Consider the following 132003-nt stretch of genomic DNA (forward strand, 5'->3'; position numbering starts at 1 on the left):
CATGACAATACAATCACTGAAAGAAGAACCACAGTGTGTGTTGTTACTGAACACTGGCTATGAGTTTGTTCATTTCTTGGGAGCATGATCAGTGGGGATGATTAAAGGGTGCTTGAGCACATCTGACGGAAACAAGGGGGTGTATGTCAAGTGAAAAAGGATGGGATGGCTCCGCATTAAAGTGCTGGGTCAGTCTTGCACTCAGGACGTGTTGGTTGCACAGTATCATCCCACAGAGGGATGAATCACACAACTGCATCATCAGCCGACCTCCTGCTGATTTCTCTCTCTCTCTCTCTCTCTCTCTCTGTTTTGCTCTTAAAGCGGTGGTTCTGTGTGTGCTTATCTAATCATACCAGCTAATGGTCGGTCTCATACTGAAACCTGAGAAAGCTGCAGGTGTTTTTCACACATGGACGTTCTGAGCTGAAGTGTGTTTGCATATCGCTCTTGAGTGTTTCTTTTCAGGCTTTGATGGCATCTTTGCAGAAACTCTGCAGAAGTTGATTTTCAGCAGCTAATGCCTACATTACCCACAATGCAGTGTTACTGCAGAGACATTTGTGAGCGATCTGTAGATATAAATACCACGATGATGGGAGTCAGCTGGTTCAGCCTATTCAGTCTGTGCATCAAGCATTTAACCTTTGTTGTTGCTAGCTTTTATTTAGCCCGTCTTCACTAAACATCAGTAGGAGCTCTCACATGTTGTCCTTCAACTTTAACCTACACGCTTAAGTGCTTTTTGAAGTAATCTTTTTTTTTTTCTTCTTCTCCTGACTCCTCTTCACAGCCAAATCCACAGCTCTGACTCGTGTTCTCTGTGGGTGGTACTTGTATTTGAGGATGAAGCTGCCTTTCTCTGAAAGGAGGGGATTCCTTTTTAACTGGATATGTTTTTTTTTTTACACAAGCACCAGATGAGTCATCAGGAAAAAAGTTTTGACATTTTACCAAAAGGGAAAAAGACAGGATGTAAAATTCTGTATGTCTGTACTTCATAAAATCATAATAAGTCTGCACAATATCACTTCTTTCCTATGCAATAGGATAATAATATTATATAGAAAATGTGGAGGAAAGAATATGCTAGCGTTTATCTTTGTGTTTAGCATTAGCCTAATAAGTCTTTTTCTCTGACATGGTTTTGCTTAGCAGTAGCGTCCACACACTCTGCAAGTAGCAAGAGATGATCAAAGTGTACAAAAAGCTTTGACACACTTACTGTGACCTACCAGTCAATCCCAACATGGGCAAAGCAGTAGAACACGAGTGCATCTGAGGTGACTGGTGGCTCCCTGCTAGTGGTTAAAGATGGCGCCCACCTGTCACTCAAGGTGGGCAATCTCTTAATTATTGCCCATTTTATATAAACGAAAAATCAGCTGTTTAATCAGGCATTTTGATGCAAAGGTTTATGGGGATTGGCAGACATTTGGAGCCAGCCTCAAGTGGTCATTTAAAGAACTGCAGTTTTTTTTTTCAAGCAAATCCATGTTTGCGTCATTTTTCAGTCCTTTACATTATGTCACTTATTTCACTGTGTGAATGTAAAAAAATCAACATTATATGTATTCAAGCTAAAAACATACATATTTCTTCTGTTTATAGATTCTTTAAAGGTCCTAATTCTGACATTTTAGTGCAAAATATTGCACCACTACACCTCTTTATGCACGCTTGAACACAAGATTGTTCTGTGTATTCAGTCTCAGTGTCTCTTCCTCAGACAGACGACTACAAAATGTTGAGATCAGTTCTGTAAGAACCAGACCATCTGTTGCTGGACTTTACTCAGAATAGTTGTGTTTGTCTTGGGTTTGTTGTCATGTACTGACTCAGCATGTAAACATCACAGCCAAACTGCTGGATGTCCAGTCAAACCTGAGCTGAGGTTGAAACACACACACACTCTGTTGACGCTGCAGAGACATCACCAACTGGTGACTCAACCACTGGCCTCACCGCTGTGTGTGTGTGTGTGTGTGTGTCTTGAGTGTCTGTATATCTTCAAGTGTGTGTGTCCACCCACACATGATGAGTCACCCGCTTCACAGCAGGGAGCACAGCAACGCTTCCTATATATAGACACTAAAAGGATATGTGTGTGTCTGCAGCACTTACTCGAACCTTGGAATTGCGTGTACATACACACACACACAGTGAGAGAGGCTAGTTAAATTCCAGGACACAACACAAGCTGTTGTCGTCATCATGAACAGTGTGCAGTTTTTCTCAGTTTGATCACATGTTGCACAGCACACATTGTTGTCAATGATACAATATGTTGAATTATAGTTATTTCAGTGTAATGACAGGGAGACTGCAGGGATTTCAATGTTAAGCTTGTAGTTCTGTGTCGCACACACACACACACACACACACATCCTCCTCCATCACTGCAGTGAATGGGCTGATCTCTGATTCATCCTTCTGCAATGAATCATAACTTTCCCTCTCTCTCTCTCTCTGTCTCCCATCAGGCCTTGCAGCAGCTGGGTGTGTTCCAGTCCTCATTGCCCCACAGGCCTCTGGGAAGGGCGCAGTCCTCTCCTGCAGCCACCGTCAATCCCATCAAGCACCTCTTCACCACCGGTCAGTGTTTTTTTTTTTTTTTTTTTTTGTATCTTATATGTGTCCACATCTGGCTTCTGATTTGATAAGAGTTTGATGGTGTCAGTCCGCCTACTATAAGCCTCCATGCTTGTTGCCTAGCAACAGAGAGCTGACTCTCTTGGCTGACGGCTCAGATGAACCAAGTGGAATGAATGAAATGCCATGAATAAAAAAAAAAAGTAGCGTCTCGTCTATTGTTGGTAATTCAATCAGCGAAAGACTCCTCACTGTTTTTATTTTTAAATTTTTTTACACTTGATTGCAATATTCCTTAATTTATGTTATTGTAAAAGTGCTACAGAGGTTCAGAGGACAGTATGTTTTCCATACCTCAAATGTATGAATGTAACTGTAAATGTATTTATTTCACTTTGGTCCCAAAAGTTACTGGCTGACAATATTTAAAGAATTAATATTTCACTTTAATAATAACAATAATACACAAATCGTCTGCTGCATGTGTGTCAGTGTGGTAGCCACTGCCATCTTGTGGTTTGTGTATGATACTACATGTTGTGGAAACTATACAGATTGAACATGTATTTATCAACATTTTTATCTCAATTGTGGCCGATTTTTTTTTTTCTTCAGGGCTTGTATACGACAATCTGATGTTGAAGCATCAGTGTGTGTGTGGAAACGCTCACATCCACCCAGAGCATGCTGGGAGAGTTCAGAGCATCTGGTCCAGACTGCAGGAAACAGGCCTGCTCAGCCGCTGTGAGGTACACACACACACACACACTCACACACACTCACTCACTTACAGACAGAATCTTGTGATTTATTTATGTTCTACTTTTTACTGCCGTCTTTTATTGAGTACTCCAAATGTGCACCCATCTTACTCCTTCTCTCTCCCTCTCATTGTGTTTGTGTCTGAGCAGAGGATCCGTGGGCGTAAAGCATCTCTGGATGAGATCCAGTCCGTCCATTCAGAGTTCCACACTCTGCTGTATGGAACCAGTCCACTCAATCGGCACAAACTGGACCACAAGAAGCTGCTGGGTATCTACCTACACTCACATCAAGGGCAAATGAGTAACCTGTGCGATGTGTTTAAGAATAAGTGCAATTATCTCATTACCTCAAGTACACAATTAACTGCAGGTACAATAAAATGACTGATTCTGCAGACAAATAACAGCAGTTACTGAAACTCTCTGGCTTTGGTGTAACTGTTGAAACCTCATAGATGTCAGGTTAACCCTTTGTATAAATGTTTCTGCTGTAAATGGAGTAAAGCTAAGTCCGAATTGTATTTGAGGCATCCCTATATGTATAACTTGATAAAACTGAACTGTCCTCCTCAGGTCCAATCAGTCAGAAGATGTATGCTGTTCTTCCCTGTGGAGGAATCGGGGTGAGACTGTCTCTCCTAACTTACCGGTCTGTCTGTGTGTTAGAGGTGGAGCCCTGGTCTGAACCTTCTGCCTCCCCTTGCAGGTGGACAGTGACACTGTGTGGAATGAGATGCACTCATCAGCGGCCGTCCGGATGGCGGTGGGCTCGGTCATTGAGCTGGCCTTCAGAGTGGCTGCAGGGGAGCTGAAGGTAACGCTTTAATAAATCCTGAGTGTAAAGTTAACTTTACATTTGGTCTTCACTGTGTTTTGTTTTTAAATACTAGAATGGATTTGCCATTGTGCGTCCACCTGGTCACCATGCTGAGGAGTCTACTGCCATGTTAGTACACAGATTATTTTAACAGAACGAGACATTTCACCACATTTGGCTCATGACTAAGAATGTTTGTGTTTGTGTGTGCACACAGGGGATTCTGTTTCTTTAATTCGGTAGCTATTACTGCCAAGCTGCTGCAACAGAAACTCGGAGTGGGCAAGATCCTCATTGTGGACTGGGTGAGTTGCCATTTCTCTGCTGACAGCGCTGCTAATGTTGCTACATAATCTGGATAAAATGTCAGCCCAAACCTTGCGTGCCTGTATCATAACATCCCGCTGACCTTCTCTCTGATGCCACTGTGACCTGTCACTGCAGGACATTCACCATGGCAACGGCACCCAACAGGCCTTCTACAGTGACCCCAACGTCCTCTACATCTCTCTGCATCGCTATGACGACGGAAACTTCTTTCCTGGCAGTGGAGCTCCTGAGGAGGTATTCACACATACAGGTTTAATTACAAGGACGCTACAATGCTCACTTCAATTAAGCCTTTAAGACTTACAACTGTTTATTTTATAGATTAATATATTAATTTATTTAGTACAGTTTTTAGTGTTTATTTATGTTTTTTATTATTATTACCAAGGCAATTGGATGATAAGTATTTTTCTTTGTGCAGGTGGGATCAGGTGCAGGCCTTGGTTTTAATGTGAACATAGCATGGACTGGAGGAGTGGAGCCCCCTATGGGTGATGTGGAATACCTCACTGCCTTTAGGTGAATATTGGTTTTCAAAGAATGTATAAAAAGTCGGTGGAAAGATAGAAAAAGATGCAAGATAAGGTTTCTGCTCAAAACTTGCTGCTAATGTGTGTTTACATATGAATATTATGTATATTATCAATAAATTCTCCAGTGTTGTGCATAGATGAAGTTAAAACATGGCCTAAAAAATGTCTGTTTTGTGTGTAGGACTGTTGTGATGCCCATCGCCCAGCAGTTCAGCCCAGATGTGGTCCTGGTGTCCGCAGGCTTTGATGCGGTGGAGGGTCATCAGTCTCCTCTAGGAGGCTACAACGTCTCCGCCAAGTGTAAGTACAGTGCTGGTTACCTCGGTGACCGCACAGAGTGAGACCTGTGATTGCTCTGCTAATTACACTGATTGCCAAACCGCTTAGAACACAGTGTTTCTAAACTGTGACTGCTGTGCTTGTTGGCAGGTTTCGGTCAGCTAACGCAGCTGCTGATGGGTCTGGCGGGTGGGCGGGTTGTTATGGCGCTGGAGGGTGGTCATGACCTCACTGCTATCTGTGACGCATCAGAGGCCTGCGTGTCTGCGCTCCTGGGAGACCCGGTGAGACACAGAGTCAGATCTTTAAAATGATTATTTATATTTTTACTGTAGCTGTAATTTTTAGTTTTTTAAAGTGTTTTTTTTAGGACAGTGAGACCCTGACAGTTTGTGATTAATGTGGGAGTTCACATGCAGGAGTTACAAATAGCATCCACATTCACAAGGAAGGTATCTGACTAGACACTCATCATCTGAAAATATCAGGTGAAAAAAAGGTTGGAAGGTACCAGCTACCTGGCTTAGGACGACTTCTATAAGAGCTCAGTGTAGTGCTTTTTTAAGTGCTTTTAAGGCAACTTAGGGTTAATTGTCTCGCCCAGAGACCAGTGGTGGAGGAAGTACTGAAGCTTGGTACTAAAAGTAAAAATACCCAGCAAAATATATACTTAAGTAAAAGTGGAAGTGCTACATCAACAATCCTACTTAAGTAAAAATCTTAAGTGCTTTTAAATGTACTTAAAGTATTAAAAGTAAAAGTACAAATATATATTATTGATTTCCATTGCATTATAAAGTATTCCTGCTGTAGATTCATGTGATGATTCATGTTCATCAGACATTAATGGATGGACCTGTGTTAGCAGACAGCAGCTAACTAGTTAGCTCACTGAGCCAGAGCACCGGCATCATGACTGAGGCTCATTATAGAAACACAGCTGCAGTGTGACACCACCTCCATGCAGAGGTGTCAATACAAATATTGAACTCTGCTTAAGTACAGGCTGTTTTCATAGCTCATTAGATTTGTTTACAAAAACACAAACTGAAGACAGCCATGTTGTTTTTTTGCCTTGCTGTGTGTATTAAATGTGTGGAAGCTGAACTCTGCCTGTTATTTTTTAAAATGTACAGACATTTATTTAATGCACTTTAGTGCACTGTTAACACACTCTCTCTCTCTCTCTCCATCTCTGTCAGTGTGACTCTATGTTTCAGTGGCCTCAGGAGAAGCCGTGTCCAAAAGCCTGCTCCTCACTAGAGAGAGTAATCGAGATCCAGAGTAAGACGCCACACAGTGAATACAGACTCTGTGATGACAGCACGTCGTCTTCTCCCTTTAATTTACATTGCTGTGTCTCTTTCTGTCCCTCCAGGTAAACACTGGTCTTGCCTCCAGGGTTTGTCTCAATCCAGCATCCACTCACTATTGGATGGGCCCCTGGGGGCCCAGGGCCAATCGGAGAAGGACGAGGCAGAGACAGTCAGCGCCATGGCGTCCCTGAGCGTTGATGTCGAGCAGCCTGGTTCTGTCCCCGACGACACAGAAACCAGCAGGTCAGCAGGGGACCAGGGAGTGTAGATGTGCAACAGCGTTGCAGTGTTCTGACATTAAAAGCTGTCGTTTGGTTCTGAACAGGTCCACAGAGGAGCCAATGGAAGAAGAGCCTGTCTTGTAGGAGGAGCTTAAAAGAAGAAGCACATGAAAACGTCACATTCACCTTCGAGCACCTCCTTTTCCTCTCCCTTCTCCTCGCTCTCCACGGAGTGTGCGTCGGTACACAGTGTGGAAATGTGTGGAGGACTCTGTGAGGAGAACACAATGAAGGCAGGAGAAGGCGGGTCCTGTGACAAAACAGGGATGTTTACCTTTCCTACTGGTTCATCAGCCCCAGGGAGGAGCAGACGACTTGTTAGCATCTCCATGGAAACCAGAGGGGGGGGGGATACACGTCTTGTATACACCTGTACACAGCACCACTGATTTTATTTTCGCCCTCCAGTCATTCTTCTGTCTTTTTAATTTCATCCCTTCTCCTCAATGACTGTGAGAAGCCTGAACATGTCAGACACCAAGTGGACGACTGGTCTTCTTGTGCGTCTTGCCGGTGCGCCGGAGTGAGAGAGACAAGCCGAGCGAACGTGAGGTCGCCTGGTGGAGGAGGGATTTTACTGTTCAGATTCAGCAAAGGAGGAGATAGAGGAACTAGGTGCCTTTTTTCTGTCCACACAAAAAAAAACCAAACAAACCAACCATCCAATCAGTAACCACAAACCACCGCCGCAGCACCTCAGCAAACCAACCAGCCGACCAGGACTGAAGAAACACTCACACACACACATGCTCACACACAGTTGTTCCAGTCGGTCAGTTCATTTTGAGGTCTTTGTTTCTTCATCTGAATGCCTTAGTTTGTCCTGATCTCACTATTTAGCAACTTTCAGAGAGGCAGAGAGAGAGAGATTAAAAGTAGTCATCATATATTCCACTGATTGTATTTCTTTGCCAGGTATTCCCATCAAACAGCCTCTGAAGCCATCGCTACACTCTGAACATCTCCTGTCAAAATCTGTTGAATATTAGCGGTGACAGTAACAATATTTCTGGTGAAAGCATCTCAGGATCAGGTCAGCTTTAGCAGTGTTCAGCGTTAAACCTTTAACCAATGAAACTGCACCACCACCCATCAGCCCCACTCTCTCTCTCTCTCTCTCTCTCTCTCTCTCTGGTTTTTTCACTCATCATGTGACCTGAGCCTCATCCCTTCTTTGCTAAAGAGGGATTGTGGCACTTTTTTTTTCTTTTTTTTTTTGAAACACCACAACGACCACCACATCCCTCTTTATTATTATTATTATTATTATAATTATTATATTATTGTAATATTTCCTGTTTGGTGTAAATACTGTCTTCTGTCCTGTTGCCCACGGTTACGTCACATCAGACTCAAGTGGGTTCACTTTTCTATATCTGTACAGACATAAATGTGTAAAAACACTAAATGCTTTCTCCTTTTGTATAAAAAAAGCAAAAAAATAATATTCTATATAAATATATATATATAAATATATATATGTAAACAGTGTTTTATCCAATCAGATTGGATTTATGAATTTATTCTATTTGAAGATTTGAGGTTTGGTTGGACAAAGAAAGCACATGGTCTGACACCATCGGACCACATCCTGTTTGTTTGTTTGTTTGTTTACAGATGTTAAGATGGATGTTGTTGTTGTTGTTGTTGTTTCATAGGGGAGAGCAAGTTCTAGTTCCTCTGGCAGGACCAGCGCTGCCCTCCTCAGGACAACAGCAACAACTACAAGGCGAAGATTTTAAGGTCAATAGGGTGGTCCAGTGATGATGTATTTTATGGTCATTAGGCCTGATCCACATGTGTCATTTGCCCATGTAACTCTGATATCTTAGGCCCTGTTCACACTGGAGGAAGTCAGTCCAGCTAGAGTAGGATTGTATCTGGATAGTCTTTAAGCTGGATACGTTCAGACCTATTTTTAAATCTGACTATCACACACACGTGTCCGCATTCAATCCAGCTTAATCTGGCTTGGTTGCGGTCCTCCAAACCACTAGGTGGCGCATCATGATTTACAGAGTCCGATCAGGCCACGGTAGGACTGCATGTCTGCATTCATTGTGAATTTTTTTTTGTTTTTTTTTTGTCCCGTGTTGCTTGCTCCTTCATTTTTTTCCGGTTCAAAAAGCAGTTTATTCCTTTGTAGCCCTGTGGAAAATAAACTCGGGGCAAAGCTGTCGTAGTTTGACGGTTGTTTACATGCGGCTTTTGTGTGCGACCCACATTTGCCACATTTGAACCAATCCGGCTAGATCTACCTTCGAGAGGTGGATTGAAATCAAGCTGGATTAAGCCAGATTAAGCCAGATTCACAGTGTTCACACTCAGAATCAGGATATATCCAGATACGGCCCGAATCCCGCTCTAGCCGGATTGATTTCCCCAGTGTGAACGGGGTCTTAGTCACTGATATTAATAAACTCACTGCAAACCATGCAAAACAAGGCAGGATGCCGCAGGTGGCAGCACTGAGCACTCTGCTGCTTGATGTTTGATGGTTTGCATTGACTTCATTAGAGACGGCTTTTGCTAGTCAGGATAAACGGGGTGATATGTCACTGTCGGGCAGACATTTTGTTTGTATCAAAGTCATTTTTTTTACCTCAATCCCCAGATCCAAAAATGGGACACGTCACCCGGTGTGCAGCGGTCATATTTCTGTTGTGAAGTTAGACCTTTTAACATTGTGGATTTTGGGAACTGACACCCTCAAGAGGCAGTTTGAAGGACTGCAGTTTTTGGCACTATGATAACAGGTCTGAGCAGTTGTTTTGGTGCTTGAGCCTGTCCTCACAAGTCAGCATTGCTCACCATCAAAAGGGCAAATAAAAAAAAACTGGACCACTGTACTGAAGCTTTCAGGCTTTCCAAAGGGCTGTTAAAACAAATGTTCTGATCTTTATCAGTAAAAATTGTGATTGGTTCAGTTCATCACTGTGGGGAAATACTGATGAATCACGTGAGGCCCAGAGGACGCTTCAGAACTGGACCATCCTATGCTACACAACTATCCAACCCAAATCAATAAACACTAGGATCCTAACTCCACCGGTTTTAACCTCACTTAACTCTTTGTTTCCCAGGACCCTTTGTGGTGTCATCCCCGACGCTGCTACCTCCGGGTCTCATCCGTTTGAAGCAATACCACAGGGATAGGACTGTAGTGAAGCGACCAGCGTCCAGCTTCAGTGTTGTCATGGTAACACAGACATCGCAGCTTCAGAGCTTTTTTTTTTTTAATCTGTCAGGTGGAACAGAGACAGTAGCGACTGATCAACAGATTAATTGATTTATTGACCTGTGTTTCCAGGTGGTTCCGTGTAGTCTGTTTGTGTACTGTTGTTAAACTCTGAGGCCATTTTGTCCATCACACCTGCTGACGGTAATAACGATGTTGTTGACTGAGGTTTATTCAGACACAATAGAGCGAAACAAGTAACCAGGATGGACGAGCGAGCACCGACTACCACAGCTAACAGCTCATTGTACCCCACTGAAATATGCCTTAATATATTTAAAACCATTTCCCACCCACAAAGAACAAAATGGCTAGCATCTAGTGGTCACTAGTGGAACTGCGGCCTAAAATGCTGTTACTGACATCACCGGTCAATGGGTGAATAACACTACGATAATCTGATCGTATTTCCTCTAAAGTTTGATTGTGCTTTAAAATTTAAGAGTATTTTTGCAGCGACGGGGACTCTGTGTTGTCATGGCAACCTTGTGTTTACTTCATGGACAGTTGTGACTGAAACATGATCATGGTGGTATTGGAGATGATGAGTTGACAAGAAAGTCTGCACAGTTCAGTAGCCAGGGGGGGTGAGGGTGTGCGATGCTAGCGAACGGTCCAATCACAGTTCTCCCTTTGCAGTGATGCGGGGGCTCTGGGCGTGGCTACTACAGCATAGCTGGGGCTTGGGAGTTGACAAGTTGGAAGTGGTAAGAACTCTTTGCAAGTTAAGAGGTTTAGGAACTCCATCATCCATTTGCCAAATTTAGTCCTTAAGGGTTGTGGTAGCAACATGAGGAGTGTCCTGTCCTCCTCCTCTTCCTCCTGGAGGCTTCTCCCAACACAGCTGAGGCCGAATCCCTCCAGCATGTTCCAAATTGGCCTCCATGCCTCTGACGGGTTCCAGAGGAAGCCACACCACGCTGCAGAGGAAACTCTGTGATCTTGTTCTTTTGGTCGTTATCCAAATATCTCTTCTTCACTTAAGTACAGAAACATCTGCAGTCCAGCTTTGAACTGTTTTTAAAATACGCCTTCGAGGCCAGGAGGACAACATCGTCCACATCTGTAATGAGATCTGGATCTCATCATATTGGGAAGTTTTAGCCTTTACTTTGCACGTTGAATTTTGTATAAGTAATGAGCAAAACGACAAAAATAAAACCACAAAAAACAGAAGGTCCCAAAACAGAACGGTCCTAAAACGGAACGGTCCTATAGGTCTTGTTGGTTGCTGCTTGTTCTAGAGCGCACACATAAGCACAGGTTTCAGACTGAAGCTTGATGAGGATGTTTATTTCTGAATAAAAAAAGGGGGCACCTGTAGATTCACTTAAAACTCTAATCCTTACCGGTGCTGAGGGTTTGTGTTGTCAGTCCAGAGGCCTCACAGCTTTACTGTTGTTACCACCCACCCACACACACACACACACACACACACATTGAGGTGATACGCACACTTTCACACACACTCGAACTATTTTGCTACACAACTTAATACTGTATATTTCTTGATATGTTTGATACTGTGGTGTAAATGTAGTGTCCTGCTATGGTGCGGCGTGGGGAGGGGTGGTTTATTTCGACTCTTGGGTGGGACGAGGGAGGTTCAGTATCAGTGTGACTGTCACCTTCGCTCTCTCTCTCTCTCTCTATTACCTCCTTCTGTTTTCGAGGGGAGACGTTCTCTCTTTTATCTTTCTCTCTCGTCCAGCTCGTGACTGAAAAAAAAAAAAAAATCTCAGAAAATGCCATTTTTGTTGGAACTGATCACAAGCACATTCCTGACTCTTCTCCGTCTGTGCTGTCGTTTTTTTTTTTTCCTCCGGATTATTTCCTGTTGCGACGATACAACATGTGTCTGGTTCTCGCTGACTCACATGTATATAAAGCGCATATATGTGTACACATGTGCAATACACGCTATTTGAGCAATCTATTACTGTGACTATTATTGATGATGATACTTGTCCCTTCCCTCTCTCTCTTTTTTTTTTTTTGGATTTACAGCCCGTTTGATTTTCCCTCCTCCGCGTCCTGATTTCCTGTTGATGAATTGTGTTGCAGGAGGTTTTAAAAAAGGGAAGTTGACTCTTGTGATTCTTCACACTCAAGTTTCATTTCAGGGGTTTGTGGACATTTTAATGAAGCCCTTTTTTATTACTCACTGTAATGTTGTGACGTTGAACCTAATTACCTGTTTCTGTTTTTTATTTTAAGTGGGCCTGTTGTTAAAATTTGTCTGGAAAATTCAATAAAGCAATTCACTTGGTGTTGCTGCTGCAGCACTTATGTGACAGTACAGAACAGTAGTTCTTCTTCAGTCGGTGTTTTTAAAAAAAAATCTGTTACGATTAATACTATTATTATAGAAAATACTTTATTATCAAATTTACAAATGTAAGCTGAAAATTGATTAGATCATGTTGTATTATTGCAGAATTTCTCAAATGATTAAGGCCACTGTGCGCCGAGGTCCCAACACGCCTCATGTGGTCTCTGGCGAGTAGATCTTGATGAGATGTTGCGGTTCAGTGGGATATCCTGTGACGGGGCAGCGTCGGTTTGCCTTCACATACGTGTAGATGCAGCGGTAACAGAAGACGAAGCCGGAGGTGGACAGCACTGTGGCGTTTGTATGAACCTTTCTGCACAGTGGGCAGTTCCTGTTCTGAGTTTCCCCACCGTGATCCTGCTGCAGGTGGAGAGGGGGTGGAGGAGCGGGCAGGGAGGTGAGGGATTTAACCGTGCTCTGGTTGTCGGAGGAGTACCACCACTCCAGGAACTGCAGGAAGAAGACACCCAAGGAGAGGGAGGTGGAGAGAGAGACGGCGACGCCCCGCACCCCTTGTGACATCAGCCACCACGCTCTCTGTGCCAGGCTGCAAACACAAGAACAATGCATTGTGGGTGCTGTACTGATTGATTCTGAAACTAAAGCTCGTTTTAGATTTGCTCAAAGAAAATTCACTGTCGTGACCAATATGTGTTTTTGAACCACAGGATTCAGGACAGTGGACGCACACAGATGTGGGGCTTACCTGCCATCGGGTGGGCTGCCAGTGTTGCCGAGTTTCCGCTCCATGTCTCTGATATCTTGAACGTTAAGTCGTGCCAGTCTGACCCGTGCCAGCCACAGCAGTGGGCTGTGGGTTTTGGTGATTCCAAACACAAAGAGCAGCTGCTGGCAGAAGATCCAGGCCTGGCAGGCAGAGTTGACATATGGATATGCCGCCACAGCTGCTCGGTAAAGCCTCTGACTCCTGCTCTGCACCACCCGGATGGAGAAGTCCTCCTCGTCCCTCTGCCGGGCCAGTGTTGCCTCCAGCTTGGCCCGTAGGTACGGAACCACGCAGAGAAGAAGAAGAGAGCGCCAGTGGGACTTCCTGTGCAGCCCCAGACGGAGAGGAAGTCCCTGCCTGCCAGAAACTCTTTTGAGTCCATAGAAGTTCTCCGAAAAGGAGGCGCTGCAGTTAGACAGGAAGTGGTTCTGGAGGAGGACGTCCAGGAGCAAGTAGAGCTCATCAAAGTTTCTCCACAGGAAACCAAAACGGGATGGGCTGGACTCTGCCAGAACCTGAAAGAGTCACCAAAAGAGGGACTGTCAGATGTGAATCACAAAGCCCTCACACACATTTATATATAAAAAAGGCCTTTTAGAGCAGCGGTCGGACCTTGACAGCATGTCTCAGCGCTGGTCTGACCGCCTCCATCAGGGATTCCTGTGCCAGGACCTCGAAGATGGACGGCTGGTCGTTGACAGCCGTGGAGGTGAGATGAGCTCCAGCCTCCGCCATGGCTGCTGCAGAACCACAAAACCTTTACTCATCTCCATCAAACTGATGGAAGGATTAGTTGCAGAAAACGTGTACATTTTTATCTAAGAAGTTCTAAGAATGAACAAAATATTAACATAAATAAAATTAAAGGAATTAATAGAAACAGTAGACAGTAACGTAACAGAGCTAAGACTAATCACCAAGGGGTTCATGTAAAAATAAGTTACATAATAATAAAACGGAAAACAACCGAGCAATCCAGATATAATGCAAGGATTCATTAAAGACACATTTCTGTACCCATGAGTTCAAACTTCGTACCTTCCTCTGCTAGTTAGCCGTAAGCTAGCAGGTCTGCGTCACTCCGTTTCTTCAGGATAGGTCGACATCACACGGTGTTTTCAGAAAAGCCGCTAAAACGCTGAACATTGCAGCAAAAAAAGAGAAGGTTTGATTTTTAACCATCTCTCATCTGTCAATGAAAACTCTCCATGCGAAGCGCGCTACAGTCCACAACAATCGCCACTTCCGCAATCTCTGCGTTTCCCCCAACGCCATGACGTAATCACTTACGCACCATCCGATTTTTTCTTCTTCTTTTGTTTCAATTTTAAAACTAGACATAATAATCTCAAGACTTTAAAACCCATTAGGAAATAACGAAAAAAATGTTTTGTATCGTTTAAACTTGCTCTCTTACTTCTTCTTCTTCGCCTTCTTTTTCTTCTTCTCTTATTAGGCAATCGGCACGCTAGCTTACAGGCTCATTAGCACCACCAACTGGACTGAAGTGCAGAGAAAAACAATCCTTAAACATGCCGCATTTGTAGTCTTTTATTTAGCTCTGTGCAAATAGCATTTGTAGGTAGTGAGGACAATAAACTCGCGTATATCTTTATACTAGAAAAATGACACTTTAAAAATTGACCTGGCTATTTTTGTTATGATTAGTAAAATTATGTATCTATAAAAAAGAAAATCTGTGTGTAAAAGATATAATTTAAAAATAAAATAATAAAAATATTAAAATTAAAATATTATTGGTCTCGATTACATCCATTCATTCCTAATAATGATCAATAAATTATTTTTAAATAGTAGAACACGCCTAAAATGTGAAACTTTTATTATGAAACAACATTTGATATGAGATGTCGATACATGTACAATATAGAAAAAAGTTGATATATATATTTGTACTAAGAGTGATGCGCATTTCCATAGGCGACTGTGACGTGCTGGATTTAAGCCAACAGGAAAAAGAGACTAAACATAAATTCAGACAGGAAAGGGGAACATCCTGCCAAGCTGGGGAATTTGACCCATGACACTATTTGGTTTGAGCTGAAACTAAAAATACGTAAAATGAACATTTTTTTTGCACAGTGTTAGCTGTCTTTATATAACTTTACATTTGGTGAACAGAAGGATGGATCCAGAGTGGTATTAACAGGAAACTAAAGAGGGAGGATGAGGAGACTGAAACATGATGATAACATCAGAGTGGATGAGAGGAAGCATTTGGCGATTGCAGAGGATTAGAGGATTACTAACACAGCTGACTGCACTGAAAGTCTCCATCAGCACCATCACTGCGTCATCTCTGCTGTTCTCTGTCTGTCAGTCTCACTGTTTTCTTTTTATTGTCATCAGCCAGCCAAGACCCAGGACGTATGTTAGGATGCAGCATGGAGACGTCCAGGTTCTTCATCAGAACACCAGGAGGGGTGAGTCTTCAAACTTTTGATACATTTTTTATCAATTAAATATATTTTTAAACATGATCTAAAACTGATTTCTTTATTTGTTGCTGATTAAAAGTGCATCTAATATTTTTTTATTAGAATTATCTTATACAGAAATATGGAATTATCATTATTTAGTGAAGCCGCTCGTCCTGTAAAATTTTACGTATCACACTCTTGTATTGTGTTCGGCTGGAACACACAGCCGTGTCCTCAGACAGTCTTACTGAATTTAATCTTTTATGATTATGTAATTATGTTTAGAAATGGAGGAGAAATCAGTTAAAAATGATGATACTGTTATATAATGCTGCATCTTTGAGTTTCTATATTATAATTGATAAGGAGGTATTTAAGTCATTTATGAATCAAGGTGATGTTGTGGAGTCTCCATGTTGTTTTCATGCATTGTGTGTTTTTACAAAGCATGAAAGGATTATTGTGGTTTTGCAGGAGAAACTGGGAATTTACAGTAGTTTAAAGTAATTTGTAAAAATATAAAAAACACATTTTTTAAAGTGTATTTTTTGAGAAATTCTTTTCTGTTTTCTGTTCCAGTTACATCCATGGACTGCACAACATGGCAAATGAATGAATGAATGAGTTTCTTCTTCTGCTGCCCAGGGAAATATGAGTCTCCATTCCCTGACCCTCCTCCTCCTCCTCCTCCTCTTCCTCCCCCTGGTACTTCTTCCCTCTGCCGAGGCCTCCGACTTGTGTCCGCATCAGTGTACTTGTTACGAGCACGCCAACCTGGTGGACTGTCGCGGCAGCGGGTTCGTCCATGTTCCCCGGGGACTCCCACACGGCACATGGCTCCTGGAGTTAGGAGGAAACAATATGAGCTCCATAGGGACCCGAACCTTCACTGGACTGTGGTCCTTAAGGGTCCTGGTGCTGACCGACAGCCAGATAGACGAAGTTCAACCACAGGTACCATGCACAACTGGGCTGGAAAAAGTAGAAAAAAATGTTTCTGCTACTGTTTTTAGAGACAAAAGTCATTTTTGGAAGCAGTCCAGAAAGGAAAAAAGTAATTTATTAGTCATTTCTGTGTCTTCACAGGCCTTTTTTTCTTTGTCCTTCCTGGAGAAGCTGGATCTCAGCTGGAACCACATAAAAACTCTTCCTGTGGACTTCTCGACCAGCCTGACTGCTCTCAAAGAGCTGCGACTGGAGCACAACAACTTACACTATATATCTGGATACAGGTACCTGTCTGTCTGATGGTGCTCTGCTATCACTCTCTGTATCAGCTCCTCAAAAACACCTCACGAACAAAGCCATCAACTGGCTGGTTAAGTATATGAATCATCTAACAGCTTCAGGAACCAGATATGTCCCTCAGGATTTGGAGGTGGAGACCAAAAACAGAGCCCCAAGAAAGTGACTATTAGTCTTATTTTCTCCAGGTTTCCTAAACCACAACTCCGACTGTCTCAGTGTATCATCCTTGTCTCTGTTTCCTCATCAGCTTTGAGTATCTGGACAACATAGAGAAGCTGGACCTCAGTCATAACCAGCTGGTCTCTGTTGGCCCTGGTGTGTTCAGGGGCCTCTCCAGGCTCAGGCAGCTCTATCTTCATAACAACAGACTGTCTGCGGTGCAGCAGGGGAGCCTGGACATGCTGCCTGGACTTGAGGTACATAGGTTCAGTATAGAAGACTAGCTTTAAGGTTTTTAAGGCATCTGGGTATAAAAAAACATGTCGTCTGCAAAGAAAAAGACATTTAGGAGCTCAGTATAAAAATGATGTAATCTACCAGAGCAGGTGCCCCCTAACTACCCCTATGGATCGGATGAGACACTATCCCACATGTTAAAAACTGATGGTAATTAGGACCTAGGATAGTTCCCTGTGGGTCCCCATTGTTGATGCCCATGGATCTCTGTCTTTCTGTTGGTGTAGGTTCTCCAGCTGAGCAACAACAACATCTCTCAGATAGACACAGATGCTCTGGCTCCTCTCTACAGCCTGGCAGTTCTGGTCCTGGAGGGGAACAATCTGCATCACCTCAAGTTTAAGACGTTTATAAGCCTTCACACCACAGCTACTCACATCCAGCTGTCAGGTTCATGAGTCATTCCAAATATCTACTCATGCTAATGCTTTTGATTGCTACTACTCAAGACTTGTACCTTTAGCTACATCCTTTTCTTTCCAGGAAACCCATGGAGCTGTGACTGTGACCTGCATCGCGTCTTCAGCAAGATCCTGCGCGTTCGGCACCTTCACATCGACGACTATCACAATGTGACGTGCCAGGACCCTCCGCAACTAGCCGGGGCTTCATTGGCCTGGGTGGACAGCCAGCTATGCATCGCAGAAACCGCCACCGTACTTGTCATCACGGTCACTGTGCTGGTCACCGTGGTGGCAGCTGTGGTGATGGCGGAGAGGAACAGAAAGAGGAACAGTGGGAAGAACTGGGACACTGAGTCGCAGACACAAACTCAGAGCCCTCCATCCTAAAAACGTAATGTGGTAACTTTAGTGACAAGAAAGCTGGCAGCTTTTCAAGATGGCTGCCACAGATGGAAACTTGAATGGACAAATTCTCCTTTGTCTTTAGACATCACAGACAATAATGACCTGGAGGACACCCATATTTTCGATCTATGGTTTTCCATTCTTTCCATACATACATGTTTTAATTCACCTTATAATAGAGTTGTAACTGCAACAGCTTTGCAGGAAAATGGACTGTATTATTACTATTTTGTTTCACAATAAAAGTCTTCTTGTTCCTCACATTGAGTCACAAATCTGCTGTTTATGAAACAAAATTACAAACGATTGTTGTATAAATAAAGTCTTTACACTGTAGATAATCCCACACAAAAAATTTGAATTCTGCATTACACCATTTGAGCTCCTATTCTGTACTCCCAGACGGGGACAGAGGTTGCAGTGTGGACCATATGTCTCTGGACTCCACAGAGGATTACATGCAGCTGGACCAATTGAGGAAAATGGAACACTGAGGGTCACAGTCCTATTAAGGTCACAAAGAAGGCCAGATGTCAAGATGATTACCGCTGGACTGGAATATATTTGATAAAAGTCTGTTTATAGAGACAAAGGGATCTGTCTGGACCCACAAAGCAATTTCAATTCTCCCCCCGTCTGACAATGATTATTTTTTTAAAGATTATTTTCTAATCCAATGTTGGTACTTTAGATTTAATTAATAACTAATTGAAAAATTATCTCACTTTTAATACTTTTAGGACCACATGTTGAGTAAGGTCACTGAAGGGCAATTATGAAGCTCAGTGTGGGAGGTTACAGCCATCATGGCAGGACCTGACAACACTTAACTTCCAGGAAATCCAAATATGGGCAAAGTGGATATCTATTCATCACCTCTCTAGTAATCATGAGCAGAAAAGTTATCTACAAAGACCATTAGTGTACCAAGATGTAAATGGCGGTCCATGGAGTTCTGTGGGGATTGACTCACATTTGGTTAGTTACTGCCCAACACTGAATACAATTTACACAGCTGGACTACACTAAAGGGTGATTATACTACATGGCTTCAATTAAAAACTCTGTACGTATGAGTAGGTACAAAATACGCATTCTCATAGATACTAGACTAGACCAGATAGCATCTTGACCGTCGTGGGGCTTAGAGCCTCAAGTGAGGCATTTCCGTAATGGTCTCAGTAAGCCGCATGTATCAAACATTGAACCAGAACTCTGCGACCTTCCTAACTGTAACCCTAACCCTAACCCTAGCTGTAACCCTAACCCTAACCCTAGCTGTAACCCTAACCCTAGCTGTAACCCTAACCCTAGCTGTAACCCTAAACGTTTCTAACCCTACTTTTGAACGTAACCCTAAACCTAACCCTAATCCTTGCCCTAGTTTTGAACTTGACTCTCTCACGAGAACACGTCCTCTACACATCAATGTTTGCATTCAGAGCCACTTTTCAACCGTGTCAACGACACACACAGTCAGAGCAGAGAACTATTTCTTCCACTCTTTGGCACACCACGTGAGAGCACAAGGCTCTACAATTGGATATTGGCAGATCATGTGACAGTGTTTGAAAGGCTGTAAAGTGTTGATTTTGGGAGAAAAGGAGTAAGTGTCTGTCTGTTACTGTTCCTGATCAATGCGTGATTGTGTAAAACCTTTACTCGGGCATCGTATACGACACCGTCCACCTGGAGGTGGCTTTGTACGTCTGCATATCCACTCCCTCTCAACCAAACATGTGTCTATGGCCATGTACACATCAGTGAAAACTGAAGGAAATGACATCACAAATGGAGGCAAAATCGACCTTTGTGTGTCTCGTTTTTACAGCTGAACAGAACAGACTGAAACATGGATTAGAGGGCGATTTACTTCTCATAGACTCACTGACAGAAAGGATAGGGTCAGATGCAAACTGAATGGTGGGAGCTAATCTCTTATCTACTCAGTACAGGAACCAAGTTGGCTCCTGTTTTCTGTAACCAGTACAAATGACATATGGCTCTCTTCTGTTTCAACAGACCTGAGGCCAAATTCCAATTTCCTTCTTCCTGAAAATGACCCAGACAGTGTCAATGCACTCTGAGTGCAAAACATTACTCACACAGTGAGTGAAGGTGAAAAAGGCCAAATGAGGCCAACTCCAAAATGCAATGGCCCGCATCTGCTTGGATCATCCCATCTGGAGGGCATGGCTCATTAAGTCACTCATTGGATGGATGATTACAAAAACGCATTGTTGTTCTGTTGTCATTTTGTTGGAAACATTCTTCATTTTTATTCTTTCTTACCAGACGCAGCAGCATCATTCGCTGTCACTTACGTCACCTTTTCATCTTTAAATGCCAAAAAACCTCAACAATTCTTACTACATTTAGGAACTTTGATGTTAGGTATTGTTTGATCCCCATTAGTCCATGGGTCAGATGAGATATCTGTACCACTCAAGGTGGCAAAGGTTACTTATATGTGTGGTTTGAAGAGCTCCAGTGTCCATTGTACTTGTCAGAAGTATTCACAAAAGAGCTTGAATGAAAGCCCAGAGTCCCCTTTGAAATGACACCAAGCATAATAATTTAAGTCATCATTCAATACCAAGATATGCACCCGTGTCAAACATGCACAGAAGGGATATCATACCAAAATGTTGACTACAGGCATGTATCTTTTCAAAAAGTATAAGCAACCTTTGCCACCTTGAGTGGTACCGATATCTCATCTGGCCCATGGACTATATATCAAAGGTGGGCTGACCAAACTTAGCTTGAAAATATACCTCATTGCTTACTTGATCTGTGGTTTGGACCTCATACCTCTTTGACACATCCCCATCTTTTGGTGCCATCTTGAAGGCATTCAGCTAAAATCTGTTATTATTTATTACGTGTGTGGTTGGCAAACAGATTTTATAAGCAAACAGCAGCAGCTGGACTTTGCCTGCTGGGCACAGAGACACAAACACTGACAGTGTGTGACACTGTCTGTTTATCTCTCAGCAGGAACATGAGCACCACCAAGGTACCTGTGCTACTGTTTGTTTTTTATTTATGTATTTATTTTTGTTATAATTTCTGGTCCTTTTGTTGCAGATAAGTTCATTGTTTGTTATTGGTGCCGTGCTATGTGAAGCCTGTTTGGTTGTAGCGGGCCCAGTAGGACTGGTGAGTGACCTCCACCTGTAGTCCTGATCCGGTAGTTTATGCCGGCACAACATAATCAGCTTCATTCCTGCTCTCTCTCCCCACAGAAACCCAGTCAGACGCTGTCCAGGCAACAAGGTAGGACCTGTTATTTAAAGTCAATGTAATATAAGCATGAGGTGGAAATGACATGAAACACATCTGCGCTCCAGGGAGCGCTGTTCTGTTTTTCACGGCTTACCAGGGTCAACTAAGAGAGGTGCTGTTCAACCCGATCATCTTCAACCAGGTGCTTGTGAACCAGGGTTCTGCCTATGACAACAACACGGGTGTGTTCACTGCGCCGGTCGCTGGCATCTACCAGTTTGTGTTCGCTGCCCAGCTCTGCCGTGGAGACCACAACAACATGTGGAACTTCATGGTCAACGGGAACAATAAGCTGGTGTGCCACGCTCAGGTACAGACTATAATAATCCACCACACTAAGCAGCAGGACAGTGTATCTGAAAACCCTCCACTGCTTCCACTCAGGTGTCCGGTCTTGACACAACCCTCAACACCTGTTACTTGATGGAAGAGCTGAAGAAAGGCGACCAGGTGTGGGTGAAACAATATGCTAGGAGCTGTGCCTGGGCCAGCACCACCTCCAGGACAATCACCTTCTCCGGCGTCCTGCTGGCAAGCGAGGGTGCTTCCGTGCTGGGAGAGAAGTACGGCTCCGGCAGCTCCTGTCCGCTGCCCAGCTGGGGAAGTGACAGGATATTATCGTCCAGCTCTGCAGGTCGGACTCACGGTCTGACGTCTGGTGTTGTCATCGCTCTGCTGCTCAGCTGCTTCCTGTTTGGATAAAAGATAAACCACATCATGTGAACTGGATTTTATTTGATTTTGTTTTATTTAATATTTCAGGATGTTTTATTTCTTCTATGTAGATTTTCAGCCCATCTTCAGGGAGAACGTCAATATGTTTGGTGCCCTCCTCTGGTCTATGAATGTAATGAAAGTGGGCACTGTTTTTAAATCCCACTTTATTTTCTAGTCTTTCTAACTATGTTTTTTATATGTTTACATTAGGATTGTGCTGTTGTCTGTCTTATTGTACATTAAATGAATTTAGACACATCTACGAACAAGTTTGTTTTTTGTCGCAGTAATTTGCTGATGCAGCATCTGGGCAGCAGACTTAGTGCAGAAGAGTAATTTTTCAAATATCATTGGAAGATTTTGTATTTAACAGTATTTTAAAAGCCTTTGAATTTGGAGCAGTGTTTTTTTAACACTGTAAATATGTGTGTGATTTTTTTTGCCACTAATTTCCAGGCATTGAAATTTCAGTATCTCATTTTAACTTTTAATTTGTTCACAATTTTGGAATAAATAATGAAACTTAAAAAAAAAATCAATAAATATAATTCAGAGTGCTCAAACAAGAGATTCAATCAATCGATTCTGATGAACTCAAACCAACCTCCAGCCAATCGTGTTACATTTCGTTGGTCACATGACAAGACCGGCAAAACATGTGACATTTAACATAAGAGAAGAAATATGTCCACATACATATGGCACAAGCAGAGCGTGATGTCCGTATCAGACAGGTCACTGTCGCTATCGACATCAATGACCCCAGAAAAAGTGTGATCCGAGCTGCAGCCTTTTAAATGTTTACCTGTACATCCAGTGTGACGAGGTGACACAAGAGAAAGTTTTCGGCCCATACCACCCCCTCCGCCTGTAGAAATCAGTGCAGTGAAATATTAACCGGCGTTCTTTTATTATGTGTCACTAAGAGATTAAGTTGAAAAAAACTACATTTGAACATTTTATTTGACAAATAGTAGAAGCAGAAAGAATTCTTGGTGTCAGGTCTCTAATCTGACTTAATATTTGTAAGGAGAACATAACACAAAGGTAAATTCACTTACACAAGTTTGTTAGCTGCCATAGCGTTTTCCAGTAATTTTGCCGGTCGGACCTGAATTTATGAACATTGAAAAATAAAAAGTGAAAATGAGATACTGAAATGACAATGACTTAAATTTAGTGTCAATAATTTCGGTGTTTTAAAAATTCAGTGTTCGAAATTCAAAGGTTATAAAATACAAAACCCGATGAGCAGATTTGCTTCCAAGTGGCTCATTAATATCAGTGGTGTAATTGCAATGATTGTCCAGCAGATGGAGGCTCGTGTCTTTATGTCTCCTCGGATGTGAGATGAGAGTCATGCACTGGTCTGTAGATTAATATATGAACTTTTTATTTTGCTTTCAGCACCACATCGACCGCATGGCAACAAACTGCCGAGGTAGGGCTGAGATAAAGCAAGCTGACAGGGTAATGGGACAGAGAAGAAGAAGTTATAGGACTGCAGGTGAAGTCTGAGGACATCTAGTGGAAAAAGTGTAGGATGGCAGAGACAGGAAAGGTCAACGCAAAGGGCAGTTGGCCCGTGGCACGTGGCAGTACTGTGGTGCTGCCTGCTGCAACCTGCTTCCTCTACTTCCTCTTGCTCCCCTCTTCATCTTTTGAATGTCAGAGTGGGGATGTCACTACAGACACCTGATGTGAAATACTGTCAAATACAGAGGTTTGCCAGGTGCTGAAAGGCCTTAAAGCACTGTATGAATGTAACACTCTGATAAAAATATTTGCACTGCAGCTTAAAAGTATTTTAAAAGTATTTTAAGCTGCAGTTTAAAGGGACAATTCACCACAAAATTAAATGTTAATAGTTGTCACATCAACGACATCAATATTTTAAGATATATAAACACTTAATCATGGGATGTATGGGCTGTATTGTGCCTTGTGACTTTAATCTGGTCTCACCTCCTCCACATTTCTGTGATGTTGACCCTCCAGTGTGAAGTGCCCCATCAGCTGAAGAGGAGTTCCCTCTCTGCAAACAGAGTCTGCTCTGTAGTCTGAAACCAGAGAGGGTAACATTCCTCAGCAAGGGGGCCTCGAATAAAGACGCAAAAATTCTTTGCAGAAATAATCCAGATTCCCGCTGGGAGTGCAAACCTATCCCTCCTCCATGGCTCCTGGGGTATAGAGCTGCCTCCTTCAAGGTGGACAATTGGTGTCTTTGTGTCCAGGCTGATGCCAACAGGCTGCAGGTCCACCGGCAGCCCCTCAGTCCTGCAGTCAGAGCTGTGCAGATGGTGGAAGTAGCTGTGGAGAGTCGGGATTATTTAGTAGGAATACCTCAGGATGCACAGAATATCCTCATCATCCCTGCTGGATTATCAGACCTACATGTGTTTTCTCAGTGGATTACTCATTTCACATTGGATTATTTGTCTGGAAGGAATCAGCTGCTCTTTATTGACGACACAGCCTTGACTGAATGGTAGGCCGACCTTTTTTTTTTCCTTTTCTGCTGCCACACTTATTCAGGCACTCATCATTATTAGTAGATCACAGACAGGAGGATTATTGGATAATCTGAAAAAGAAAACATCTCAGATTAGAAACCAAAAACACACACACACTGGAGCTTCCCTGTCTGGGAATAACATGTGATTTAGCCTGTGTTTCTCTCACGCTGTCAGTCTTGGGCCTTTTCTGTGTCTAATCTTGGAAAAAAAAAACTTTGAATCTACTTAAATAACAGAAATTTGATTCTATTTAAGTCCTAGGTGGGGGGGGGGGGCAGTCAGAGAGTCAGGCAGGATTCAACGTTAGACCACTTAACATGCTTTATTTCAGCATCCAAAATAATTAAAAACATCTCAATTTATTATACATATACAAAATAGGTACAGATCCTTGTGGTGTTTCCCCCATCGGTGTGTCTTGTCTGCCTTTCTCTCACAAACCCTTTACTGATGGCTCTGTTTCTGTGCAGTTTTTTTTCTTTTTTGTAAAGAATCTCTGAATTTGTTTTTTTTTTAGTCACAAGAAAACAAGAAACAAACAGATGCATGGGTGAAAATGTGAATATAATTTGGATAACAGGAAGTGTGAATGCCAACACATGCAAGGCTGGAAATAGAAGAAGTCTGCCTCATTCTGGACACCAAGAATGTGGTTGGATTTTTTTTTTTTTTTTTTTTTAGCACCAAGAGGCTCCCCCCCAGCCCACCAGAGTGACCGTAACACTACAGAACGGTATATGGCCACAACCAGACAGCCAGAAGTCCTCACAGAAAGAATAGCACCTTAAATCTCTGCTTCTGTTATTAAAAAGTGTCAGTAAACCTCGACTACCCCTCCGACACCGCCACAGCTATACTTCAGGCTTCGAAACAAAAACACAAAAACACAAGCAAACACTGGGCCCTTTTTTTTAAATCATAGCTGGAAATCCTTGCTTTTCTGAGGTAGCCAAAAAACGTTCTTTCAAAAAAGAGGTTTAAACCCATGTTTCTCTGCTGGTGGTTTTAATGCGGGGAGAATTAGAGACACACAACATCAACAAACAAAACCAAAAACAGCTACATCAACATCAGCAGAACAGGTGGAGGAGGGAGTTGATGGCGTTTGTCGGGAGCAGATGGAGAAAAAGGGTGGAGGGGGAGGGGGCAGAACAACAGAGACAAACGTGGCTGTCAGTTTCACCGTTTATTCATCAACACCTGAAACGTGGTACAAAGCAATTGGGTTCTGTCTGTTGGGACTGTCCTTTCATTCCTCTCACCGCAGAGGTGTATAAAAAATACAAAAGTCACCTGTGTGTTTCTGTAAACTCCAGAGAGCCCTGGTTTGGTTGGATGAAGAAGGGGGAGTAATTTTTTTTTCTTTACACTTTACAGAGGCATATATTATTTTCTTGTTGCCAGTGAAACAAAATGTCTTCTCTACAGGATCCTTGGTGTTGGTGATGACAAAAAAACAAACAAACAAAAAAAAAAAAACAAGAGTCAGAAACAAAAAAAAAAGTAGTGGTCCCAAAACACGACGATGTAGACGTTGCCACAACGCCGCCATCTTGTTCTTGTTGAAGTGCAGGTTTTTTTAGGCAAAGTGGACCATTGGAACAACGGCCAAATGTTGGGTTTGGATTTTTTGTTTTTTCAAAAAAAAGGGCATTTTGGTAGGATTTTTTTTAGAGAGAGATGACTGCTAGAAAAAATAAAACACACACACACGCACACAACAACAACAATTTCAAGTCCAGATTTCTCTTTTTACAAGAAACAGACGGGTCCAACTTCAATGCCAAACTCTTGGTCTGCAGCACCAACGTCCATAGGAGCGATATCAATGATGGGCAGGCGAGATGTTTTCGATGTCTTGTAGTCGATGACTGTCTTGCCCCATGTGCCGGTGTGTGACTGGAAGGAGAGAAGAAAAAGAAAGTGGAGTCAGTGGAGTCAAAATGGCCACCACAATGTTAACACACAAAATGTAGCTACCAACCAACCATATGCGTATGCTAATTTCTAACCTTTACCCTCTTTATCGTTGGGCTATTATAGCATAGCAGAATTAGCATTTGAAGCTAATTTAAAGTATAGGACTAATGTCTCCTCACCGTGCATCCATCCTCCAGGACGCTGTAGGTGAAACGGCTGTTGCCCTCGGCTCTGATCTCGATCTCGTTGGAGCCCTGGAGGAGTAGGGCCTTCTTGAGGTTGCCGGCGGCGGCGTCCATGTAGGCGACGCTGTTCTTGCAGTGGTAGGTGAGGTTCTGGGAGGCCTCGGTGGACATGAGACGCAGGAAGGTCAGCTGGATGTTGACATCCTCAGGCTGAGAGCCCTCGCTTCCGTACTCAAACTGTGCAGGAGAAGAAATGAAGAGGTGGCATTACTGACTGGAGCTGTGAGGGTGGAGGAGGAACATGAGGTGGAGAGGTGAGATCAGTTTGTTTACCTGGAAGCCGTCGTTCATTGCCTCGCCGAACCAGACGTGCTTCTTCTCCTTGATGTTCTTGCTGATGTACCAGTTCTTCTTGGCAACCTCAGGCTGAGTTGGGGTCACGCAGGTCTCTCCAGTCTCCATGTTGCAGTAAACCTTAATGGCGTCCTGAGTGCAGCCCTGGTCAGGGTCAATCCAGTACTCACCTGAAAAAAGAGACATGATGGTCACAAAGGTCTGCAAAAAAAAAAAAAGCACTTTCACTCATTCTAGAGACTCACCGCTCTTCCAGTCAGGGTGGCACATCTTGAGGTCACGGCAGGTTCTGGCAGGGTTCTTGCGGGTTCCGTCTGGGCTGCGGATCTGCTCAATCTGCTGGCTCAGGCTCTTCAGGGTGCTGTCAACCTCCAGGTCACGGTCACGGAGAACGTTAGCGTCATCAGCACGGAACATGCGGAAGGGATCAGGGGCCTTCTCCTGGGGCTGGGCAATGAAGCCAAGGTCGAATCCACCACCAGGGGCACCGGGTGCTCCGGGAGGTCCAGGAGGTCCAGGAGGACCCTAAGAGAAGGGGTTGGTTATCTTTTTTGCTTGTAAGGTAATCTCAACGGCTATGAAACAGACAGATGGTCTTACAGCAGGTCCCATCTCTCCAGAACGTCCACGAGGTCCAGGAGGTCCAGTGGGTCCAGGGAGGCCAGACATGCCATCTTTACCAGGAGAACCAGCAGATCCAGCAGGGCCCTACAACCACGCAAAATCTTAAAATCAGATTCTCCACATACATCGAGCTGATAGGAAAATCCACAACTAGTGAAGACCATTAAAATATTAATAGTGTTAACTCACTCTAGGTCCAGCGGGTCCAGAAGCACCAGCAGGTCCCTGCTCTCCAGAAGGTCCCTATTGGTTTTTATATACAAAATAGGAGTTAGACATCAAGTGTGTTCCTGAACTGAATGTAGTATGTGTAAGGTCATGTGTGAAGTGACATACAGAAGGTCCAGGAGGTCCCTGCATGCCAGTGAATCCTCTGTGTCCCTTCATGCCTCTCTCTCCAGCCTCTCCAGCCTCTCCCTTGTCTCCACGAAGTCCAACAGCTCCCTGTTAGAAGGACAAGGAGAAAGAAGAGTTAACTTCTGTACCTCTCAGGGGGGATTTATTCATTAGGGTTGGTGATGTTACTTACAGCTGGGCCACGAGGTCCAGCAGGGCCAGCAGAGCCAGCAGGGCCAGCAGGTCCCTAGAACACAATAAAAAATGAGGTTAAATACTCTTATAAAAAACACTAATATTAAACTGAGAAGTCTGTTAGGGACACTTACACTCTCTCCACGGTCACCAGTCTTTCCAGCGGGTCCGACAGGTCCAGGGGCACCAGGGGGTCCGGGGGCACCAGAGGCTCCAGCAGGTCCACTCTCTCCACGGTCTCCCTAAAGTGCAAATACAAAATTAGTTTATTTCCAACCTTTCATTTAGTTTTATATTTACATTATTTGCAGTAGTTTGTTTGCTAAATGAGCTTGATTGCTACTTATTTGTTTCAGGATCGGTTCAGGTTAACCAAGTCCATGTAGAAAAGACCAAGTTCATGGGTCACTGTAACCACGATTCTTATCTTAAGAGTTAATGTTTAAGCTAGGTTAACTCACCTTGGGTCCAGCGGCTCCATCGCGACCAGCAGCTCCCTCATTACCAGGGGCTCCCTAAACCCAAACACACAACAGGTTAACTGATGGAAAACTTCAACGGGGTTGACTCATGCACAGTTGTTGTGTTTAGCTGACACACACCTCACGTCCAGCCTCTCCGGGGGCTCCAGCCAGACCAGGGGGTCCCATGGGTCCAGGAGGTCCACGCTCACCACCAGGGCCAGAAGGTCCCGGCTTTCCAGACTCTCCCTGTGTATTACAGTCAAAGTTGGTCAGTCACATTTGACTGAAGGTTATCAGTCATTTGGTTCATCAAATGACTGAAACCATAATAGGTTTGCTTGGTCCTGGTTTGCTCAGATCCACTGAGCATTTTTCTGTCTACAATAGGAACTTACAGAAGGTCCAGGCAGGCCAGGGAACCCTCTCTCTCCTCTCTGTCCGGGCAGACCAACAATACCACGCTGTCCAGCAATACCTTGTGGTCCAGGAATACCAGAGCTACCCTGCAGAAGTAGACAGAAAAAACTGGCATGAAGACCAGCAAAAACTCCCAGTAGACAAGTTCAGTCTTCTGTCAGTGAAAATGTGTGATGATCAATGATCTATGAACATAACTTACAGGAGCACCATCGGCACCAGGGCTACCCTTCTCACCAGCAGGTCCTGGAGGTCCAGCAGCACCAACCTCACCAGAGCGACCAGCAGGTCCAGTCTCACCACGGTTTCCTTTGGGTCCCTCCTTGCCAGCTGGTCCAGAAGGTCCGGGAGGTCCAGAGTTACCCTGTGAAAAAAGGGAAGGAGTAAATTATAAGCATGAGCCTTGCCTGTGGAAAAAAAAGTGCACCTGAGAAAGACTTACAGCAGGGCCAGGAGGTCCAACTCTGCCAGCAGCACCAGGGAATCCAGTAGCACCCTATGGAGACAGAAGCTTGTTAGTCTGGGAACTGACACCGAAGTCAGGCAGGTTCGCATGAATATTGTTGTAGCAGAGGGAAGGTTGAGTGGAACAACAGTGGACACTTACAGGAGGTCCAGCGGGTCCACGAGCTCCCTTAGGTCCAGTATTGCCAGCGGGACCCTGAAAGTACACAACAAAATGTTAGGCAACACATAACAACAAGAAGAAAATCCAATAATGGAAACAATTAAAATGGGTTAACAAACCTGAGGTCCAGGGGCACCAGTTGGTCCAGCAGGGCCGGGAAGACCAGCATCTCCCTTAGCACCATTATCTCCAGCCTCTCCCTTGGCACCAGCCTGTCCATCAGCACCCTGAGGAAGAGGGAGACAAAGAATTCTCAGTAACGTTTACATTAAAGCATCAAGAAAAACAGAAATGCAATTGGTAAGAAGTCAGGACTTACAGGAGGTCCAGCGAAACCTGCAGGTCCAGGTGGTCCAGACTCTCCACGCTCACCCTGAAGGACAAAAAGAAGAGTCAATCCAGAAGATTTAGGGATTAATAAGCTTGAGAAACTTAAAGTTTACATTCTGCTGACCAGCATAAAAATATACATACAGGGGCTCCACGGGCTCCAGCAGGTCCAACAGGTCCCTGGGCACCAGACTCTCCCTTGTCTCCGGGGGATCCAGCAGGTCCAGGCAGTCCAATAGGTCCAGTCAGACCACGGGGGCCATCCTTACCAGGTGCTCCATCACTACCCTTAGCTCCTTGGTCACCCTGGATTATTGGAAGGAAAATGAGTGTAGGTTACTGGACCCATTCTGTAGGGGGCGCTCTGGGGATCTTGTGGTGATGACTATGAAAAGATTCTCATCACAGTGGTCCAAATGTCCAAGGGTTACTTGTGGCAACTCACTCTGTCTCCCCTCAGTCCTGGAAGACCAGCAGCACCACGCTCACCGGGCATTCCCTGCAGTCCAGGAGGACCCTGAGCTCCAGGAGCACCAGGGGCACCAGCATCTCCCTGAAGGGGGGGGGGGGGGGACAAAAGAACATCAAAACAGAACAATATATACCATTCATAAATTATGTGTTCTGAAATCCTGCTAAACCGTACCTTAGCACCATCGTTTCCGGCAGATCCGGGGGCTCCGCGGGCGCCAGCAGGTCCAATAGCACCAGGGGCTCCACGCTCACCAGGGAATCCTCTATCGCCCTAAGGGGTGAGGCAAGTAGTATGAGTGCTGCCGGTTTCAAATGGTAGTTCTCTAGATGTGCCTTTCCTCCGGCATCCATAGAAAGGGTCTCTGGTAGGTTAACTGACCTGTGGCTTGCTATTGCCCTTTAGCATTAGCCTGCTATTAGCTCAAATTAGCATGTTGTGTCTTAACATTGATAACCCTGTTGGCTAGTTAGCATGCTAACAGTTGTTTCCAGCACAAGCTTGAAGGATTTTGGACTATAAATACAATCAAAGTAGTATCAGTTCACTTTGACATAGTAACCTACTTTTCGGACAAAATATAACTTTGGAATTTCTAATTTTGGAGCAAAAACTAGGGTGTCATGGCCACAGATCCTCCATTCATGGATACCATAGTTCTGAATAATTAAGACTATAAGGATGATGATGACTTACTCTAGATCCAGCAGGTCCTGGGGCTCCAGCCTCACCTGGCAGACCCTAAATAGACAAAGAGTGAGAAACATGTCAATTCACCTTTTACCATTTATTTGATGGAAGCATGTGGTGTTAGTCACATGTCAGTCAGTACCTGCTCTCCGGGCTTGCCAGTCTCACCAACGGCACCCTGAGGTCCTGGAAGACCCTGGAATCCAGGAGGTCCAGCAGCTCCTGCCTCACCTCTCTCACCAGCAGGACCCTAATGGATGAGCAGAGACAAAGTGTCATTGCTGCTCTGTAGCTACTTGTGTGGCTTTGAGTCCATCAAGTGTTTATGTGGGTTTATGTCCCTTTACTCACAGCAGGTCCAGAAGGTCCCTGAGCACCAACATCACCGTCCTTTCCAGGGGCACCCTGGGTGGAAAAACAGCTATTTGTTAGACAGGTAGGCTTTAGCTTCTTTAGCACAGTGAATTCATGAAGAGCACCCTCAGAACCAGGGCTCATGAAGCATAGTACAGACAACTTACAGCAGCGCCAGTGGGTCCCATGACTCCTCTCTCACCGGGCTTTCCAGCCTCACCCTAAAGAAGAAGCAATGTCTTAGTGACCTAGTTCACACCGTTATCATTGTGAACAAATATACTGTGCAGCAGCTGAATCGTCACTCACAGCAGCTCCCTTAGGTCCGGGGAATCCCATCACTCCAGGCTGGCCTCTAGCTCCAACAGGGCCAGGGGGTCCAGGGCGGCCATCTTGTCCAGGGGCTCCCTGTTACAGAGAATATATTAAGGCCTCATTAGAGTGTCAACACAAAATATTAACACGTTGATGAGGAGAACTTTGCAGAAGATGAACTTACAGAAGGTCCCATCTTGCCATCAGGTCCAGGGCTGCCAGGGCTGCCAGTCATTCCCTACAGAGCAAAGGTCAGAGTTTAGAGGAGGTCCTACAAAAGGAATACATAAGGTCGGTGACATGTATTTGATAGACAGAGGGGGCTTCTCACCTTAGCTCCGGGCAGACCAGGCTCACCAGTACGACCAGACTCACCAGTGGAACCTTTAGCTCCAACAAGTCCAGGGGCACCGCGCTCACCAGGGGCACCCTATAGAATAAGGTAGAGTTTAGCTTTAGTGAAACCAGTATAAATTAAGTGTATGGCTGTAGGTGATGTGTTAACTTTTGTGTTTGCTTACTTTGGGTCCAGCAGCACCATCAGAACCAGGGAAACCACGACCACCAGGGGCACCCTGCAGGGAGAATCAGGCAATTTGCTTAGGTTTGTTAGCTAAACAGAACCCTGAGCTGTAACAACAATCTTTTTAAGCTAATGCTAGACACCTGTCGTATGACTACCCGTTGTTACTAGCATGAGGCTAGCTTGCTAGCTTGTAGGGGCCACTAGAGATTGTGTGTCCTCTTAATCTTGAAGAAAACTGCATTGCACACAGTAATACTGTATAATACAGTAAAAACTAGACAAGATGCATACCCTCTCTCCGGGGGCTCCACGGCCTCCTACAGCACCAGGCTCTCCTCTGGCTCCTCTCTTGCCCTCCTCACCAGGAGGTCCTGGGGGTCCCTGAACTCCTGTGGCACCCTGAAAAAAGACACGATGGTATAAGAGACTGAATGCGTCCACATACATTTGGAGTAATAGACTTTGTGTGGATCTGAACTTACAGCCTCTCCCTTGGCACCGGCCTCTCCCTTGGATCCTGGGGCACCAACCTCACCCTGAGGGACAAAAGCAAAGAACAAACAACCATAAACAAACAAAACCACAATCCATCAGCCCAAACACGAAGTCACAAAAACTGAAACACCACCCATCAATAGCAGAAACCAGAACAAGCCAGTTTAAGTATTGACAAAATATTACAATTTAATCAATAACAGGTGTTAACTAGTGATTATGGCTTTACTCACAGTGTTACCCTTAGGTCCGGGGGCACCACCAGCACCCTGAGGTCCTGGAGGTCCACGGGGTCCGGGGAATCCGGGAGCTCCAGCAACTCCAGCAGCACCCTGCAGGGGGCAGCACATGACCACAACACAGTCACATCATGCTGTACTCTGCTGGCAGTCATCTTAAAATATCCTCTTTTATAAAGGCAGCTCTGGCTGCTCAGTTAGTGCCTTTCTTACCTTATAAGCTAAAAAAGAAAATTCAAACCCTGAAACCTGAGCCTGACTAGGAACTAAATCTGTCAGGAAAAATACTCACAGGGGCTCCCTTAGCTCCAGGGGCACCATCAGCTCCAGCGTTTCCCTGTAAGGAGAAACAAAGGAAGAGGTTTCATCAACAGCCGTGTGATCATAAATAAGGGATCAGTTCTGTTTTCAACCAGGACCCGAACAGTCCACCAAGGGGGTGTATACTTACAGAGGGTCCAGCAGCGCCAGCAGGTCCGGGGTTTCCAGGCTCACCACGGGCACCAGCGGGGCCCTCGGGTCCACGAGCACCCTGAGCTCCGGCGTCACCCTGAAAAACAAAATATTGGACTTAGGAAGATAATGAATCTAATAGTATGCAGAATTTGGAATCCAGAAAGACCCTGTGTGACCTCCAAGAGAAGAGAACCAATGGAATGTGGCGCTTATTTGGTTGGATGATTATAGAAACTATAGAAACAGAATTTTAGTGTGTTGTAGATTATTGTTGATGTTGGGCATGGGTGTACCTTGGATCCAGGGCCACCAGGGAATCCAGGAGGTCCAGCGGGGCCAGTGGGACCCTGAGAACAAATAATAAAAAAAAAGATTCACATCCATGTAGCTCATCCTTCCAGCTGGTGATATCCAGGCTAAAACAACAAGGTAAATTTATTCTGCTGGATTTATATTGCAAAGCACTTCTTAATAAATGTGTCATTGGGGAGTTCTTGGAGTGCCCTGAGATACTTACAGGAGGTCCAGCAGCACCGGCAGCACCATCGTTACCACGAGCTCCCTGTAGCAGACACATAGACACGATTGATTGGCCTGTTTTTTGATTGGCTGATCGAGTGTTTACAGTTGGTTATATGTGCATAAACTCACAGCAGCTCCAGAAGGACCAGTGCGGCCTCTCTCACCAGGCAGACCACGAGGTCCCTGAGAAAGACAAAGAGTCCGTCAATCCAGAATGATCATCCAAGATAGCAACAATATAACAGAGGTGGGGTGCTGGTTTTACTCACCATGGCACCAGGAGTTCCATTCTCACCGGGGGCTCCGCCCTCTCCCTAAAAGCACAGAAACACACAAGCAGGTGAGGGGATGAAAACATTAACTGAACCTGCCGTTAGCTGTATGCAGCCATCATTGGTACCATTTAGCAGCATGTTTTGACTTCTAGGCTACTTACTCTGCTTCAACTAATACTCAATGGACTTATTTAAAAGGCCAGGCCATCTACTATTCACCTTAGCTTGAGCAGTTTTAGCCCATTCTTGGGACTAAAACTGACTAATAGTAATACTGCAGTTTCTACACCTGGTCCTACTCCCACCATCACTATTAGTCAGACTTCTACTGCTATGACTACCCTGCCACCTAGGAGCTCATTTTTCTTCTCTGGATTAACAAAGTGGGACATTCACCTTGGGTCCAGCGGGGCCAGTGTCTCCCTTAGCACCATCCAGACCGCTGAATCCCTAAAGAGAAGGAGAGTTGTACAAAGATGAAGCCTCGAGTCAGGAGAAGCTGTATGTGTAGGTGAAGGTGGCACCCAAAGTTCAGACTCACTCTGTGTCCCTTGATGCCAGGCAGTCCAGGGGTTCCTGGGAAACCACGAGCTCCCTGAATGATGGAAACGAGAGTGTGACATTAATATATTTGATTCTGTTTTTAAACAGCAAGAAAGATATATGCCAGGAAATGTACCTGTGGGCCAGGAGGTCCGCGCTCACCGGCACGACCGGGTTTGCCAGACTCACCCTGTGAGCAGAAAGAGGCAGATCAAGTCATTCTTTAATCCACACTGAGATGTTGAGAGTGACTATGAACAGATTCAGTCCACTTACATCCTCTCCGTTCTTTCCAGGGGGGCCAGCAGCACCACGGGGACCCATGGGACCCTGAAGAGACAGACACGCAAAAGGTGAGAATGACAAATAAGGTTCAATGTCAGTGGAGCATCGTTGTTTATTAGGTTTTAGCACTCACAGAAGCTCCGGCCTCACCAGGCTCACCAGGGGGGCCAGTGAATCCCTGAGGTCCCTGTAGGGGCAGACACAGAAACATGGTCACGACTACTAACAAGGCAAAAGAGTGTTTATCTGTCACTGAGGTATGTTTGTTTAATGTTTGTTGGATGGCTGCTGACATGACTTAGGTGAGATCTGTCCCCATGTATAATAATGAAGGAGACAATCTCTAGTTTTATATGGTAGGACTCACACAGAGAGACTTCTTATTGAAAATATTTGAAGTTCAACTGCTCTGAATGGTCATAAGTGTCCTTAATCTGATGCTATCATAAGACTTAATTTCTCTAAGGCCAGAAGCACATTTACATAAATAAAATGGCGTATGCATATGCTTGGCTTCATGTCAACTGGCCTATGAGGAGAGGGTATGGACATGATGATGTCATGATGTCACTGCTCACTTCTCCTCTTCCTCCATCTACCTTAGCAATGACAAGGATTTTAAATATTTTGACTTGAGTAAGGGGGGAAGTTCTACTCACGCTTGATCCAGGAGGTCCAGGGGGTCCACGGGGTCCCATTGGGCCCTGTCAATCAAACAGAGACAAATGTCAGATGCTGTCCAAAAATAAGTCCCAGTTAGATAAAGCAGAGTGTTTATGGATGTATGAGCGTGCCTACCATGGGTCCAGGCACAGGCATGGCAGGAGATTTCTCATCGTAGCCACCAGACATCTGAGGGGAGAAGTTCTGAGGGGAAAAAACAGAGAAAGAGAGAGAAGTTAAAACCAACGTTTGAACATGTCAGAAATAAAATGATGTCATGTTAAGCACATGCTAGCATCTGTATTATCACCAATGTTCACACATTTCGATGACAAGTTTAACTTTTCCTCTAATTTACAGTCAATACTAGATCATTCAGTGACCTTTGACCTCATTGCATTTGTGGTGATAAAAATGAGGTAATAATAACATTTGTCAGGTTTCTCACACATGCTGCACACAGTAAAGTAGATCTGGGTTGAGGTAAGTCTAAGCTAATAATAGCTTTTTTTTCCACATATACATTAAATTAGAACAGCAGGGAGGACCCAAAACAGAAAGAGAGTCTAAAACTGATGGATTCTGGAACCAGACTGTAATGATGTGTAATCTTATGCCATGTGAAGAAGGTCAATAGTAAACATGTTATTGATTGTGTGTGGCAGACTGGCTGGGATGATAAGTTAGGCTTAACGTGTATCATGTTAAATCCTTTAAATATTAGCTTAGCATCCTGAACTAGGATGAGAGAAAGGTTGTATTTCAGTTTGTAGCGTTACCATAGCAGTCAATGGTAAAATTTCAATTATTGAATCAATTTTTAAAAATTAGCATGTTAGTCAACGATATATTCTGCATATGCATGGAACCACAGTGGTAGAATGTCAGGTTAGCTTAGCCTGGTTTAGCTTAGCAAAAGTTAGCTTGGGGATGCTAGCTTAGAAAGCAGGAAATAACGAATTGCACCACAGCCAGTACAATTAGACTTTGAGAATGTTAGCTTAGCATACTATAGTGTTAAAAATAAGCTTGATAGAATGATAAATAATATCTCAATAGATCGAACACTCATCCAGAGCATCTCTGCTTCCATTACTGCAGCCTCAGCAGATTTGAATTGATCCGCAGATATGAGTCACACGGGTCACATGATTTGTCTTGTAAATGATCAACTTGGACTAAAATCAGTTAAACACAGTAAAACAAAACAAACGTACTCCACCGAGGCCGGGAGGTCCAGGAGGGCCGGGAGGTCCAGGCAGTCCAGGCTGGCCGGGGATACCATCGTTACCAGGGGGACCAGGAAGGCCCTGCATATGGAGGAAGACATGTTCAGGCTCAAGAGTCAGAGGAGGGTCGGCTGGAGGGCATGGCTTTGATGCTAACATACACCATGACCACTTGTGTCACATGACTGCCTAGTGTTACATCATCAAGTTTAAGGTTTTAATTTCCTGTTTGTGTCTTTCAGGCTCAGAGATGAGTGACATCTAAATGGTGACAATTCTATTTATTTCCCCTGAGACCTGACCATGTGACTGACCAGGACCAGGCTAGTGTTGACCATGTGACATCAAGAAACAGGAAGTAAGAACATTCACTAATTACTAAGGAAATAATGTAGAAAACAAACTCTACATAAATTATCACAATCACACAAATTCAACAGAATTTAACTTAAAACCCACAAATCCTGAGTGTAAACATGCTGCATGGTTTATTTTTACCCCATGGAAGCTAAGAATATCAACAATTCTAAAGACACAAAATCAGACTGTTTAGAAAGGAACGCTGGTACAGCTCCTGTCTCAATGTTTACTAAGGAACACAGGCTTTATTTTGATGAACAAATTCACTTCCTGTCTGACTCCAGACAGCCTCACATCTCTACCTTTAACATGGCCTCAGCATGTTTATGTAACACAGACTCTTTGACATAATTTATTACAAACAAAGCACACTTTAGTGACCTTTTATGGCAACTTATCATTGGCTGGTTTATTGTTATTTTTTGACAGTGTTACATATTATTTATATTATATTATATATTACAAGTCCTTGAGAGTTTGCAGAGTTTGGACCAAAATATCAGAATTCGGTTCTAGAATCTGACACACAGTCTGTCGCTCTGTTCAAACACTAACACACACACTGTTCGCACCTCTAACACACTACAAAAAACATGAAAAGTTACCCTGCCAATGACAAACAGAGTGTGAACCTACCCTGTCTCCCTTGGGTCCACGCTCTCCCTTAGGTCCCTTCAGGTGGAAGAAGAAACAAACAGTGCATCAGTGCATCTGGTGATGCTGACATGTTATGACTCATGTGATCAACTGTGTATCTGATCACTCACTCACTCTCAGTCAATCTTTCTGATGGCTATGTTTACAAATGATGGATGAAACATTTTTAGAAAAAAAATCAATATTCACCTCAACTTCTCCATCCGAGAAGCCTACAAGGAGAAAAAACACACAAAAAAGTGAGGTTAAATGACAAAAGAAAACACAAAAAAACAACACACAACACTTAGTTTAACATGGATTTTTAAAATATAAAGGTATCATTAAATTATGAATGTATCAGAATATGTTCATGTGGCTTTTTTGGGTTAACTGATGATGTTTTTTGGCTTAAATGTGGAAGAAATGATGAAAATTAAATTCTCTGTGTTTTTTCTCAGAACTGAAAACAAGGGAAGGTCAAGAGGAAAAAAATAAATAATACCATCATCTGGGCAGATGGGGCAGCACTCGTCGTGGGGGATGATGGGGTTGGGGCAGTCTGTTGTGTCCTCGCAGATGACCTGGTCGCACATCACCGTGCCGCTGTCGCACACACAGATCTGACATGGCTCTGGCTTCCACACATCCCGGTCAGCAAACACCTGGCCGTCCAGGGTGCAGCTTCCGCCTGCGCCTGAGGGAGGCGACACGGAGAGGCAGGTGAGACACCTGATCACAGACTCACACAGGCAGGCGTGGGAGCACAGCATGGGTCTGCACACCAGACTTCCCCCAAACATCTGTTCATTTTACTCACTGTGCTCAGAAATCAATCATTTCCAAAAAGAAATATATTATTTAATATTTGTTTTTGTTTTCTTTGTGTGTGTGTCTCGATATATTTTGCTCTTAAATGCTTAATCAGATGTACAAGAGCAGCAAAATAGTAGTGCCCATATGAATCAATGGTAACAATAGTAACATGGACAGCTCAAGTTAGAGAGGAAAGTGTTAAGTGGGAGCTGTAGGCCCCAGAATCAGACCAGAAAGGGTCAAAGGTGACAGAGAGGGCACCGACGTGCTGTGTCTGGATGCTGGTTACACCATCTCTATGCATGGGAAGACACACAGCTGTTTGCTAACATGTCATCTCCCCCCTCCGATAATCAATGTCACATTTTCCGCTCTGATCTGCCGCTGCTGCTGAAGCGTAGCTCTCCGCAAAATCTAAAGCCAAACTGAGGCTTCTTCTGGGAAGCTTATAAATCTTGCAGCGTGCCAAAGCGCTGAGCTCAGAGGGGAAAAGCAGCAGCGGCCGCGCTGCAGACTGTCGGCTTGGCAGCAGCTGGTGGAAACACTCTGCATGTGTTTGCAATTAAAGGAAACAAAAAAAAAGAGTGGAAAGAAAGAGCAGAGGAGGAGGAAGAGGAGGAGGAGGAGGAGGAGGAGGGAGAAACCGTGGGGGACGTGGCGGCCAGATGTGTCCGCAGGTGTGTAAAGCTGCCTCTGGGTGGCGCTGTTGGAGTGTTCAGAGGGTCCAAAGCACATCTGCTTCAGATAGACAGACAGACGGAAAGACAGCTGAGTCCTTTCCAGAACATCTGGAAAAATTGAATTTCAGCTTTTGGCTGCTTCTTTCCAGAGCTGCTTTTCTTTGTCCTCTCAGAGCAGGAAACTTCCTGCATTCCATAATCCTCCTCCTAATACACCTCAAGCTTTTGTAAACACTTACAGATCTTTAAGGTGAAGCTTGCTCAGGCTGTGGAGGTCAAATATTTCCAGCAGACAAGACTACGCCTGCTGTGAGCTCACCTGGCCAACTCAACACTTGGCCCCAGGCTGTACATTACTCTGCCACATCAGCCAGGGCCTGTGGGGAGCTTTACCTCCACTAGAAGCCATTCTACATCCAAAACTGGACACTTTATCATCTATTCAGGTCTGGAACTGAGCTGGTGAAAGGTGGGGTGAGCAGACAGCACAAGTTAAGTGTGTCAAATTGGTCAAATGGGAGGAGGAGGGGAAGCTTTTAAAGCCAGAACAGTCCAGATTTCTTTTTGGAAGGGTTACATTTATTTCTGCTTAAAAAAACCCTCGCCTGGAGGAGAGCCTGGAAAACTTGCAGCAACTCGCTCTGCATGCATTGTGAGGAGGTAGAGAGACTTATACAAACACAAGGCGCGAGAGAGAGAGAGAGAGAGAGAGGCCTTCTTGAGATGCCCAATGCATTACGCACACCTACAAGCTGCACCATCTATCTGTCTATGGAGACAAAAGGAGCCACCAGAGTCCTTCTCTCTAGTTCAAGCTCTTTCCTTTCTCTTCTGGTCTGTCTAAGATCTCAGCAGCCGTCCAACCCACGTAGAGAGAGAAAATCCACTTTTCAAAAGCCAAAAGTGAAAAACAAAAATATGTGGGGTTGAGAAGCTCCAGTAAACAATGATGAAACTTACGGTCGTCCTCGCCCTGCGCCCTGACCAGGAGCACCGCTGCGCAGAGCAGCGCCGCCAGCCGCATATCCACAAAGCTGAACATGTCTAGATGCCACTAGACATGTAGACTCTTTGAGGCAAGAGAGGAAAAAAAGTTGGGGATGTTTTCTCTTTCTGCTACACTCCACTCATACACGGGTGTTTGGGGCAGGATCCGCTCGTCTGTTCACAGTCCTCCTGACCCCAGCAGAAAACTCCCTACTGCCTACACTCTCTTTCCACCAGGGTTTTTATATGGGAGCCTGAAGAACTGGGAGGTACTGGGGACAGGACCGACCGTGGTGGGGGTGGGGGTGGGGGGGACGCACCCTGATTACCCTGCTGCTGCTGCTGCTGCTCACGTTTATGGAAGACAAGAATGGACGCCTCCTTCAAAGAAAAAAAAAACAGAGGAAAAGAAGAAAAAAGAGAAGGTCCCTCCTTCCATAGCTCCACAGTGAAGGGTTAGAGTGAGGAGGAGGAGGAGGAGGAGGAAACCCGATCCATAGGAGCATCGGAGGGGTCGGAGGAGGATCTCCTCCTGCAGCAGCCACAGGGTTTAATCCAGATTTTATTTCTGGTTGTGGTTTAATTGCAGATTATTGTCTTCACATGTGAATGTGTTCCAGCTCTGATTGGGTCTAATCTGTGCTCGGTTGTTGTTTCAGACCTCCAGAGTGTTTTTAGGACTTTAGCTGTGAGAGTGTTAACATGGCTGCAGGCTTAACTTGTATTTTTGTTTCTCTTGCTAATCCACGTCAGGCCTGGGTGGAGGTTTCGCATCAGGTGTAGGAAAGGTCTGATTATTTCTGCACCGTTCATGCCTTCTTGGTGTTGATCTGTCAGATTTGTCTGTGTCACCAGCCCTGTACAATGACTGAAGACACACTTTTATTTTCTGTCTGTAAAAACTGGATCACAAGCTTGATTCATGTACTCCATAAATCTATCCAGATGCATCATGGGGGTTGTAGTATCTCATATATTTGTGAGCACATCCCTTACTGTGAGTGTTTTATTGCTACATACCAATGTACATGCTTCTTTCTTTTCGTTCTTCAGATCTCCATCACAGAACAACACTGTACCAGGGCGCAGGTTTGACAATGATTCTCATCAAAGAGGGTGCCTACGTTTCCCACAATGCAACACAAACAGTTTGGTGATGTTGTACTCCATCAGCAAATCCAACATCTAGGAAAAAGGATGCTTTACGTTCCTTAGTGTCACCAAACATCATCAAGTCTTCTCCCAGAGCTGGTCTAAGCTCTGAAGGATCAATGGAATCATCAATGGATCATGGAAGCATCATCACAAACACACAATTATGCTAGCAGCAGCTAATGTCGTTTCACTCAAAACTAGAAGCACAAGCCTCAAGTGGTCATTTGAGGAACTGCAGATTTTGGAACTTCTTCCACTTGTCTCTTAATTTTGAGGGAATTAACAAGGGGTCTGATTTGCGCCATTATAACGCCATTCTGTATGGAGGAAGAAGAAGAGAGGTTTCCGAAGCTCTCCAACCATCCGACATACAACACAGGCAACATTAGAAAGACTCTGACTCTTTTATTGAGCAGTGCAGATGCTAAACACATATGTTAATTTCAACATGTTACTGCATCTGCGTCTAACTCACCCTGTTTATAATGCATCAGAGAAGGAAACAGAAGGTTATTCGTGCTCACTTCAGGCGGGTTTTGAGAGCTGATGAACAAAATGGGAGCTTGAAACACATTTGTTGGATAAGTCCCGACGCAGCAAACATTATTATGACGTATAAGAATTAGAAAAGGGAGAAGCCTGAACTGATAGTGACTGAAGAGGAGACCAAAAACGTTCTTCAGTCTGATAACAGTGACTTTTGATGGTAAACAACAACGATAACAGTGTTTCTGGTTTGTTAGCTGTAGTTTATGTGTGCTAACCACTATATGGAAACTTCCCTAATTTTTTGTTTCCTTTTTGTTCTTTTTTGTGAACTTTTAAAAAGATTAGCTGGTGGAAGCTGATGGATAGCTGGCCGACTGAGGCAGCTGATAATAAAAAAAGCTTATGAGTGAACCAGATGTTTGCTTTTTTTGTCAGTGGGCTGAAACTACTTCTGTTTTGGAATACCTGCACAATTGTGGGGTTCGCAGACATTATGATTGTTATTGGCTCTGAATAATAAAAGCCCTTTTTTAGTGGCGGCAATCCCCCCTCCAGTCCAAATAAAGGTTTATATGGGTGATTCTCTGACACCCCCCCCCCCCCCCTGCTCCCTTCACCAGCCACACACACACACACACACTCCTGCAGAAGTCTGTTTGCAGCGCCGGCCCGGCTCTAGGTGAGCTGTAATTAAGCAGAAAGCAGACATTATGGAGCAGATGAGCTGCAGGGAGACACACAGCAGCAGCTTTCTGCCATCTGATCCACCAGCAGCAGACACGTTGCACAGTCTGAAGCTGGCCAAGCAAGCCTCTAATTCACTCCTCCTCTCTCTCTCTCTCTCTCTCTCTCTCTCTCTCTCTCTCTCTCTCTTTCACACACACACACACACACACACACACACACACACACACACTGCAGATACCTTCACATTATCCATGTGTCTGCCTGTTCTTTTTTTTAAAGAGAAGAGGATGGAATGCAATCTGTCTTTCAGGAAGAAAGCGAGGCAGAAAAGAAGAAGAAAGCGCCACCTCATCATCATTCCCCACTTCCACCTCCAGCTCTGATCGGACGCTCAGTAACACAAACTCACACTCACTGACACTTTTTTGTTTTTTTCCGAGTGTGTCTGATTGATGTTGCTTTCATTTCAGAGGCACACAAACCTGAGGTTACACTATGCTCACTGCAGCGTGTGGCGTTTACTACAACAGGATTAAAATCTGCAAACACTCAGCTGTCAGTTGATACGTCACAATGATATTTAATTAAACAGGATCAGGTTTAGGCATGTAAAAGACACACGTTCGGGCGTTTGTATAGGAAATCCTGACACACAAAGAAGCACACATCCTACACTCGGAGGCCATGTTACATTGTTTGTGTTGTACCGCAGTGAGAAGTTAGCTTAGCTTAGCACAGAAAGCTTAATAACAATAAGTGTAAACAAAGGAAGCATAGTGAACTTTGGATATTGAGCCAAGCTAGGCTAGCTGTTGTGTATTTATATCACTACACTTACATGATGCACAGTATATACACTACATACTTGCATCATAGAGACCAAAATCAATGGAATCTTTACAGATTTCTAAATTGACCCAAATAGTTTTACTAGCAGGACACAATGTTCAAGAAACAGAATCGGTCGTCCGAACATGAATAAAACCGCTACATCCAGTTTCTAAAAGCAGCACTACAAGATGAAGACTACTTTATGTGAATTGTGATTATGTTTGGAATGAAATGGTGGCAAAAGCATCGGAAACAGTTAGCAAAACTGAATTTAGAAGAAATGTAATTGCAGGTTTGGCAGCATGAAACAGAATTAAAGATACGATGTGGAGAAGGTTCTTTCAACAAGGTCATGCTGGTCAAGATGCAACGAAACAAACCAGGAAAACGTGTTGTTTTCGTGAAGTTGAGACTTTTTTTTCCAGCCAAGAAATGTGACCTAAATTAAAGAGCACATAATTATGTACATTTCCCCCTTATGTACTCCAAAAGTGTACATAATTAGCTGTCTTTTGATTGGCTGCTTCAGAAGTTGAAGGGGTTTTATCTTTAGCATGATGGAAGGTGATGTGAATACAGCCGGAAGACAAAACAACACACTCACAGACACACTCTATACGTACAAGTGTAATCTAATTAAAGCACAGTGCAAAGCTATATGGCAATAAACTCGGAGCGATCAGTATAGCGTAACATCCAGCTCTGTAATTTCCAACAATTCCCTGCCAGAGCAAAGCTGGAGGAAAAACCATGGAGATGTTTGGAATTCCTGCACAGGAAGAAGAGATTGAAATGATATTAATTGTCCCCAACAGTCAGACAGAGGGGAGGAAGGTAAAAAGAGAAAGACATCAATATCCAGTTAAAGCTAACATTCCTAGCAAGATGAAAGTCAGGCCAATGACAGCAGCTTAAATCACACCGGAGCAAGAACTTAATTGTATGATGAATGATGATGGAGGGGTGATGCTGATTCTTATATATGTGTGTGTATATATTATATTTTTATTTATAGAGTATATATACTTTCACTCAATGTGGCACACATTTGAATGTTATCAGCATTTTATCTTAACAAAAATACTGACAGAAATTACAATTGATTTTTATGTGGTGTGCTTAAGAATTTACTCATAAAATGTCACTCTACGCTGACGACTTGCTGCTGTATATGTATCATGTATCAAAACAAAAAACTGGGGATGATATCATTATTTGTTTCAGGGTTCAGAGAGATTTTTATATTGTGGAAGATTACACTGTTCTATAGATCTATCTATATAGTATACAGTTTGGTTGTTGTTGACCAGATGTAGACTGAATATGGTGTCATTTTTTAGGATTTTGTTCAAACCTCCAACCTTTGACTACCAACTCGACTGTCAAAGAAAAACCCATATATAACATTTTTCATTACAGTAAGTGCACTGTTTTTATATTTGTATCTAAGCAATGAATTATTGTCCTCAAATTTGTTGGAAAGTTTTAGAATCCTAGACCCTGTTCACACTGGGGAAATCAATCCGACTAGAGCGGGATTCGGGCCGTATCTGGTTATATCCCGAACAACGTGAATCTGGATATATCCAGATAGATCTCGATCCACCTCTCGGAGGTCACAAATGTGGCTCAGGTCTGAATGCGAATCCGGCTAGCGACATGATACTTTTCTTTTTTTTATTTTCGATGGGGCTACAAAGGAATAAACTGCTTTTTAAACTGAAAAAAACGAAAGAACGAACGACACGGGACAAAAAAAAATAATTAAAAACACATGATGCATACGTACACGTGGTCATAACGCGGCCTGAACGGACTCTGTATATTACGAGGTGCCACCTAGTGGTTTGGAGGACAACAAACAAGCCGGGTTTAGCTGGTCTGAGCATGGACACACGTGTGTGATAGTCAGATTTGAAAATAGGTCTGAACGTATCCAGTTTAAAGGCTATTCGGATTCAATCCCACTCTAGCTGGACTGACACTGGCCCTAGTGTCATCATTTTTACACCTGTAATTCATCAAATTCATTAAAACAGTTTGGGTTTGGTTGGAGATAAAAACAGAGTGAATATCTTGAGGAAACATCAGCAGTTATCTCCTGAAATGATTAATTTATAATGAAAGAACTGCCCACATACTCAGGACGTACCAGAGGAAGAAACGGAAACTTTGGCTGAATGTCTCTGAAGAGGAGTCAAATTCTTTTTAATGGAAAATCTCTCAGTCAGAACCTGAGGAGGTGTTTTTGTCTCTGAGTGTCCACATTCTGAAGTAATTCTCCTCACATGAATCATAAATGAATGGATGCAACATATATGATGATGCAAATATAAAAATTTGACCTTTGACTCCTTAAAACTGTTTCTGTTTGTACAAAATTACAGTCATTATTACAGGAATTCTTTAAATATTTCCTCATCGTAACGCAGCGTCTTGTCAGCTCCAGATGGAGACTAATGGACAAATGACATGCTTTCTGTTGTCCTCGGGCCTCATATCACTGGAGCAAATGTTGCTGTCATCACTGGTACTTCTGTTTCTGGGATATTATCATCATTGGTGACAGACAGATAAGTGGCTGTGGCTGGATGCCAAAGTAAAGTTTCTCATAGGACAGATGCTTCAATGAGGTTGTTAAAAAGTTTTATGTAAGCAGCAAAGATGAGCCCTGTCCTGGAAGGCCACAAAAGATCTATGACATAGTCACTGGATCCTGAGACTCCTCCACCACCATGTCAAAGGACAATCTGCCAGTCTTAAGGTGGATCCTGGGGTAATTTTGAGGTAGTTTGTAATCATAGAGAAGACTTGGATGCAACACCTCCAACCAAAGAACAGCCAGAGTCTCCAACTCAGTGAGGTCTGCGTCAGGTTCCTGACCTGTAACAGGGGCCGACTAATGATTCCTTGTGAATCTGCAACATTTGGTCAATGTGCATAAATTTGACACCTAATCTCACTTTATTGGAAGATATTTTATTTTTCATTTCCTGGAGGCGAATATCTATTGTTGTTGTAATTATCTGTTTATAGTTCAGAAGGATTATAAAGTGTCTGGTCTGGATCTAGTCAAATATTAAGTTTTACATTTCAGGCATGAATTCTGACCAGAGCTCATTATGTAACCTCAGGAAAATCAGAATCCACAAATATTGAGCTTTTTAGGAAAATTAGGGCTTATTGATGAAGAGGCATGATCAACTATCTCATGCAGGGTGTATTTCTGTTAGGGCTGTGTATTGGCAAGAATTTGGCGATACGATACATATCACGATACACATGTCACGATACAATTCGATATACGATATATCGCGATACTGTTACAAAGACGGTATATATTGCGATATATATATATATATATATATATATACAGTATATATATTTAAGAGTATGGAAACTTGTTTGGAAAGCCACATCTGAATACTAGTAATACATCTTTCACAAGAACAAAATGTTTAATTATTATTATTTTAATAATAAGAACATTGCACAATGCAACTTCAAGTTGTTTTTATGCTGAAAGGACAGTGTGCACCACTAAAGTAAGATGTTGAAATTAATGTTTGCTCATAAATAATTAATAAAAAATTGATTTGGCCACAACTTAAATCGATACCAATATCTCCAAAAAAAATATCGCAATATATCACAGAATCGATTTTTTTCTTACACCCCTAATTTCCATGTTATATCCACACAAATGTCACTCAAATAAAAGGAAGAAATGCAGAAGTTTTCAGGTGAAGCTGGTTAATCAGCATCTTCCCTCCTACACAGAACATAAACTGACGGGCGGCTGTCGGTCCAGGTGTATGTTTTCTGCTGCTCATCTTTCAGCAGAGACAGGTACGAGGGGGTGGAAAGAAGGGGTAGGGTTAGTGGTGGTGGTGGGGAGTCTTAAACCTTTATTTTGTGTTCTTCACAGCTGTTTCCCCCCTGGGAGTGAGTTTTTTTCTGGTCCTCAACTACATCGTTAAAAAAGATGTGTGGAGACGAGGCGGAGGCGACCAAAAAAATGTTGGAGGGACGGCAGCAGGACGCAGAGAGGACGGGTGGAAGACGGTGGTTGTTCTCTATAAATCATCAGTACAGATGGAGATGTTTGAACAGGAAACAGTCATATATTAGGGCTAATATGAAAATGTCCCACACCCTCCTCTTCCTCCTCCTCTTCCTCCTCTCTGATTGGCAGGATGGAATTACCCGTTGTGGAATTCTAGCCTTTTTTGTTGTGTAGCAGTTTCCTAAAAAGCCTTATATTTAGAGCACTAGTATAGCATGACTGTAGAATTAAATGCACCTAGAAATTCAGAAAACAACACAATTAACGCTCTCAAATTAGCTCCCGCTTGGCTCCGAGTCATGACTGGCTCGACTTGAGAGGAAGTTGAAGCGGCTGGTCCCTCCTTCGAACATTTAACACCCCTCCCAAATATATTTTTATCCATGTTGTTTGGATCCAGCAGAATAAATGTACTACACTGCAGACCAGTGTGTGTGTGTGTGTGTGTGTGTGTGTGTGTGTGTGTTTACACTGAGGGGGATTCTAAAATACACGACTGACTAATGATTTAATCACTGTATTAGACATTTGGTCACAGTGACCTTTGACCTGTAGCCATCAGATCACTTCATCCTCGAAGGGTTAATATGTGACAAATCTGTCAAGGGGTTCCATAGATATTGAGATATCTTAGCGCTAAAGATAGCAGATAACTTAAAACTGTACATCACGGGTCCACTCTGCTACTTTAATACTACGATATACACCTACACAAGAATGCTCCGCCCCTTCTCCTCCTTGCTGAGAGTCTAGCTCCGCCCCCTGTAGATAGTTGGTGTTGTCCTATATCAAGTATGTGCCAATGTTGTTGTTTTTTTAAATTGAAAATGTGTCACGTTGTCTACAGGATGGACTGACGCTAAGAAGACACAAACTAATCATGAAGGTGCTGGTCCAAAAGGAAATGTCAAAAAGTATTCAAAGAACATGGAGGACCTGGAGACAATGGAGACAATAGAGGACAAACACAACATGATGAAGGCTTCAGGAAAAAGGATGGAAGAGAAAGACGGAGTCAGAAATGTGTGTTGCTGGCTGGAAGGCAGTGAGTTGTCCAAACAGACTGAAATAGAAGCAGTCATTACTGCCTGTGCTGCTCTGACTGACTGACGGACTGTTTCTCTGTCTGATTGTGTCCCTGTCTGACTGCTGTCTGTGCTACATGCTGCACTGTGGTCAGTTAGCAGAGAGACAGACTGCAGGGTGGAGCTGCCTTCACTGTAACCACACACACACACACACACACACACACACACACACACACACACACACAGATGTGAGTCCATCTGAACTGTTGGCAGCTTCAGCCACAATGCAGCCAGCAGGATGCTGCAACAAGTCAGGGCCACTAAACACACACACACACACACACACACACACACACTCAAATTGTGACATGATTAGCAACATTTACTGACTTCACTGTCAGTTCATGTATTTATATTTACTGTACAAATGTGTGAGATGATTTAACGACCTTTTGCTCGCCAAACTTCTCCTTGGAAATATTTAAGCTCTACCTAATTCTACCTGATTGTTTTAAAAGAAATAAAAAGGGTTAAATTGTACTTAAATTCTTCATCACTGCATGTTTTAAAGTGAGTTTAATCTGATTTCACTGTGCCAGATTAAACCAAACTAAACTGAGCACCAGTGTGTTGGATTAAATAGCTCTTAGCTGTACAGTAGCAGTCGCTTTGATGTTGAGCTACTGTCGACTTTGCACTTCCTCTCAGGTTGTAAAACACAAATACACAGCTGTCTGTCATCACACACAGCAAGACAGCTTGTCAGAGTGTGTGTGTGTGTGTGTGTGTGTGAGAGAGAGAGAGAGAGAGAGAGAGAGAGAGAGAGAGAGAGAGGATGAAAAGGTTAGCCTACCTGCTGCTTTCTCATTACCGCCTTTGGGAGTCTTAATAATAGTTAGCATGCATGTGTGTGTGTGTGTAGTGGACTCTTTATGAACGGAAGCCATTGGCTGTTTGAAGTTTACGCTGCTGGCAAAGACGAGAGAAGAGAGGAGTTTGGGTTTTATGCGAACTGTGCTTGTGTGTGTGTGTGTGTGTGTGTGAAGGGGCCTCCTGCTAATAAGGATTTACTGCAAGTGTGTATTTGGTAGGGACAGGACTTTTACACCTAATAATCATGTTTTTCACCTGGATGCATGAGTGTGTCAGGAACTGACCTGCAGCTAATTGGCTATTGCCATTTTTTTAACCGTTAACATGCTGACTTGAGCATTTTCTGTGAACATTAACCATGAAAGTGCAACTTTAATATATTTAAGAAAGTAACCTAAAGATCTAAAGGTGCAGGGAAATGCAACCGATTTAATCTCACAGTTTAAACCAGCAGTGCAAACTGTATTCAGCATGTTTGTCAATGTGTTTATTCATGGGACCAGATTAAAGTCACTGCGTTAATCTTAGTTACGTACATGTCAGAAACACCATCCATGGTAACAGTGTGGATGGATGAATGGAACGTTTGGTTAAAATGACCTTCATCACCTTCTTCTCCTCATATTTAAGCTAATTCTTCCCATATTGTTCAATCATCATTGTCAAAAAGTGTGGTGTTAGCAGGAAGCTATGGACGGACGGATGGACGGATGGATGGACAGATGGATGGACGGACGGATGGGTGGACGGACGGGTGGATGGTTGGATGGACGGACAGACCGATGGATGGACAGACGAACAGGTGGATGTTCGTCCGTCCATCCAACCATCCACCCGTCTGTCCATCATCCGTCTGTCCATCTGTCCATCCATCCACCCATCCGTCCATCCACCCATCTGTCCATCCATCCATCCACCTGTTCGTCCGTCCATCCAACCATCCACCTGTCTGTCCATCCATCCATCCACCCGTCCGGGCATCCATCCATCATCCATCCATCCACTTCTGAACCAGCTTTGTCCACAGATGACCATGTATATATTCAGTTATATATATTAGTTATATTGCTATCTTGTCAGACACGTCTGGGAAAATGATGTGTGTGTGTGTGCGTGTGTGTGTGTGTGACACTGCCACCTGTTATTAAATCCACCTTCTGGAAATATAACTGAAAGAGAGAGAGAGTCAGAGTTTAATCTCAAAGAACATTACAGAAACATTTTCTTGGTTGAGACATGAGAGAGAAAAGAGAGAACTTCTGTCTTTCTTTGCAGATAATTGAAGGCCTCGCTCGGGTTTGGAAGCAAAAGGAGGGACGAGCGAAGAAGGAGACGCAGCGATCAGAGCAAAGAGAGGAGAGAGAGGGAGGCCACGTCCACATGTATGACTCATTCTGCCTCCTCCTGCTCTCTCCCTCTCTCTCTCTCTGTCAATGAGGTCAAACTGAACTCACAGCAGCAGCAATTTTCCCAGAAAATTTACTTTAATGACAGTTAAAACTCAACATGTAGTAGTGACAGAGGTAAGTACCAGAGTGCCAGGCACCTACTTCTCTCTGTGCAGTCTCTCTCTCTCTCTCTCTTACACACACACACACACACACACACACACACACACACACACACACACGACATTGTGTGTTTTTGATGTCCCTGCCAAGGTAAACTCAGACAGACTTGAGGAGCATGTCTGGCATCTAAATATAAGTGTGTGCGGCAAACGCTTCATGCTCCTCTGCTAACCACAAGAAATAACCTTCAAAACATAAGACGGCAACACAGAACTGAAAGTGGGCAAAAATTACACAAGCGTGTCCCAAAGAAAGAAAGAAAGAAAGAAAGGAGAGAGGGAGAGAGAGGGAGAGAGAGGGAGAAGGCCTCCAGGTGTGTTCAGATTGCATGATGAATGAAATAAAAACCAAACAGCTGCCAGTGTCCAGGGATCTAAACCTCTGACTCCTGAGTGGAAGTCCACCACGCTGGACACACATCCACCTGCTTCAAAAGTCTGCTTAAAGTGAAGAGTGTTGCTCTCACAGGAAGAGAAAAGGGGTTTTGCTTCAATCTATAATACATGAGGAGCTTATCAGACACTTTGACTGAGCTGTAGAATCTGCAGAAGATGCAGACGCCACCAGAGAGAAACCAAGAACTCTCTGTCATCATCAGTGGAGAGAATCTGCTACCTACACAGGGAACTGCTCAGACTACAACCCAGAGACAGACAGACAGACAGACAGGCAGGCAGACAGCAGACAGACAGACACAGACAGACAGACAGGCAGACAGACAGGCAGACAGACAGGCAGACAGACAGGCAGACAGACAGCAGACAGACAGACAGGCAGACAGCAGACAGACAGATGGACGAGGCAGGGACTTCAGCAGAGGGAGACCCTCCAGTCACAAATGACATCATCTCTCAGGAGCCAATCACACAGTCGCACGGAATGTTTAGACGTTTAGGATGCATGACGCTGACGGCCGAGCGCTAACGTGTGTGTGTGTGTGTGTTTGGGCAATCCTACAAATAAAGGAGAGGATTAAAGTAGGAGAAGTGTTACATGGTCACAGGGTGGGCTGGATTAAAAACAGAGGAGGCCAGCTGAGAGTGAACAAATGGAAAAGCAGTCTGAGGAGTGACTCAGAGGGAGAGAGAGGAATGTTTAACACACTTTCTGTCTCTCTGTCACACTTACTTTCTCTGTTTCCCAACATGCAAAGAATATCAAACCCATCCCCCCTTTTCTCTGCACACACACACACACACAGACACACACACACAGACAGGCTGAGGATGGAAACTATGAGCACTGCGCTGCTGCCAGACAGCAAAAAGAAATGATCCACAGAAGGAAAGTATCCAGTGAAGCTCTGACTCAGGCTATTCTCTCCATTTTATTCTGTATCTATTGTTAATACAATGAGGAAAAACTAGAATGAAGTGGGACTTTAGCGTGGGGTGAACAGCAGAATAAGTAAAAAACAAATATATGCAAAGAGAATTCCTCAAAATTCAGTTTTTTCTGTAACAAGCAGACAGAAGGTGAAATAAGTTTTATTATCACCCAAGTAGCTAGGTGGCCTGTGTTACCTCTGGACTGATCTAGGCTAATTAAGCTAAGGTGCAGCTTCAAATATAGAGATGCAGACATGCAAGTTGTACTAAGGAAGTTTTTGTTAGCTTGTTAGCATTGAAGCTAACCTCTCATGGTGCTTTGACCTTATTGTCAGTTTGCTGCTCACATTCAGTTTCTTCCTGACTGAACTCCCTGCACAGGTAAGACACACACACACACACACACACACACAGCACCCCACCCCAGGGTACAGACACTCACCTAGACAGAGTGCTACGGTGGTAATGATAAGGTGGTGTTAACTGGCATGAAATACTGACATGCAATCATAATCGCTTCATTCAAAAAGGGGGCGGAGCCTGCTGCTGCTGCTGCTGCCTTAGTGGATCAAACACTCTGTAGGTGAACAGCCAATCACATGCGTTATTGATTACATTAAAGAAAAGTTTTGATTTCATACATTTAATACAAACAGCTGGATGAATGTGATCTGTAGCCCCTATTAGGATTCTAATGATCTTGTGTGTGTGTTAATGACGTGTCATAACCTCATGCTGCTGTCCTCCATTTCCTGTGCAGTAAATCCACAATCTCCTGTCTCACACACCTGTGTGTGTGTGTGTGTGTGTTTACCTCATGGTGCGTTCAAGCTCCCTGTGCATGCATTTAACATACAACCTCGCAGTGTGCTGATGAGAACTGTGAGCACAAAGACAGGCTAAATTTGACATAGATAAACTGAAACAAGAGACTTGATAAAAATAATTATATTAAAAAGATAACTCACCACAAACACACTGGTGTCAGTCAAAGGGTTCATACCCGTTATAGTGCAGTCTTAATATGAGGAAAACGTGCGAGTGTCAGGGTTACTGTTAATTTTAAAAAATATAAATATTTACATGCCATAGAGTTTTCCACAAGTTGTTGATTTCTGCTTTAACATAGAGGTCTATGCAGACTGTTTCCTTACAGTTAATATTGATTTTTAGATTTTTATTGTCTTTGTGTTGTATTGTTCTGGTTTGTTTTGCAGTCTTTGTTTATTCTAACCACATTTTGTTGGTTGATGTTCTTTCATGATTGAGTCTACAGTCATGCGAGCTTTGACACATCTTAACACAACCTCACTAAACGAGCTAATGAATCTTTTCATCTGTGACACATGGATCTAAATACGAGTGGGCGGCGTTAGCATGATTTCTCAGACGCCATAACTCCTCCTCCGGTCTGCACAGCTTCAGCTCTGCAGCGCCCCGCTGCTCCGCTAACCCTGGCTGCTATCCAAACCCACAGCCCAGGAAGAGGAAGAGACAGAGAAGCATTTATCTACACTACTATTGTGGTTACACACCTTAGTGGACCTGACCAAACAAACAGCACTTAAAGTGATAAGACCGTCACACACACACACAGGAAATCAGGCGACAACCTCACGATGACCAGCCAGAGATGAGTTTGTTGAATTGTGTTAGAGAATGTTTAAAAGACATCATGCTTCAAAACACGTATTCTTCTCATCACTCATGTTATTTGCAGCATGTCCTGGCTCCATTCCCTCTGCTCTCCCTCGGTGTGTTCTGTCCTGCATTAACTAACCTCTCTTAGGAAAGCAACACAACAGCCTTTGCTTGTTTTTTTGTTGTTTTTCTGTGGAACATCTGGAAACATTCACTTGATGTGTTGCCACGGTAACGACCAGGAGATGGACAGTGGCGGCGGTGTAAAGCCACCTCTGCATGTGAAAAGGGATGATGGGAAAAGAAGCTACCACGAGGATTGTCATGAATGAAAGTGTGTGTGTGTGTGTGTGTGTCTACAACCTTCTGACAGAACAGACATCCCAGCTCATCCTCTGGGTAGGGGTCAGAGGTCAGGGGTGGTAAAGCCTTTGCTGGTGGAGGAACAGTTGCTCACGTAAAAAGCTTTACCAGCTGCCTGAGCTCCAGGCTCCACACACTTTATGAATTCTCGGCCATTTGTTTTATCACCTTTTAAGTGCTGCATGGGCGGGGCTTTACCGCATACAGTGGTGGACATGGCGTCAGGTGAGTTGTAAAAGTGGTCTGTATTCAGTTTCACATGCTTTTACATATGAGGCGCCGTTTAAAGCCTTAAAAATCTGGACTGGCCCCTCCAGTCCTGGTTTTTAGTTGGAGACTGTGGAGATGTGAGGCGGCGCTCTCGCAGGTCCTTCTGAAGGACGTAAATCCTGCCTCCTGTTGGTCCAGCATGTGTTTTCTCCATCACTGCTCAGCACTGCGCCTCATTGGCTAAGAGGTCAGTGACCCCACCAGCCCGAGAAAACAGGCGGTAAGAAGGAACATCGACAGATTCAACCACCTCTGAACATCGCCGTCTTGTTATGAGTTGGGAACTACATTACCCAGAAGACCTTGCCTGTGTATTATTAGCCTTGAAACATGCACACAAGAGACGCCTATCACAGCTGTCAATGGGTGAGAAGACACCCTGGACAGGACATCAAACAGCTTCCTGCTACATACCAAACCATGTGATGATTATTCTGCGTACAGTGTGTTTATTTATGTATGTTTCCATCATTTCATGCACTAAATGGAGGAAATTATAATAGTGGACTAATAAAGGTATTTTCTTAATTCAGGACAGAGCCACCGCTGTTGTCTATGTTGTTGTCTTTTAGAGTTTGTGTTTTAGAGTTCGGGACACTTTATGTTCGTCTGTGCTAACTGTGTTGATAGCAGGGAAATGTTGGTAAAAGTGTCAAATAAATGCTAACTTAGCTGTTCGCTTATGACTTCAGTTGGGGAGTAAACACCCATGGATCTTTATCTAGCCTGTCTGCTCCAAGTCCTCCGTTCAGGTGCCAAAAATCTGCAGTTCATCTAATGGCCACTTGAGGGCTCCCCAGCTTTTGATAGACCCCAGCTTTAAATCATAAAAAACCCATTTAACAGTTGGGGTTGTGTGATTTTTTTTGTTTAACACTCACTCGTTGTAATCAGATTTGAATCTGATCGAGTTAAACAAGCCGAACTTTGCGCTGTCCTGACTGCAGAGTTAACGTGAGGTGAGGAGCAGCGCCCTGCCCATGCAGCTCTCAGAATAAACCCTTTTTTTCTCGGTCTATTTCGAACCCTCTCTTTGTCTCTGTGCCAGCTTTACATTTTCTTCTTTCTTCTGGTCCGCCCTTTCTTTAACTCTCTCTTTCTTTCTCTCTCTCTTTCATTTTTCTGCCTTCCAGAAAATCAAATGTGGAGCTTTTAATGTTTTCTGTAATAATAACATGTCTGCCTGGAGTCCCTGGGGCGTTTGATGTGAGAAGTCTCTCTCTCTCTGATTCATTACCTCCCCTGACCTCTATCTTTTTGGGTGTCCGTATAAGAGAAGGAAGAAAAGAGGCAGGCTGCACATCCTCGACGTGGCAGGGTGACGTTGCAGAACCTGAAGACAAACCCAGAGGTTGGCCGAGACACAAAGATACAGGGAGGAAGAAAGGAGGAGAGAGAGAGAGAAAGTAGGAGGAGGCTCTTTAATTTTCCTCTGTGTTTATTTAAACTGTGAGGCCGTTGCAAATAAAGTTTTTAATGCAAACTATGGGATGAAGTATTTAGAAAGAGAGTCTTCAGTTCTACAATATACAGTAATTCCAGCCCTCACATGTTGGTTTAGGTGGAGAAAACCCCTCAGCCATCTTTGTTTGGGTCAGATTACTGCCTGTTAAATGGCTTGAAGTGCGTGTGTCATTCCAACAAACTGGAACATTTGCCTGCAGCTGTGCTGAACAACACAGTTGCACTGAGTATTTTGCATGTATGCATATTTCCTACAGTAACTTTATATAAGCAGGTTTAACTGTCAGATAAATGTAAAGCAGTCAGATATGTGCATGAGTAATGTAACAGAGTGGAGGTCAGATTAAAAAATAATCCCGATGTACTGATGTTTATTTAATCCGTGCTTTGTCTTGAAGCTCATTGTGGTTTCTTCCACAGATTTGAACAGTTACCATTATGAAAACATACAGATAGATTTAGCAAATCTATACTTTTAGCAAACACAAAGCTTTCCTTCTAGCATGGAAGCTAGCAGTTTGACTGTATTGAGTAAATTGCTGGTTTTAGCTTAGCTTTAGCAAATAGCTTCCCTACCCTCCTGGTGAGGTGGAGGAGGAGGCCCCTGAAGGGATGTCGTCTCCTCACCTTGGTATCCTTCCACATGAGCTGGTGGATGCGGCTGAGGAGCAGACGGTCTGGGCTTCCCTGCCTGAGCAGAAGAAAGTGGATGGATGGATGGATGGATGGACGGACGGATGGATGGATGGATGGATGGACGGAGGGATGGACGGACGGACGGATGGATGGATGGATGGATGGTTGGACGGACGGACGGACGGATGACGGACGGATGGATGGATGGACGGACGGATGCACAACGGATGGATGGACGGACGGATGCACAACGGATGGATGGACGGATGGATGGATGGATGGATGGATGGATGGACGGACGGATGGACGGACGGACGGACGGACGGACGGACGCATGGATGGATGGACGGACGGACGGATGGATGGATGGATGGATGGATGGACGGATGGATGGATGGATGGACGGATGGATGGATGGATGGACGGATGCCAACAATGCAGCTACTGGACAAAAAAAGAAAAACCAGTTAAATGCTAGTTTTAGCATTGTAGCTACTAGCTTGTTTGCTAGCTTTGACTGTGACTGTTACAGCCCTAGTTACCAAATATAAATGACTTAATTGAGTAACATGTCAGTGACAATGACTGAACAGATGTTTGAATTTTAAATGTACTTTATTTATTAGCTGCCTCATGCAGGTTTACCCATGAATTGTAGCTGATTCAACTGGTCATTGATTGATTGTCTGTTTCTTATACATAACAAAGTCTTCATTAACCCTTAAGTTACAGATAGAGTTAACTGGCCCTTCTCACAAACAGTTAACATTGGCTGCCTGTGGTGCATAAATAAATACTGTTCCTTAGTTTTAGTTTTTGATCATTCAGCGTTCTGAACTGAAGCAGAAGAGAAGAGAAGTCTGAGCGGTGAGAGGAAAAACAGAGTCTGGGTCAAATGTGGGAAAATGAATATTTTCTCTCTCTCTCACTCTCTGTCTGTTTCCCTTTCTCTCCGTGGCAGTTTAATCTAACCAATATGTCTGACACATGAGGGGGAGGAGACAGAGAGGGGGGGGGGGAGAGAGAGAGAGAGAGGGAGAGGGAGAGGGAGAGAGAGAGGGAGAGAGGGTTTGCATTCTTTTCCATTGAGGTCAATGTTTTACAGAGCCTTTGACCACTGCCTGCAGAGAGAGAGAGAGAGAGAGAGAGAGAGAGAGAGAGAGAGAGTGTGTGTGTGTGTGTGTGTGTGTGTGTGTGTGTGTGTGTCTTGACCGCAGCAGGAGTGCACGTGCAATTCAAAACACACTCGAAGCCGTTTGGACAGATGTGAAGTCTGTTTGTTCTGATCTATAATCAATAATCAGATTTGAAATTTTCCTCCCCGTCTGCTCAGTCATCATTCTGTTCTCGTCAGCTGCGTCCCATAATTATGACATCACAGCCAGATGTTTTTAACTTTTTGGTCTGTACAGAAAAGCATTAAAGGCCAGCCATTAACATCTTTGTATCATTGATCAGACTTCAAAGTCAAATATTGTCTCTTGTGTTCTTTTAGGGTTTAATCTGGACTTTTTTTCTTTATTTTTCTTTCTCCACCTTCCATCCTCTCCTCCCTCAGTCTCTCCTTCTCAAACGTCACTTTATTCAGATCCTCACTTTACATTTGACTCCTCTCTCTCTACCCACACAGCCCCATGCCTCACTCCATCTCCATTTTCTCCATTTTCCTTCCTTTTGTCTCAGACATCAGTCTTTCCATTTTCTCTCTCCGCCCATTCAGTCACCACTTCCCAGTTTCCTTTTTTTTGGTCTTCTGCTCTCTCTCTCTCTCTCTCTCTGCTGCACTTTTTAACCCAACTTTCCATTTACCCCTCAGTTTTTATTCCACCTCTGTGTCCTCTTCATCACCCACCTCCTCCTCCTAAGTCCAGCAAAATGTCTGAAGTTCAAGTATTTAAATGTTACTAATTATGAAAATATGATTATAAAAAAACTTCCTACCCACATCCAGACCAGGCTATATATATATATATATACATACATATCTCATTATGCTAACATTAGCATTGCTTAAGCTTTGGTTGCTAATTTTAAATAAATAAGAATCTCATTTTACTTTAAAGTATGAACTACAACCAGCTCAGTAACAATGTGATCCGTCTTACACACACAGAGAGAGAGACACGCACACACAGACACACACACACACTATTTTTATCAGCCGCCCTGTAATTTCACCACATGTGGTCAGTGTGGATGGAACATGAAGGGTTAACTAAAAAAAAAAAAAAAAGGACTGCTCTGGTTTCTCTCACACTCTGACCACTCCCTAACATGAGTTACAGTCCACCACAGCTCTATGTGTGTGTGTGTGTGTGTGTGTGTGTGTGTGTGTGTGTGTGTGTGTGTGTGTGTGACTCTGAGCCTTCCCCCCAGCTGGATTTTGTAGATTTGTTGGAATCAGCTGAGGTGCTTTTTTATTTCACTGGACGGAGCTCCACACTGACGACACTTATTCTGATATTTAGCTCACATGAGTGATGGCTCATACACACACACACACACACACACACACACACACACACACACACACACACACACCATTTCCAGTAGCTGAACCTCTAATCATAAGAAAATAACAGGGGTGTCAGGACGATCATAAAACTGCGCATATTTCTCCCTCTGCTTCTAAAATGTTACATATTACAGACATTACAGACCAAGTGGCATCATGGGAAACACCTGCTTCGCAGCACACAGGTGGTTCAATGAAAGAGCGAGAGAGGGAGAGAGAGAGAGAGCGAGGTTTGGGAGAAACAGGGTGTTTAGAAGACGTGGAGAAACGTGTAATTTGAAGTGTTTTAACAGGACGCTTGAGGCCTGGGTGAGGAATGTGTTTAAAGAGTATCATTATTTTTATTATTATTATTTGTTAAAGGAATACAGCATATCATATTAGCTGTCGAGACATTCTGCTTAGCAACTATACTCTGTTAAAAAAAATGAAATATCCAAAATCTCATTGACAAAACTGGTCTTATCCATGCAGCCAGAGGGACAGTCATCAATGTGACCAGTCAGTCAAACTTTATTTGTATTTGACTGAGCAACAGACAGCTGCAACGAATCTGAAGCCAAAACCCACAAAAATATAGAACTACAAACGGAATATTAACACACTAGAATTAATAGTGATGAACTGTTTTGAACGTGTGTGTGTGTGTGTGTGTGTGTATGTGAGTGAAAGAGGAGGATGAGAAGAGGAGATGTAAGTGTTAGAAGTGAGGAAAATAGAAGGTGTTATTGTTTACACGTATCTGTGTGACATTATGAAGAGGTCACAAGGTCAACCCAAACACAAATGGCCGTGCCCTGCGATGCGTCACTAGTGTCAGACACAGCAGACAGCAGGCATCCCTGAGGAAGTCTGAACGTGAAGGGAAACTCTGCTGCTTTCCAGGCAGCTTTGTGTCATCGCAGACTGTTTGTAGGTGCAGATAAATGTCTCTGTACATATGATTTTGCACAGATGTGATAGCAGAAACACACTTCTGGGGCTACTTATACCAGAGGAAAACACATGCAGAGCTAAGTGGTGCCAGGCAGGGACGGCTGGTGGAGTCACTGTCAGCAGCGGCCAGTTTCAGCCAGTAAACATTGGACCACACCTGGACGGGTGATCACTGGATACAAACAGAGAATTATAATAAATAATAAATAAGAATAAGAAACCAATCAAAAGCCAGCAGGGCTAGTAATCAAACGTTAGGTTTGATGCTAAGCAGCAAGCTAACAATATTAAACTTCAGTGCATCCTGGGTCCTTTTGACACACATCTCAGCCGCAAAGTACCATCAAAGTAACACTTCAAGTGGACTGTTGAGTGTCTAAGGGAGGAGAATTATCTGGTTAATCTGTTGATATTTTAGATTTTTCCGATTTAATCACTCAAATCCAATAAAAAAAGGACCAAAACCAAGTCCTACATAATCCAGAAATCAGCCTGAAGCACAATGTGGGAAGTCACACTGTTTGGAAAAAATGGCAGCATGAGCTGAGTCGGACTGTCACACATTCACACAAGAATCTAGCCCAGAAAATAAAACCGAAATATTCCCGAAAAGCAGCAAATAGGGATGGATAAAGGAAGGGTTAAAACTTTCTGGCCAAACACACCTTCACACAAAACCTCCACAAGTCTTCTGCTTCTCTCCTCTTTATTTCTTCACCAACTTCCTGTTCTCTGGGTGAAGACACACAGTGTGTGTGTGTGTGTGTGTGATCTGGCTGCATGATTGAAAAACCTGCTGCTGTTTTGTAACACAGGGGGACAATGGAGCTGAGGTGGAGGTGTGGGTGGACATTAATCTACTATGTGTCTGAAAATATGTGCTCGGGGAAAAACATAACAAAGCAGCCATTTTAATTAGCTTCTTCAATTAATTCCGATATCAGTGAATAGTGTAAATCCATGCAAACAAAGATTGGAAGAATAGAAAGCTCTTCCCTGCAGAGCGTTGGAACAAGGACTCTTCCAAACACTCTCTCTGCACACACACGCTCTGCAGGAGAAACATGACCCCAGTCCGCTCGGAATGCACGGCTTTTGTGTTTGTGTGTTTTTCTGAAGATAATGGTCCAGTTTGTGCGACTGTCCTCTGTAAGTGATGACTTTAACACACAGAGGGGAACTGTAATAACTGGGATTTTTTTTGCAGGCAGGTGTACTGTAACTAAATGGAAACCACGCCCCCCCCCCCCCCCTTCTTCCCTCCTGGCTTTAGAAAATGCCAGGTGTTTCAAAGCATCGTATCTCTCTCACACACACACACACACACACACACACACACACAATATTCAGAATCTTCAGAACGTTCCTGGTACAAAGGTGCAGAACACTTCAGAAAGATGAAGTGAACACTGCTGCACTTCCTTTAACAGCTGCAGCGTCTTCTGAAAACCTCCAGCAGCAGGATGGTGAGTCAAAATAAACTGCGATGGCCAGTGCAGGAACTTCACCCACTGCAGCTGTGATGTGGCTCTTTGATGTTTTTTAAGCAATAACTTGCAGGGCAGACCTATAAGCAGACTTTATAGCTGCAGGAGCAACAACATGTTTTGTTATCTGGGAAAGTTTCACCCCCCAAAAAAACCCGCAGGATTTGGGCAGTATTAATTTCAATCCACCTCTCAGAGGTGGATCTAGCCGGATTGGCTTACATCTGGCTCAGGTCTGAACGCAAATGCAGCTAGTGAATCCCACTAGCAACGTCATAGGAGACAGGGTCGGGTCGCGTACAACAGCCGTATGTAAACAACCGCCAAACTACGACAAGCTTTGCCCCGAGTTTATTTTCCACAGGGCTATAAAAGGCACAAACGAAAGAACGAGCGACACAGGACAAAAAAATCTGCACGACGCATGCGCACACGGTCCTACCATGGCCTGAACGGACTCTGTATATTACGAGGCGCCACCTAGTGGTCTGGAGGACAACAAACAAGCCGGGTTAAGCTGGATCGAGCATGGACACGTGTGTGTGAACGTGAAAAGGTCTGAACGTATCCAGTTTAAAGGCGATCTGGATTCAATCCTGCTCTAGCTGGACTGACTTTCTCCAGTCTGAACGGGGTCCAAGACATTTGTTCACAGGAACAACTCCTTAACGTGTGTACCTCTACTCTGTTATAGTCACTGTGTGTCTTCCTAACCTAAAAAAAAGAGCTCTACGCAGGACGTTTAAGTTCCCACTAACTGGCCAAACTGTAGTTCCTGCAGTGAAAAAGCACCACGAGTTCCCTGGCAGTCCTGAAAGACCGTTAGCGCTATGACTGCCAGTGTGAGCAGTATCTAATCTACTGATGAAGATGATACAAATACTTAATATCTGCTTAAATGTTTTTTCTTTCAGAATAAAAGCCCCAACAGTTAAACTTTGGTGCAGTGCTTCTTACAGGAAGGGAGGGCGAGGGCTAGAAATAGTAGTGTGTAATCACGCCTCTACATTTTCCTTCATCCACTGTGATGTCCAGGCCACTCAGGCTGCTATGAATACACATGGAATTAGAGACTTTTGTGTGCATCTGCGTTCTTTCTTTCTTTCTTTCTTTCTTCTTCCACGATGGCACTAATGTTATTTCATGGCAACAAAAATAAATAAAAACAAAATAAAAAAAATGCCTATTTTCTTCTTCAATAGTCAATCAAGTGCACAGTGTCCATCGACACACAGCTCCTTCCTTCCTTTTTCGCTGCTCTGCTCTTAACATACTTTGTTTTTTGGCAGCAGGTGTGATGAGGCCTTCAAAAAGCCTCCAGCCTTTTCATTTAGCGCGGAGAGAAGAGCCAACGTGTGTGTTTAAGCAGCCGGCTGCAGCGCTACCATTAACATTGCTGCTGCTGCTGCTCTTCTATTAAAGGAAAAGCTCAACTAAAACACTGTAACTCTGCTCAGAACAGATGTGGGCTGTGTTCTTCTCATTCCTGCCATTCCCGGATTTCTTCGGCGTGTTGGTAAACGTACAGTCATATATTACATGGCAGCATCTCTAAGAATGATTAAAGATCAACTAATGTTTCTACAGAGACGTGACAGCGCCAACTAAGTCATAATGTTTAAACACTGACGTCTTAGCACTTTCTCACCTCTCTCTGCCTCCTCTAATCAACCAGATTAATTAAAAACGACTTAAAGGGGTGAATATCTTTGCTTTGTACAACAAAGATTAGAACAATGTGAATATTCTGATTTAAATCAGCTGTGCTGGTGATTTAAAATGCATTGAAACTGATTTTACTGCCGCAGCGTGCACGCCCACGTGCACGCTCTCGCTGTGCCTGGTGTCGCTGTCAGCAATGATTTTTTAACACATTAAAAGATCAAGGAGAAGAAGCAGAGAGCATGATGGGATACCTGGTGTGTTTACTGCTTCCTCAGAAACCAGAGCCTCTTATTGGGCTGTTTCTGTGTGTTTGTGTAAAGTCAGCAGGAAAAGAGAGTCCCAGAATTAAATGAGCTCATCACAAACTCATTCCGTTAACCCTTTTCTATAATGCACTGCTGCTCTTCTTTGTTTACATTTGCTCTATATCATGTCATCCATCCTCATCTGTCTCTCTTTCTCTTTTAATATGTTTTTTTTTTTTTTTTAACACAGCCTCCAGGGTTTTTGGAGGAGCCAAACAGAAGGCAATACTTTCTCATTAGTCAAACTGTGGTGTAGGGGCAGTGCTATAACCTCAAATTAACTAATTAATATGTTTTATTTATTAAAGTATTAAAGCAGCAGCCTCCTGATCTTAAATATATCATGGTGGAAGTGCCAAAAAGGTCATGAATAAATAAGGACATTTGCTTTAGTGAGAGGTGTGTGTCATCACCTCAGCTCCACTTTAAAAGTCCTGATATCTCTTTTACCATGGTTGGACTTTGGTCCAAATGTAGTCTGACTGTAGAAGAGGATGAGAGGAAGAGCTTCCACAATCTGCTACAAAACCACTCACAGAGGTGGAGGAAGTACTGCAGCTGGGTACTTAAGTAAAAGTACAATTACCCAGCAAAATTTATACTCAAGTAAAAGTAGAAGTGCTGCATCAACAATCCTACTTAAGTAAAAGTCTTAAGGACTTTTAAATGTACTTAAAGTATTCAAAGTAAAAGTACTCACACACTGAATATATATGATTGATTTCCATTGCAAAGGATCTGAACAGGTTAAAATAATCAAAGTAAAATGCAGCATGTGTAGTTAATGTCCATGTTCAGTCCAGAAGCAGCTGTGGACAGGTCTGTGTGTCATGAGGCAGGCTGTGGGCATCAAGTGAACAGAGAGGCTGCTGATAACAAACAGGCATTCAGCATGTTTACTGTGTCAGTGTTCCTGCTGTAGATTCATGTGATGATTCATGTTCATCACACATTCATGGATGGACCTGTGTTAGCAGACAGCAGCTAACTAGTTAGCTCACTGAGCCAGAGCACCGGCATCATGACTGAGGCTCATTATAGAAACACAGCTGCAGCATGACACCACCTCCATGCAGAGTCTGACCTCTCATCAGTCCAGCACTGTGTTCATCACATGGAACAAGGAACTACAGACACTGGAGAAATGTAGTGGAGGAGAAAGTCCAGGTAACAGCTGCAGCATGGAGTCAGAGGAGAAAGTATGCTCTATTATTTTTACTTAAGTAAAGTATGAATACATAAAAAATGACTTAAGTACAGTAACGAAGTACAAATACTTTCCACCACTGGTGTCTAGTATGTGAAGGTCTGGATGTCTGATCCCAGCTCTAAGCTCTGCAGCCTTCCTGCCATGTTTGGATGTGGCTCTCAGTACCTGGACAAACACATGAGGCTGAAGGATCAGCAGCTACCTGGTTGCCACGCTGGCACCCCTCCTAAACTATTAAATGTCTTTATAGAGTGGTTTTAAAATGGCCCCCCTCTGGCGGTTTCCAGTATGACATCGGGGGGCCACGGGTCACCTCTTCCTCTCCTTTCTTCTCCTACTCTTTTCATGTCCCTCTCAGCAATTTTTAAATGGTCCTTCTTTCCATATTAGCAGCTCTGAAAGCCTATTAACTAACCCCCGCCACCACCACACCCCCCTGCACACCTCTAAACCCACTGCTGGTTTCTGTTAGCACTTAGCCACGTTAGCAGGGGAGGGGAGGGGGGGGGGTGTTATGGATAAAGAGGTTGTATCTCCACACCGGGATGAAGAGGGTGCATGTTTTTGAAGTTTTATAGTGGTGTTTTAAATGGGCTTTCTGGGGCTTTAGGTTACAAACTGGTTGGTTTATGGCTGCTTTATTCTGCCCCGCTCATGGTGGGGTACTCACTGTTTTCCTCCATGTCAGGAAACTGCATTTTCCCCCTAAAAGCAGAGAGCCAGGGTCAGACTGTGATATCTGTTAGAAGTTGGGATGGGACTGGGATAAACACCTATACTTATTCTCCTTGAACTCTGGTCTACTGTTTGCATTTTTAACACTTCCTGTTCCCCGTCAATGTGTTTATTGATTTATTAATAGTTAAACTGATAGCAGAAAACACATTATTACTGTAGGTTCTTACAAGGTGGCTTAATGAGAGTACACACATCATCAAGGTGTTTGTAATATTGAAGAGGGAAAAGGATTCTCGTGTGATCATGCTGTAGTTCATGTCGTACCAGCATAACATTAGCCAGACTGATCCCTCCCAAATGCAGCACGGAGCGCCACAGGAGGTCCTTCCTTCCTGTGGCCATCAAACTGTACAACACCTCCCTCTGAGATCAGAACACACTGTCTTGTAATCTTATCCATATTGGATTTATTCAGACAAGATTTTAATGCACATGGTACAAGTTGTATTATATATGACTTTAGTCTCCACTTGCCAGGATTGACTTGAATGTACATTATGTTTAGAATTTATTAGGTTTTTATCTTATATTTTTATTTTTATTTTTTACGCTCACTACTTTACCTTATTAGTATTTCTGTCTTTTTGAGTATACATGGAGCACCTGGAACGAAAACAATTTCCCCCCGGGGATCATTAAAGTATTTCTGATTCTGATTCTGATTCTGATTCATTAACTTCTGATTTCGCATTTAGGCTTAAAGGTAGGAGATTTCATTCTGATGCACTTTTTGTTAAATTAGTGTAACTTCTCTTTACAGTCCGATAGCAACCGATTAGTTCGGCAGTTTCTCATTAAAACCATTGACAGTAAAAACTATGGACAGAGCCTCCGTGACGTCACCCGTTTGTTTCTGAAGAGCCGTTTTGAGTCTCAGTGGGAGGTTCCGGGACGTGATGACCGCCGCCATGTTGGCAGCGTCACGTCAACTAAAACTCCGAATATGGACAAAGAGGGGGGGCACGAGCGGGGTTTAGGGGGGCGGGCGATCGTGGAAGCAGGAAACTCACGCTGTGATACGTCAACTGTATGTCACTCAAGCGGCAACGCCCATAATTATGTGTAATTTTAAGTCCGAATACAATTGAAACGAGTGAGTTGTAAAAAAATTCACCCCCCCTACAATTGACACTAGAAGAGAACCTATCATCTGAGACCACAGCGATTTTTTGTACCAGGCCGTAAACATGTTCTTTTCTGCTGTGAAATCGGCCATTTTAACATGGGAGTCTATGGGAAATTACTCGCTTTTGGAGCCAACCCCCAGCAGTTGCAGCGTGAATTACAAGTTTTGACACTTCCGCATGGGCTTCCACTTTGAGCCCCGAAGGTTGCCGCTTGATTAAAACGAAGAATATGAATCATCTGAAGCTATAAAACACTAAAAACATCATCAATCCTCCGGGTGGACCCTGTAGGAGTATTGGCTGGTTGTCACTCTCTTCCTGCTCTGTGCACCAGAGAGGTACGTGCATGATGGCCGAAGTCACAGACTGCAGCTCGTCTTCAGGTGATGCGCGTCCATGTGATTGGAGGCGTGGCTTCAGGTGAGCTCCGAGAGAAAGGGGCGTGTGTTTACTTTACCAATCTGCCTGACTTTCACTGAATTTTCAAAATCTCCTCCCCTAGATTTAAATTCCATAAAAGAACCTGGACCTTTATACAGCAGCAGGATCCATATCAGCAGCGACTGTATTATTATTCATACTGAACTGACCTCCTGTGTTCATTGAATTTGAGGTTAAGGCAACATTGGAGATCCAAGAATGTGAAGGTCAAAGGTCACAATCAGGAGACATGTGACCAAACTGAGGCCAGTCCAGACAGGGACATGAAGCAGAGCAACACTGAAGAATTTCCTCTGAGCTGCAGCGTCAGCAAAGAGACACGTCTGTCCCATTTGTTCCTAATCATCACTCTTCTATATGACTAACGACATGCTGCAGGTTTCACTGTGTATTTCTGTTTTGCAGTAAAATATCAAATGGAAGTTTTTCACTATGACAAAAAGCCTCAAAAGGGTGGAGCATAGAGATGTGGGCGTGTTCACCGACACAGACCTCTACTGATTGGCTGATACCGGAGACATATTACTGGCTGCTGGACGGCTGATGAGATCTGCAGAAGACGCACAGAGCCGATGTATTACTGATGACTGGCTGCAGGGCGTGCAGTCATGTGGCCCGGTTTCCTCTCAACCTGTTTATTCTTCCTTATCAGAGACTTTTCCTGATACCACAAGGTCCAGATTATACAGAGTCACCTTTTATTCTGACAAAAACACAGTGAAAGAGTTTGTTTATATACTTTGCACTTTTTCATGATTCTGCCTGATTTCTGCCTGACACATGCAGAAGTTTTTCTGATTGGCTGAAATGATAAATGCTACTTGAATGACAGCTGTACAGTAAAGTCAGCACTAGCACTATTTTTCTATAGGCAGAAAAGTAAACAAAAGGCCCCAAAACTATGCTAACTATTATTTATTATGTTATTTGTGGACTACAGATAGAATAGTTGGTATGTTGCTACTTATTAACACATTATGCTAAGCTAAGCTAACGAGTTTAGTAGGAATCTTATGTGCATCATCACAGTGATCTGTGCAGTGACTCGGTTTCTGTCATGGTTTTTGGGTCCAGTGAGGGAAAACAAAGATGGAGGCGTCCAGCTCTTATCAATGAGTCCAACATCCAGCCCAGGTCTACCAGAAAAGATTAACATGTGTCCTAATTTCTTTGAGACTAACGCAGACATTGGTTTGAAATGTTTATGTGTGCACTCTTCATAGAAGCAATGACTGCAGCCTCCTCTTCATCAGCACTCTCTGTACTTCTAACTGTGCTTCAGCTCCACTGAGTCTGACAAAACAGTCCTGGCGGCCCCTGGTGGTTCCTCTGAATAACTGCACTCCCACAACCAGAACTCCCGTTCACACACACAGACCCTGAATCCCTGCAGCTTCACTGAGCAGCAGCTTCACTGGTACCAGCACCGGTTCTTACAGCTGGACTGGTTTCACTGATGTGGGACCAGGAGTAAAAGCAAAAGCAGTTTTTAATCAATACTCAATAAATGTGGGAACACGCTGAAGATTTTGGGGTGTCAGGAGGAAAGTAGGAGGGAAGGAGGTAGGGGGCAGTTGAGGGTAAAAAACGTGGAGCAGCCAAAGACAAAAGAGGGCGGGGTTAAAGACAAGGAAGGAGGTGTCCTGTTTCCAGACAGAGGGCAGGCGGAACACTTCAAGATGTCTGCTAGCCTCATGTGCTACACTCTGTCAACATATTAGACAACGGTTACAGGAAGTTTGTATAAACTATGTTCTTCTTATATTGTTGCTATTGTTATTATTATTATGATGATGATACTTAACCATCTTTGTTTGCAGTTACTCTGATTGGCTGTCTGTGGATGGCGTTGACCGCTTTGACTCGGACCGATGCAGGATAAATCACTGTGTCTCTTTACACACACACACACACACACACACACAATATAATGACATACAGTCATTCCCTGGAGACTGACCCAAACCTTGACTATAAATACTGGCTGACCATGGGCCTGAGCCTAAACACATATACACATATTCTGGGCTTCTTGTCCCCGTGATGTGACTCTATGAACAGTTTTAGGTCCCCACAACATCAGTAAAAACAACCAGACATGTGTATCACTGTCACAAAACCTTGAGGAAGGAAAGCTTCCTTGCTTGGATGACGGCTGCATGCCGTCATCCTTACAGGAGCACTATACTTTTGTAGCCTCAGGATCAAACCTACTGGTTAATTTCATATCTAAGGCTCCCATGGTAGAGCCCTCCTCCTAAATGAAGGATACAGATCTAACTATTGATTTTTAAAAGCTGCAAACACATCATCTCCTCCTCCTCCTCTGTCCTGTTGAGAAAAATGTTTCCGTCATGGCCGAAGCAAAGTTCTTGAAGGGTGAGCATATTCGCTGCCTCCCCCTCCTCCCTGCCTGCCTCTCCTCCTTTCTCACAGGGTGTGTCTTTTCACCCCGAGCTAGAGAGTTCCCCTGGAATGTGGGATGAAGCGAGACAGTTTGAGCTTCCAGCCAGCCAAGTGGCTTCACAAGCGACTAATGTGTGTGTGTTTCTAATGTTGTGCGCTTTGTATGATTGTTTTTTAAAATATTTCCCACAATGCCTGGTAAATATGCAGAGAATAAACATGAACACTACAAATAAGAGAACTCCTGTGGACGTAGCATTTTGCTCTATATGCTGCTGAAGTGACTAGAGTTTAGAAAAAAAGCTAAAACCTCTGCTGCCTGGAAAGAACGACTCACCGTTCCCACAGAGGAGGAGGAACTAGTGAAACCAGGGGCTTACAGGGGTAAGAGAACCTGATGAGTGAAAATAAAGTTCAATCAAAACAAGCAGAACAGCCTTTAAACACATTCCATCCTCTTTCATCAGGTGGGCAGTGGGCCTGCCTGTTATCAGCTCATGGTGGGATGTGTTAACTGTATTATACAGATGCATCCTACTGCTGCCCGTTCTTTGTATGAATCCTCATTACCTCGTGCTCTCGTTTCCTCTCGCCTGTCTGTGCCTGCTTCCTACATACCTCAAGTTCCAGCCCATTTCTTCTTCTTCTCCTCCTCCTCCTCCTCCACCCACTAACATCCCTCCCTCTGACCCTTCCTCTGCTCTGCCAGGCAGCTTCCTGCGGGCTTCATCTTTCCTTCTCTTTATAACATCTCATCTGACTTCAGTTTAGTTAGTTAATTAGTCATTTATGTTGTCACAGGCTAACTGCAACAATGTCATTCAGAGATTTTAGAGAAATACACACACACACACACACACACACACACAGCTGACCTCTGCCTATACAAAAACACACAGACAGGCCCGGGCAGGCCTGGTGCTGCAGATGTAAAGATCTGTGCAGGACATGCTGACACAAGGAGAGAATATTAAATCATCAACAACCAATTAATTAAACACTGATAATAATGTACAGTTTTGAGACACTTGTATCAATGTTATTGACAAATATTGCACACCTTATTCCTCTATTGATTTTGTGGGCAATTCTTTGGTTAAATTAGCCTAAAACCAAACATGCTAAATATAAATATGAAGTACTGAAAGTGATGCAGTATTGTACTTTGGTGGTAAAATTATGCGAGTCTGAAGGGATCTCACCTGATAATCCGTCACATTTCCACTTTCATCATGTCATCGGTTCAGCATTAAAAAGTGTGAAAACAATAACAGCTATGACATCATGTCAAAGACACTAGTGTAATTATAGTATGCTAACCAGCTAGCCCTGGACTGTACCATCAAATATTACCACAAGGTGGGTTAATGAGGGTGCTGTAGAGGTTTAATAATAATCTTGAAATAACTTTTGATCAGATTTGAGTGATTATCTGGAACTTTGCTGCTCCATGACTGTTTTTTTGTTGTGTGTCTGTCTGCGTGTGGGTGAATCCTTACAGCTGGATGTGCCCTCTTGTGGACTACTACTGCACACACACACACACACACACATCCCTGTTTTCTCCACTGGTGAAGCAGAAGAGCAGCAGAGTTGGCTGATGAGCAGCCTGGTCACCACAGAAAGGAAGAACCGAGCATTATGGGAACTCTTGGCTCAGTGTGGGCAAAAAACTCTGACCAATCAGGTCACTTGGCTGGAGTCTGACACCGTTTTAACTGGATGCATTGTTGACCTCAGCCATATAAACCCATCCAACGCCGGGCCGGCCTCGTGTAATTCTGTGTTCCAGTAATGACACAGTGAAGTGTACTTTCAGTAACATGGCTGAGCTCTTTTAACTCTTTACTCTACATGCAAGTTAGAGAAGACCCGTACACCCACACACAGCAATGGGCCATTATTTCTGAGGCATGCACAGATTTTACTCTTTTAGCTTTTATTTATGATTAAAATAAATCAAAACATCTGGACTCTGATTGGTCGTTCACTCCACAAAATCCATCAAAAGGCGACGACTGGATGCAACTGAAGTGCATTGATACCCACAGCGACACACAAAGCAACTTAAACAAAGATATGCAACACTCCCACAAAAAGGTGCAGCACACAAAACGACAATAAAGACACACAAACTACACCATGAGATCCAACAGTACCACAAAGGGTCACAGAACGGCTACAAAGAGACGCAAACTACAAACAGCCAACACTACCAAGCAGGAAGACACACAACCACTACACAGCAGCAGGACACACAACTGTACAGAGACACAACCAACAGACATGCAACAGACGACAATGTGTCTTCTCCACACACCACATACCAAGAAAAGTGGCTCATCGCATGATTTTCTGAAGCATCGCAGCACCCCCTGCTGACCAAGATGAAGCATTACAGCATGCTGCACAGATTCAGTTTATCTCGTCAAAATCAAAGCTGTGTTTATATATGTTGTGTATTTGTTTAACATACAGACAAAAAAATGTTTACATGGTGACATTTATAGAATGTGTCACAGTAGGTTTAACACTGAGGAAACTCCTCAGTATTCGTAACAACACGTCTCACCCCCTGCAGGACACACTGCTGTCCTACAGGAGCACGTCCAGCGGTGGACTGAGACTGCGAGGAGCAGCACAGAACGCCACAGGAGCTCCTTCCTGCCTATGGCCATCAGACTGTATAACTCCTCCCCTTTCTGTAGGAGAGGAGCTAATGATCATGTCAAGCGTCACTGTCATTCCCTCCACTGGTCTATATTTATGTTTACTTAGCACCTTATATCTCTATATTACAGCCATGCAACATATACTGTGCTCAGTCATACTGCTTACTGTAATTTTTAATGTAACGTGATACCTCTGTCAAAGAATTTCCTTGGGGATTAATAAGTTTTTTTCTTATCTTATCTTAAACACACCTTTCAGAGATTCAAATGTGCTCTCACAGCTTTGCATGCAGCGATGTTTAAACAGGAAAAAACGCGACACATTGATAAACAAAGCAGCTTAACAGGCTGCAGCATTAAAGATCAGAAACACACATTTTTTAAATTAGACTGAACTCATTAATACACTACTTCCTACTGATACCTTCCTGCCTTATTTAGAAAAACAATATTTTTTTACTGACTTATAGAGCAACAGTTATAGAATTCTGAGAAAATGAATCTGTGAGATGGAAGAATTTAGACTTTTTTCAGAATTAAAGTAGCTCTAATTCTTTTTCTATAGATGGAACTAAGTGTCTTAAAGAAAGCTCACATGGACTATCTGAGTGCAGGGATCCCCCGGTAACAGAAGAAGTTCCTTTTCTCCTTACAGTCTCTAGTCCCAAAGAGGTTGCTGCTGTTCTTCTTCACGACACCACACAAGTTGTTGGTCGGGCAGATTTCAATATCCTGATAATTCACCTGTTCTCCACCCACCCACACCCACTGACCAGCCAGGTAGCGCAGGCCCGTATGAGAGGTGAGAGGTGAAGACAAAGGACGAATCACTCCACAACACAAACATAGTGCAGAAAACGGCCTGACCTCATCAGTGGTAGCTTGCTGAGCTTGCTTCTGTGCATCATGGTGGTCTTCAGCAGTGGTCAGGGTGGCCAGGTCGTAGAGGTGGTTCTGATACACAGTGGTAGGATCATCTGGGTTCACTCCTTCCAGAGACCTGCAGTGGTGTAATGCCTCCTCCCACGTCTTATTCTCCTTCACCAGAAGCAGAGCCTCGTCATAACAAATGAAAGGAAAGAAGCGGGCACAGGCAGCATTGATCCATTTGGAATTTGTCCACCTAATAAACGCACAGTGCTCATTATCTTGTGGTTCTGTAAGAATAAACAGAATCAGGAGTTGTGATATTAAATTAAATCATCTTTACCTCAAACAACATCATTTTATTTCTTATTTGTTGATTTGTTATCACAGATGTCTGCAGCTATAACCATCTGTGCTGGTGTGCAATGTTTGTACATAATTCCTCTTATCTTTTATTTTTTACTGTACTACATTCTATTTTATTCTATTTAACTCTTGCTCTGACTGTCGGTGTTGTATTGCTGCTGGTACCCAAATTTCCCTGAGGGACCTTCCCAAAGGGATTAATAAAGTATATTCCATTCCATTCCAGCTAATGTTAGCAGGACCCAAACAGCCATTAACCAACTGCAAAGAGGAAAAACCAGCAGGTCCAAATAAAGCGCAGCTTTTCTAAAGCCCTGAATGTAATGATATAAAAAAAAGTCTGGATCTGACAATCTGGATTTTTGACATGATAACATAATTAAAAAGGTTATTTGCCAATTGAGTTTTACCTCTGTGCACAAACAGGTTGAAATCCTGGGCTTACCATTAACATCCCAGTTGATGTAGGTGGCCACCTCGTCTCCTCTGGACCACTTCCATGGACTTGTGTTATTCTCTCGGTACATTCCGATCCAGCCATTGATACCATTTAACTGTTGATTCTCCTCTTTATTTGTGATGGTGAGCAGGTCCGTGTGTTTCTCCCTGCAAAAAGCCTGCGCCTGAAACCAGGTCGTATCTTGAGCATAACGTGTGATGTTAACTCTTGTGAAGTTTAACAGCTGCACAACAGGAGAAAAGAGGACCAGAAGGGGGACAAACACGCAGATGTCCTTCATCATGTTTTCTACAGACAGGCTGCCAAACACCTGCAATCACATTCAAATATTTTATTAATATTGCCTGCAGGTTTAAATGTAGCTCTCAGCGTAAGTTCAGTCATGAAGACTCTATTCCACATCATTCACCTCTTATCTCTATCCCCTTCCCTCTTCACCATCCTAGCACTCTCCTTCACTGCACTGCACTCTGTCTAGTGACCTCCCACATAGTCAGGTGTTTAATAGATGGCACCTCCCTCACCAATCAGCTGTCGATCTGTCCCTCTCCTGCCCAATCATGACGTAGCAAGAGATTTAAAAGTCTCTGTCTCTTCTCCAGCTGTCTCCCGATCGAATCCGGCAACCCTCCTCCACCCCAAGCACCTCCCCATCCTCGCAGTTCAAGGTCTCCCCTCTCCTGCTCTCCTGCTTCTACACCACCACCAGGTCTAGACCCGGGGGGTCTTCGGATCAGCGGCCTCTCCGCTCGAGCTATCCCCCCTTTCGGACGTGGTCCTCACGACGGGGTCTAGGACGCCAATGCATATTCACAATTATTGTATTAATAAATTCTTTCTCATTCAGTTCGCTGAGTCTCTCATGATTGAACTGTTTCCTTATAGATGTATGACTCAAACATTTCCGTGCTCTGTCCACTGATGATCCTACTTTAAAGACCCGTTTCTAACAGCACTCACCTTGGCCGACAACAGCAGGGATGGCAGCCTTGAAGTTCACACTTCCCCTTCAAAGCTCAGATCAGTCACTAATGACTCAGACAGAGAGAAAACCTTCCCCTTTTACCAGACTTTGGTCCTGGATTTCCAGCAGGATGCAAAACACCTCTGTCCTTGTGTCAGACCAAAGTCATCATTTGCATTCAGACACACATCACACATTTGGCAACCAAACAAGGATGGATCTAGAAAAAACATCATCGCTACTTTAAGGAAGAGACAGAGGGAGAGACAGATAGATAATGTTACACCAGCAGCCTCAGCAGTGATAGAATCAGAAATGTAAAGTAAAATGAGAATTTCAAACGTTTAAGCAGAATTTCAGGTAAAGTATAAAAAAGAAATGTAATGTATGTAAATAATCCATGAGGAAAAAAAATGAATGAGGCCGTCAGAATAAGTCAGCAAAAAAATGGCAGTGAGTAAGATAGCTATTCATGAGTAAACACACTGTGTGTACTTGAGCAGAGCAATGATCATATAGTCCGTCCTGCTTCTCACTAGCTCCTATAACCAACATGTCCTCTGGGAAAACATGAAGCTCTTGGTGCAAGTTCAATCAGGAAGACTATCTTCACTCTTTCATCACTTCTTTCCAACCGCCTCTCCCTCATCCTCCTCACACTCGTCCCACCTTCTCCCTCGCCCCTTTCTCTTTCTCTGCCTCCCACTTAATCTGCTGGTTAATTTAGAGCAACGCCCCCTCCAATCAGCGGCCGAGCCGCTCCTCTCCTGCCCAATCACTGCTCAGCAATTCACTTAAAAATCTCTCCGTCTCCTCTCCAGCTGTCTTTCGGATCGATTTCGGCAACCCTCCTCCACCCCGAGCTCCACCAGTTCCTCATCAGGACAAGGCCTCTTATCCCCTGCTCTTCTGCTCCTTCACCACCACCAGGTCTAGACCCGGGGGGATTCCTGCCTAAGCGGCCTCATCTCCTGTCCTTTCCCCCTTCGGATGGCGGTCATCGCATCGGGGTCTAGAACGCCAAAGCACATTTCATTCATTCATTCACTGTATTTCAATAAATTCTTTCTCATCTGAACATCTAGTCTCTCCTGATTGAAATAGGTGCATTGTTGACCTCAGCCATATAAACCCATCCAACGCCGGACCAGCCTCTGTGTTCCAGTGATGACACAGTGAAGTGTGCTTTCAGTAACATGGCTGAGCTCTTTTAACTCTTTACTCTACATGCAAGTTAGAGAAGACCCGTACAGCCACACACAGGGATGGGCCATTATTTCTGAGGCGTGCACAGATTTTACTCTTTTAGCTTTTATTTATGATTGAAATCAATCAAAACATCTGGACTCTGATTGGTCATTCACTCCACAAAATCCATCAAAAGGCGACAACTGGATGCAAACATGACAACATACACTGAAAGAGAACACAACGTGACCACAAAGAGAAGCAAGAAGCCGAAGGAGTGATGTGCAGTGGTGCCCACAGCGACACACAAAGCAACTACAAGAAAGAGCAAGATATGCAACACTCCCACACAAAAGTGCAGCACACAAAACGACAATAAAGACACACAAACTACACCATGAGATCCAACAGTACCACAAAGGGTCACAGAACGGCTACAAAGAGACGCAAACTACCAACAGGGAGACTATGGAGAAACTCTACACAGAGGACAGTAACAGCTACTAACAACAACCAAGCAAGCAGGAAGACACACAACCACTACACAGCAGCAGGACACACAACTTTACAGAGACACAACCAACAGACATGCAACAGATGACAATGTGTCTTCTCCACACACCACATACCAAGAAAAGTGGCTCATTGCATTAATGTAGGATTTTCTAACGCATCGCAGCACCCCCTGCTGACCAAGATGACGCATTACAGCATGCTGCCATACAAAAAGACTTTCAGTTTATCTTGTCAAAGCAGTGTTTATCATACGTTGTGTATTTGTTTAACATACAGACAAAAAAATGTTTACAGGGTGACATTTATAGACCTTTGAGAGTCGGATTAGGTTAAACACACCTTTCAGAGATTCAAATGTTCTCTTTCAGCTTTGCATGCAGTCACATTTAAACAAGAAAAAACGCGACACGTTGATAAACAAAGCAGCTCAAAAAAGCCAGACAATCCTGTCACACCAGGCTGCAGCATTAAAGATCAGAAAGAGAATGAGCATGGTAGCAAAGAATGGCTGCCTGATGTGTGACCCGCACAGCTCTGTACATATGATGTCACACAGACTACATATTTACATAGAGAATGAAAACTTTAACCACCAGCTGTTTGGCTGTGTTATGATGTAAGTGTTTTTACACACACATTATCTTTTCTTAATTTGACTTAACTCATTAATGAACTAATTCCTACTGCTTGTTTGTAAAAACCTTATTTTCAAAGCAACAATATTTTTACTGACTTATAGAGCAACAAATTCTGAGAAAATGAATCTGTGAGATGGAAGAATTTAGACTTTTTTCAGAATTAAAGTAGCTCTAATTCTTTTTCTATAGATGGAACTAAGCGTCTTAAAGAAAGCTCACATGGACTATCTGAGTGCAGGGATCCCCCGGTAACAGAAGAAGTTCCTTTTCTCCTTACAGTCTCTAGTCCCAAAGAGGTTGCTGCTGTTCTTCTTCATGACACCACACAAGTTGTTGGTCGGGCAGACTTCAATATCCTGATAATTCACCTGTTCTCCACCCACCCACACCCACTGACCAGCCAGGTAGCGCAGGCCCGTCCACACCTACCAACACAAAGCAGAGAGGTGAAGACAAAGGACAAATTACTCCACAACACAAACATAGTGCAGAAAACGGCCTGACCTCATCAGTGGTAGCTTGCTGAGCTTGCTTCTGTGCACGAGCGTGGTCATTAGCAGTGGTCAGGGTGGCCAGGTCGTAGAGGTGGTTCTGATACACAGTCATAGGATCATCTGGGTTCACTCCTTCCAGAGACCTGCAGTGGTGTAATGCCTCCTCCCATGTCTTATTCTCCTTCACCAGAAGCAGAGCCTCGTCGTAACAAATGAAAGGACGGGCGCGACAGACATCATTGATCCATTTGGAACGTTGCCAGTTAAACACACAGTGCTCATTATTTTGTGGTTCTGTAAGAATAAAGAGAATCAGGAGTGGTGATACAGACGCTCAAATTAAATCATCTTTACCTTAAACATCATATAATTTCTCATTCGTTGATTTGTTATCTAGATGTCTACAGCTACAGCAGGATCCAAACAGCTTTTCTAAAGCCCTGAATTTGATGATATAAAAAGTTTGGACAAATAATCTGGATTTTGCCACTAAAGTTTTAACTCAGTGTACAAAAAGGTTGAAATCCTGGGCACGCTGCACGCACCGTTTTCATTCCAGTTGATGTAGGTGGCCACCTCGTCTCCTCTGGACCACTTCCATGGACTTGTGTTATTCTCTCGGTACAATCCGATCCAGCCATAGATACCATTTATCTGTTGATTCTCCTCTTCATTTCTGATAGTGACCAGGTCAGTGTGCTTCTCCCTGCAAAAAGCCTGCGCCTGATCCCAGGTCTTATCTTGAGCATAACGTGTAAAGTTTAACAGCTGCACAACAGGAGAAAAGAGGACCAGAAGGGGGACAAACACGCAGATGTCCTTCATCATGTTTTCTACAGACAGGCTGCCAAATACCTGCAATCACATTCAAATATTTTATTAATATTGCCTGCAGGTTTAACTGTTTCCTTATAGATGTATGACTCAAACATTTCCGTGCTCTGTCCACTGATGATCCTACTTTAAAGACCTGTTTCTAACAGCACTCACCTTGGCCGACAACAGCAGGGATGGCAGCCCTGAAGTTCACACTTCCCCTTCAAAGCTCAGATCAGTCACTACCTGTTACCAGACTTTGGTCCTGGATTTCCAGCAGGATGCAAAACACCTCTGTCCTTGTGTCTGATTAAAGTCATCATTTGCATTCAGACACACATCACACATTTGGCAACCAAACAAGGATGGATCTAGAAAAAACATCATCATTACTTTAAGGTAAGGCCATCAGAATAAGTCAGCAAACAAATGGCAGTGCGTAAGATAGCTATTTATGAGTAAACACACTGTGTGTACTTGAGCAGAGCAATGATCATATAGTCCATCCTGCTTCTCACTAGCTCCTATAACCAACATGTCCTCTGGGAAAACATGGGTGCATTGTTGACCTCAGCCATATAAACCCATCCAATCTTAGCATCCATCTTAAAAGCAGACAAGGGAAGAAGCACACTAGTCCTCAACACACAGGACTACCACTCCAAAGTGACAGATCTCCTCAGTGACACAGCCACATATGAGTAACATCACATCAGGAAGGCCCTGCAAACCTGTGGCTACCCCAACCGGGCACTCATCAAAGCCACAAAAACAAGACCCACCAACTGTGGGGTATTTTAACATGGAGGTCTAAAAGTATACAATAATTTGTAATAATATTTATCTGCAGGGTGCCCAGGCTCACTTTGAAGATTGGATGAGCGGTTGGGAAATCTAGGAGGGCCGCTACATGACCACTGGAGTAAGAGTAAGGTTGTACTCACATTAAAAGCCACATGGTTAATCCAGATTTCTCGCTCAGATCAGAACCTTCTGTCTTGAAGGATGAACTTGCATGTGACTGTCTTCGAGAACAGCACATCGCACCTGTTATTTGCATCATCGAAACAGAAAACACATGTTAAGCCCAAAAACAAGTTAAAGTGAACTTCCACTCAGTCAATGGATCGGTTCTAGGTAAAAATGGCACGGCTAAGTGGCAAAAGACTGTAAGACATCAAATGAAAATGTACGGTATTATATTTGTTTTTCTTAATTCACATTTTGAGTCAGCAGGTTAGTCCAGCTAAAAAACAGCAGGTGTAGTATATATAGGTTTGGGTCACAAGTTCACGACTGACTCATTTTCCTGCATGGCTGCCTTTAGCAGCAGCAGCTAGCAGCTTCTTTCACACAGGCGTTTTTAAATATAGTGGCACTAATTTCCATACAGTGAAAATCATATCAGTCATTTAACATCGTCATCATACCTGGCAGTCCGCAGTCCGTAATAGATTTGCATGAACTGTGCCCTCCTTGAAATGAGTTTGTCTGTTGATTTCCGAAGGCGAACGATATCTTTTTATAGCGAGTCTGATTCTATTAAAGGTAAATTCAACTCAATATCTACCACGGTGGGATAGGTTTTAGTACAGCACACTAGAAATATCGTTTTGGAAAAACAAACATTTGACACATGCACAAGCCTGTTTTTAATGTTGTGTAGCACAACATTTAAATACACCCATGCCTCAGTGATAGACAAAACTGATATTTTGTCTAATGATCGTGTGCTGTTTTTCAACACAAACTGTTTATGTGACTGTACTGTATCTGTGTAATTAAAATTAGGACTAAGTAATACGGACCATAGATCATAGATAATTTAAGCGTCCAGCAAGCTATTCCTGTGTGCCACAGCACACCTCTGTCCTTCATGACACCACTAACCCCAACAACGGTTGCCAAGAGAGTCTTTTCAGCATCAGATCAGGACAACGTTTGTGAGGGAGCCTCAATCCTTTCCTAGTTCCAAATATTAATTTTTGAAGAACAACTGTAAGCTAAAAATAAAATAATGTAAAGTTTGAATGATCTGTGAAGTAATTCTCCATTCAACACACTTTACGCTACTTAAATTTGCCTCTTCGCAAATTTACACAGCATTGACGGAGTGCAGCACAGGTGGAGCACAACTGCCCTACCCACCACATGACATAAAAACTATTAAAAAAATATAGATGTTTGCATTAATATTAATACAAAATTGATTTCTTTTGGTAAAAGAAAACATTAACATAAATGGATGAACACTTCAAATCCAGTTTCAAGGTGTGTTTCTTATTTGTCTCTTGTTAGGCTGTGATTCATCTTAGCCATCAATTAGTCACATGACCTGGAAGCTCTTAAAAAAAATAATTTGTATTGTATTGTTTACATTAATACAAACTATTTACCCACACAAATAGTATGAGGAAATAGAGCAAGTCCTCAAATTCAGTTCCAAAAGATGCGTCCTATTTGCCTCCATTTGTCTAATACAATTCATTTCAGACTATATTTCATCTTATTTTGGAGACACTTGGTCACATGACACGAAGGTTTTTGGGAAAAAAAATTTGTTTAAATATTACATATTTATTTTCATATTTATATATAATAGGTGAACATATTATTATAAACCAGAGGACAGTATTAGCAATAGCATAATAGCTTGTTCAGACTTAGATGGTCTCATTGTAAAGTCAGGGCCGTAGGCTACATGTTTAATGGCAAATAATCAAATTTGCATCGTCACCCAACGACGCCGTGTTACTGCCAAATAAATAAAGTGCTATAAGAATATTTCTGTGACAAGTTACCAAATTTCCACGCTGCGTTTTTCTTCCAGTAGTTGTTTCTCAGCCGCTGTTAGCTCTAGGTTAGCGTTTCCTTTCGCTCCTTTTCCCGCCATGACTGTTTTAAGAATCACCTGCTTGAAAGTTCCGCATCACGTGACACAGAATAGTTCTTCTTCTTCTTCTTCTTCTACGACTACTACTACTTCTACTTCTTCTTTTTCTTGAATACAAGAGAAGAAAGTCTACAAAGCGCCCCCTATGGTGATGAAGTGTAGAAAAAATTTGTGTCTATGTATTTGTTTTTAATTGTAAGCTTTTATTTATGTATTTTAAAAGAAAAAAAACAAACATATTCTGTGACATCACAACAAAACATGACTCCATGTCTCCATGGTGACAAAAGAACTTAGCCTTACATAGATCTCAATTAAAGTCAAAGATTTTGACTCAAAAGAACAAAAATCAGAATTCAGAGGGGAAAAAAATGAAATCATTTTTTGGTGTTATGCGATGGTCTTATTTATTAAGAGAACACATTTGACAGCCAAAGAAGAATGTAACCCCAACCACACACACAGAACTTTGATTTTTTTTTTAATTTTCACTATTCTAGCTCAAATTCTACCTCAATGAAATAAAGAAAGCTCACATGAACTATCCGAGTGTAGTGATCCCCAGGTGACAGAAGAAGTTCCTTTTCTCCTTACAGTCTCTAGTCCCAAAGAGGTTGCTCCCGTTCTTCTTCACGACACCACACAAGTTGTTGGTCGGGCAAATTTCGATATCCTTATAATTCACCTGTTCTCCACCCACCCACACCCACTGACCAGCCAGGTAGCGCAGGCCCGTCCACACCTACCAACACAAAGCAGTACGGAGCCCCTCTGATGACATGGTAAAAAAATAATTAAATCGTGGCCACGAAATATGTATAACGTGTGCACAAATACTAATTTGTTTGCACATTATACATATTTCGTGGCCACGATTTATTTCTTTTTTACCATGTCATCAGAGGGGCTCCAGAAAAGCAGAGAGGTGAAGACAAAGGACGAATTACTCCACAACACAAACATAGTGCAGAAAACGGCCTGACCTCATCAGTGGTAGCTTGCTGAGCTTGCTTCTGTGCACGAGCGTGGTCATTTGCAGTGATCAGAGTGGCCAGGTCGCAGAGGTGGTTCTGGTCCACAGTCGTAGGATCATCTGGGTTCACTCCTTCCAGAGACCTGCAGTGGTGTAATGCCTCCTCCCATGTCTTATTCTCCTTCACCAGGAGCAGCTCGTCGTCGTAACAAATGAAAGTATGGCCGTTTACACAGGCATCATTGATCCATTTGGAACGTTGCCACTTAAACACACAGTGCTCATTATCTTGTGGTTCTGTAAGAATAAAAAGAATCAGGAGTAGTGATACAGAAGCTCAAATTAAATCATCTTTACCTCAAACATCATATAATTTCTTATTTGTTGATTTGTTGTCACAGATGTCTGCAGCTAATGTTAGTTAGCTAATGCTAATGCAGCAGGACCCAAACAGCCATTAACCAACTTCAAAAAAGGAAAAACAAATAAAGCGCAGCTTTTCCAAAGCCCTAAATGTAATGATATAAAAAAAAGTCTAGATCTGACAAATAATCTGGATTTTGCTAATTAAGTCAATGTACAGGTTGAAACCCTGGGGACGCTTCACGCACCGTTTTCATTCCAGATAATGTAGGTGGCCACCTGGTCTCCTCTGGACCACTTCCATGGACTTGTGTTATTCTCTCGGTACAATCCGATCCAGCCATCGACATCATTTATCTGTTGACGCTCCTTATCATTTCTGATAGTGACCAGGTCAGTGTGTTTCTCCCTGCAATAGGCCTGTGCCTGCTTCCAGCTAAAAGTTCGAGAATAACGTGTAATGTTTATGGCTCTGAGGTTGAACAGCTGCACAAAGAGCAGCAGGAGGATGATGTTCCTCATCATGTTCAGACAGGCTGCCAAATACCTGCAATCACATAGAATTGTTTCATTAGTATTTATTTTTACACACCCAGCAGCAGCTACATTGCCTGCAGGTTTAACTAAGTGTCCTTATAATTTAATCTGTCCTACGTTATAGACCTGTTTCAAACAGCACTCACCTTGGCCGACAACAGCAGGGATGGCAGCCGTGAAGAACACTTCTCTGTCAATGCTCAGATCAGTGTGTCAGTTTGTTGTGTTTGTGTTTTTTAGTGTCATGCGACGGTCGTTTTTTATCTAGGGAACACATTTGACAACCAAAGAAGGATGTAAACCCCAAAAACGTCACTGTTGTTTTACTTGGGAAAGTTTAAATGCAATAAATTACTGATTTGACATCATCCTTATTCTTTACAAGCTAAATGACGCAAATGTATTGGTCAGCTGAAAATATTTGCATGGTGACTGAGTGGCATTTTTGCATAAGGCATTATTTTCATAGAAATAAGCCTGTTCTTTGCATTACAACTTAAGACCATGCATCTGTACATAATGTTTAAAATATGTGATCATTTACAGAGATATTCCTTGAAATTAGCATGCCAACAGCTAGCTCCCATACTATGGTGCAATGTAGCACTACCTATGGGCTCACGGAAGTGTCAAGGATGGATGGATAGACAGATAGATAGATCACAAGTGCAGCCCCACCCCCCTATACGCAGAACATTCACTGTGCGTAGGGCCCCACGTTAGCGGAGGGGGCCCTACGCACGTTTTGAGCAAGATGCGCAAATTGTGTGAATGATTTACGCAGCTCACGAATGTGCACATTACATCAGTGATGCACACTGCAATGCTGCACAATGAGACACACAATGAGCACCCTCTAAGTGTGAGCGAGGCGAAGGGTAATAGCAGCTGTAATCTGACACTGTGCACGCACAACATCATGATGACGATTGTCACCAATCAGCAGTCAGAAGCTACAGAGATGGCGCCCGACTTGTACTGGAGATAAAATCATTTCCCAGCAGCACCTATTACTATTTTTAACAGGCCTTTGCTTGGTGCATTTACTTTGACAATACTACTTGAAAATCTTGGTTAGGGCCCCCGTCTGGCTAGGCACGGCCCTGCACAAGTGTGTTCATCTGGCACACAAGCTGTTCCTCACTGGAAGCATGAGGTTGGTATTTCAGTCCCTGAAAACCGAACATGTTTGTGTTAATGCATCCACCTGACACAACACATGGTTGTGTTTCTGCCATGACTGCACTGTCAGTATCTCAGGAATGTTTTTGTGTTCCCTCACCAATCTCAGGCATATTTAACAGAAACAGAGGCCATGATTGTTTTACACATCGCTACTTTAAAGTATTAATGAATGTTTATTTCTGCTACTGTTACAGATACAGAGTCTTACAGAAGAGGAAATATAAACACAAACAAAGTCAAAGGAGAAGTACAAGAGCTCCATCACTGCTGTGATTAGGATTATGGCATTAATGGTTATACAGTAAAAACAGTTGTGTAAATAAAAGTATAGATAAATAACAGATATATCTTATGTATTAAAAACCTTAGAATATTACAATTCATGCAGTAAAGTTTAAGAAGATAGATTTATCTTCTGATTCTGACAATCAGCAAACTTCTAATTATTACACTTGTTGGTAACAAGATAAAAGTATATTTTCTTCTGACATGTAATGTTACACATGCACTAGGGAAATATAAAGAACTCTGTACAGTACTTGAGTTATTGTTGTGAGTTTAAGGCCTCTTGTAGCATAAGAAGTTCCTTCTCTCGTTACAGTCCCTTATCCCAAAGGGTATGTTGCTGTTCTTCTCCAGGACTCCACAGGATCTGTTATTCGGGCAGGGTAGAATATCATATGGCATATATTGTTTATCCACCCACACCCACTGACCGGCCAGGAAGCGCAGACCTGTCCACACCTGCAGACAGAACACAAACATAAACAGAGGGGACACGTTGCTCAACAGAACTGATGCAGTCTAGGAAACCGCCCGACCTCCTCGGTGTTAGCGTCTTTAACGGTCTCTTTTGCGTAACTGAGGTCACTTCCATCAATGCTCAGGGTGGCCAGGTCATAGAGGTGGTTTTGGTACACAGCCATTGGATCACCCGGGTCCACTCCTCCCAGAGACCTGCAGTGGTGTAACGCCTCCTCCCAGGTTTTATTCTCTGTCACCAGAACTAGCCGCTCGTCATAACAAATGTAGGTATGGGGCAGTCCACAGCCATCACTTTTCCAAATATGGTCAGTGTCAATATAAGCACAGTGCTCAGAGTCGCTTAGTTCTGCAAAGAGTAAGAGAAATCGTGATGGATGCTTAGTTGTGTTTCAGACAAGCTCTGCAGTCTCTTTGTGCTCCAAATGAATGAAATGAATGAATTAACATGGAGGTCTGATCTATGAGTATATAATAACTTGTACTGAGATTTATCTGCAGGGTGTCCAGGCTCACTCTTAAATAGGGTCCGACGATGGAAAATCTACAAGGGGCTCAGAGGTGAGCTCCAGACTGAGAGGAAACAATGATGGTTCAGACATCCAGCTAGGATGTATCACTGTCATTCCCTCCACTGGACTTAGCACCTTACATCTCCATATTTGTATCCATGTATCATATATTGTGCTCATACTGCGTACTGTACTCTTATTTTGGATTATAGTGACTTATACTCTGTACTTAACTGCATTTAATGTAACTTGATACCTCTGGCACAAGAATTTCCTTCGGGATTAATAAAGTTTTATCTTATCTCTTATCTTATCTTATGTACCCACCCGGGTACCTCCCATCATAGAGGGGATACCAGGCGGGACCGTCTGGGCAGACACCTGCTACATTACACCTGCTGGCTGGACGATCGTACTGTAATGAAGGGTAGACTTTTATGCCCATCACTTCCATCGCTACTTTCACCAAGCTACTGGAGGAAGTGCAGACTTTTCAGATGGTCCACATGAATGAATGCTAAAATATTTAAAACCTGCTCTTTAACACTGGGTGGTGTGTTCTCACTTCTCTCAGGTCAAATATTCTTTCTTCGGTCTTTTTAACAGTAAAAACAAGCTCGTGTTCGTCGCACCAATCCTTAAAATTGTCAATCTCATACAGTGACATGCAAACTATACCTGAACAGTATGTAGGCTAACAAACTGCATGCAGGGGGGGGGATTTGTGTGTGTGTGAGGCGTCTAATCAAACACAGGTGCCAGCCTAACAAAGACTTCATTATAGTACAGCTTAAGCTTGTACTCGAGCTTACCCCCTTCACCCAACATCTTAAAATCGGCTCTCCTGGGTCCTCTGGACCATTTCCACGGATCCGTTTTCATATCTCTGTACAGTCCAATCCAGCCGCGACTCTGTTTAAAGAAGTCATTCTCCTGTTGATTTCTGATGATGACCAGGTCGGTGTGCTTTGACGTGCAGTGGTCCCGTGCTTCTTGCCAGGATTTTGAGTCATCGTAATGTTTGTAGTTGATCAGATACCCAAACACAGGAGAGACTACGAGCAGCAGGGACACAGGAACCCACAGCATCCTTATCATCTTTTCCTCTGGAAGGTTAACCCTAGAAAAAAACAAAATGTGAGTAAGAGGTGTTGGTCCTTTCACTTGAATGATTAAGAAGATACTAATATCTGTGGTAAAATATCTGAAACTGAAAAAATAAAACTCTAAATATGAAAATATTTAAACATCAACACATAATTTTTTTTAATTTTTAAATTTGGCTCCATACCATGGCTCCCCGCAGCAGCAACAACATGAAACAAGCTAAGTAAATACGACTTTGAATCAACATTTAACTGTGAAGCCCTTTACAACACATGTGACCAAAGTTCTTTCCAGTAGAATCAAAATATAGTATATAATATATACTTACTGTCAGTTACTGACAGTTACTGACAGTAAGAGTCACAGCTGGGTGTTAAAAGCTTAACATCCAAAGTACTCACCCGACTCCACCAGTGGCATAAGCAAGGCGGCCAGCTCTGAGTAATGATGATCCCAGGTAACGATGTTGCACAGTCAGAGTGAGCCAATCACAGCTCAGACAGACCCTAAGGGCCAATCACAACACTGCTGCAAAACCTAGACACACCAAGTAACAATGTGCAAGACATGGCTCTCTTGGTGTCACATTTCTGTCTTTTCAGGAGATGCAAAGCAGGAACATGCAAACGGAAGCCGGAAGGGGGTGGGGGGGGGGGTGCAAGGTAAGACAAATTCTTTAGCGACCAATAAATTCATGTCACTTGTTTTTATAGTGACACTGATGATCATCCATTAGAATCTGTGTATAAAGTGTTATTAAATTTAACACTATCATCATACCTGCCTGTGCTCAGTCAAATTTGCATGACCTGTGTCCCCCTGAAATTTCTTAAATACTGGACTAGTGTTAAGTACAGCAGAGTAGAAACACCTTTGCACCTACAGGAAGCCTGTTTTTCATGTTGTGTGGCACAACATTTAAATACACCCATGCCTCAGTGACAGACAAAACACTGCATTTGTTAAACAGATATTTTTTCACTCAATGACCTTGTTTTCTAACACAAGCTGTTTATGTAACAATGAAAACTGGCACTGTTGTATCTGTTGTGCGATTATCGATAAGACCAAATAATGTGGATCACAGACCCGAATGTTCAAGTTCAAGAGACGCTCACCTCTTCACTGTGCGATTCCTGGGAATGGAAAAGTAATGTGTTCCGATTAAAACTTTGGCTTGACATCATCTGACAATCGATACTGGCTCATCACATGTTTATTAAATAAAAATCTTTGACATTAGGTTTACAGTAATACAGAACACAGTGTCATCCAAACACAAAAAAAGGCTAATGTCCTTTCATGAAGTGAGTGTGAGGGTCCCCAGCGGTCCACAGATAACACATTAACAGTCCAGCCTGCTCCCACCTGCTGTCCTGAGAAACAGAAGGTCCAGGGGGAGGGCACATTCAGGAGTTGGCGCCAGTCCGTGGCCCTCTGATGATCCTGGCTTCATTATCCAGCTCATCCAAGAGTCTCTCCTGTCTGACTGACAGGATGGTGTAGGAAACTGGACAGCTACAGGTTAAGGGGGTTAAATGTGATAAAGAGCAGGAGTGTTCCTCCTGGCTGGGCCTGTAGATGTTTCACTTCTTTAAAGCATTCTTGGGTTCAAGTAGGTGAAAAAAAAGTGAATAGTTTTAAGAACTAAGAACACTCTGTGGAAGGTTTGGAGGCTGGAAAGTGAGCTACAGCAGGGGCATGAGACAATTCAGTGTCACAAAAAGACACCTTTGTAATCCAGGACACCCCTAACCCAACAAAATGGACTATACAAAGGTCTTCTTATCGTCATTTTAAATGACCCATTTTAGAGTGCCAACCATGATCTTTAGAGGAGAACTGTAGGGTTCCAGGGTCCTGCCCTGGAATTCTATTCAAAGAGGTGTCTCTTGTGAGACTATATATCTTATTTTATATCTAAAAATATTACTAATAAAGCCAGGAAGCCATGAAATCAAATTCAAGGAGGTGTGTGTTTGACTACTTTTTATTTCACATGAGTGATAAATGGTCTGTATATAAATGTAGTGTTAGCTATTCAAAGCTACACATTTACCCTTACAGGCCCACACACACACACACACACACACACACACAACTAGCTATTGTTTAAAATAGCAGGTTGCACATGGTTATAATAAACCTCTTACTGTCAATAATGTTTAAAAGCTGTTCCGTTACATAATATTATAATCAATTCAAGGAATTTGACAGTTTAGAATGAAGAGTGTTAACTGATAAATGAGTGGTTAATATTCAAAATAATCTGAGATTATAGCCCCCAAACAGGAGTGAGATAAAAAATACTTATACAGTTGAGGAAACTAGCATCAGAGCGTGTGACGTAAGTGACCTGGAGGTGAAGGATACACAAGCCGACCACAAACGCTCCGATAGTCAGTCCGGTTACCAGGTTTCGGGTGCGGATCCGCGCTGCGTTTTTCTTCCAGTAGTCCAGCTCCTGTCGGCGGCGTATGAGTTGTTTCTCAGCCGCTGTCAGCTCTGGTTTAGCGGGTTCTTCTGCTCGTTTGTCCGCCATGATTGTTTTGATAATCAGCAGCGCTGAAGTTCCGCATCACGTGACACGGAAAACTCTTCTTCTTGAAAAAAAGACAAGAAACGTCTACAAAGCGCCCCCCCATGGTGGTGAAGTGTAGGAACAATATGTTTTATTTTAATAATACACCTTTGAGTTGGAACATTACTTCTTTATTGTGCAACATGCATTTATGAACACACTGCAGTATGAAAGCAGTAACAACAACAAACCAAACACGATTCAAATATAGAAAAATAATATTATATAAAATGAAAGATTTAAACTCACTCAAAATGTCAGATCTGATGTAAATAGCTGCAAATGTATTAGGACCGTTTTTAAACACACTTCCTGTCACTATAAAAAAATCAATTTATGTGGAGCTCTTTTTTGTTTGCCCCCAAGATAGCACCCAAGATAGCACCACATGCATCTCAGGTGCAACAGGTGAACACAAAGAAATACTACAATGCTATTATATAAGAACAGAATAAGACAGAATAATAAAATGGTTTTGGTTCACACAGTCTCCTCACTACCATTGAAGGATCATACAAAAAAAATTAAACAAAGAAAAAATTTATTGATTTGGCTGTAAAGAATGATTCACGAATAACAAAACCAGACTCTCTGCTATGGAAGAACTGTTGCCAATGTTTAACTTTACAAAGGAGTATTGTTAGAGGTTAGCAGTGTGAGACGTAACCTGAGTAAACCAGCTCTAGGACTATGACACTGAGACTACAGCAGCATTTTCATAAACAAACATGGACACCATTTAGAGCAGTAACCTGGTGTGAACTTGTGGCCCGGCCCTTCAAAGTAAGCAACAACTAGCACAACAGTCACTGCACATGTAGTAGTGCATACATAGTGTTACATCTACTGTAGTATTATTTGGTAGTGCAGTGAAGATAGTGTATAATATAACCTAATGTTTAGCACTTGACATATTTATTATTTAGTGCTGTAAATTCAAGTATGTGTGCACCATGTGATGGTAGCCCGTGTGCCCTTCTATCCATATTTGACACACTTCAGATGGTTTTTGAAGAAGTGTAGCTGCAGTTTGAACTCACTGTCGCTTCGTCCGGGGTTTCTGAAGTGACTGTACTGATTCGACTTGTCTTTGGCCATTTTGGGTTGATGGCCAATGGATATATCACCACATGAGGCAACCATCAAGGAGCCCAGACCGTCCATGAAGAACTCTAGAGTCAGAGACACATATTATTCTATCACAGATACAAGGTTCAGATTCCAAATCCTAACCTAAGTCTGGACCTACCTGAGTGTGCTACCCGCTGCAGCTTCGGGTCAAATCCCACTTTCAGTACAGCATCTGTGCGAGCCAGGAAGAAGTTGACCACCCCACTGGCCAGAAAGCATCGTGGGTAACCAGGAAGTGAATGGAACCTCCCATTGGACCTCCTGTATAGGCAGCCACCCTCCATTTCATCTCCCTCCTCATAGTGGAGAGAGAAGGGAAACATGTTTCCTTGTACTGACCCACCGACCTGACAGGAACAGAAACATCCGACAGCTTGTTACTCAGCGATTCACAGTCCATTGTGTCTGCTTTTAGCCGCATACGAGCTGGATCCAGTTCGAAAACGGATTAGCAAAAGGGCTGACTGTAATGTTTCTGACATTTCCAGAACTGGGGTTCAGAGACACCCAGGACTTCCTGACTTCAACAGCTTCTTCCAGCTGCTCTTTAGGGGATCCACACCAGCTTCCAGGCCAGCAGGAAATCCTGGGTCTGCCTTAGTAGACTATAAAGGGACATGCAATAGAGGCCTAAACCCCCTCAGCTAGATTCTCCTGGGTTTCTGAGCCTCTCTGTGAATCCAGGACACTTTCCAAAGCATTTTTTCAGACCTTACCCAAACCATAGATGAGATAAAGATGTGGAGCATGTGGTAAACTGAAAGCTCTAACTGCTACTGCATGACAGACAGAGCTGCATCCAACCAACTGATCTCACAAAAGAAGTCCTTCTCCACCTGGATTAGACCCCACCCCCTTTAGATGCAAGAGGCATTCTTCATACCTGTTTTTCAGAGAGGACAGAGCCAGAACCTCAAATTTGGTTGTGCTAATCCATCCATCCATTATCTATTAACCCGCTTCATCCCGCTGTGCAGGGTCACAGGGGGCTGGAGCCTATCCCAGCTAACTATGGGTGAGAGGTGGGGCACAGCCTGGACAGGTCACCAGTCCTCTCCAGAGCAACATAGAGACAGACAATCATTCACTCAATCATTCAAGCACACCTATGGGCAATTTAAAGTGACCACCTTTTAAAGACCACGTCTTTAAAATGTGGCAGGAAGCCGGAGCACCCGGAGAAAACCCAAGCAAACTCCACACAGAAAGGCCTCAGTCAGAATTGAACCAGGAAGCTTATTGCTGTGAGGCGACCACTGCAACACGTGCCGCCCCTACTACCACAAGATTTGGTTGTTGGCGGATGTAAACCTCTCCAGGCACCTTATAGACCACAGAGGTGGCTCAATTCCTACACACTCTGAAACAATGCATAACAGGGGCTCTACAAAGCCAGCAGTTTGAGTCTCACCACGTCCAGTTCGGGGACCGCCTCCATCACCTCCACAAACTTCTCAATCTTTGTTTTGTCTGTAAACACGAAGTCATCATCCACCCAGAGGAAGTACTTTGTAGTGACCTGGGAGACAGCTAGATTCCTGCCAGCAAACCAGCCCTGAGGGAGGAAACAGTGACGGTAAACGTTGAAGTAATAAAATATAATGAGTATAATAAAATAATTATTAACATATAACATATTTTTTCATTATGGCCATCAGTATGTTTGTACGAATCACAGGTGTGTGTATATAGTATACCTGCGCTGGTGGCATGATGTATTGTTGGATGTTTTCTCCAGTCAGGTGCTCTGGTTTAAGGCTGTCATCGGCAACAATGACTTTAACGTCGCTATAAAACTGCCTGATGCTGCTCAACAACACCTTCAGCTCTGCGTAGCGAAGAAAAGTCTTCGTGGTGATCGTGACTTGAGAGGCGATATCTGACAGAAACAAGAAATAGTCATAATGACATAAAAGTCATAATGTAGTATCTATAGTTTAATTTGAGCCTGCTGTGTTTACATATTTCTGTTTATTCCATAACGTAGATGAAGATTTTAAGCAAAACACATAGGAAACAGGTAGTGATGTCCCGATCCGATCACCTGATCGGAAATCTGGCCCGACGTGATTTTTACGTGATTTTAGATTTTCGATCGGAATCAGATGTTACCTCCTGATCAGGACTCGGATATATATTTATTAGGGCTGTCAAAGTTAACGCCTTCTGTGCAGGGTGGCTATGTGTCTTGTAGTGTAGGGGTAGGACAGCTGCCTTTGGTGTGAGAGGTCCTGGGTTCGAGACCTTGATGAGCTGCTGCATGTGTGAAATGTCCTAGCTTGGGAGGGCTGAAGCATTTAAAGTTGGTGCAGTTTGGCGATGCAGCGCACATGTGGAAATCCACAGTCGACACACTTTGGACTTGGATTTGGACTCGGTCTCAAGGGCTGATCGGGACATCCCTAGAAATATGGCAACATGACACACAGAACAGAGCTCCTACCTGTTCCCATGTCGTACAGCACAGGCACGTGAGGCTGTTTGATCGCTATTGGAAACACAGCTTTGTGGTTTTCAAACTGAAAGGAGGCTAAGCACAGAGAAACAGTGGTGTCAGGCCTTAATCAATGCACACACACACTCATAATAAAAAAACAACAGGAAATTCATTTGCAGCTTTAACCCATCATAAACATTTATAGTACTTTCTATTAGACTGTAAATGTTTTTTTATGACAACTCTATCATAAAAAATGTCCCAATTAAATGAATATACTGAAACATAGAGTCATCAGAGGTCGAAGATGTGTAATAAGCTAAAAAGATGACAAAAGACAAGGTTACATGATTATCAGATAATAAAACTGGATGTTTTATGTGTAGATAAAGTCTCACAGTGAGGTTCCTGCTTTAATTATCAGACACATACCGAGGTCTCCGGTGTTTACGTGGTAGGCGGTGCTGGTGTAGGACACTTTGGCCAGCAGGTTGTTGAGGACGGCCAAACTGCTGGACTCAATAATCAGTTCTGCCTCACCAGCGCCTGGCGTTTACAAATTCACAGACTTTCACCACAGTACAACAATATATCCACTTCCACAGTGCCAAATGGAACTGAACCACTATAGAGCAGTAGGGTTTTTTTAAGAGAAGATTCATTCGACAACCACAACATGATGTTTTTCACCTTTGACTGCCGCCCCCCCTGCTGTAATCTCTGTGGTCAGGGTTCCTTTGGAGACATTCAAAACCACCTAGGATAAAATAAGAAGCAGAAGAACTTTGTTAATTCATTCCCCTGCTGGAGAATTCATTGTAGCTTGTTGCTCAAGAAGCCAGAAGGTTACAGATGATCAGAAAGAGAGAAAGGAGGACATCACCCGGTTTCAGTCTGACCAGAAACAGCTGAGAGCGTCTAACAGTTTTTATATGTGGGCCGCGGAGATTCCTTCTCAGTAATGTGGTGTTATTGGACAACCGGTTATCAAGGTGTGTGGGTTTAGGGGCCGCATCCTTTAAGGAACGTGGGCTACCCAGGTACGACCTTCTGCTGCTTCTGTCACCATAGCAACCCGCAGTTTACTCTTTAGCCATTATAGCCCTGTTTACTTGAAACTTGAAGCCACTGTGAATCATCACAATAAATCTTTTATTTGTGTCCTATATTCAAACTCTGTAATGGGACACCTGTCGGAAAAGTGCAGTCACTGCAACAAGTGCAGCAAAGAAAGGCAACAAACCAGTTCCACCGATTCAAAGCTTCGTCACAGCACAGAGAGCTGCACCAAAACATTCACAACAGATCCCCAAACTGAACCACCTGATCAATGAAGGGCCACAAATCAGAAGACTTTCCAGAATCCCAAGGGAATAAAATAGTTTAACGAGTTAGGAAAATGAGACTGAATCAAATGTTTCTGTTTCCTAAGGTTTCATGATAAGAAGCAGCGCTCCTGCCTCCAGCAGACCTTCTTTACCATTCTATACTCAGACGGTCAGGGTGCTGGGATCTGCTAAAACCAACCTTGTAGGTGCTTCTTCTTCCAGCATGCAGCCCTAAACCTGAAATCAAAATGATCTTTATGCAAAGTCACACAAATGTCTCAGGTTGCCATGACAATGTGCAAAACACCAAGAGGATGACTGTGGGCGGGAAAGTGGATACTTGGACCCGACCTCAAACTCAGATGTGCTACATGTGTGATGTGTATGAATATAATACCTGGTATGAGAGCAGAGCTCAGGGGGCGCACTGTGTAACCTTGAATAGGATACTGCAGAGGAGAGTTCGGCAAAGCAAACAGCAGTCTGGAGAGCACAGATGATGACCTGTTGAAGAGTTGTGCAAACAGAGCACCATCAGAGGACTGTGTAAGTAACAGAGATGACAAATATGAGTGACAGCAGCAAACAGAGCTGTCATTTTACAAATACATTGTCCAGATGTTACCAAACACGGAGGAAGTTTTTAATTTAATCTGATTTAGGGTGGATTTTTGGGGCTGCAGACAAATAAAAACAGCAAAATAAAATCCTGATGTTGATAACAGTGATGCTGTTACATAATATTCCATTTTAAAACACACTGAAACTCAAGGAGTCATATTAAATGTTTTGATTTAAGATACCACAGAGTGTTTGACCCAGCAATCAATGCCAGCTAATAAAAAAAAAGATTATCATGGCTAAAATACTGGCATATTTAAGTACATCTATATTTTGCTTTACTCCTACTCAATCGTTCTGTTATCCTGAAGCTGAAAAGCATGTTTTTGTTCCTCAATCCTTTCACTACCTGTTTTTGTAGTGCTGGAACTCCTTGGCTCGGCGCTCCACTACCTCCTCATACTGCTCCTTGGGGACCTGATCTTTGAGCAGCACCGAGCCAGCAGGACAGGTACATGGACCGGGTGAGGAAAGGTGAGTGGGGAGGGAAGACCTGGTGGGACAAAAAAAAAAAAAAAAGACATCTTCATAGATGACCAACCATGTAGGTGGCTCTGTACTGCTCAGCTTCAGCTACCTCTGTGGTTTCACGGCTTTTACCTCAGGCTGGTTGAAGTGGGATTCTCTATCCACAGTTCTTTGGGAAAGGAAAATATCACAAAATAGATTCCAAGGAGGAAGATGACAGATGCAGCAGCAAGTATCTGGAGATGTGATCTTTTAAGTGAAGACATCTGTAGAGACAAACTCATTTAGGTTTTAATTTGTAAATTCTACAGGTTTCTACAGCAGACTCCTTCAGCTTTGCTGTCCGAAGTAATCCCTACTGTTCAGTAACACTCACCTCTGAATGGGTGATAAGCAACATTCACTGTTACAACATCACACTATTTATAGTTTTATTATATTTTAGTATTTGAACTTTGTATTGGGACAGCTGTGTGACACAATTAGTCTTTAAATGTGTCCTTAAAGCGCAGTCACTGCATTTACTTACAAACTTACTTATCTGTAAATACTGTGTGTGTGATGCAGAGGCTACATTTAAAAAAAAAAAAAAAAACCGTTTCAGGTTCCCACTTCAGGTCAAACGTGTTCCTACGTGGAAAACACTCACCAGAAAAACATTCAACAGAGGAAGGACTGTAAACAGTTCAGCCTGCCACATGTGCCGTAGTTATTAAATATTTATATTCTCATATCTGTCAACTAGACCACGTATCACAAGAGCAACAAGCCGCACAACCCACACCCAAGAATCAATGAAGAATGTTGCTATGACAACAATGATAAAATGTACATTTTGTTCGTATTTAAAACAAAAGTATAAATGAAAACACATGAGCTAATAATATAATATATATTATAAAATACCTTGAAAATCAGAGGGGGGAAAAACAATGTGAATAATTGAAAGATTATAGAAAGATCGCTCTTCTTACCTTTTTCACAGCTCCTGTCGGCAGGTGAAGTGACCTGCTGTATTCCAATACATGAAATACCACACACACACACACACACACACACACCCTCTTTCAGCAAATCATGATGCCAGGAAATTGTCAGCCATTGGTGACAGAAACCTGACACTGGGCAGAACTCAAAGAAGAATAAGAGCAACACTCCCACTGCTTGCATGACAAACAAGCGGCCACCACTCGGCATGAAAAACCTTTGGTTTGGTACGATTTTTGTCTCATAACATAAACAATGATTTTGTTGGTTTTTTTTTTGGAGCTTGTGTTAAATTATTATACAAGAACACGTGACATGCAAACTGACATGCAAATAAGCTATTATTTGCACATTTTATAACATCCTTCCACCAACCAAACACATTGAAGCAAAGTGTAGTGAAAAGCTTGAATAATATGCTGTTAAAAATGTAATGTGGCTTTGATAAGAAGAAGCTGTGAAAAAGTCTGAGGGCAGGACTAAAGTTGTGTCTCCCATACAATGCTAACTGCTACTGCTAACATCTACTGTGAAGATGAAGATAATGTGAGTGATTTAATACTGTGTTAATCATGACTTACTTAACTTTTGTCTTTGTTTGTTGTTTTTGTTGACTGTTGGGCCACACTTAAAGGTCGGGTAGGAGATTTCATTCTGATGCACTTTATGTTAAATCAGTGTAACTTCTCTTTACAATCCGATAGCAACCGATTAGTTCGGCAGTTTCTCATTAAAGCGAAGAATATGAATCATCTGTGGAAGCTATAAAACACTAAAAACATCAGCCAATCCTCCGGGTGGACCCTGTAGGAGTATTGGCTGGTTGTCACTCTCTTCCTGCTCTGAACACCAGAGAGGTACGTGCATGATGGCCGAAGTCACAGACCGCAGCTCGTCTTCAGGTGATGCGCGTCCATGTGGTTGGGAGGCGTGGCTTCGGGGTGAGCTCAGAGAGAAAGGGGCGTGCGTTTACTTTCCATATCTGGCTGACTCTCACTGAGTTTTCAAAATCTCCTATCCTACCTTTAAATTAGTATAACATCATAACAACATCATATGGTGGTCCACCTACTGTGATGTTTGAAACTAGCGATTGAGTTGAATGTCCTATATCTCATGTCACATGTCGGATTGATTGCTTTTTATTTTTGCTAACAGGCCGCACTCATACACACACACGTCCATGTTAGGCGCAGGGCGATAACATGATAACTACAGCTATCGATATTTCAAGGATAAAAATATAAGATGTGGTCGATAGAGTTCATCCATTCATGTTTTGAGAGACAGCAAGAGCCAGTGATGTTAGCATAGCACCGCGCTGAAGCAACTGCAATAAAGTTACAGTCATGATGACGCGCACAGCATACATGCTAATGTTTGGGTTACTGCTACTGAGAGTGTTTAGCTTCCGACAAAGTAGCGCTCATGTTAAAAGCATGTTGCGTCAAAGACGGGTCTTACCAGCGTCAGCAGAGGCCCACAGGTGCTGTGGAGAGTAAACAGTGTCATTGGATTATGACATGGTCATGTGCCATCCCATTTAATGAAGTTGTAGTGGTTGTGCCATGTGTGTAATTGTGCACAGCCCTCTCTCTCTTTCACGCACACACACACACAGACACACACACACACACACACACACACACACACACGTCAGAAAAATAAACAACTGGGGTATAAAACTTGCATCATAAAAACATGTGTTATGTTACATCAGCTGTGTTCATATTGACTTATGGGCCAACTCATATGACAAATGACATATATACTATTTGGTTATTACCATCGTCACAGAGGGTGGAGTGTGTGTGTGTAAGGTAGGCCCAAGAACAAACAGGACAGCACCTCAGTGTGCTTTGCTGTGTTATTTGGCCTCCAGCCTGTGTCGCTTTTCTCACTCTACCTGGTCCAAAGTCAACTGACTGTGTGCCAGTTAAACTTTCCCAAGACTCTGAACAGAAAATCAAACTGTTAAACAGGTTTATTGGATAGCAGGATAGTGCGAAACTAAAACAAATACCAATAATTACCACTATGAGTTTTAACACTAACGTTTGTCAATATGCATTTTATGAAATTATTATTATTATATTATTTACACCGTTGTATGTCTAACAAACTTAAACCCAGCATAATAATAGAATAATACATCATATTATACATATAAACAACTTGAACAAATGTGAAAACAGGCACAAAACAATAACATAAGATTCCATCTAAAGATCAATAACATAAAGTAAAAAACGCATACTCATGCTGCATTAGGCGTGCGACATTAACATATAACATATTAACAATAATATTTACTCTGTAACCAAAGGCAGCGGCTCCAACTAAAGATGAGTGCACTGTACAACCGCTCCCTGTCTCCATAGTAACAGGACGCATAGCAAGATGTTCTGGCTGGGATTCTTATGAAAATGAAATTTGGCTAAATGTGTAACTGTCAAGACATTTAATACACCTATGGTGTACGGTGGTCTTAGATTTCTGCATCAGATGCTTGACTGATCACTGCATTACCTCTTGATGTCAAAGACACAAAAGAGTCATCACAAAAAAGGCCAAAACCTGGGTAAACCGGTTCTGTGAATGTGCAGTGGAAGGTATGAAGGTGAGTCTGTGTGCCAGAGGAGATGCTGTAAAAGGACACAGACCCAGCATGCCAGTCCAAAAACACTCCCACTCTGTCAGGGTCTCCCTGTGGATTACTAAGGTATGTGTCTTTGCAATTATGTTCAACTCTGGGACAGTTAGACCAGCGCAGACTCCAGGACTTGTCATTACGTCCAAAAGTACAGTCATTATTATCTCCTCTCCTGCTGATTCCTTTGTACGTGACTGATATGTCAGTGTGCTTAGCCTGAACCTCCCAGTAACAGCGGCCCATCAGTCCAGTCGTACACAGCAGCTGTGTGACTTTATCAAATCTCTCTGGATGGTAAGGATAAGGTTCCTTCTCCACACGTGTCACCTTTCTGTTGCCATCAGACAGACTGAGCTCTCTGTGAGCTGTGTTTGGGTCCAGTGTGAGTTCACAGGCATCTGAGGGAGACAATAACACATAATAAACCTGGAACACGTGTAAAATGTGAATGAAAGCAGCAGGTAACAAACTGCTACTTATTTAATGATTCCCTATGTAAGCACATCTCCTGTGGTCACTGAACAATACAGCTTATCATTTGCACATTCCTTTATGGTTAATCAATGGCATATTGAAATGCTGTAACATCAGTGAGGATGTGCAGCCAATGATATACATCCTCAGTTAGTTTGTAGCTACACCAAACTGTGGCACCAGAACACTACTGTAGATATCCAAAATAAAGGGAAGGGAAGTTTTATTCCAAGATTCAAAAAGTCCACGGTTCATTTTTCATGGCCTTGTGCTGCCATAGAATTTGCATAAAGTGTGTTTAGGAGTCCATTTGGATGTCTGTGTATTCCTAATTCCTATATTCAAATGTTCAAATGTCCACTAGGGCAGTGGTCCCCAACCACCGGGCCGGGGACCGGTACCGGTCCGTGGGTCATTTGGTACCGGGCCGCACAGAACGACTGAGTAAAAAAATATATTAATCATTATCTGAGTCTGAAAGCTGTTTCATTTATAAATCGATCAGATTCATCCGCTTGTGCCTTTAAGCACCTGCAGACGCTTGTCTCGGTCACGGGATACGGCCCCAAAATTAAGCCTAAAAGCTAGCAAAAATGAATAAAAAACAAACGTCTTTGGAGAGCTTCTTCGGAAAGGGGAAAAGGCCTAACGAGGAGACAGAAGAAGAGGAGCCTACCCCTTCAAAGAAAAAGAAACCCGCATTTAAAAGACTATATCAGGAGTCCTATTTAAAATACAGATTTATTGCAACAGGTGATTCTCACACAAGTCCGCTCTGAGTGATATGTGGCGAAGCCTTCAAAACTGCTTTGGCACTTAAGACCAAGCACCCTGCATTAAAAGACAAGCCATGGAGTTTTTTGAAAGAAGAAAATGTGAACAAGAAGGACAGAAGCAATAAATGACAAAATTACAGAGTGGACTGGACATAAGAAACACGCTTCGGGTGTCATTGTCTCCCATTATCCCCAGATGGGACCGCCTCATTGCTGAGAAAGCTCAAAGGCTCCCATTAATTAAGCATAAGAGTAAGTTGTCATTGTATGCACTGTGTTTTTATTTTATATATTTTTTTCTGTGCCGGTCCGTAAAAATATTGTTTTACATGATACCGGTCCGTGGTGCAAAAAAGGTTGGGGACCGCTGCACTAGGGCATTGTGACCTACACAGAGAAAGGCAAAGGCAAAACCCCTGAGACTTACACTTCCACAGACCAGGCCGCAGCCTCTGCACTCCACCATGGTCCACTCTGAAACAATAAACACAGTCAGAAAAGCATCACACATCATGCAAACTTGCAGCTTGCCATAACTCGTACTTTAGCGTGTCCAATCTCCACTGTGGGTCCTCCAATCCAGCAGAGAATAGAAGCACTCCAGAGTCTCCTGGATGGTTGTAGCTGAGGTCGAGCTCTTTCAGATAAGAGGGGTTAGAGCTCAGAGCAGAGGCGAGGGAGGAACAGCCCTCCTCTGTCACCTGACAGCCTGACAGTCTGTAAGGATGAATGAAACCCGACAAGCCCAGCAGTCGTAAATCACACACTAGATATGCGATGTGAAACTATGAGGTAACTTTAAAATGGGATCTGTTCTCACCTGAGAGTCTCCAGGATACATCGAGGACTCTTGAGTCCAACAGAGAGCAGCTTCACTCCTGAATCCTGCAGATCATTGCTACTCAGGTCCAGCTCTTTCAAACTAGAGGTTTTGGAGCTGAGAGCTGAGGCCAGAGCTTCACAGCTTCTTTCTGACACCATGCAGTTACTCAACCTGCAACATGACAGTTTTTACTCATTCATACCATTTTCTTCCATTTCTGAATTAAAATTCCAAATATATCACTGACCTGAGAATTTCCAGGTTACAGCGCGGACTCTCCAGTGCAACAGTGAGAAGCTTCACCCCAGAATCCTGAAGGTCGTTGTTACATAACTCTAGCTGTCTCAGGCTGGAGGTCGATGTCTGAGAGGTGAGAACTGAGGCCAGAACTCCACAGCTTTTTTCTGATAGGTTACAAAACCTCAGCCTGAAGACAAATAATAATAATAATAATAATAAACTTTTAAACATTTTCTCTGAGTTGTTTTAAGAAACCAGCTTGAAAGATTGTCAATACTTTAGTATAACTATAATAAGAGATTCTTCCTGTCTTTCAAACTTCTTAGCTTTACATATTTTGTATACTTCTGCTTTGCATTACATCAATTACTGTTGGCTAAAATCTACTCTGTTTAACATATGATTGTATCATGAGGCTTGTATTAAAGAGGAGATATACGAGATACAGACACATAAATTGAATCTAACCAAAACAGTACAGAGACCAGCTGACCTCAGTGCTTCCAGTTTACCATGTGGACTTTCCAGTCCACCACGTAACACCAGCACTCCTGAATCCTGCAGATTGTTCATACTCAGGTCCAAGTGTCTCACACAGGAGGACTGAGAGCTAAGGAAAAAGGCCACAGAATCACAGACCTCCCACGTCAACCCACAGCGAACCAATCTAAAAAGGAGTGAGCGAAAAAGATAAATATTATATCTCAAAGTGTCTGGATAAGCATGATAAAATCTCAATCTCGCAATTTGAAAGGTGCATGTCATAAAGTCTGCTAACCTGAGAGTTTCAAGTTTACAGTGCGGACGCTCCAGTCCCATAGAGAGGAAGTATACTCCTGAGTCACACAGGTTGTTATTCGAAAGGTCCAGCTCTCTAAGACTGGAGAACTGGTAGCTTAGGACATGTGACAAATATCTACCAGACACGTCTGTCAGTCCACAGTTACTCAGCCTAAAGAAGGATGGATCAGAACATTAAATAAAAAAAACTTGGTGTGTAGTCAGGATTCATCAGTGGAACTGTTTATAGCCTTGTTAATGACAGCTGGAACACAGAGTTATCTCAGAGGATGTTTCTTAACCAAACAAATCATATTATTGTGATAGAATAGCAGTAGTAAATCCCAGTGTGCAGAGTTTGAGACAGAAGTCCAAGTGAGAATCATAATAATTTGGGAAATCATGTCTATGACAAATGATGTAAATATATGGTCAATTGTTAAAAACAGACCTGAGAGTTTCTAGTCTACACTGTGGATCCTGTAAGCCCACTGCAAGGTCATAAACCCCATCATATTGGTTGTAACTCAGATCCAGCGCTCTCAGGTTGGAGGATGGGGAACTGAGAACCAAGGCCAGAGCTCTGCAGCCTCTAGAGCTCACCTGACAGTGATCCAGACTAAAAATGTGAAGAGAAAGAATGATGTAAAACTATCATATTTACAGTATTTAACTTGTGCAGCTTTTGTGTTGTATACACACAGAGATAGCCTTGATGCTTGAACTAGTGGCAGCAAATTCAGAAGACTTTCCTCTGAAGCAGAAAATTTCTTCAGGTCAAACATGTTCAACTCGGTCTCAGATGACAGTATGATGAAGACCAGAGTTGACCACTGAGCAGAAGACAGTTTCTCTGAGGACAGACGGCCTGTCCTCAGGGACTGTTGTATCTCCTCCAGTAAAGAATGATCCTTCAGTTCATTAAGACAGCAGAACAGGCTGATGCATCTCTCTGGAGAAGGTTTCTCCCTGATCCTCTTCCTGATGTACTGGACTGTGTCCTGATTGCTCTCTAAGCTACTTCCTAATTGTCTTGTCAGGTTTTGAAGAAGTGCTTGATGGGTGTGCAGTGAGAGACCAACAAGAAAACAGAGGAACAGGTCTAGGTGACCATTTGGATTCTGTAAGGCATGGTCTACTGCACTCTGGAAGAGACCTTTTACTGCAGATTGGTCTTTGTCGACTGACGACGGTTGGGATTGTTCCTGTGATAAGGGGTTGACTCCAGATTTGATGAATGACACAATGACATGAAAAGCTGCCAGGAATTCCTGAACACTCAAATGGATGAAGGAGAAAAGTTTGTCCTGGTTGAAGGCAGCATTTTCTTTAATGATCCGTGGGAACTCAGAGGCAGCTCCGACATCAATGCCACATTCTTTGAGATCTGCTTCATAAAAGATTAGGCTTCCTTTCTGCAGTTGCTCAAAAGCCAGTTTCCCCAGAGACAGAATTGTCTTGCTGGTGCCTTTGATGCAGGTCGGGTCTGTCTCAGCCTTTCCATAATATTTGACATTTGCTAGTTTTATCTGAACCAACAGAAAGTGGATGTACATCTCCGTCAGGGTCTTGGGCTGCTCTCGTCTCTCATTGGTTTTGAACATGTCCTCCAGAACTGTAGCAGTGATCCAGCATAAGACTGGGATGCGGCACATAATGTGAAGGCTTTGAGATGCCTTTACATGGGAGATGATGCTGCTGGCCAGCTCCTTATTTCTGAATCTCTTCCTAAAGTACTCATCTATCTTCATGTCAGTAAACCCTCTCACCTCTGTCACCATGTTGATGTACTCTGGAAGGATTTGACTGGCTGCCTCTGGCTTTGTGGTTATCCAGACGCTAGCAGTAGGGAACAGTTTCCCCATGATGAGGTTCGTTAGCAAAGCATCCACTGAAGACAGCTCGGTAACATCAGACAATATCTCGTTGTTGTGGAAATCTAACGGTAGTCGACACTCGTCCAGACCGTCAAGGATAAACACAATCTGGAGTTTGTCGAAGCTTCTTACTTCTTTGGTTTCAGCAAAGAATTGATGAAGAAGGTCCATCCAGCTGCACTGTCTCTCCTTCAGGAAATTCAGCTCTCGAAAAGTGAAAGGAAATACAAATTGAATATCATTTCTGAGCTTGTCTTCAGCCCAATCTAGCACAAACTTTCTTGTCAGGACAGTTTTGCCGGTACCAGAACCTCCTTTTGTCATCAGTGTTCTCAATGCTCCAGCTTGATCAGGTTTGGGTACAAGGACGTCTTCAATATTTATGGTTTGGTTGGAACATGTTGCACTTTGACCTTCAGGCACTTCTTTGGTCACACACAGTTCAGTGTAGGTCTCATTCTTTTGCATCTGTTTTCCAGATTCTGTGGCTTGCTCAAATAAATCATGGAATCTCTTCTGCAGGTTAGATTTAAGTTTATGCTGGCAATCGGACAGACTCTCTGAAATGAGAAAACATCTTAAGTTTTCAGTTGTTGCAGTAGACACACTCCTACTGAATATTTCCTGTGCTTACCTTGAGACATTGAGTTCAAGTTTGATAAGCGCTGCACCAAATCATTCTTTTGGATCAGCTTCAAAGTTTTCATGATCACCTCCACTGCATTTTTGTTGTGGGTATCTATGATCTCATCAACCGTGTCCATTCTGTCTGCATTCTCCAGCTGGCTCTTTGAGATTGCGGCAAAGCCATCCAGGACCTCTGCCTGCTGCAGGTACCATTTGAACTTTTTGAACTCGCTGTCTGCCAGATCCTCCAAAATTCCCAGCAGCTCGAAAGGTGCCGCCATTGCTAAAATTAAACCAAAAATGTTCACAGACTACCAAGTGTCTCACACAGGAGGACTGAGAGCTAAGGAAAAAGGCCACAGAATCACAGACCTCCCACGTCAACCCACAGCGAACCAAGCTAAAAAGGAGTGAGCGAAAAAGATAAATATTATATCTCAAAGTGTCTGGATAAGCATGATAAAATCTCAATCTCGCAATTTGAAAGGTGCATGTCATAAAGTCTGCTAACCTGAGAGTTTCAAGTTTACAGTGCGGACGCTCCAGTCCCATAGAGAGGAAGTATACTCCTGAGTCACACAGGTTGTTATTCGAAAGGTCCAGCTCTCTAAGACTGGAGAACTGGTAGCTTAGGACATGCATTTTTGTTGTGGGTATCTATGATCTCATCAACCGTGTCCATTCTGTCTGCATTCTCCAGCTGGCTCTTTGGGATTGCGGCAAAGCCATCCAGGACCTCTGCCTGCTGCAGGAACCATTTGAACTTTTTCAACTCGCTGTCTCCCAGATCCTCCAAAATTCCCAGCAGCTCGAAAGGTGCCGCCATTGCTAAAATTCAACCAAAAAGATTCACAGACTACTGCGGTCAGTCACCAGAAACAAACAGATCAATGAGTAGAATTGTGTTGTTGATGTTGTTTTAAGCATAAAACAACATTTATTAATACCATAAACATTACATATGTTTTTTAAGAGGTAGTATGTTGCAAAAGTACATGAAAATTTGAGTTTTTGAATGTTGAACTACAGTGGTTTGGATCAAGCTTCGAATACTACATCCTACACTTCCAATGCAATAACACTGCCTTTCAAAGCAGTATTGCAGCAACATACTATGGCCATGTGTCATAAAATATACTTATATGTATACTGTAATGTAAGCGCGGCAGATTTGGCTACACGGTAAAAAGAGAATAAGGCCGTACCTTTGCGTTCCCTGTGCAGTTCCTTCTTGAGAACAGGATCTAAATGAGAGAAGTATTGTAACAGCGAGACAAATAACAGAGAAAAAAGAGGAAGAACATGGTTCCTCATATTGTGCAAATTTTAACAGATTAACACACTAAGACACAAAACGTTAGTAACCCACTGACTCTTTACACAAACAGACAACTGTTCTGAAGCTCCAGAAAATGTGGTGAGCTCCTAGAAGTAATTAAACACTGAATCCTCATCCACATGTGAATGTTACATATCTGATGGATAGGAGTTATTTACATGTTTAGGCAGAGATTAAAATAATAAAACTGACAGTAGACAATAACAAAGACAGGAATTATCAGGCTGTGTGTTAGCACTGTTCATTTCAACAGCCTGGAGATATGCTAGCCTTCATTTTTTTCAATAGATTCTTCATTTCTATTGACAGCTGTAATAACAACACTGGTACTTTAGCACCTTTAGCATTCGTCTAGTGGCCTTTTCCTGCAAGTACAATCTTTACTCAATCAATAAGTCTTCTAAGCCTGTTCTCAGCCATTAAAACTGATCCACAGAGACACCCAAAAAATATTTTTCATTCAAAAGCTTCAAGTGAAGCATCTTCAAAAAAATTCTACAAGTCCAGTTGTCTCGCTTCAAGCGCTTAAATGTAAGCGCGCATAAACACACACACACACACTTATACTGACCAGATATTAGTTTAATCATTACGTGGATTTCCCAGAACAGTCATAACATGTTACTCAAGGATGGTGTTTTTTACTACTTCCTTATTTGCTCAAAGTTTAGTTGGGTGAGAGCAAATATCAAAAGTGAACTCGGAAAATACAAGATGTCATCATCTCTCCTCTGTGTGAACACAGGTGCTTCGGTTGGTCCAGGGCTTCACCAAGCGGTCAAACACAGGACTGTACTCAGCTTCACTGATACTACACAAACAGCAAATCTAATGTAGCACAATCAGGCAGAACATTTCACACAAACCTGCTAGATACATAAATAGAATACGATCTAATGGAGAAGGAAGTGGAATTCTATCAGTTCCACAGATAATATGTTTGCACGCATACAGCCACATTAACCATTCACACCAAAATCTCACCAGTTCATTCTTCAGTCCAAGTGAAGACTTCATGAAAATTAAGAAATTCCACTAAGCTACAAACTGTAATGAATTTAAAAAGGAAGTGATACAGATCACTGGCTCTGAAAACTGACCACTAAGACTTTAACAAGCTCTTGTCTGTAAACAAGTGAAAGAGTAACAAAGACTGTGTGATCCTCGTGTGAAAGCAGCTGCAGACAATGTCTCGAACAAAGTTTAAATTCACCTTATTGATTTGTCTAAAAATATGATTTTAGTGTTGCAAGCATTTAGTACACTAGTTTTCTAGAGGGACACGGTGTCTGCTCTGTTTGTCCATCGATAATAAAACACATGGTATGTCATGTGTTCTGGTGTTCTGCATCTCAACCTTTGGTCATAGTGGACTGAGCATCTGTTCTCCTCCGAGGGTTTCCAGGATACTCTGCTTCACTCCTGAACCCTGCTCATCGTTGCTACTCAGGTGAAGCTCTTTGACTCCGGCAGAGAGTTGAGCTGAGAGCCGAGGCTTCTCTCTGACAGCCTACGTCAGAACATGAAGTGAATTCCTGCTCAGTTAATGGATCAGTTCTTGCTATAAATGACACAACAAAGTGGCAAAAGACTGTTAGACATGGTGGTAAAGAAACTCTTGAAAAAAAGCTCTTTTTTTAATTTTATTGTACTTTTTATTTTGACAAAATTGTTCATGTCCAAAATGATCCATAGCCTTTCTCAATAATCAGTGACAAAGCCTTTAGTTTCTATCACAGCTGTCACACAGCTTTTTGTCATTATTGACAAGTGCATATTTCCACTGGCCAATAAGAAGCTAACACATCATTTTGTATCACAATAATATTATCTTTGGGAGCTCCATTGGCCAGAATTGGCATGTCTTTAAATACTGTTGTACTGTAGCAGTAACCGTGCACTGATGTGTATCTTACCAGGGCTTGATCCTGTCGGTGGCTCTTCACCTCCAGAACCGTTTGCCCAGGTCCTGTCTGAAACACTCCCACAGCATGTGACTGGTGCCTTCAGCAGGCACGTTTGTAAGTAACAAGTTAAAAAGGAATGTTCAAAGTATCAGAAGTAACATCCCGAGTGAAAGTAAGTAACTTTTTTTGTTAGATATTTGAACTTTCTCTATGACATCATCGGGATTATTTCCTTAAACTCTGAAAAGCCACTCCCCTCACAGCCTCAGAACATGGCTGCCTCCTTATGATAAGTAAACGGATCTCCTCCATGTGCAAAAATCAGCCGAGTGTCTCTTTAATCACACTCTGCACAGCAGCTGGTCAGGTTTCCTGGTCCATACTAAGAGTTAAGACTTGGAGTCTCAGGAGATGTAAATGATGGCAAATGTTGCCTTTTTAGATTAAGATTTGTTTTGTACACGTGTTTCTGGGTGTTGCATCACTATTACAGCATGGGAGTGTGATTTAGAATTCTGCACGTACTCCACATCACTCAAATCCAAACTACACATCCTGCACATGGTTCAAGGATGTAGCAGCAGGGGGAGAACCCTGCTGAGAGGAGCAACTGTGGAATGAGTCTGGAAGGTTCTTGGCGTACTCCACCAGCTCGTAGGAATCTCTGATGTCGGTCAGCCCGAACCAGAAGACTGTCCAGACCCCATTAACGAAGCTGCCGTCACAGTGTTTAAAGTACCTGTACACACAGAAGACATCACATGTCGAAATGACGTAATAGAAGCCAGTGTGGCTTATTTTTCAGTGGACACAAACATGGGAGGAAGAGAACAGAACCTGCCTTTTACTCTAGCCCGTAGCCCACTTTGTTCCATGTGGTTTAGCAGTGTGTATCTATTAGGGTTGGGCGGTATTAAGGTAATAAGGTATACCAGCGGGGCACACAGGTAGTGACGGTATCCTTTTTAATACCGTCAATAAAAAAAATGCAATGTACTTATATAAAAGATAAGGATCAAATATTAAACATTTTATTTGATGCCTTGTGTGGTTGAATCTTCGGTTTTACTTCAGTAGTATAATGTATTTTACTTTTGGAGACGTTTGACAGTGAGAGAGAGAGAGAGAGGGAGAGAGAGAGGGAGAGGGAGAGAGTCGCACCTGTGGCCGGGTCCCTTAGAAGAACACTGCTGCGCTTTAGAAGACGACCTGAGATGGTATTTAGTTTCTGAGTGGTGTAGGCACAAGCCAACAGTTTGGCGTCGTCTGAGCCAACATTTATCATTTTAATTGTTTCCATTATAAAAACTTGGCAGCGAAACCGCCCAACCCCAGTATCTATAAAAACTTTTGTAATCGTATTCATTTCTTTTTCTAGGTTTATCACAGTAGGTGGCTCCTGCCATTAAACAAAACATGAAAAATCATATATGTGCATCATTTCTTACTTAACCCTGATGTTTTGAGTAGTATGGAAACATACAGTGCGTTCTGTGTCTAAACCAAAATGTCTAAACCCTGACACTAGCTAGGAGTTTATTGGGTTAAATTAGCTGTCCGTAGTTATTTACGACCATTAGCCTATTAAATGTTGCTAGCATCATTTCACAGTGTACCCAGATGAGATTTAGCACTGCACAATTTTAGCATTACTTGTGCAAACTGTGTACCAGCAAGCAGCTGGCACAATGTAGGTAGTGAGAATCGTCACCAAAGAAGCGATAAGAAGCTAACACAGGTCGGGTAAAACACACAAATTAATATTTTCTTTGTGAACTCTTGTGTCTCGTGCACTGATGTGTATCGTACCAGGGGTTGATCCTGTTGGTGGCTCTTGACCTCCAGAACAGTTTGCCCAGGTCCTGTCTGATGCACTCCCACAGGATGTGACTGGTGCCCTGGCCCTGCTTACTGCTGCTCACAACAAACTTGTCGAGGTAAGGAGTGCCGTTGTTCACCGGTTCCATGGTGATAATGGCCGCAGCGCTGTAACTGGAAGGACAAATAAATAAATAAATAAATGTGTATTTGACCTGAAAAAATTTGTTTCCTGGAAAACTGACACACACACACACACACCCTTCAGAGAGGTAGATAGAGTGCAGCCGTCCTTTCAGGGAGTCGATGTAGTCTGGCCTCAGAGTTTTATCAAACGACTTGTTGATGAGGGCCAGCAGGCGTGGAACATCGATCCCGTCCAGGGAGCTGTAACTGCACACACACACAAACACACAAAAATGTAGCTGTAATCTAGTCAAAGAGAGTTTTTATAGTGTTCCACAAGAAGGATGTAACCCAACCCTGGTAATGGGTTAATTTGGGATTACTGGTATGCCCTGAATTTAGGTTTACGGGTCAGATTACATGGGGGAGATCTACTGACCGGTGTATGGGGTCTCCGTTTTTAAAGAGCGTCCCAGAACCTGACACAGAGAAGCAGACAGAAAAACGTTTGGAGAAGAATATTTACGAAATGATGGGGTTCATATAAACCCATAAGAAAATGGCGTCTTCTCAGATTACACCTCACAGACAGTTCTTGTGTATGTGTAAGTGTGCGTGTGTGTGCGCTCACCCCTGTGGCTGAACAGCTCGGTCAGCAGTGTGTCTGCCGAGGTGATCACCGCAGAGGACTCGGTCGGCAGTTGATTGAGAAGTCTGGCTATGGAGGTCACTCTGCGGCGCTCGGCTGCACTCAGCCACGCCGCCGCGGACAGACCAGGCAGGTCAGCGGGCAGCGACACCGTGCCCAGCACCTGTGACACAGATACACACAACCTATGACCCTCCAAGTGCGTGATATGAATCCAGTGGGAACACAGTCAGAGTCCTGCCTTGTGTTCGTGGCTGCGCACGCCTCCCAAGTTGTTCAAGAACATGACTTTGTGGGGTTGGAGGGCTCGGCAAATGGCCGCCGTCACATCCGTCGGGTTCAACATCACTGAACAACCTCGCCCGTCTCTCCCCACTGGACACACCAAGGGGATCGTCCCACAGTCCAGACTCCACTGGAGGAGGCTGGTGTCCACGGTGATGGAGGGTGGAGCACTGCATGGGAGGAGAGTTGAGGCATGCTCACACAAGCATCATGCTGATATACTGATTGTGAACATCTGATGGACAGTGACTCCGCCCTCACCTGCTTCCTTGCGGCACGTCATGCAGGAGCAGGAAGGACTCTGCGGAGAAGAAGGGCAGGACGGTGGCCGAGTGCTGCTGCAGGGCCTCGGTCAGCTGCTGGCACCGCTCCACCAGCCCACGGCTGCACCGGGACCCGGCCACCGGCTCGGTGGACCTGGTCTCCTGGAGCTCAGACCAGCCCATTACAACCACAGGTTTCATGTCCATCCGCTGCAGGAAGGAGAGCCCGAAGGCCAGGCTCTGAACCATCTCCCTGCTGTCGAACACCGAGCTGTCGACCTGAGAGGGACCAAAAACAAAAAGCATGCAACCACCATAACACCTAAAGCAATGCTTAACATGTTTGAATAATAAGAACAGATGAATATTATCAGAATATTTCTTTCTTATCTGTGCTGAACATGCTACTTTTAGTTGCATTAAAGGAAACCTGATAACAATTTATTCAGAATTCTGCAGTAAAAATCTGATTTTTATTTATATTTCACACAGCGTTCCTACTTTTTAATTCAAATACATCTATTAATACATGTGCATGTATATATTACTAATGCAGACCATGGTTTGGTCTTCATCTCACTTCTTTTTGTAAAAGTTTCATCTCTCCTCCAAACTTTTTTACCTCCAGCACGGCGAAGGCATGAGACTGAGCCGACGTGGCTCTCTGGAACTGGGTCAGCCAGTACCGAGCCTCTCGTGGATCTCCGCCTACTTCATTGAGAAAAGCCTTCACATCCCGGTAAATCAGATTCCGGTTGGCGAGCATGTGTCGGTCAGCGGCGGAGAAGTATCCCAGGTGGTGGTGCTCCTGTTGGGCCCCAGCCGCGGATTTTCCTCCGGTTCCTGCCGCGTCGGAGCTCACTGCGCGCCGCGGTGGACCGAACATCCTCCGCTGCTGCTGCTGCTGCTGGCTGACAGACGGCTTCGACAGATACTTTCCAGCCATCACCACGGCCCGACAGCCGGGCGACCCGCTGGTCACTTTGGACATGTTGGAAGCTGCCAGGAGTCTGAACCGCGGCTGGTTCAGTCAACCTGCTGCTGCTGCTGCTGAGTCTGCACTCCTCATTCCATCCGCCATGGGTGGAGCGGGGGTGTAGTCAGGGTGTAGTCAGGGTGTCAGCAGCTTTTATGTTGTTGGGCTCCCTCTGGTTGTGGCTAAAACATTTAGATGGAGTTACCGGCTCATTTCCTTCTTGTATAGAGTGAGATTATTGTTGTATAATTTATATAATTATATATATATATATATATAATTTATATATTTATATATTAAGCAATTTCCCCCCCCTATTTCTGATTCTGATTCTGATTCAGTGTTCTTGATGATTAACAGTCTGATGTCCACGTGCTCCTCTCAAATGGACCATCTGGCCCATATATCCATTCACAGTTCACTGCTTTACTGGTCCGGGCCTGCAGATATTTGACCTCATCCCAGGCCTCCCTGTTCACACACATCACCTGGCTGACAGGACAGGAGGACTGCTGCCAGCCCTCCTGTGCTGTATCACAATGTCCTCAGGAGGGCGCCAGAGTGTGGGTTTGGGAACAAGCAAATGCAAAAGGACATTTGTCCACTGCAGGAACCTCAAGGTAGGGTAGGAGATTAGTTATCAGTCCGATCGCAACCAATTAGTTCGGCAGTTTCACATTAAAACCAAGAATATGAATCATCTGAAGCTATAAAACATAAAAACATCAGCCAATCCTCCGGGTGGACCCTGTAGGAGTATTGGCTGGTTGTCACTCTCTTCCTGCTCTGTGCACCAGAGAGGTACGTGCATGATGGCCGAAGTCACAGACCGCAGCTCGTCTTCAGGTGATGCGCGTCCATGTGATTGGAGGCGTGGCTTCGGGGTGAGCTCCGAGAGAAAGGAGCGTGTGTTTACTTTAAATCTGGCTGACTCTCACTGAGTTTTCAAAATCTACCACCCTACCTTTAAAAGAGTTCTTACTGGTTTTTTAAACAATGAAATGGCCCTGTAGTTCCTGCACAGTAGTTCCTGCAGTAGAGAAGCATCAGTAGCTGTTGTTTTTTCAGACATTCTACAGAACTTAATGCTTAATATTTTCCCTGGAACGGTTTGTTCAGCCCAGGCCTCTGTGTCCACTCTTGCATGTAGCTACAGTAGAACTCGTCTGTCTCTGCCTCATTACTCCGAATCCTCTTTTTGTTTTCACTGGACAGTTCTCTGTAAACTATCCACCATGTTTTCCATCAGATATGATTTTATCACCACGTGTCTGGCGATGTTTACGTTAGCCTCTAATGGCACAAAGCCACGTGTTCATGGTAGAATGAGCAGGACAAACACACACATTCAAGTGAAATGTCAATGCTTATTAACCCATCTTCTCCTTTTTAAAGTAATGACTTCTGTTTCTAAATATACATTTAAATAAACAGTGTACGCGGCCCTTTAGTTGCTGCTGCATCCTCTGCTTCTGACTGTTGTTACACCGAGACGCCTTCACTGCCGCCACAAACCATAATAACACCAGGACCTGCCAAAGTCATACCGATGGCTCAGCCGAATGACTTCACCAGCACTTCCATCTGTTTATTTTTGTAGCATTGAAAAACAAAAAAAAGAAAAGCGCTGACTCCTCTGGTTAATTTATGTGTTTTTATGCGCTTCAGTATGGCCGCCAGATGTATTCATGACTCTTCCTGGTTGTCACTCTTTGATGACATCATGCCTCTGTCTCTGTTTCTTCCCTATCTGTGTCTGTCATCAGGCTGGACGACTACATCTGCCCTGCCTGCCCTCAAGCCATAACGCACACACACACACACACACACACACACACACACACACACTGAGGGCCAGTGCGGAGGTGCACGTACTGTATAATCTTCAGGAAGTGATTACGGGGTGTGAGATCAAAGGTTTGTGCAACGGGAAAACATTCCTCCCTCCGTCCACCCTCGGGGTGAAGGACGGACAGTTTCCTCATGTTTAACTCTTCGTGCCTCCTCACAACTGACAACCAAAACCACAAGCCCAGACAGACCAATGCAGCAGAGTCGCTTAAAAGACTTTTAACAACAAAACAAAGATATTAGAAATAAATAATTAGAATTAAAAGAGAGCGCTCACTCCCACACTGCAGTTAAACACAGAAACATGTAAACTTCTTTTTTAAACTTTTATTCCAACACTTATTATTTATTGAAGTAATGACACCAGGTTTTTGACAAATTAAGATGTTTTGCTATAATAAAACTAGTCTAATTGTACATCATTAATTGTAATTTAATAATGTCTAAATAACAGCAATGTTTTTCTTTAAATGCATGTTAATTCATTGTGAACTGAATTTGTATGAAACATTTCATCAGTAGAGGGCAGTATACACCAGGGGCTGTGCATGTAAGTGTGTGTGTGTGTTACTTGTAGATGTAAATATAATAATTACTACACAGCAGCATTACAGGGATCCCTGGTACATAAAAATGGACATAATTTAGTCTTATGCATTGTGATTATTCACATTATGTTGACGAGGAATGTTTCACCGCTGCCTTTCTGGAGACAGATCGCAGCTTCCATGTCGTAAATCACAAATATGTATTAAAATATGAAGACTTAAGTCGAACTTTATTTATTTTTTTATTGTTTTAATGTTAACATTTTTTATTTTTAATTTCAAATAAAAGAAGAACTCAGTGCATTTGTTATCACTTAACATTTTATTTTCTGTACCCGTTGGTGTCTTGGCACAAAGAGGGAGCACCTCCACCGTCTAGCATGTGAAAATAAAATGATACACAAATGTTTTATCGTGTAGACACAACAGGCAGAATGTGTCAAAGGTGATGTGATGTTCACACACAACTCTGATCTGATCTGACTCGTGTATAGACAACAATCCCACGGTTAGTTAAAAAGCGCCTTTGCTTTTTTTTTTAATGAGCACACAGTAAAAGTCATCCCGTGGTTCTGCTAATGAAGACCAAACCTGTCTGTCTGTCTGTCTGCCCACCTGTTTCTTTACCTGACCTGCGTGTCTGTGTGTGTGTGTGTCTGTTTGTGTGTGTCTGTCTGTCTGTTTGTGTGTGTTTGTCTGTTTGTGTGGGTGGTCATTTTAATCACAGACTGCATGTGGTCCTTCAGCCCTCTGAGGGCGAGAAGCCAGATTAAATTAGAGCTGTGGAGCGTCCCTGATTAGACAGGCAGCAGCTCGTGTTTGTACGGATCCATCAACAGTGTTAACCAGATATTTCTCTCTGCTGGACACCGACAGACTCCTCTGTGTCGTAAACATCAATACTCGTGTTTTCCTTTATATTTATATAGAGAACATTTGTACAACCACAACAAAAATGCAAAGACGTGGATTACAGCACAGATTATGATAAGATCTATATGCGCATTACATAATTTATTTGATAGTTGTAAGCACAGTCTACATGTTTATCCTCAAATAACTTCACATCATTTGACATCACAGGATGAATATGCCTGATCTGTGTTCTATATCCTGACTGTCAATAAAGTTCAAGCTCCAAAAATATCCAGTAAGTTCCTTTAAAAGACACAAATACTACGAATAAAATAGTATTAATATTATTATTAGTAGTAGTTTGATGACCTAGGACCAAACTAATGGTCAACATCTTGGATTAAACCTGAAATCATATTAATTGTAATAGAAGAACATCACTCAGCACAGAGGTATTTATCAAGAACAACACTTGCTAACACAAACACATGCACACCCACTCAGAGATTATATTATTTCTCAGTAGAAAGCCTAATGACAATGCTGTAAAAAATAATCTGCTAATTTTAATCCAAAAAAAATGCTTGGATTAAAGCTTCAAATGCGTTCATATTTTGGAGACATTCTTCGTTTCCTTATTAATGATTATTTTTTATGTCACTCACGGCTTTGTGGGATTAACTGCAGATTTAATATAATCACTTTGTGATTAATGTGCTTGTCATGTTTAAATAAAATCAAACACATCCAGCTTACACCTCTATTATTATAATTCTGCGTTCAGTTTTAATGTTTGTGACATTGTGAGGTCAAACTGATGTTACATTTTTTATGTATCGTAGTGGGAAAATAAAATAACTGCACTATATCTATATTAAACTGGTGTTTATTCCATTAAAAAATCAATCAAAATCAAAAACAGATCAAAGTTTCTTCATGTTTTCTCCAATAAATTACAGAGAAAGATGATTTTAATCTACTTTAGATCAGTGATAGTTGAACCTTTTTGCCTGCACGCTGTTAAACTGTTGTGCTGGGATGGCTGATGAGTCCATTTAAAGTCTCCTTCCTCCTCTTTTGTACCTTAATTGTTTTTAATGTTTTCTTTTGCTGAAGTACCCCTCAGTACTTCCTTGTATTTTTAACCATCATTAAACGGTGAAACAGGTATCACCGTTGTGCTCGTGCAATCGAAACAATTAAAGAGTTGAAACAGTGAAGTGACACAGTGAGTAAACGTGCTGCGTTCTTCACTGAATCAAATCAAAGAGGGCTTTGAAGCCTGGCACACAGCTTGCGGGCACATGCCCTCGACTCCCACTCCACAAAAAAAAACCCACCAACCCTCCAGATCAGCACAGACACCCACAGATCCTCCAGCGGTGCCACCCTGCCACTCTGCCAGCCTTATTGTGCCACACAGACACTTGAAACGCTAAATTGGAGTCAGTTGGGATGGAGGATTTGGATGCAGAGTCAGGGTGGGCTCATTGGTGTGGCTGCATGTGTTGGTGAAATGTGGTTATGTGTGGGTATAAAGTATTTATTCTGGTGATAGCAGGCTGCATCTATGTGTGTGTGTGTGTGGTCAGTGTCTGTCCAACCAGGTGATCTCATGATTAGAATGTTTCTACGCAGCAGAACTAAACAGGCTGTCAGATTCAGTCTTAGTGTATTTTATACAGTAAACTAACTGACTTTGTGATTGGCCGGTGAGTCCAGACAAGTCAATGTGCACACACACGCCATTCTCTTCTTAAGCCACTCCAGCCCACCAGTGTGGCAGCCTGCTGAAATGTGCAACATTTATGTGGAGTTTCTTAATGCGGCCCAAGTACAGCAGTGACAGAACAAATGAGGCAAAACTGGAAGAAACACAACTGAAGATTCTGAGTCATCCAGGTCATAATTCGTAATTGTAAACTGAGCTGTAAACTTTACACGTCCAGGCGCCTTGCTTCAATCTTCTCTACAAACAACTGCAGATCCTCAAGTGGCCACATGAGGGTGGCTTCAAAAGTGAGTCTATAGTGATGCTACATTTTCACACTCAGGCCTCATTTGGCGGCCTTAAACTTAAAACCTTAAAAAAAAACTTTACCCAGGTTTGCTGGTTTGCTAACACACAGTTCAGCTCTGAAACAGCGTCTTTTGCATTGGTGCAATTTTTAAGTTCAATTCTCTGACAGATTTGAGACTATGGAAACGACTAGAGATCGTGTGGCTTAGTGGTTTTAAATTATACATTTATTCAGTTCTCGGACTTCAGCCCTCTGTACAACAAAAGCTCGCCGTATTTCACAATGTACGTGAGTATTGTCTCAAGTGTGTAGTGCAAATATTCACTTTAAGTACAAAATGCTTTAAAAACGCCCTGACAATAGAATAAAGGTATCAGTGTTCCTGACCTTTAAAGATTCAAATGCATCCCGATTGGTTGGGTATTGGGTAGAGTATCTAAAATCAATAATATTTCAAGTTGAGCATAATTATTAATGCAACAGGTGCAGTGAGTCTTCAGGAATCTCAGCTCTGTATGTAAAATCCAGTTCAAACAGCTCAATGTGTCGAATGTGTTATTTTTATGGGCAGTAAAACAAAATAATTGCAGCCATTATTGTTCTCAGCTGTCATCTTTAGTGTTTTATTTGTCAAAAGTCATAAGCATCTCTCTTTCTTTAAGCTGCAATCAAAAATCCAAGGAAGGTCGCTGGATTAGTTTGAATGGCAGGTGATGGCGGCGCAGAAACCGAACAGTCACGTCCGCTTAAACCGCTGCAGAAACAGAACAAGACAAGAAGCTCGGAGTGGAACAGCACTTTAAGTTAAAGCAATTATTCTTTAAAAAAATCATTGGTTTTCAGTTAGCTCTGTGTGTCCTATGGTAGGAGCTGTGACGACTGTTGGTACCCATTTAATTCTCCTCACGACTTCACTTTGGAAAACACCTTTTACACACACACACATTCAATGAAAAACACCCTCCTTGTATTGGAGTTTTTTCTCCCCCCTTCAGAACACCCGTCTCTTTTGTTTTTGCCCAAACGCTGGTGAAATTCCAGCACGAGGCGAGCGGGGCAGGAGAAGGACGGAGGAAAAACATGCTGGAATTTTCTTCTCCTCTCAGATCTTCAGGGTTTCTCAGCAGCAATTACACCGAAGTGTTACCAGATGCTTCTCACCATTGTCGAACCCCCCAAAAACCCTGTATCTGCACAAAGTCAGACTATCTCTCAAGACTGGGAAAAGGAAATGCTTTTTTTTTCTCCGTTGATACGGTTTGGAAGTTTCACCAAGTATTCTTTTTTTCCGATGGTTCGATGAGGGTCGCTCAATGCACGGGAAGATGTCCAGTCTGAGAGAGAAATACAGCAGAATCACAGCTCGGTTTAACAGCAGCAGCGTTTGGTTTCTCTTATCGTATCACTGACTCTTCGCTCTCGACAATTTGTTTAAGAAAAACACACAATCATTGAAATCAATGATGTCTGCATTGAACAGAACCACCATTTTGTCCAAGCATCCTGTTGCTATGAGCGACTAGTCAATTATGAAATATTTAAAAAAAGACTAAACATTGTTTTCTGAGTCTCTGCTCACACTGCAATCCTAAAGGACTGACAGAAAAAATGCAAACAGCACTGTTATTTAGGGATATATTAATTTAAGCAGGCTCGCACACAGAAAAACACAATCAACCATATGAAAATGGTTTAAAACGTCATTTTTACATCATAACATCTAACAATAATGAGACATGGGTGTGGCAGGACGGGCTAAATAATGTGACAGGCTTCCTTCCGTTCTCACTATGTGACAGCATGTTGCACGTTTGTGCATTATAGAATTCTGGGAGAAGAACTTGCTATCGAGCCTCTAGCACACAAAAGGTTAAAGAAACAATCAATAAACTGAAATATAAAGCTAGCAATCAATAGCACACTAGCTTAGCCTACCAGTAGCTTCTTGTAATCCAGATATTGTTGCATTATAAAGCAGTGATATATGACTTTTGGTGTTGTTGACAAAAAGACCTGATTACCGTCTTTGTGCTAAGCTAAGCTAAGCTAAAAGAAAATATTATCATCAATCAATAGTATCAATAATATTTCTGTTACATAGTGTGTGTACTTATACACACTGAGATTGTGTTAGGACATCACTAGATCCAGTGACACATCTCCTCTACAGCCATTTTAACCATAATCCAGCCAATCAGGGAGCTTTCCTCGCCGGCAGGTCGTCCCCACCTGCAGCGCTGCAGGAGTCTAATGCAGGAAAGTGTGATTATGACAAATCATACATTTCTGACACCGGTCCGTGTCTCACTGGCTTAACCTCAGAGTGTATCAGCTTTCAGCCTTCAAATGGCAGGGAGCTGGGGGCCGTTTGTACGGGGGAAACCAAACACCTCATGTGGGCACACGGAGGGATTATGGGTGTTTTCGTTTTTGTGTGGGCAAGCTCAATTTTCTGACACGGCCGCTTTGGGGTTTCAATTCAGAGCAAAAGCATGTTTGATATGTACGCACACACACATGTATAGTTGAGTATATTGTAAGGATGCACTCATCTCTTACCCACACACACACACTCATTCATTCACACACCCTAAGAGAGGCTGCCTATGCTCTCAGTTTCTTCTGGGGTGTCTCCAGGGACGAGGTAATTGCTGCGGAAGCTGAGCTACTGAGCGCCAGTCGTCTGTTTGGTCGATAGGGATCAGTAGGCGAAGCAGAACTCTTCACAACCTCAGAACACAACATACAACAATTTCCCCTTTGATTCGGCCTTTTCTGTGGAATTCTGTATGAGCAAGAACACATCATTAGAGTTATTAGGAGCAGATTTAGATACAGCGGGGGGGGGGGGGGGGGGGGGGAGGGTTATAATAATGGAGTTCCTATTAGTACCAGGATGTAAATATGAGGACAGACTCACTTTTAAAGGTAGCCTCCTGTGGCCAGTTTTGGAACTGCTTCTTGTGGCACCACCTGTCTAATGGCCTTTCTACACTGTACGATTATAAGACCATTGCATGACAAACTAAGCGACGTGGATCTAATAAACTTTGGTACAACGTGCAGATTGTACGATGAGCATTCACTGAATCACAGGCAATCACATGTTACGTCATACGTCAACATGCGAACGTGGACGTAGAGTGACAGGTCGTAGCAGCTGTTACACTGAGTTAGTCATCCTAAATTTCTGACACCGCTAGAATTTTATCTCAGCTTGTCTTTGGTCGCAAGACGCCGACAACGGCCATCGTTGAACCTGCCTCACAGTGCGACGTAAGACCACCGATTTAAAGCCACGACCAAAGATATCTCCACGATGGTTGTCTTTTGTCTGCGACAGCCCAGAGTCACACAGTGTACACTGGCCATTAGCGATAAAGGTGGCATCTTGGTGCTGGTGTAGTTAGCATACATTAGCTGTAAGCAAAGAAGACACAGTTCCATAGACTGTGAGGGTCACTAATGTACACTTCCAACAAAATCAAAGCAATGAGCTGAAAGATGCTAAAACGTTCTGCAAAGCCGAGAGTCTAAATGTCTAGAGGACAAGTAATATTTCAGGTGAATGAAGCAAACTAACCGTGGATTATCTGCACCTTGATGACCAGAATAATGCTAAAAGGATCTGTGAATAAAATATCGTTGGTTCAGTCTGACCAGCGAGTCACCTTCGTTCTCTTCAGACATCGCTGTAACCCACTGTACCATGCAGAGTGTAGACTGTCATCCTCAGCCCGGAGTCTGGGTGGTTTGAGGGGGCGCGGTGTAAACAAATCTTTCAGAGGGATCTGATTCTGTCCATGGTGGGAGGACGGCTGCCTGAAGGTGGACAGCGGTTTGGTGCTCTGAGGCCAAATTGAAGAGAGAGGGTTAGCTGTAGCCGCACTAACAACAGAGCAGCTGATGAGAGACGCTAACATTTACACAGGTAAACCACACATGTACTCTGAGGTCGTGTAAGAGAGACAAACCAGAAGACAAAAACGTGGAGTGCATTCTACAACACAGGAGAAGAGCGATGCCAACATTTACACAGCAGAGAATCAATGCAAACACACACAGATGGTGGCAGCGGGGCAGACCCCCTAGTCTGTCCACATATGGCTGCAATTGACCGGTATAGGGTGGGTGGATAAATGGCAGCCGACCAACCGGTGGTATAATTATCTGACCAGCCTCTTTATGTAGCCGTAAATAGCAGTCTTGTTTGCACTAAAAATAAACTGTCATTTCAGCCTGCCGACATTTGACCCCTGACCCCTGACCCCCCCGCGTCAGAAAGGACAGAGGTCGGCCATCTTGGACTTGGTGCTAAATATAGCAGAGGGACCACTTTCCACCCTTGAACCTGAGTCAGAAACAATAGTGTTTTGTTTTCCCAAATCAGGTGGTGAAGTCTTTACATTTGCTTGGTTGCTGAGATAACGCTCCTCAGGAGAAGGTGTCCAGAGATGCTGGTGGTGCTCCCGCTCTTCAGACCAGGCCTACATGGAAACCTGGTCACAGATAAGTCCTTTCTGGAAGCTCCAGATTCAACTAAATCCCCACAGCTCACTCATTTACACCCTGGAACACAAAGCAACACATTGCATAGCGATGAAACAGTGACAGCAGAACAGCTCAGTGCAGCTCCTACAGAGACAGAGCTGCTTTCTCCAGATCACCACCTGTTCGCCCTCAGAACTCCCTCCTCCGTTTCTCTCTCACTCAAACCCACACAGAAAAGAGTTAATGACTCTGACCTGTGATTAGGATAGCCTGTGGCGTTCACCTGCAGCTCTGCTCCGCGCACACACACACACACACACACACACACACTGAGTGCAGACACCCTGCAGACCTGTGACCCCTGCTATAACACATAAAGCCAGATGTGGTGGTGGCACAGCTCTCATTCACATGCACACAAACACACAGCCTGTATGCACACACACACTGGCTGCAACTCCTGAGCAAGAGATTTACTATTCAATCCTTCTATCAATGAACCAGCCATTATTATCATATCATTATTAATAATGATTGTTACTCCCCGGCTTTGTTCCAGACTGTAAACATGTTTCTTTCTGCTGTAAAGTTGCTACATTTAACATGGGAGTCTATGGGGAGTGACTCACAGCCCCTAGAGGCTGCAGCAGGAACTGCAAATTTTAACACTTCCTTATTGTCCCCTAGAGGTTGCCACTGGGGCTGTGTCTGAAATCACTCCCTGATCACTGTATATGGTCCTATACAGAGCCTCCGCCATTTTGTAGAGCTGTCCGAATTCTTAGTGAGAAATTATAGACCCCATATAGGGCCCTCAATGTATCCCACAATGCATCTTGAAAAGTAGTGTCCATCCGACTTTTAGTGATATGTCCCATCATGCATTGCACAGACCGGCTAAAAGAACGGGAACAGAAGTGACGTCACCTGTCTTATAAACATGATGATGGTTTAAAGGATGCAGCATGAGTGGCTGTGTTTGTTTATTAATGTTTTACCATAAAACATTTATTGAGCTATAACGGCACAAATTAAAACTGCTACCAACAGCAACCGACAGAGATCGACTGTTTAGCCGACAGAGATCGGCTTGTTTAATTTGCGACAGAAAATGAAGGAGGTGGTCCGAAACATCCAACCCTGAACACTGAACACAACACTGAACTGGCGCCCTCCAGTGGTCGTGTGAATGTAATGTATATCAAATCTGACTCATCACGTTAGCAAAAGGCAGAGAAGCTTGTTGCAGCCAGTTTTTCCTATCATATCTTTTTTTTCCATAAATATGTTCTTTACATACTCTTGTATGTTGGCATGTGTCTGATCTGGTTGATGTTCTCTAGGGAAACTCTAAAGCAGCCAGGACACCGGAGAAGGGGAGCATGGGGTAAAGCACTCTTTCAACAACGTCACATTTGATCAAATATGACATGGAAATTGCTCTTTATAAAATCGCCGTCCGGGCAAAGAGTTCATTACAATACCACAACTCGAAGGTTAAATATTTCACTTCGCCCTTCTTCTTCCCCCTGTTTCACATCGCCACACACCCAGTTCATTTTCCTCCTGCAACATTTATTAAATGTAGTCTTTGATTTACACATACTGTATGGGGACTTTCTGCACTGTTAGACCATTTCACTCAAGGTCCTGTATGTATAGAAACATATAGCCACTGAGCTAACATGTCAGCAGACCCATGGCCACTGTACAAACTCTACATGAACACCAGGTGGTTGAAACTTCTGGAACAGGCTGGTAAATGGAGGTGTTGGTGAAAACATACACGATAACAAGGTAACAAGGACGTAGTTGTAGCCTGGACAGAGGGGGGGGGGGGGTCGTCTGGACCGATCTTTCTTTCCAGCATTCAGAGGTCGCCTCGTTGGTCCAACTCCCCGCAGCGCTGGACGACGATTGGATGGAGAGAGGCAGAACCACTGCCATGCTACGAAGGACAGATGTCCACAGACACGCAGACATGGACGGAGGAAGCCGGGAAACTATGGAGGAAGCTATGGTGACAAACCATTTCCCCCTGTTCAGCAATTACCAACCATTCAGCTCTGCACCGAGGCTCATTACACCCGGGCCTGGAATGACATTTGGAAACGGTTGAAGGGGGCCCGTCCACGGCGCTGCACTTTGTTGTTGTTATTATTATTGTCTGTGCTGAGAGCGGCCCATTAGCACGTACTCCGGTTCCTCCCGCTGCCTCTCAACACCTGCACTGGTTGAGTAATAGACTGTAAAAACACATATAACACGAGAAAAGAGAACCTTGATGCTTATTTTCCAGACTTTATATGTTATTATTTATGTATATATTATATATTTGTGTCCATGTGAGAAGAAGAAATGTACATAAAACTGGAATAATCTGTGTTTATTAGGATCCAGGATCCATTTTTAGTATTAATATAACAAGACTGAATCTGATGTTTACACTGATTCTTCTGTTCCCATTAGGTTGAATTAAATGTTGTCAACATGAAATTCAGAAATGTTCCTTTCAGTGTTTCCATGCAGACATCCAGCTGTAACACAGTGTGGTATACAGACTCACTGGCAGCAGCTTCTAATGACTCCCCCAGCTGCTGAACTATTGACTCCAGTGGTGATAATAGATTTGCATGAACAAGTTCAGTTTAAGCTCACAGTTGTGTAGCGATCACTTCTTTAAGAAGCGTCACACAGCCTCACTTAACCTGCTGCCCAAAAGTCCAAAACACTGTCAGTGTGGCCTCCTTTCTGTTGAAGGTTGAAAATGAATGTTGGTGTTTGCATGAATTCAAATATCATTCCGCTCCACTCTGCAGAAGGAGCAGAGAGATGTAACCATCAGCAGAGGAGCATGAACACACAGACACACTCGCTGTAACCTCAGGAGGGAGGCAGAGGCTTCCAGGTTTCACAGCCTGTTTTATGGAAGGAAAAGTGTCAAAATTTCCCCCCAGCTCTTTCCACTGCTGACACGCTGCGCCAAAAACGACCACAAACACACACACACACTCTAAGCTGGCCTTTTAGAGCTGCAGGAGAACAATATCACAGACACTAACAAAACAACAGCAAGAGGCAGAGGCTGGATCTGCCAAAACGTCTGTCTCTGCACATTCGTGTGCCAACATGTGTGTGTGCGATCAAGATATTTTGCTTGTGATATGTTGACATCATGAGAATATTTACAATAGCTTGGTCTGCTGCTCTGCTTTATATATATTGGATGACCATTTTGGAAAATACAATATTTTTTCATTATTGCTAGCATGCTAAAAAATACACAACATTTAATAAAGTATATAATTCATTTACTATGCATCTGTTAACATTTAAAAACACCAGGTGGTGCTGAACTCTCTTGATTATTTTGCCAAAATTTGACAGTGAATTTAATTGGCAACAGCCGGGAGCGAGTAATCAATAATACAAATTTGGAAACAAATAAACAACTATTCAATGTACACCAGCTTTTAAAAAATGACATTAGGTTTGGCAGATATATTATAGTATACACTTCAAAATTTAAAGATAGGATGCTAGCATTCTGCTAATGGATGCTAATCAATCAGGTACGATTCTGCTGTTGTGTTTTGGATTTGTGGACACATGGACTCATATATCTACCTATATCTATATCTGTATATCTGATAATACACATCTGTTCATATTGTAAATGTGCAGCCATGTGTGGTCATCAGATTAACCTACGAGCGCCCCCTATGAAACAAGAAGTTCTCTGACAGATTCTCCAGTGGTACCTGGGATTTTATTGTAGCACTGTACTTTTAAACAGCAACACACACACAGACACACACACAATTACAACCAAGTCTGTCACCCTCACTCTAACCTGAGCCTGTCCGAGCTCTCACACATCCATCTGAGAGGGTCTAAAAAGCCCCAAATGTCCTCACTATACAAAATGTGTACACACACACACACAGAGAGAAAGATAGCAGGATCTAGAGCACACACAAAGATCTGATCTCAACTATACAGTATAGTTTTGGTCTGCTGACTTCACAGCCGGGAGGGGTGTGTGTGTGTGTGTGTGTGTGTGTGTGTGTGTGTGTGTGTGTGTGTGTGTGTGTGTGTGTGTGTTCCATCTGGGTGGTCAACCAATACATTAACCAGCACAGATGTAAACAACAACCAGCTAATGAGGCACAGTAGCCATGAACCTGAAGTTTATTTGTGTAGTGATACATCAAAATGACGCAAAACCACAAAGTAACCATAGAAACCCACCTGTAGCCTGTAAGATCAACATTATAGCTATAAATAAAGAAATAAAAACACTACACCGTAAATAAAAGTCTCTTTCTGCTGCCCTTTGTTTCTTCTTATGGTAAAAATAAGAACATTTATATTGACGGAGTGAAACACTGAGAATGATTGACGTGTGTTTCCCACACCCAGCCTCACTGTCCTTCAGTGGAGATGGAGGGATGACGGTGAAGCAGAGATCGAGGGAGTAAAGAAAGGAAGTCCTCGTTCTTTCTCTCTCTGTCTGCAAAAGAAAATGTTTAAGAGATTAAAGTAAGTGAGCTGAGATTACCGGAGACAATCTGAGGATTACAGTGTTCAAATATGACGCTGGAGAAGGACAAACATCGCACGCACTGTGACAGACAGAGCAACAGCAGCACTGTAACACAAACATACACCGTCTGCTTAAACAGTGAGTTCTGGTCAACATTTTATTAAAGAAGATATTTTTATGTGAAATCATGAACTTGTTCAACTGAGAAGTTATAAAACTTATCTATATCAGGAGGCTTCTTCCAGACTTTCAGACAAAAGCAATCATTCTGTTCTGTTATTTATTTATTAGTTATATTATAAGTTTATAGGGTAATATTATCAAGTGATTATTAACTTCTTAATGCTGGCCCGGGGTAACAAACTACCATAAATCACCATCTGAGCACAGAGTAACGGTGGTATATAGAGCGGTTATAGAGCGGTGTATGATCTGAACATGCAGAGCGGGTTTCCGGTGTAAATATGTCGATCCCAGACTCCGACCTTTCCTCTTAATGATTAAGTATAAAGCGATAACAGTTCTGACTCCGTGTCAGCAGGCAGGTTGAGTCTCGCCTCTCCTGACTCTCCACCCTTCACTTTGATTTCTGACTGCACTCAAGTGTTCTCACGGACACACAAAAACACAAGTGATCACACGGAGGAGAGTGAAGTATTTAAGTTTCTATGCTTTCCCAGAACAAACTGAACAATGTACTGAATCTGTGTGTCTGTGTTGAAGGTACCTTCACTGTCTGCTTCGTAGCGTGTTCACAGGGGCAGCGGCTCGTTGGTTGGATGGTATCTGTAAGTGGATACTGCAGAAGAAATAAAATGTGTTGAATGTTGTGACTTTGTTTCCTTTAAAGGTAGGGTAGGAGATTTTAAAACTCAGTGAGAGTCAGCCAGATTTAAAGTAAACACACGCCCCTTTCTCTCGGAGCTCACCCCAAAGCCACGCCTCCCAATCACATGGACGCACATCACCTGAAGACGAGCTGCGGTCTGTGACCTCGGCCATCATGCACGTACCTCTCTGGTGCACAGAGCAGGAAGAGGGTGACAACCAGCCAATACTCCTACAGGGTCCACCCGGAGGAACTGCCAAACTAATCGGTTGCTATCGGATTGTAAAGAGAAGTTACACTAATTTAACAAAAAGTGCATCAGAATGAAATCTCCTACCCGACCTTTAAGACAAATTTTACCAAAGTATTCACCCTGTTTTAAATAAAGTTAGTAGTTTTTAATATCAATGAAAATTCATGGAAATTCAAATCAGCAAGTGAGACAGCGTAGGGTTGGGAGATGTGAACTCTGGACTCCTGAGCTCTTTGCTTTGCAAATGCCCAAACAAGGAGAGCCTCTGTCTGCTGCAGGACCAATATTTTCTTCTTTTGTTCCATTTTTAATATTTAACAGCTCGGTTAGGTTTTAGAAACACATTTATCAAGGCGAAAACTTTTAAAAAAATGTTTAGCTACTATGGGCACATGCAGTATAAAGCAACAACCAAAGGAGGGCGCCAGACAAGTCCCGTGGTCGCCCTGGAAGTGACCAGCCGCCACGATATGAGTTCCTGACAGGTTGTTTCACTTGCCTGGAAACATTGACTCTAATCATGTCTATTTATTTCTAAACCGCCTCCTCACAACTTTTGGCATTGACATTATTTTAAAAACCTGAAAATGTGTTTTAGCTTGTACTGAAGAAATTGTAAAATGTGAACAGTGTTTCTACAAACTAAAAAACAAGAGAATAAAGCGATTTTATTTCATATTCTTAGAACTTTTTCTGCAGGACACGGTGCACACGTGTGCACATTATACAGCTGGAGAAAAAAAAATCCCAATATGGAGATGGTTGAGTCACTTTCCAACAGTATGGGAATCAGACTGATCTGTATCTGTGAGCCTCGGCGAGAGTTCAGCGGCGGACAGGCTGACAAATGACGGCAATTAGAGCTTTCTCATTAATGTTGTTTTTAATACAGCCCATCCACACAGGGTATTCATCATCTGCCTCTGGTGGCGCGCGTGCATGTGCACGTGTTTGTTTATGTTTGTGCGTGTGTGTGTTTTGACAGCGGGAGAAAAATCCCGAAAGAGAAAGAACCGACGTGGACGGTCCCGCTCCTCAGCCTGTTACTGTTGGCTGAACGTCTGTTGAGTAAAGGAGGGAGTTACTCAACTTCAGATGCACACCAGACCCACACACAGTCTGCACACACACACACACACACACACACACCTGTGCGCGAGCGTTATGATCAAAGATTATTTGTTTTCTCCTCATGAATTGATTTAGGAGGCGTCTGTTCTTTTTCTTACATCTTTCAGTGTAATGTCAGCGCTGATCCCAGTTTAAGTCTAATCTGGATTATTTTAGGCTTTATTCTTCTGATCAGCTGATCAAATCTACCAATCGTTCATAGTAACACACACACTGTGCTATGTACATCATACTATGACTGTATAAAGATGGATAATGCCGCTCTGCCTTCACCCATAGTACAAAGGAGAGGCCCCAACACCTGGTTTACAGGCACCGCCATCTTGGAACCAGAGCCTGCATGGCAGAGATTAGAGAGGTGACGCCCCATCAGCTGCTGCTTTAGCTGCTGATGGTGACTTGACTTCTTCCATTTTTAGCCAACAATAATAATAACACTTGAAACCAGACAAGTCAACAAGTCATAAACCATCTCTGGGAAAAATGAGAGATACTTTTAGTTGTTCATTGATTTAATGTCCCACCCGCTAACACAGTGGGGTTTACGACCTATACTGCAGCCAGCCAGCAGGGGGCTAATGAAATGTTTTGGGCTGTGTTTGAAATCACTCACTCACTCCCTACTCCCCATATGGGGAGTTCAATGTAGGGCACCATATAGTGATCTCATTGTGAAAGCATTTTTGGACATTTCGGACACTACCTCCGTGATTTTCAGTCGCCGTTAATGACGCAAATTAAACGAGCCAATCTCTGTCGGCTTAACAAACTCTGTTGTCTGCACAATGCATGATGGGACATATTGATAAAAGTAGTGACCATCAGATGGACACTACTTTTCAAGATGCATTGTGGGATACATTGAGGGCCCTATATGGGGTCTATAATTTCTCACCAAAAAGTCAGACAGCATCACAAAATGGCGGAGGCTCTATATAGAACCATATGTAGTGATCAGGGAGTGATTTTGGACATTGGCCCTGGTCTCATTATTTGCAGAGCTGTTATGGCAGCCATCCTTCTACAGTCCTTAATGTGTTGGCCACACTTTTGTACAATCGGTGTGCCCGTCTGTTTTACAGTCTATGTAATGAAAGAAGACACCATCTTTAATACCTGCCCACCTTTGTGGTGAGCACCCCCCCCCCCCACCTCACCCTCAGCTTGGCTGCTGACTGCAACACCACTTCCTCCTTTTTTTTCGCCAACAAAAACAAACCATGAGGACTAGAATACAGATTGATGATTGTGTGCATCGAGAATTCAGCGTCCCCTGTATCATTCATACTTTTAGGATCCCCTTGGGCCCACTCCTATACTGCAGCCACCCAGAGAAAAATCAAAGTTCTGGCCTCACATTTGTGAAGCTGTCATGTCTTCCATGTTTATATACAAACATCAGAACTAACACAGCAGCCTATGCACACACAGACACACAAACTGAGGCGAATACAAGGAGAGGAAAATGAACTAGATGTCAAAACACTGCAGACACACAGCATGTCTGCAGAGTTCCTGCCTGAGGTCACATTCAACTCATCCATCAGTGCGTCTGATTCCTGAACGACCTACCTGGCACAGGTGTCGAAGGGAAAACAAAAGATGTTCAGTTAGGCGGCTCACGCCTCCTTCTCCTTGTGCTGTTCCAAGTCGTTGTGCGTTTACGTAATTCAGCCTGCGTCAAAGTGCAGGTGTTTGCTGCCGTTACCAGGAAACAATGTAGCACCTCTTCTGACATGTGCAAGTTAAAACCAAACATCCAGCTTCTGCAGAAGTTCAGGGGGAGAGTCGCTGTGTGTGTGTCTGAGGCGAAGGAGAGCTGAGAGTTTCATTTCTCAGCTCTTCTTACATTTGGACATGTTCATATAGTCTTTGGCTGTTTGTGATGTCATTTTAAACAGCTGGCAAACTCACACAAATGACATCATCAGCTCAGCTCAGCAACACACAGGTACAAGGCACTGTAGTTTACCCAGTGACTCTTTCTAGCTGCTAAAACTGCTTTAACATCTAACAAAGGAACTAATGTAATGTTCTCACTGGTTAAATATAAGCTTTGGCTAGCTTTCCAACAATACAATGCATGGCAGGGCAATTAGCCAGCTAGCAGTAACTTAGATCAACATCACCGTCGAACTACGACAGCTTTGCCTCGAGTTTATTTTCCACAAGGCTACAAAGGAATAAACTGCTTTTTGAACCGAAAAATACTAAGAACGAGCGACACAGGACAAAAAAAACACACAACGCATGCGCACATGCGGTCCTACCACGGCCTGAACAGACTCTGTATATTACAAGGCGCCACCTAGCGGTTTGGAGGACAACAAACAAGCCGGGTTAAGCTGGATTGAGCGTGGACATGCATGTGTGAAGATTTGAAAACAGGTCTGAACGTATCCAGCTTGAAGGCGATCTGGATTCAATCCTACTCTAGCTGGACTGACTCTCTCCAGTGTGAACGGGTCTAAGTGACTGGCTCAAGTCAATTAACATTCACCATGGTGAAGCTAGGGGGTGGGGGGGGTGGCTTGTTTGTCTGTGAAAGAGTCTCTGCATCTGGTCCTTTAAGTCAATTAAGACTGAGACATTTCTTGAGTCTCACTTTAAATTGGTATATAAATACTGAGGGGTCAGCTGGAGGGTGAGGGCAAGATCTGAGAGCACAGCTGCTGAAACTGTTATCATCTGTTCTTTCATCTTATTTCTGCTTTTTTCTTCTTTGGTGCAGTTCATGCAGTGGTCAGACTGAGGGATCAGAAAGTCATTTTCAGCACTTCTTCACTTGCTTTAAATATCTGCCTTCAATAACTTCACGTTAAATAATCCACATGTTGGATTGGAGTGGCTGGAATGGATTTCTCACGCTGCAACCTGCCACTGACTCCTTGTTTTGGCACCTGAACAGCATCGGCTCATGTTTCAGAGCTGTGGGACTGAACACCAGCGCTATTTAAGAGGCTATCTAAACACAAGTATCAGCTTCACAAAGATAAGTCTCTGTATGACATCTAATCTCTCTCAGGGACTTCACTTAATCATCACGATGATGTTGGCTCATGTAAACTCACTGCAGGAGGCTGATTT

General features: G+C 43.2%; 12 protein-coding genes across 18 annotated transcripts in view; 3 read left to right on the top strand and 9 right to left on the bottom strand.

Moving 5' to 3' along the window:
• The window catches only part of hdac5 (histone deacetylase 5), a 31745-nt gene extending 22792 nt beyond the window's left edge, over window positions 1-8953 (top strand). For 2 of the 3 annotated variants that reach the window (XM_028411487.1, XM_028411486.1), the window contains exons 15-28: window positions 2484-2595; window positions 3208-3341; window positions 3504-3624; window positions 3930-3979; window positions 4063-4170; window positions 4247-4302; window positions 4391-4478; window positions 4618-4737; window positions 4925-5022; window positions 5218-5336; window positions 5466-5599; window positions 6518-6599; window positions 6694-6874; window positions 6957-8953. In XM_028411487.1, coding sequence (XP_028267288.1) covers window positions 2484-2595; window positions 3208-3341; window positions 3504-3624; window positions 3930-3979; window positions 4063-4170; window positions 4247-4302; window positions 4391-4478; window positions 4618-4737; window positions 4925-5022; window positions 5218-5336; window positions 5466-5599; window positions 6518-6599; window positions 6694-6874; window positions 6957-6996 — 1443 coding nt within the window. In that variant the 3' untranslated portion in view covers window positions 6997-8953. The remainder of the gene's footprint in view (window positions 1-2483; window positions 2596-3207; window positions 3342-3503; window positions 3625-3929; window positions 3980-4062; window positions 4171-4246; window positions 4303-4390; window positions 4479-4617; window positions 4738-4924; window positions 5023-5217; window positions 5337-5465; window positions 5600-6517; window positions 6600-6693; window positions 6875-6956) is intronic. The other variant, XM_028411488.1, reaches the window with a different exon arrangement.
• A 3552-nt stretch (window positions 8954-12505) lies between these two features.
• pex12 (peroxisomal biogenesis factor 12) lies at window positions 12506-14483 on the bottom strand. Of its 2 annotated transcripts, none has more exons than XM_028412103.1 (4): window positions 14248-14483; window positions 13822-13946; window positions 13189-13724; window positions 12506-13029 (listed from the first exon to the last, which is right to left on the bottom strand). In XM_028412103.1, exons 2-4 carry the CDS (start codon window positions 13942-13944, stop codon window positions 12636-12638), a joined length of 1053 nt encoding a protein of 350 aa, XP_028267904.1. In that variant the 5' UTR covers window positions 13945-13946; window positions 14248-14483; the 3' UTR covers window positions 12506-12635. The 2 variants fall into 2 exon arrangements, with proteins under 2 accessions (XP_028267904.1, XP_028267903.1); XM_028412102.1 differs by having other exon boundaries at window positions 13822-13949; window positions 14248-14482.
• A 2028-nt stretch (window positions 14484-16511) lies between these two features.
• On the top strand, window positions 16512-18145 carry LOC114439996 (leucine-rich repeat-containing protein 15). The gene is made up of 5 exons (XM_028412214.1): window positions 16512-16604; window positions 16737-16882; window positions 17146-17314; window positions 17582-17744; window positions 17838-18145. The coding sequence occupies exons 1-5, from the start codon at window positions 16512-16514 to the stop codon at window positions 18143-18145; spliced, it is 879 nt and encodes a 292-aa protein (XP_028268015.1).
• A 2930-nt stretch (window positions 18146-21075) lies between these two features.
• LOC114440246 (collagen alpha-1(X) chain-like) lies at window positions 21076-22437 on the top strand. Its single transcript, XM_028412579.1, has 5 exons — window positions 21076-21182; window positions 21254-21325; window positions 21412-21442; window positions 21517-21761; window positions 21836-22437. The coding sequence occupies exons 1-5, from the start codon at window positions 21168-21170 to the stop codon at window positions 22151-22153; spliced, it is 681 nt and encodes a 226-aa protein (XP_028268380.1). The 5' UTR covers window positions 21076-21167; the 3' UTR covers window positions 22154-22437.
• Window positions 22438-24980: 2543 nt separating this feature from the next.
• Window positions 24981-40902, bottom strand: col1a1a (collagen, type I, alpha 1a). Of its 2 annotated transcripts, XM_028411411.1 has the most exons (49): window positions 40654-40902; window positions 38703-38894; window positions 38408-38430; window positions 38198-38233; window positions 37190-37282; window positions 36108-36176; window positions 35969-36013; window positions 35443-35496; window positions 35301-35354; window positions 35161-35214; window positions 35023-35076; window positions 34878-34931; window positions 34476-34520; window positions 34336-34389; window positions 34202-34246; window positions 33978-34031; window positions 33680-33778; window positions 33521-33565; window positions 33223-33321; window positions 32977-33030; window positions 32786-32893; window positions 32490-32543; window positions 32300-32398; window positions 32153-32206; window positions 31963-32061; window positions 31821-31874; window positions 31651-31704; window positions 31442-31549; window positions 31306-31350; window positions 30784-30882; window positions 30583-30690; window positions 30282-30443; window positions 30127-30180; window positions 29927-30034; window positions 29787-29840; window positions 29622-29675; window positions 29382-29543; window positions 29158-29265; window positions 28901-29008; window positions 28760-28813; window positions 28433-28540; window positions 28297-28350; window positions 28104-28211; window positions 27957-28010; window positions 27744-27851; window positions 27389-27668; window positions 27123-27313; window positions 26784-27026; window positions 24981-26583 (listed from the first exon to the last, which is right to left on the bottom strand). In XM_028411411.1, exons 1-49 carry the CDS (start codon window positions 40733-40735, stop codon window positions 26437-26439), a joined length of 4344 nt encoding a protein of 1447 aa, XP_028267212.1. In that variant the 5' UTR covers window positions 40736-40902; the 3' UTR covers window positions 24981-26436. The 2 variants fall into 2 exon arrangements, with proteins under 2 accessions (XP_028267212.1, XP_028267213.1); XM_028411412.1 differs by lacking the exons at window positions 28104-28211; window positions 28297-28350; window positions 28433-28540; window positions 28760-28813; window positions 28901-29008.
• A 16568-nt stretch (window positions 40903-57470) lies between these two features.
• On the bottom strand, window positions 57471-74344 carry LOC114439997 (uncharacterized). The gene is made up of 4 exons (XM_028412215.1): window positions 74263-74344; window positions 73572-73741; window positions 73180-73538; window positions 57471-57526 (listed from the first exon to the last, which is right to left on the bottom strand). The coding sequence occupies exons 1-3, from the start codon at window positions 74342-74344 to the stop codon at window positions 73185-73187; spliced, it is 606 nt and encodes a 201-aa protein (XP_028268016.1). The 3' UTR covers window positions 57471-57526; window positions 73180-73184.
• A 3128-nt stretch (window positions 74345-77472) lies between these two features.
• LOC114439999 (secretory phospholipase A2 receptor-like) lies at window positions 77473-79127 on the bottom strand. The gene is made up of 4 exons (XM_028412218.1): window positions 79068-79127; window positions 78623-78932; window positions 78088-78371; window positions 77473-78008 (listed from the first exon to the last, which is right to left on the bottom strand). The coding sequence occupies exons 2-4, from the start codon at window positions 78903-78905 to the stop codon at window positions 77808-77810; spliced, it is 768 nt and encodes a 255-aa protein (XP_028268019.1). The 5' UTR covers window positions 78906-78932; window positions 79068-79127; the 3' UTR covers window positions 77473-77807.
• Window positions 79128-82327: 3200 nt separating this feature from the next.
• Window positions 82328-83647, bottom strand: LOC114440000 (P-selectin-like). Its single transcript, XM_028412219.1, has 4 exons — window positions 83371-83647; window positions 82890-83056; window positions 82770-82856; window positions 82328-82528 (listed from the first exon to the last, which is right to left on the bottom strand). The coding sequence occupies exons 1-4, from the start codon at window positions 83645-83647 to the stop codon at window positions 82328-82330; spliced, it is 732 nt and encodes a 243-aa protein (XP_028268020.1).
• A 1486-nt stretch (window positions 83648-85133) lies between these two features.
• LOC114439330 (secretory phospholipase A2 receptor-like) lies at window positions 85134-89724 on the bottom strand. Of its 2 annotated transcripts, XM_028411187.1 has the most exons (5): window positions 89599-89724; window positions 88594-88735; window positions 86931-87238; window positions 85666-85955; window positions 85134-85588 (listed from the first exon to the last, which is right to left on the bottom strand). In XM_028411187.1, the coding sequence occupies exons 2-5, from the start codon at window positions 88632-88634 to the stop codon at window positions 85403-85405; spliced, it is 825 nt and encodes a 274-aa protein (XP_028266988.1). In that variant the 5' UTR covers window positions 88635-88735; window positions 89599-89724; the 3' UTR covers window positions 85134-85402. The 2 variants fall into 2 exon arrangements, with proteins under 2 accessions (XP_028266988.1, XP_028266989.1); XM_028411188.1 differs by lacking the exons at window positions 88594-88735; window positions 89599-89724 and adding an exon at window positions 87627-87854.
• A 191-nt stretch (window positions 89725-89915) lies between these two features.
• On the bottom strand, window positions 89916-98312 carry LOC114439329 (beta-1,4 N-acetylgalactosaminyltransferase 2-like). The gene is made up of 13 exons (XM_028411186.1): window positions 98243-98312; window positions 96766-96802; window positions 95924-96057; window positions 95673-95816; window positions 95100-95206; window positions 94902-94939; window positions 94065-94131; window positions 93807-93920; window positions 93381-93467; window positions 92635-92816; window positions 92349-92492; window positions 91056-91284; window positions 89916-90978 (listed from the first exon to the last, which is right to left on the bottom strand). The coding sequence occupies exons 3-13, from the start codon at window positions 96055-96057 to the stop codon at window positions 90785-90787; spliced, it is 1440 nt and encodes a 479-aa protein (XP_028266987.1). The 5' UTR covers window positions 96766-96802; window positions 98243-98312; the 3' UTR covers window positions 89916-90784.
• Window positions 98313-98886: 574 nt separating this feature from the next.
• Window positions 98887-106375, bottom strand: LOC114439328 (NACHT, LRR and PYD domains-containing protein 3-like). Of its 2 annotated transcripts, XM_028411185.1 has the most exons (12): window positions 106234-106348; window positions 105540-105856; window positions 105036-105428; window positions 103227-104961; window positions 102976-103143; window positions 102523-102696; window positions 102238-102411; window positions 101752-101931; window positions 101502-101675; window positions 101225-101398; window positions 101109-101155; window positions 98887-99829 (listed from the first exon to the last, which is right to left on the bottom strand). In XM_028411185.1, exons 3-12 carry the CDS (start codon window positions 105307-105309, stop codon window positions 99267-99269), a joined length of 3663 nt encoding a protein of 1220 aa, XP_028266986.1. In that variant the 5' UTR covers window positions 105310-105428; window positions 105540-105856; window positions 106234-106348; the 3' UTR covers window positions 98887-99266. The 2 variants fall into 2 exon arrangements, with proteins under 2 accessions (XP_028266986.1, XP_028266985.1); XM_028411184.1 differs by lacking the exon at window positions 105540-105856 and having other exon boundaries at window positions 105036-105311; window positions 106234-106375.
• A 1621-nt stretch (window positions 106376-107996) lies between these two features.
• On the bottom strand, window positions 107997-112592 carry nags (N-acetylglutamate synthase). The gene is made up of 8 exons (XM_028412026.1): window positions 112038-112592; window positions 111414-111694; window positions 111109-111322; window positions 110850-111030; window positions 110658-110697; window positions 110354-110485; window positions 110084-110266; window positions 107997-109013 (listed from the first exon to the last, which is right to left on the bottom strand). Exons 1-8 carry the CDS (start codon window positions 112404-112406, stop codon window positions 108821-108823), a joined length of 1593 nt encoding a protein of 530 aa, XP_028267827.1. The 5' UTR covers window positions 112407-112592; the 3' UTR covers window positions 107997-108820.
• Between the last annotated feature and the right edge of the window lie 19411 nt (window positions 112593-132003).

This window comes from Parambassis ranga, chromosome 8 (assembly GCF_900634625.1).
Source record: "Parambassis ranga chromosome 8, fParRan2.1, whole genome shotgun sequence".
NCBI classification, from domain to species: Eukaryota; Metazoa; Chordata; class Actinopteri; family Ambassidae; genus Parambassis; species Parambassis ranga.

Coding starts and splice junctions, on each gene's coding strand:
- nags (XM_028412026.1), bottom strand. CDS start 112,406: ATGTCCAAAGTGACCAGCGGGTCGCCCGGCTGTCGGGCCGTGGTGATG. Junction 111,695..112,037: donor ATGCCTTCGCCGTGCTGGAG/GTAAAAAAGTTT, acceptor GGTCCCTCTCAG/GTCGACAGCTCGGTGTTCGA. Junction 111,031..111,108: donor TGCGCAGCCACGAACACAAG/GCAGGACTCTGA, acceptor TCTGTGTCACAG/GTGCTGGGCACGGTGTCGCT.
- LOC114439328 (XM_028411184.1), bottom strand. CDS start 106,342: ATGAGGAACCATGTTCTTCCTCTTTTTTCTCTGTTATTTGTCTCGCTG. Junction 101,399..101,501: donor TGTATCCTGGAGACTCTCAG/GTGAGAACAGAT, acceptor TCATCCTTACAG/ACTGTCAGGCTGTCAGGTGA. Junction 101,156..101,224: donor TGGAGATTGGACACGCTAAA/GTACGAGTTATG, acceptor TTATTGTTTCAG/AGTGGACCATGGTGGAGTGC.
- LOC114439999 (XM_028412218.1), bottom strand. CDS start 78,905: ATGATGAAGGACATCTGCGTGTTTGTCCCCCTTCTGGTCCTCTTTTCT. Junction 78,372..78,622: donor CATCAACTGGAATGAAAACG/GTGCGTGCAGCG, acceptor TTATTCTTACAG/AACCACAAAATAATGAGCAC. Junction 78,009..78,087: donor AGCAAGCTACCACTGATGAG/GTCAGGCCGTTT, acceptor TTGTGTTGGTAG/GTGTGGACGGGCCTGCGCTA.
- LOC114439996 (XM_028412214.1), top strand. CDS start 16,512: ATGAGCTCCATAGGGACCCGAACCTTCACTGGACTGTGGTCCTTAAGG. Junction 16,883..17,145: donor CACTATATATCTGGATACAG/GTACCTGTCTGT, acceptor TTTCCTCATCAG/CTTTGAGTATCTGGACAACA. Junction 17,745..17,837: donor TACTCACATCCAGCTGTCAG/GTTCATGAGTCA, acceptor TTTTCTTTCCAG/GAAACCCATGGAGCTGTGAC.
- LOC114439330 (XM_028411187.1), bottom strand. CDS start 88,634: ATGTGCCCTCCCCCTGGACCTTCTGTTTCTCAGGACAGCAG. Junction 85,956..86,930: donor TAAGATGTTGGGTGAAGGGG/GTAAGCTCGAGT, acceptor TACTCTTTGCAG/AACTAAGCGACTCTGAGCAC. Junction 85,589..85,665: donor AAGACGCTAACACCGAGGAG/GTCGGGCGGTTT, acceptor TTCTGTCTGCAG/GTGTGGACAGGTCTGCGCTT.
- LOC114439329 (XM_028411186.1), bottom strand. CDS start 96,057: ATGTCTTCACTTAAAAGATCACATCTCCAGATACTTGCTGCTGCATCT. Junction 93,921..94,064: donor AGGGGGGGCGGCAGTCAAAG/GTGAAAAACATC, acceptor TGTAAACGCCAG/GCGCTGGTGAGGCAGAACTG. Junction 90,979..91,055: donor GCAGCGGGTAGCACACTCAG/GTAGGTCCAGAC, acceptor CTCTGACTCTAG/AGTTCTTCATGGACGGTCTG.
- LOC114440000 (XM_028412219.1), bottom strand. CDS start 83,647: ATGATGAGGAACATCATCCTCCTGCTGCTCTTTGTGCAGCTGTTCAAC. Junction 83,057..83,370: donor CATTATCTGGAATGAAAACG/GTGCGTGAAGCG, acceptor TTATTCTTACAG/AACCACAAGATAATGAGCAC. Junction 82,529..82,769: donor AGCAAGCTACCACTGATGAG/GTCAGGCCGTTT, acceptor TTGTGTTGGTAG/GTGTGGACGGGCCTGCGCTA.
- pex12 (XM_028412103.1), bottom strand. CDS start 13,944: ATGGCGGAGGCTGGAGCTCATCTCACCTCCACGGCTGTCAACGACCAG. Junction 13,725..13,821: donor CGCTGAGACATGCTGTCAAG/GTCCGACCGCTG, acceptor TGACTCTTTCAG/GTTCTGGCAGAGTCCAGCCC. Junction 13,030..13,188: donor GGCAGCCCACCCGATGGCAG/GTAAGCCCCACA, acceptor TTGTGTTTGCAG/CCTGGCACAGAGAGCGTGGT.
- LOC114439997 (XM_028412215.1), bottom strand. CDS start 74,344: ATGTACCGAGAGAATAACACAAGTCCATGGAAGTGGTCCAGAGGAGAC. Junction 73,742..74,262: donor CATCAACTGGGATGTTAATG/GTAAGCCCAGGA, acceptor TTATTCTTACAG/AACCACAAGATAATGAGCAC. Junction 73,539..73,571: donor ACTGCAGGTCTCTGGAAGGA/GTGAACCCAGAT, acceptor ACTGTGTATCAG/AACCACCTCTACGACCTGGC.
- col1a1a (XM_028411411.1), bottom strand. CDS start 40,735: ATGTTCAGCTTTGTGGATATGCGGCTGGCGGCGCTGCTCTGCGCAGCG. Junction 34,032..34,201: donor CCGGTGCTGCTGGACCTCCT/GTAAGTATCTCA, acceptor ATTTGTTCTCAG/GGTCCCACTGGCCCCGCTGG. Junction 29,676..29,786: donor GTGGACCCGCTGGACCTCCT/GTAAGTGTCCAC, acceptor CTGTCTCCATAG/GGTGCTACTGGATTCCCTGG.
- LOC114440246 (XM_028412579.1), top strand. Junction 21,326..21,411: donor TAGCGGGCCCAGTAGGACTG/GTGAGTGACCTC, acceptor CTCTCCCCACAG/AAACCCAGTCAGACGCTGTC. Junction 21,443..21,516: donor GACGCTGTCCAGGCAACAAG/GTAGGACCTGTT, acceptor TCTGCGCTCCAG/GGAGCGCTGTTCTGTTTTTC.